At 38.8% G+C, this 120,277-nt stretch overlaps 2 protein-coding genes across 5 annotated transcripts; both read right to left on the bottom strand.

The window, feature by feature from the left end:
• Positions 1 to 25,056: 25,056 nt before the first annotated feature.
• Positions 25,057 to 25,872, bottom strand: LOC134217192 (uncharacterized). Its single transcript, XM_062695978.1, has 3 exons — positions 25,734 to 25,872; positions 25,345 to 25,659; positions 25,057 to 25,284 (listed from the first exon to the last, which is right to left on the bottom strand). The coding sequence occupies exons 1-3, from the start codon at positions 25,780 to 25,782 to the stop codon at positions 25,094 to 25,096; spliced, it is 555 nt and encodes a 184-aa protein (XP_062551962.1). The 5' UTR covers positions 25,783 to 25,872; the 3' UTR covers positions 25,057 to 25,093.
• A 24,062-nt stretch (positions 25,873 to 49,934) lies between these two features.
• On the bottom strand, positions 49,935 to 119,469 carry LOC134217191 (uncharacterized). 4 transcript variants are annotated; one of them, XM_062695974.1, is made up of 5 exons: positions 119,188 to 119,469; positions 117,152 to 117,265; positions 79,310 to 79,395; positions 60,954 to 61,080; positions 49,935 to 51,631 (listed from the first exon to the last, which is right to left on the bottom strand). In XM_062695974.1, the coding sequence occupies exons 2-5, from the start codon at positions 117,210 to 117,212 to the stop codon at positions 51,390 to 51,392; spliced, it is 516 nt and encodes a 171-aa protein (XP_062551958.1). In that variant the 5' UTR covers positions 117,213 to 117,265; positions 119,188 to 119,469; the 3' UTR covers positions 49,935 to 51,389. The 4 variants fall into 4 exon arrangements, with proteins under 4 accessions (XP_062551958.1, XP_062551961.1, XP_062551960.1 ...); XM_062695977.1 differs by lacking the exon at positions 119,188 to 119,469 and adding an exon at positions 119,130 to 119,156; XM_062695976.1 differs by lacking the exon at positions 119,188 to 119,469 and adding an exon at positions 118,807 to 119,116.
• Between the last annotated feature and the right edge of the window lie 808 nt (positions 119,470 to 120,277).

Raw genomic sequence — 120,277 nt, 5'->3', positions numbered from 1 at the left:
TTTGTTTTTGGCGCCATCCCACTATGGGGGTTTAGGCGGACATTGATCGGAAAATCGACTTTCACCAATCATTTTTTCACTATTGTTTTCGAAAGCAGATACCCCAAAATTTCAGGTCCCTACGAGTTATAGTTTTCGAGATATTACTTATCAAAGTTGAGAAAAGGTAAAAACCGCGGTTTTTATCTTCAAAATCTTGCCATACTTCATACCAGTTTTTTTTCTGATACGATACCAAGGATTATATATAGCATTGTAAAGATAATTAAAAGAACTTTAATATCGTAGTAAGTTAGATAGTACTACTGACTGAAATCGTGATATCATGAAGGAAAAATATTTAAAAATCAAAATACGAAGAAAACACTGAAAAATAAAGGTATTTCCAATTTTAAAAGTAAATCCCTTTTTTCCCCGCGGAGATATTTAATTTGGGATCATATATGGGATATGTACTTTCAAATTCCAACGGAAAATCTTGCGCAAACTTGTACCATTTTGTGTAAACGCGGTAAGAAAAAAAGGGCGGATGTCCCAAAACTTGTCTTTTTTTCCCTAGTGTGCATCATAGCAACACAAATTTCAATATTCTGCTATAATAAACATTCTTCCCTATTTGTTCTTTATACCTATTTGGGAATGAAAATTCAATGTCGTTTGGAAATCTATATATTTTTTGTTTCAAGAGGCAAAATATTATGCCATTTTATAATTTTATTAAAAAGGTAGAAAATATTTTTGTCCGCCTGTTTGTATAGGGAGGCCCCATAGCGCATCCCCTGCTTTTGTTTTTGGTGCTTTTAAAAGAAAAAAAAGGAATAATCCACCTAGCGTTGGTGGTGCCTTTCTAGCGCATTATAAAAATGTAATAAAAAACACATAAGAGAGGTCAAAATTGCACTTTAGGGGGATAGATTTTACTATTTCTGTCAATTCATATATACTTGCGGTCACTTAAACGCATTGCAAAACATTCTAAAAAAAAGTCGATTTTGTTTTTTTTTTCCAGGAAGGACCAACAATGTTTTTCATTAAACTATGGAACACAATGGCCGACCGAGCCAATTTTCAATAGAAAACAACTAGACCACATTACATATACACAAGGGCAGGGCTGGCATACTCCTCAGAGTAGTCGAAATGTGCGTGTGTTTTGAACTCCTCAGAAAGACCGGAGAGAGTGTGTTTCGATTATCGCACATTTTTTCTCTTCCTCGACGCAGTGAGGCCTCTTTGTGTTTTTACTCTGCAACGAATGCATTTGTCAGACACGAAGAGTAAATAAATACAATAAATACAATTCATGTGATATACAAAATGCAGCTTTTCAAAAAAAATCATAAGATAAATAGTTTATATATTTGCACTTACCGAAAAATTAATGTTGTTACATAGTGAATAAATAAATAAAAACGGCAGAACTGAATACAACAGGTCTCTAATAAACTTAACTTTATTTTAACAACTAAAATCTCTTGAATAATACGATACTTATGGAACTAATAATAAAATAAACTATAACTAAAATTTGTAACTTAGTTCAAACTTTTATATTGGCATTGGGTTAGAAAAACACAAATCTGTTTGCATTTATTAAGTATGGCAAGAATATTCTTTAGCCGAGATTTGTAACAGAGATTCAAACTTTCAAATAAAAATAAATTAAATTAGTTTCAATAAATATGGTACGAAAGCAACAGGAACGGGTTATAATGAGTCAACAACATAATTAAGAATAAACTGACAAACGAAACAGGGAAACTAGGGGTCATGCATCGCACGCCAAAAGGCACTCCAGTAGGAGGTTCCACTGCTGTTATTGTTGGTGTTATTGTTATGATTATTGCTGGTGTGGTAATGATGCTGCGGTTGGTAATATTGGGTAGAGTTGGAATCAGCCGAGTGATACGAGCTGGTCAGATCGCCTCCTCCTAGCAAGGAAGAGAAACTCACAGAAGAGCTGCCGTTCCGTTTCGTTTCCTCCAGCGCCGTACGCAGATTAGAGATGGATATCAGTTGATTTTTACACTGCCGCGAAAGCAAGGGAAAAGGAAAACATGATTTATTGAGCACTAATTATCCAACTAATTTTTTGCAAGACACATTCATTGAGCTGAGTCGATTGGTATATTACTAGAGTTCTCCGGGCCGATAGCCTATTCAGATTACGAGTTTATTGACATGATAGAGAAAAACTTGATGTCAGAATTCACTCATCTTATTTTCATTTCATTTCTTATGGCCAATTAATATTTATCATCTCAAATACTTCGTAAATGGTCGTAATCTGAATAGGCTATTCGTGTACGAGAGAGGCAAAATTGACGTAGCAGTTTTTATGAAGATTAAATCCATCACGCCTAAAGACGAGGTTGAATCTACCACATTGTATTAATTCTAGTAACTATGATACTATCAATGATGGTTAAAAGCTATAATAAGCTTTTTTATGAGCCATCTATTCCTTTTCAATCAATCTTAAGGTAGTTTCAAAGCTGACAGCATCTATCCCCAATCCCATAGTACTCTTCAATTAAGAATAACTAAATTTGATACATTCTACTGTAAAACGCAACTAATCTGAGCGGTGCGTGAGGATGAAATTCAGAATTCGGATCTCTGAATAAAAACGAATTCAAGCAAAAAATCAGAAGGGTTATGTACAAGACACAACCGCCCAACGTAAACTACGTAAGGCAGTTTTGTTCATTGAGGATTGTAGTGCCATCATGCATGAATATTTTTAGAAAATTCATTTGATTACTTATGTCACTGGTTTCGAACAAAACTAGCGTATCTTAAGATATGAAAATTGTTGGATACGACAATTGTTTAAAAAATTTACTAAGAAAACCCAAATTTAGTCCTCAGTGGTAATGATGCCTTTCTTGGATCCGAATTGCCTACATTTGGGTTTTGAAGCATTTGATGAAATAATTCAATAGAAGAAGCCCTAGGGAAGCATTCTCTTTTCCGTTTGCAACATTTATTATTCAGAAACATTCCAATCATAGGCATATCTTGTTTTTCGTGCATCACTAGAAATCATAAAATGTCAACCATGTACCAAAACCCAATTAATGTGGTTATGATGCGCGCGAGTAGTAAACGTTGCGGACGGGAAAAGAGGGTGTGTGTTATTAGAATCTAACTCCCACTGTCTGGCAGTGTCACCAGTGTTGGTAAAATCTCAAAATCTCAAATCTCATCGGCGATTCAAACCATGCGTGAGTCAAATCCCATCAGAATTATGGCCGAGAGATTTGCTCATGATTTGAATCGCAATTTGCACCATTGCATGATATTTACGTGTTATTTCTTGAATGAATTGAATGCATTGAATTATCTATTTTTCGTCTAAAACAATGGCTAATAATTATATATAAACAAAACATACGTCGGTGAGTGAGCGAAGCGATGCGATTCTGGCCGAGAAACTCAAGTGCGATGCTTCTCCTACAGAATCGCAGGCGAGTTAGCTCGTGCATGAAACCTCGATGATTCAGATTTGAGTATGATTCTACCAACATTGAGTGTCATTATGGATAAAATATTCATGCAAACATTTTATTAATATCATTGCAAGACTTTTGAATTAGGGAGCAAGAAGGTGATAGCTCTATTGTATCTCATATAGCCCGTTGCAAGAACGTATGCGTTCCGAAGCTTTTGTCGTGTACAATAAGTACCGCATTATTACACCCACGTATTATAAAAATATCTTAAGTGCATTCACACTTCCTGAATCAAAGTTAAATCCTTCTGATTCAGGCGCGCATTTAATTGGACAAAATATTATTAAGCCGATATAAATATTTTTTTTAATATGTCCCCCCCCCTTCGAATTGTTTTGCTCAAAATTAACAACTTGAGGGGCAACAAAAAAAATTTCCGGTAAATTTTGAGAACTTTCAAAACATTCTTTAACAAATCCGAGGAGCTTTTTTTCCATTTTAATATTTATTTTTTACTAGCAGACCCGTCGAACTTTGCTTCGCCTAAAATTGATTTATTCTCTGATTAATTCTCGAGTTATGCAGAAATTTTTGGTTCATTTGTATGGGAGCCCACCTTTCCAGAAGGGGGAGGCGTTGCAAACCACCATAGAAACATATCTTCTCTTCCAAAACCTCCACACGCCAGATTTGTTTCCATTTGCTTGATCTCGAGTTATGATGAAATTGGTGTTTCATTTGTATAGGAGCCAGGTTTCAAAGAGGAGAGGGGTCTCTAACCATCTTAAGAACCTTCACCGGCCCCAAAAACCTCTGCATTCAAATTTTCATGCCGCTCGATTCAGTAGAAGAAGAAGAAGATTACCTCCTCCCCCTTGACTTTGCGGAGACCATAATTTTTAATAAATATGTGTAACGGCCTTATTAGTTTTCAATTTGCAAAAAAAATGCATTTTCCAAAGTCGTTTTTTATTTAATATAAATTGATTGCATTACTAGCAAGGGCATTGGCATTGATAACAATTGATCGTCTCATGCCTGCACAAACATGCCCCTTTCTGGATCACTTTTTATACACCATGCACTAGGGTAAGACGGTATAATATGCCCCCCCTAAGGCAACTCCTTGATAACTTTTTATTTTTCAACGCAATTTATGTAAACTTTGTGTTATTTGGTAGTCCAGGAAGTCGCAAATGCATTGCCCGTGAGTAGTCATATAAAAATATTACAGAGAATACGTAATATAGCTTTTTTAAAAGCCGTGAAAAATGAATTTTAAAAAGTGCCTGGGCAATACGCCCACCTCAACCAAAGACGTTTCATAGCCCTTCATTAGTATTTTATCAATCCCATAATAAAAGGCTACAAATCCTTATGCGCTTGACATTAAAAACCAACATAAGTCCATTCAAGCAGGTGTGAATTACATTTCAATATTTTCCATACAATTTGGAAGCAACTGGTGCAGGCTCGCTGCGCTTGTGTCCAGTTAGTAAGGGCATATCGTCCTGCCTACACTGGGGCGTTTTTGGCCAGTGAAACATGTTTTCGAAAATCGTTTCATTTTGAAGATGGAAGCAATTTTATATCTTATTAACCACTGAGAAAAGTTATTTTGATGCCCAACTGAGTGTTCCAATGCAAGTTTTGCGGACAGTATGCCAGAGTCGCTCCATAATGTTGAGTAAACAAACATAAAAAGTTACATCAAAACTGCAACTTTTTGTATTTTGCTATTATTTTCATTGTGTAATACAAAAATACTTCCACATTCACATAGTATGGTGGGTTTACAAATACTTATAGGTACCAACTGATTTGGACCCTTAATTAGTTATAGTTTTCTAGAAATCAAAGGGGGGCGTTTTGGCCAGGTGGGGCGCATTATACCGTCTTACCCTACATTACGCATTTTTGTTACATTTGTTTCGACCGCGGTCACTGGTCCGGCTCCATTGTTCTACTTTTTGTGCAAAACACCGCACAAAAAGGAGAGTCCAAAGACCAAAAGCCAACCGCACTGAACGGCGACGGTCGAAACGAGACTCTTGCGGACAAGAAAAGAGGGTGCTGCCAAAATGATCCGATACCCTATTTTAACATTCATAACCCAAAGTTTCAATATAATTGACAAATTGGTAGAGAATTTCCGAATCGATTGATATATAAATCCCAAAAATCCATCGGAAGATAAAGGCGCTATTAGAGTTCAAAATCTTACATGATTTCGTGACGGTCTCGAATTTGGCAAAACATACTTTTGCATATAAACAATAAAGACGGATCCTTAAAAAAACGAAAATTTATCCATAAATAACTTCTGAATGTTCCATAAAACGCTACCATAAATCCATAAAATAGTTCAGGAGATCCCATATAGAATATTTTTTCGATCCATAACTAAACTAAAATTTAGCAATTAATGGGGAAATATGTTCCATTAACATAGTCAAGAAAAACAATACAATTCCTGCTATTTTACCATGAACGTATGACAAATGATCCATAAATTTTTGGAAAATGATCAATAAAAAACTATATTTTGATCCATAAAACTTCAAATTTGCGCATTTTTGTATCGTAATGATGATCCATAATTTCAGTATTATGATCCATAATTTTAGTCATATGATCCATAACTCTGGCCATTTGATCCATAGCTTTGTTCAAATGATCCATAGTTTTGGTGATATGATCCATAAATTTTGGCAAATGATCCATAGATTTTATAAAATGTGTGGATCAATTAATATAGTTTCATTGGCCTTCTTTCCAAGCATTATGGATCATATAAACAAAATTATGGATCATATGACCAAAATTATGGATCATATTACTGAAATTATGGATCATCATCAGGATAAAAATAGCGCAAATTTGAAATTTTATGGATCAAAATATAGTTTTTATGGATCATTTTTCAAATATTTATGGATCATAAAATTATTTTTTATGGAATCTCCTGAACTATTTTATGGATTTATGGTATCGTTTTATGGAACATTCAGATGTTAGTTACGGATCGTTTTTCATTCTTTTATGGATCGTTTTTGCACATTGAACGGTGCAAAGTAAGGGCTGCCCTCGAATTTGGAAATTTTCATTTGTCACCCTGTATCCGAGTCTTCCCCTTAGACGTAGTTTACGTCAAAATTGGAACATATCTCACCTTACTCTTGAAGATGTCGCAACTGAATAAGGAGCGCGCTTATTTTTTAAAGACACTACTCGTGTTCTTAAAGATTCCAGTGTGCATTTCGTTTTCTGAAGGAAGTACCACACTCGACAACGGACCAGCAGCATGCACCATTGCATTGGCACTGCCGAACACTTTTTCTAATGAAGTGTTTTGCCAAATGTGATTGAATGCTTTTCTACACTAACCACACGGTCACGCACAAATGCCTCATGAATTGATGTCTAGTTCCTGGGAAAAGTTTTGGTGAAAATATACAACCAGTACTGCAAAAGGTCGTGATCGTCGTAAGACAGAGAGCAAAGCGATTTTTTCTATCTCAGGCCACCAAATGAAAGTATCGTAGGTTATTTGATCAATTTCGCATAAAAAGTAGTTATGAAAGGATTTTGTGCTTTGTTTTAAAATTAAAATTTGTTCCATTGTAAAAGTAATCGAATATCAGTCCCATCGTGATAATAATTAGAAAAAAGCAAGTTAAGCATGCACGTGTACGTATTCTTAGCAAAGGTGGTTTCAATAATTTAGTCAGAGTTTGAGTCATTGACTTATCCCCGAAGCTGATCTTCGAAATGTGCTATATGGTAAAAAAAAGTCCACCAAAAAGTAAACGCATAATGATTCCTACAATTGTTCGTAGTCTAATGTATACATAGCTTGAGATCGCTTAATTGTTCAAAATTAATATCTTCTTCTTCTATGGCTCTACATTCCAACTGGAACTTGGTCTGCTTTTCAACTTTGTATTCTATTAGCATTTTCTCAGTTTCCTCAGAAAGCTTTCTATGCCCCCCTATGAATACACTATGCCCAGGGAGTCGAGAAAGTTTCCCACATCCTATACAGGACCGAGAATCGAGCTCGCCATCTCTGTCTTGGCGATCCTACCCTTTTGCTCGCAAGGCTAACTGGATACCAAAATAAAATAAAAAATAAAAATAGAATTGATAGTACCGGCCCTTAGTCTTGCGGTAAGACGCGCGGCTACAAAGCAAGACCATGCTAAGGGTGGCTGGATTCGATTCCCGGTTCCGGAGGATAAATGATGAAATAAACACACCGTGTTCCTCAATGAGTTTTGATTTAACGGTGAATCGAACAGAATGAAAGTAAACATTGCAAGCTGTCAATACTTTTCATGCGTAATAAGATGTTTTTGCTTTTGCTTGCTTTTGGGATGTCTGTGGGCAAAACTATTCAGAAGCCTTTGTATTGACATCATTTTTACGCCACTTTCCGTCGCATTAAAATGTATTACTGACAATTTCTAAATACAATTTCCGTCAGGTAATCTCAGGTAATGATATCGAAACAAAAACAGAAAACATGGAACTTACATAAAGTCCCATTAATTCATTTCAGTGCTATATTTTTTCTTGATGCATTATGCCTAAAATACTCCTGCTCTGATAACGGGTTTTTGTGTGTTTGCCGTCGAAATATTGATTCACCCTTATTATTTGAACGTCACCTTAGGTGAACGACCCCTAAACGCTTTCATTTAAATTGCTTCTACAATTATTGAGAAGCGCTTTCAAAGTTTCACCGTTTGCTTTCCCGTGCCATTCCTTTCGAATATCATATTTTGGCTTCTTCTTTGTGCAACCCTTATTCGCCAATGTTATACTCTTTAGCATGGAGCGCCAAACTTCATTGCAACCCCGCCGAAATATGTTTGTGTTCCAAAGTATTTCTGCGAGCGTATTTCAAAGTATTTCAACAGCGTCTGTTCTCCATGTTAGGGGCGGCTGATCATCGTCCGAGTGCCAGCGAGGGACTCTAAGTGAAACTGTGCACCATGGTCCACCGGAAATAAGGAGGAATGGTCCTCCGGAAATTTAGGGGGTTTGGTGTCAGGCCCTGCAAGCCAGCCTTTAAAAAATCATAAGCAACGAACAATCAACAAGAGAGAAATGCCAAGGTTATGAAGTGAAATTTGGAATAAATTTCAATCATAAACATATGTATAGCCAAAAAATTATTAATCATTATTTTTAACCCTAACCTTAATGAGTATAAGAATTAAATTCATATCAAATGCATCTAGTGGCAGTGGCGTAGCCAAAAAATTGGTCTGGGGGGAATTTTCTGAACATTTTTTATCTCAAAAAAAAAAATTTCATCTAAAAATTTTGTGTTGGGGGGGGGTCATGTCCAAAACCACCCCCGTGGCTACGCCACTGTCTAGTAATGTTAATTATAAATCGACGAACAATGCATTTTGATTCAAAGTTCGCATAAACAATCCTATCCGCAGCTGCACACGAGAAGCCAACTGCAAAACGCTCACTAAACCCGTAGTCCTCCACGTAAACGATTTCAGGATGATTCTCGTGAAGGACCAACCAAACTGTGCCGGACTTAGTTTTAAAAAATGGAATGAAATGATCGTAACACGTAAAAATGAACATTGGAATCCACCCTCTACAAGTAAGGCAACTTATTGAGTCATGACTTTCCATATTTGCAATAAAAGAAACTATTTCCATTTTCACTTGTCATAAGACGAGTTTTTACTATTCCATTAAATTCCACTACTTTATCGTACCTTTGACAGATACGTATTTCGACCTCAACAGTAAGACCGTTTTCAGTGTCTCGTACTTGACTCGACATCAGTTGAGGTCGAAATACGTATCTGTCAAAGGTACAATAAAGTAGTGGAATTTAATGGAATTGTACAAACTCGTTTTATAACAAGTGATTACATTTCACTAAAAGCTTGAAATAAATTTCGTATCAAAATACTTCCATTTTGATTGAAAGCAGTCAAAGGAAACATAGAGTCTTTCATGTTAAATAATTGGACAATTTTTAAAACATCCTGAGCAATTTTAATCAGTTATTAAATGGACAAATTTGTCACATTCTGTGAGTCAAGCATATGGCTATTATTACTCGCAATCACTATCGATAAGGAATTGATAAGTTGTTTCTTTCAATTTTCCTAAGAAGCATCAATCTAATATAATGAGGCATAAATTAGGACAGGTGTACTTCTTCGCTCTTCATTACTAGAATCGAAAGCACAGTCCTAGTCCTAGAAATTTGCTTATTCGTCAATCACTTCCATAATTATTGTTTGCGGGTTTCTAGACCAAGCTACCAATCATGTGCTAAATACGATACACTCTGTATGCCGGAAATTCAAAATTTCTACTCATAAATCACTTAGCTGGAATCGAAAATCGAACCCAGCTACTTTTAGATCGGCTTTTGTTCTTTTTGTACCGCGTGCTTCGTCGCTTGATGAAGGAAGACCCCCGATGTGCAGTTGTAACGAGTAAAGCCTGTTTTGATTACTTTCCCTCCAGACATGGAAGCAGGTCGACAATAGTACTTTGATTAGATAGATTGTGAAAAACCCAAGTAATTCCACCCTTGCATATTTTGCTAATTGAATTTTCAGCGTGTTGAAAACTTTGTGGTTTAATGAATACTACCTCTGCTAGATAATCTGGAGGTCGTGGGTTCAATCCTGACTGATTTTTGTTTTCAGTTTTATATCTCACATTCCAACGAATATTGCCTACTGCTCATACTAATAATTCTCTTAACGTTTTCCAAAAATTTCCACAAACATTATCAGCACATTAGCACCACGCAACTGGGGCATAACGACATACTTCAAAATGAGCGAAATGACTTTACGCAACGGCACGATCTAAGATGAACGTCTGTTCTCCGTGCTACTACTACGTCTACTTATCAATTTTACTCGCCCTTGTAATACAAATCCGAAAATAGGACAGCCATAAATTAACTCGAAAATTTATGAATTATTGGCCAACTAGATACAATGAATCAAATCCAGTGAAAAACCATAAATAACGAAGCTTGGATTTAGAGGCGTTTGACATGAGAAAACCGATAAGCATTATCGGACAGCCCATCCAATGCGTGTCCACTAGTCAGTACTGCAGTGATTCACGATGCAAGTTCTACCCTGTTTTAGATATAGATGTCGCTTTCCAGCCTGAATCCATTCGACAGCAACAGCAACAGGCGAAAGCACACAATCAGATCAGAAAATCAACTGTGGCTCGGACGGAGAGCTTTTGCGTAAAAGCATGCACTAGGATGTGAAAGTTCGTTTCGTGATGGCTACGAGCTGGCACTTACACCACACGGCACAACTTGGACCTTCTTACTTGGTAAGAAAAACGTCTTCCCTTGCACGTAAAGTTTCTACGCAAGATAGATAGGGTAAATGATTCGATAGTTGTGGGTGTATTTTTAGTTGCAGTTGGGTCTTTCATGAAGAATATACGAATAAAACGCAGTCACTCACATTATGGACACAAATCAATAAAAAATCAGCTTTGAAAATATTCAAAACTAGTTTTTGATATTTATTACACATTAGAGTTTCATTACCAGCGAAGAAAGATTAGAGTCATTCTAATTGGAAGCTTGGCTAAAGTGATCATATACACACTTAACCAGCATTTCAATGTTCGGTATTTTGTTTGCCGACATTCAACTGTAAAATTTCTTTTTACTGAAATTCAATTTTTTAGTAGACCAACGACGTTTGTCAGTAATAAATTCCCGAGTCTCTTTCAAAAATTATGTTGATTATTTTGACGTTCACTTATGTTTACTAAACAAATCATTAAATCCGTCTAAGACGAGCTAAGTAACTCCATTTAATTCCACCAATTATTTCGATATCTTTACAGATACGTATTTCTCGATATAAGTCGAGTCAAGTACGAGGCATTGAAGACGACCACACAGTTGTGGTCGAAATATAGATAGACCATGTTCTGGTGGATGGGCGCCATTTCTCGGATGTTATCGATGTGCGGACATTCAGAGGTCCACATTGACTCTGACCACTACCTCGTTGTCAGTAAAATTCGATCACGGTTGTCAACTGTATCGAACGAAAGATCACAGCGAACGATGCGTTACAATATCCAGCGATTGTCGGCGGAAGGAGTATGGGCTGAGTACCACCAGAAGCTCGACGAACGGATAAGTGCATTCAACGTTAGCAACAACATCAACGATCTATGGGAGTCGATCCATGGAGCGGTGAGCACAACAGCACGAGAAGTGGTAGGCACTGCACAGAGGCGACCCAGGACGACCACATCCAACCGATGTGGAGTGTCAAAGAGTGACAGACGAGAAGAACGTTGCCAGAAGCCGGATGTTGGTGTCGGGTACCCGATCGAATAGAGATCGGTACAAGGAAGCAAGAGCAGCCGAAAAACGAACCCACCGCAGGAAGAAGAAAGAATATGAAGAACAAGTGATTAGCCAGGCGCAGGAAAAAATAGAGCAGAACGATATGAGGAGGTTCTGTGAGTCTGTCAATGGCGTGCGGAGAAAGACAGCGCCGCCATCTCCCGTCATGTGCAACGGCCAACAAGGGAATTTGCTGACAGATAAAACCGAAGTGGCTGCCAGGTGGCAGCAACACTTCCAGACTTTGTTGAATAGTGGAAGTGACGGTGCATCGGTGAGCAGAATAAATATTAGCGACGATGTGCAAGCTATGGAGTCACCTACACTAGATGAGGTTAGAAAAGCTGTTAAAGAGCTGAAAAACAATAAGGCAGCGGGGAAGAACCAGCTCCCGGCTGAACTTCTCAAACATGGCAGTGAGCAGCTTTATGAAGTTCTGCACCATGTTATGTCGAAAATATGGGAGGACGAGGGAATGCCTGCTAGCTGGTTGGACGGTCTCATTTGCCCTCTATTTAGGAAAGGGCACAGACTGGAGTGTGCCAATTACCGAGGAATAACCCTCCTTTATTCGGCGTACAAAATTATGTCCCTTATTCTGTTCAACAGATTGAGACCGCTTGAAGAGTCCTTCGTCCGCGAATACCAAGCAGGTTTTCGTGAGAGCCGATCAATGACGGATCAAATGTTTACCCTGAGACAAATCCTTGATAAATTCTGGCAGTACAACTTGCAGACACATCATCTGTTTATTGATTTCAAGGCGGCGTACGTTTCAGTGAAACGGAATGAATTATGGTAAATTATGCTTGAACATGGTTTTCCGGCGAAACTGATACGGCTGATTCGTATAACGTTGGATGGATCGAAATCAAGTGTAAGAGTTGCGGATGAAATATCGACGTCATTTGTTACCTTAGATGGATTAAAGCAGGGTGATCAGGGTTCGGATTTCTCACTCACTCACGCGACAACTGATCACTCCACCATACATTTTATCCGGATAAATTACAGTGCGATAAACTCCGGCACATGCGATGGTGCGAAAAATTGTTATCCCTCTTCCCATGTTTCGTGAAAATCAAATGCTGCTTACTTTGCTTCTCCAAACTGATTGCATACGACGATGCGCCACCATAAGAAGTAGGTTTAATACAGCAGTTTTTCTATTTGCTTTCAATCGGTTCGTGTGGTGGTGTGGTTATAGTGGGCGCTCTACACATTTTGAAATTGTTTTGGGTTCGAATCCCGTCTCGGACTTACATTTTTGTGAGTATGCTTTTAAAACTTATCTGGAGAAGTGGCTAGGTGGAGAATTTGAATGCCAAAAAGTAAATTATCCGGCAAGCCAGCGCTCGCGAGTTTATCGCCCGTCTTTCTATCCGGATAAAATACTGTGTGAGAACACTTGCTCAAAGGAGAATATGGAAAAATTGCACTCCGCTGTTTGGATCAATCCTCGGCTTTTATTCATATGAGTGAGAATTCCGAAGCCTGAGGGTGATGCACTCTCGAATCTACTGTTCAATATAGCGCTCGAGGGAACGATTAGGAGAGCTGGTGTGCAAAGAAGCGGTACCATTATCACAAGATCGCATATGCTCCTGGGATTTGCGGACGATATCGATATTATCGGGATTGATCGCCGTGCCGTGGAAGAGGGTTTTGTGCCTTTTAAGAGGGAGACAACGAGGATTGGACTCACGATCAATTCCAGCAAAACGAAGTATCTGGTCGCTGGCAATCAACGTGAGTTCATTAGTGGTAGTGGTAGCGAAATGGTGCTTGATGGTAAAAAGTTTGAAGTGGTGGAAGAATTTGTTTGTCTTGGAACATTAGTGACGTGCGATAATGATTTTACCCGCGAGGTGAAAAGGCGTATTGCAGTTGCAAATAAGGCTTATTACGGACTTCGTAACCAGCTTAAGTCCCGTAGTCTGCAAACGAAAACAAAACTCGCGGTGTATACTACTCTGATTTTTCCGGTGGCCATGAGACATGGACGTTAAAGGAGGCTGATCGGAGCGCTTTCGGAGTGTTTGAGCGTAAGGTGCTGCGGATAATACTCAGCGGTAAACAGGAGAACGGTATCTGGTGGCGCCGCATGAATCACGAATTGTACCAGGGGTATAAAGGGCTGGATATTATTAAGCTTATTCAACACGGCAGACTACGGTGGGCTGGTCACGTTGTTCGTATGCCGGAAGAACGTCAAGCGAAGATAATATTTAGTAGAGAACCTGGAAGAGGCCGCAGGCTTCGTGGAAGGCCGCGTACACGATGGCTTTTTGCAGTTGAAGAGGACCTGAGGGCGCTCAATGTTCAGGGTGACTGGAAGCGATAGGCCCAGGATCGAGTACAGTGAAGAAGGATACTCCATTCGGCGAAGGTTCATCGAAGAGCTGTAGCCCATCAAGTATCAAGTAAGTACTTAACTCGTCTTAGACGGTTGAAAACATTCCACTAAAAATTGCTTAAAATATTTTTTCTTTAAATCCGTAAATCCGGACAGCACAAAAAGTCGGTGAAATTTATACAGCGTGGCCGGCGAAAAATGAATATCTACCGACTAGCTTTTAAAAAACACTAGACGCGGTTGTAGAGCTTCTCGCTATGGTTTTGTTGTTTATTTTTTACCTGTTGAGCTAAAACCATTTTGTAAATTATTTCCGTTGTGCGTCGACGCATGTCCAACCAATGTTTCCAAAAGTGAACTTTCTTTTTTCGTTTTACAAAGCTCAGCCATAGATCGCACAGCTATGTAAAACAAGTTGAAATGCATCATGAGAACCGGTGCCCGGTGACATTACGTCAAAAATATTACGCCAATTGTGATACGATTACTGACCTTCCACTCAAATTATTTTATTTGTTTACGAATTTGTTTGTGTTTACGAAGTGGCCTGTGCAGTACATAAAAGTCGTCTCAATCCAGCTCGGACTATGACTGCACGTCGTTGCCAACCACGCAGTCTATGGAGGGTCCATAAATCGTCTTTCACCTGAGCAAGGTGGATCTTGCTCGCTGTACACAACGCAGTCTTGTGATTCATTAGGTCAATGTCCAAAATTCTGGCTACGTGTCCAGCCCACCGCAGTCGTCTGATTTTCGCGGTGTGAACGATGGACGGTTCGCCCAACAGAAAATGCAACTCGTGATTCATTCGCCTCCTACACGAACCGACCGAGGTACCAGTATTTGGAATAAAATAAAAATATGGAGAAATATTTAAAAGTGACGAAATATTTCTAGAAAATCATGATTTTGAATTATGTTCTCACTTTGCGTATACAAAAAACCGCAAAAAAAACGTAATTCAATGGGAAATTGAGCAGTTGTATTTTAATTTTCCCAAATAGGATTGCAATCCAACTTTTTGCTATAAATACCAAGTAACAATTTTCATGTCTGTTAGAATTATTTAATTCTTTTAGCGGATTTATGAAAGCAATCACCTTGGCTTGCTGCTCAGATTTATTGACGATCTTATTGCTATCAATAAACCTCTAATAAATCTGTTCGAAAAGCTTCAAACGTCAAATGCCGACTGGTCTTGTTAGTAGCTCTACGGTTGTAACGAAGAGCATAATAAGTCCAATTTTCAAAGCTTGATCAAAGCCATAATTTTGGGTCGTAATGTGGTCAAATGAATAACCCCAATAAGAATATTTACATTGCAAAGGGTTTATAACGGTGTTTAATAAAATCAACATTTTTCTGATCGAAATCTATGATGGCCATATTGGAAATGGAGAGCCATCTTCAAGTCAGTGAAATTTATCACTGGAATTTATGATTAGACGGCATTTTCGCCGCGAAATACACGTTTTTGGTGAAGGATATAAAAAACAAACATATTTGGGTGTAATATTAAATAATTTAGTGAAGATTTACGTTATTGATGTTATAATAATTTTAAATTCATTGCCCAAAACTAAATTATTTTGCGGGCGCGTAGTGCTTAATCTCATTTTTGCACTAGCTTTCACCATGAAATCGAGCGCGCATCTCATTTCCATGAAAGTACATTGGAAAAAAACTTGAAAAAAGTATTATTTTTGAGTCATCCTAATCATGATTTTCATCAACACTTTAATTTGTTATTATTTGTTTGCAAGATTTTGTTCTCTTTTTCAAAGCAAATTTTGACAGCTACCGCAGCCAAATTCCCTTTTTTGCGGGCGGCTTGAAACAGATTTTTATATACTCTTATAAAGAGCTTTATACTGGTAATCTAGGAGAGGGCCATTTGGACATATCTTACTCTTATAGTGATCATCAGAAGGTAATCATGCAGTAATGGGTTTTATTGTCAGTTCTTGTAATTCGATCTTGAAAACGATTTCTAGAGCAGAATAAAACTTGAAATGCCTTACTTGGGTACAGTGGCGCTGCAGCAGTTGACCCAGAATAAAGTTTTAGATGATATACGTTTACGGGATTTGATTGACAGACGTTTCTCGTAGAGGACCAAAAGCAAGCCCTGTTAGTTTTTTACTTATTCATATTTTTTGGGCCTTGGTATTTGTTGTGCTTTTGTCAGTAAAGTTTTAGAATGTCTCGAAGTATTTTTCTGGCCAAAAATGTCACATAAGGTACCCCGGGGCAAGTGGGACCTAAAAAAACGCTAGTTCAGCAAAATTGTTAACGCATACTTAGAAAACAGGGTATTTCAGGACATTAACCACGGATACATCATTATATGCTTCCGTTGTTGAAGTGTAGACGTGTTGTAAGCCATTTATTCAGTTACAAAAAATATTGGTAGTGATATAAATAAATTTACCTGTGGGACCCACTTACCCCTTCAAACGGGGCAAGTGGGACCTATTCTGCTTTAAACTGTCGAACGAAACTAATTTGAAGAATGTAGATATAATGTTCATGTAATTTCTGAATCGTAGTATTTCAGATCAATAAACCTCCATTATTGCTTGTCAGACTTTTGTTTTTGCAAAAAGAAAGGGATTTCAAGGTTAGCAGATATAAAAACAAGACAACATCCGGTTTACTGTTTAATTGGTTGTTGTCTGGCTTTCCATTCGCTTACTTTCTTACCAAATGTGTTTGATAGAAAGGATAAGCAAATCTTTGTTCACTTTTCGAATGAATGTTTCTCTGTTTAGAACACAAATTATTACATAAATTAGAACTTTAAAGGGAACGTTTTTATTCAGGCTATGCGCAGTGTTGCAAAGATCGAAATGGCCAATTTATGTCTTAAGAACTTTATTTATCTGAAAATCTGTCAATCTGATGCAAAGTTTAAAAATAACAAAACACAAGACAAAACCTGTTAATCTATTGTTAAATGAATATATTGTTTGCACTGTAAACGGAAAATTTCGCATAGTTATAACCATTGCTCTTTTCCATGGGGGAGATAATTTTCAGAAAGTAAATTACACATTTGGTAAATCAACTGTATACTACTTCTAAACAACGAAACCAACGATATCAACTGCATTTGATTCAGATCCATATAATATATGAGTGTCGAAGTTATTTTTCACTAGTCAACAATCTAAAAACAGGTAAACTGGCTCTATCGAAAATGTTGTTCAAATATGTCCCACTTGCCCCATGTATGTTAAAACTCAAGGGCAAGTGAAAATTGCAGATTTTGGTGTTAATCAAAACTTTTAAATCGTTTTCGGTGTCACACAATTATTTCATTGCTCAAAGTATTCGCTTTCCACATCAATGATCAATTTGAAAACGACTATTTAGTTGGGAATCCATTGAATGAAAATATAAGTAATAGCTTTTGCCGGTAGTTTAAAGTCATGATTAAACAATACCATTAGTATGGTGCCGCAAATGGTTTTGATTCCAAATATTTTTGTGTCAGGCGAATTCGTTGATAGTTCTGCTTCATCTTTCTAGAACATTGTTACCATTAAAAACGTTCACCGATTAATCGGCAGCCATAGTACCCACTTACCCCGTATTTTCACTTGCCCCGGGGTACCTTATGCGGTTTCTCAAACAAACGACCTTTTGCAATTGATTTTCAAAGTTAAGCTTCTTACTATAAAATAATACATCCCTTCAAAATGCAGATGTGAGCATGAGCATTATGACCGCACAATTCGTAGTTGCTACTCCGTGATTGACTGAACTAGCGAAATTGTACAGAGAACACAATGAATGGGGCTTGGGATTAGCTACTAGAGACCGAGTATACCTCTGCATCTCCACGATTGTCTTGGGATAGGATATCGTTTTAGTAACAAAGGAGAATTTATCTGGATTCACTTTGGTAAGCGATGCGATCTATGGGATGGGAAATAACACTAATACGAGTCAACATGTTAAAACATGCACGCCCGGTGGCATATGAAAACTGAGGAGATTCGCGTTTTGGACGACCGCACGGAAGCGCAGCACTCTGTACTCACTTGCTCGATGGCAAACTATTGAAGAACGCCCTTTTTTCGACCGCGCACGAAATGCGCATGAGCCACCGAACACAAGATTGATAATTTATTTCTTTCCCAACGACTAAAACACGCACTGCACTTACTTGTTCGATGGCTGCTCTTATTACCGGCCGCGCAATGCAGAGCACAATATTTCGGTAGATCGCGCGATCCTTCCGATGTCCGAAACAAGCGAAAACACGCACCGAAGTCTACATCCCTTCAAAATGCAGATGTGTGAAATATAATGTTGAAAAATTCTGAAAATTTCCGATTTAATTTTCCGCGAACTTCCAATATCCATAAAAGTACTCAAGTACCAATATATTCCCAGTACTACCGGTACCGACTTTTTCAGTACCGTAGTACCGATACTATAAAAAAGGGTCGGTACTAGGAACCTCAATCGCAGCGTTAGTACGTGAGATTTCTTGTCACGGTGCGTTTCCGAATTTATCAGCTGGTTTCTTTTTTATCGTGCAGCCCAAGTACACAAATTCGTCAGCCACCTCGATTTCGTCACCACCGATACAAACTCACTATTTTTTTAAAATTGCGTTTATTTGAAGGCTCAAGCGCCAGTAGGCATAACGGAGCCGCTTTTCTTTTGAAATATTTTAACAATTTCATAAACTGCATTTTAATTTTGTTGCATTGCAACTGCATTTTAATTTTGTTTTTGTTGGGGAGCCGAAAAACTCGCGGCTTGGTCGAGGTTAAGGAGTACACGATAGAAAAAAAATAGGAAAACAAACTCACTATGGGTGGCTAACGTTCTTTCACTTAAAGCTATGCTTAAATCTTCAATGCAAACGTCACAGTGCGTCTATGGGGAAATATTATTTTTCAAAAATCAGTATCTCTGAAACACCCACCACGTGAAAGTATATGCTCTCCTCTTTCATATAGTGAGTAAACCAAAATTTTCTATAGGGGGATCTAGAACAATTTTTATTTTTTTTGCTATTTTTGGGGCAAACTCCATAGAAATCTTAAATGATAGCCGATTTAACCCCCAAAAAATGTATGACAAAATGACCCCCGATAGAACATTTTAAAAATGCACCTACGTGAAAGAGGACCAACGCGCACTGGAAGTTTTTGAAAGGAAAGTGTTGCGTACCATCCATCCCGGATAAAAATTAACAGTAGTTTGTATCACATAACCCATTGAAATACAATAGATTATGTGGTAAACAATACAAACTATTGTACGCTTATTGTGAAATATTCACGGTTGTTAAAGATCTTTATTGTACTTACATTAGAAGTACAATATATTCAAATGTTACCGATACATTCTATTATATTTTTATTGTTTGCTTATGTTTAGTATTGCTTATCCAAAAACTAAACAAATTATAAAAGTATTCTACCTGGATGAACAGGAAACCCGTCTTAAAGAAAAAAATAATAATTTTGGAATATTTCATGGATTTATTATATTGATGAAATAACAATTGAAAACAATAAAATAACAATAGCTTTGCTTTAAAATGAAAAAAAATATATATATACCGATTCTCAAGTATATATTTCATATTGAAGGTCTAGAAATATTATGTAATAAAAATTTAAATTAAAAAAATGAAAGGGAACAAAAACTTTTGCTATCATTTCACTCGGAGAATGGATGGATTAATTTGAGCGTGTACAGTTTTGTTTATAATTAGTAGAAAGACGAAAATATGAAACTGTATAGAGCAGGAAGTGTCTTTTTAATTACTGTTAGTGGTGCTGGGCAAACGGTGATCGCTTCTGAATCGAGGTAAATATCTGAAGTGTTATACTACAAACGTTCAATGTACAGTCGTGTTTTGCTGCTTGGGTCACAACCTCGACCCAACTAACTAACCAGCGGAGGCCCAACTAAAAAATGACCCATGTATTAAAATTCCAACCAGCGAATCACGCCTGTAATGGACGCAGTGGTTAAGTGTTATCATCATAATACCTGCGATGATATTGATGCGGGAGAATCTTTAAAGTCCTTAAATCTCAATTGTCGAAGCAATTCGGAACATTTTTGGTAACATGTATACTTGTTCCTTTTTAGAAATGAAGCTTGATGAAATACTGCTGCTCGCTGCCTTCACTGATTCAAGATCGTTCAGCGGCTATCATTGGCCAATCTTACCAACGGGATGTAATAAGAATTGATGCAGAATTGATGCAGTAATTGATGCATTTTATTGTAATATTGGAGTATAATGTTTTCTAAAACCTATTGTTTTTCTATTGTAAAACAATAGAAAAAGTAATTGAAAACCTTTAAAACACAATGTTTTCTATTGTTTTGACCCTCGAAATCATCCCATTGAAGAACCGTAAAATCAATTGTTTTGCTCCGAATTTTGTATGGAAAATTTTCGATTTTTTCATTGTAAAGATACATAACAACCCCCCTTTTTTATTGTAATAGTCCCATTTACCATTCAATTTATCGTGGAAAACCATTATTTCCCATGTGATTTTATTGTCAAAATTCCATTATATTTATTGGTAAAAAGTATGTTTTACATGGTGCTGGAACAATAAAAATTATGATATTTTAATGATATTTTTTATCCGGGATGGTGGGGTGCAGATGGCGGACGGTACTTGGAGGAGGCGAATGAACCACGAGTTGCATCAGCTGTTGGGAGAACCATCCATCGTTCACACCACGAAAATCGGAAGACTGCGGTGGGCCGGGCACGTAGCCAGAATGTCGGACAGTAATCCGGTGAAAATGGTTCTCGACAACGACCCGACGGGAACAAGAAGGCAAGGTGCACAGCGGGCAAGGTGGATCGATCAGGTGGAGGACGATTTGCGGACCCTCCGCAGACTACGTGGTTGGCGAAGTGCAGCCATGGACCGAGCTGAATGGAGAAGACTTTTATGTGCAGCACAGGCCACTCCGGCCTTAGTCTGATAATAATAATAATAACCTACGTGAAAGAGGAAAACCTATACTTTCGTGCACGCAAAAAAAACGCGTTCATGAATTCGTAAACTAACGAGTTCACGGTGTATTTTTTCGTGAACAACAGTCACGGATTCGGGAAAACAGTCACGATTTCTGGAACGTTCTGGAAAACGTGACTAGTGTTCCCGAATTCATGAATTAAATCACGGTGTATTTTTGCTGGTTCACGAATTCGGGAACGCATTTTTTTGCGTGTGTAGTAAGTGTTTTAGAGATACTGATTTTTTGAAAATAAGCCACTTCGGACAAACACACCGTGACGTATTTACCCGTACAGTACTGTGAGCAATGCTAGTTGTCTGCAAATCTTCCTATCAAGCAACTTATATTATGGTGTTGATAAGTAAAACTCATCGAAAGCTGGAACAAAAAATGAAATACTTAATGTTATTGGGAGAACACCTTCAATTGCCAGATTACGGCCAAGAGGACGCACGTAGGTAATTATCTGGAATTGTCGAGTCACCATGAGAAAAACTCAAACGCTTATCTGAGAACAAATTGTACCAACATTTGTTGAAAATGGGTCAAAGTCAACATGCGTGGAGTTCGTCGGACTAATCATCAGTGCAAACTGAATTTTTTTTTTTTTTTTTTTTTTGTCTTTATTAAGGAGACTTTCAGCCCTAGGCTGGCTCGTCTCCGACAAACTGAATCTAAAGGATCCTTGATGTTTAAAATCACGGATCCCATCTGTTTTTCTTAGCCAAAGTGAGCTAAACCCTTGACTTAAGCAAGATAACCACTCGTTTCCTTGCCTTTGCAAAAGTCTAATTGCATGTCTAACCACAAACAATTCGATTCAACCCATTTGTTAAGCCGGAAGAAAAATACCTTTATCAGTAGCTTCCAATGACAAGACAACATCTCGATAAAACGAAAAGAATTACAGTTCGAAGCGAATCTGGACAAACTTTCTTTGCAAAATCGAGTATCGACCATAGATTACCAGGCCCAGGCTTGTAAAATGTCATCTGCATGTCATTTGACTAATTTGTTCATAACTTTCTTCGGAAGCCAAATTTACTTCAAAATTTTAGATGCACGCATGACGCTTGAGTAGTGCTATATTTTTGTCCAAAGGTACATTGCTCTAAATATAACACCTGAGGCTAGAGAGTGAAATCTCTCCAAAATGTCACGTGTCATTTGACATAATGTCATTTGAATGACATTTTGCCTCCCACGCCCCAGATTACATATTTACAGCAATTTCTTGTTAGACAAAGTTGTAGCCACACTTAAGCGCTATAAGTTTGCCATACTTGATAGTTGATAGCTAACTACTGAAAAAAGTTCTGGGAAAATTATGAAAAAGGATGCAAATGACATTTTACAACACTGACAGGCCTGCCCAACCTTTTCACGCCACGGGCCAATTTTTAGAATTCACACTTGCTGGCGGGCCAGAAAATATTCGGTACATAATTTTTTTTAAATTTTCAAAATTATCAGTGTTTTTTTTTTCATTATCTAAAAAAACTAAATTCGATCGTTGCATGAGGAATCCATTTGAAACACTTCAGGTAAATTATTCAAATCGGTAAACTGTGTTGATAAAATGGGAAATTCGTTACTTTACCAGCATATTTGCATGAACTGTTTTCAACGGGATGAGAGAAATGTACCAGATTTCAGCAACCCACTGTGCCAAAGTGCTTCATGTTCAAGTCATTGAGATGTTTGGCGATATCTGCTTGAAAAGCCAAGCCAAGGATCATTCAGCTCGAGAAGTGGTTTTCCTTCAGCTTGTAAAAATAGTTCCATTTTCTTTTCGAAAAAAAATCTTTCAAGCATAGTACCAAGGCGTAGTTAATGAACTTCGCAATAATACAGGAAGTCTTCGTATTCGTCATTTCCGTCAACATCATTTATAATTGGTGGTGGTTGAGATCCCTAACGTTGATAAAGTTGATTGTCTTCATAAAAAACGTCATTACTTGAGGAGTATTGATCGTTTTCGCATATCGATTCTATTGGTGAATATGCTGTATGGCAGGGAATATCGCCATATCTTTGTGATTGCTTTTCCATGCTTAGAATTGTCACAACGTCATTGTTATTTTCTGTCATTGATTTCTGGTGCTGCATCAATCGTAAGGTCACTTAAGTTTTCCAAGGAGAAAAATATTTCCTTCGCACAGGTCTTATCAGCCCTCAGGGTTTCCCGCTAGTTGATCCCTACAACTCCCTGAGAACTTTTACTCTTCACCGTGTTCCACGCAAACTAATGCTTCTGAAGGAGGCTAATTCCCTGAGACTTACGGTGGTCTGAACCAGAACCGAAATGCTTTCCTTAACAAACAAAATCCTACTAACAGCAAAGTTGGACCGTACTGCATTTTCTGACTTCGTATTTTCTTGAGTGAAAAGAATTGTTGTTTCTTTAATCCATTGTACCAATAATTTAAATCAATGAATGTAAATTTAAACTGATTGAGCGCCCTACCTTTGAAGTTCTACTAATTTTTGTTTCGTACCTGAGCCTTCAAATTTGAGAGTTTCAAATATCATATTTCATAGAATGCTTGGATTCAGATTTTATTCTTTCAATATAGCCAAACTTTCTGAACGAATTGAGCAAACCAGTCTTCCTTTTTTCAACGTGAACGTAAACTACTCATGCCAATCTTTATTGGAAACGTTTCAAGATTTGATTTAAAACTTACGTATTAAATAATGTATAATAAAAAAGAGCTTCCCGAGCCAGCTAGAAAAACTGGCGGGCCGAATCTGAGTTTATTTTTCTTACCCGCCGCGGGCCACAAAAAATGGAGCCGAGGGCCGCATCCGGCCCGCGGGTCGTACGTTGGGCAGCCCTGGATTACGCATTCTTCTTCCGAAGCTCCAGAAAATTGGTATCGAAGTCTCGTTCAACAAATCTTTAATGAAAATGCGCCAATGGCCGCGTTTTTTTTTTCAAAAACCGCAGGAGAAAATTAACCTCATTTTGCTATTGATGCCAGCACTGTCATGAACTTGGTGTGCATAAAACATAAAATATCAAAAATAATACCAAAAATAAATATGCAAAATACTTCAGGCATAACAAACTCTGTTATTACAATACGTAACAAATTATTATTCGTTTGATAATAAACTACCTGTGTATGTTATACCTAAAGTATTTTTTATATGAAACTTTGGTATTATATTCTGGTATTTTACCTCTAATACACCGCACCCGTTTATACCAACTTTTGTTATCGAGGTCATTGATCCTGCTCGGGATTTCGCGCAAAAGATTTCCTTTCAATTCTACGTTTTTGCTCCAATGTTTATAAACAAATGGGTTGAAAAATGTTTAGGGCGGTGAGTAATTAAACCGTTTGGGAAAAACGTGATCGAAAAACCTTCGCTTCCTGTCTAAATTCATCAAAAATCTAGCGTACCGCGGTAGGCACACATAACAATAAAATCAAAGCGAAACACACCCCATGAAAGAACATTGATTCGCCATGTTATCGCAAATGTCATAAATGATCGCTATCGCACCTGGCCTTATCCCTGCCGACGAAGTCAGGCTTATCAATTTTTTTCACAGGGTAGTGATTGACAGTTCCTAAATCGACCCAACCTTATCGATCAACATTATAGATAAATAATGGGTGCCCACGGCTGATGAATAGATTATAATTTCAATAATTTATTGGCGGTGCGATTCATTAAACTAACTTATAGTTACATTATAGTATACCCAAGTCGGATTCCACTTGTCTTCGACTGCTTCATGCTACCGTACTGAGCGACAAGCATTACTGTCTGAACATTTGAGTAAACGGATTTCGACGCCTATAATAACATTCATACGCTTCGAGAGAGATTGGAGTATAATTTCGATTAGACTATTTAGAAGAATTTCAGAACAACAAGAAGTGTGGCCATCAATGTCATAATAGAAACGGTCAACCCGCTTGCGCTGTTGCACTCAGAATAGTCACAAAGTCGGCAATCATTGGGCTGTTGGCCAGCGTTGATGGTACGGCAAGTCTCGGCAAAATCGTTACCGTGTGGGGTACATCCACGCTGGGTGACTCCGTCTGTGAATAAGATGATTAAATTAATTACATTGAATCACGTGAGATGTATGTTTGACTCACTGTTAACCATGATGTAGCACCGGTAGGATTCAGTTTGTCTTTTCCGGCGGCCGATCGGTGGTGGAGTTAGTTCAGGTCCTACAGTGACAGTGGTTGTATCTGGAGCAACTGTAGTAGTTGGAGCTGTAGGCTCCGAAGTGGTGAGTTCTGGAATTTCAGGGCTAGGGGGTATTGGTGGCTCAACCGTGGTGGTTCCTGTGTCCGGAGGTGTTACTGTTGTAGGTGCCAACCCTGGACAGCTTTGGGCAGTGTGTGCGTTGCGATCGAATGGATCGCCACAATTATTGCATTCGAAACATGTTAACTGTGCACGACCTTCGCAGGTCAAAAAAACGGAAAATTATATTAGACATTTTTTTTTGATTAATTCAACTTTCAAGAGCACGCACTTTCTATGGAAAATCCAACCAGCAGCAGTCCAATCAGTAATTTCATCATGTTGCACTATTAATACCGTCTAACCAATATCTACTTAACTGTATGACCCAAGTTTACACTGTCCCGGAGACCAACTAAACTCGAATGAATTGAAACTTTACTGAAATCCAGTTTTATATCAGCCATTATAATCTATGGATCGATCTCCAGATAAGACATTGAATCACAGCTACGCAGCGCACATATACAAATACATTTTCAAAAAAAGCCAAAATAACGATAAATCAGTTCCAGTATCAATTTGCCACTGTTTCATTGTGCAAGGCCCCGCATTACTCATAATTATGTCGACTGTACCTGCATTAGCATAACAGTGGTTTCCAGTTTATTATACCTAGCTGACTTTATCGGACATTGATATTGAGAACTTTGAATAGACGTTAATTGTTCAAATTTTGATGGCAATCATTTAATTAGATATTGACTTTTTTAATAATAACTACTTAGGAGCAAAAATTTTGATTGTGTGGATGTTTTGCCTTTTTTTTGAGTTATTGTTTAACAATAACTTTTTAAAGCAAATCTTTTGGTTGTGCAGCAATGTAGTTTTCTTGCCACTTTGTTAAACATTTCGGTGTTTGAATTCCTTTAGCTACAAGCCCGTAACACTGAGTTTAACTTACCCCATTATCTAACTCAGTGAAAATTATGAGGGTGTCGCAGAAGAGGGGGCCTTTCGGTAAGGTCAAGCCTCTGGGAATCGAAATCTACTCGCGTTTTCCGAGAGGCTTATCCTTACGCAAATACTACAACTTCCTTAATTTCTTTGCTGAGGCTTTGTTGCCACGAGATCCTGGGTCTGCCTCTGCTGGTATATCCTACCAGATTCCAGTCCCGGTTGGTCAACCCACCTCTATTTACGCTTTAGAATTTCTGATGGGGATTCTCATCGATTTGTTTTCGGCGAAAAATGACAAAACAAAACTTTGCCAGACTGTCGGACGTTTCCGTCGATTTACTGGTTTTCGACCATCTTCTGCGTACACTCAAAATCACATATATTATTGAAAAACACGTAGAATTTTACAAAATAATAACATACAATCTTCCAGTCATTTATTTTCTAACAGACAGCCATCCCAAGTAACAATTTCCATGCTTCTTGGATTTATCTAATTCTAATTTATCTAATTTTAATGAAATTTTCACCGCTTATCAAACTTTTTCCCATAAATAATTTTATTAATTGATAGTTTGGGCAAAAATACTAATCGATTTAGTGGACATCCGAGATGTTGTGGTAATCAATATTTTCGAGTTATTTCCATTTCCAAAAAAAAGAAAAAAAGGCGCGTGGTTTTCTACCTTATTTTTTTCATAACATTTGACCATAAAATCGGAAGCGCACTTCTTTTCAATGGTACTGAATCGAAAAAACAACCTGAAATAAAATATTATTTTTTTGTCATCATCATAATTTTCATCAACAATCCATTTTGTTATTATTTTTCTGCAAAGATTTGTTTCCCTTTTTTAATGCAACATTTTGACAGCTGCCGCAGCCAAATTCCCTTTTTTGCGGGTGGTTTAAAAAGGGTTTCTAAATGCTCTTATAATAGGTTTATAGTGGTTATCTGTAGAGGGCCACTTGGCTATAATTTATAATTTATTTATAATTTATTTATTTACACCGTCTTCGATAAAACTAGTAAGCTAGTAAGGAAGAATGCCTTAGTATTCGAGGGGGAATATACAGCGGAGTTTGTTCAAGTAGTGTAGGGCAGTCAATATTTCCTTGTATTATATCATACACAAATAATCGCTGCATTTTCACACGTCTGGCAGATAAGGACTCCAAATTTATGAGTTGACATCGTTCAGAGTATGGAGGAAGGTTGTCTGGGTCATTCCAAGGCAGGATCCTTAACGCAAAGCGGACAAACTTCTTCTGTACTCGCTCTATGGTTATCATGTGACCAAACCGGTGCAGCATACTCTAAGATGCTTCGCACCAACGAACAATACAACGTCTTCAGGGCATAAATATCGGTGAATTCGAAAGCGTGCCGTCGAATAAATCCCAGCACAGAGAATGCTTTGGAAGCCGTGATCGCCACATGCTCGGTAAACCGTAGTTTTGCATCAATGGTCACTCCAAGATCACTTATTGATGCTACACGTTCAAGTGGTTCGGTTTCAACGTAATACTGGTGAATAATCTGACTGTTAGAGCGAGAGAAAGATATAACCTTGCATTTCTTGCTATTGATGCGCATACCGTTATCGCTGCACCAAATTAACATGGAGTTGACGTCATTTTGCATGATCGCACAATCAGCCGGAGAGCGTACGATGCGATAAAATTTGAGGTCATCGGCGAATGATAATTTTGACGAAGAAAGAAGCATACAGAGATCATTCACATAGATGTTGAAGATCAGTGGTCCAAGAACACTCCCTTGAGGTACCCCAGACGTAATGTCGAAGAATCGAGATCGTGTTGAGTTAACCACAACGTATGCACTACGACTAGATAAATATGAAGCTATCCACTCCGTTATCCATCTCGGGAAGCCAATATGCTCCAATTTCTCGATGACAAGATTGTGCGGTACGGTATCAAAAGCTTTAGCGAAATCCACATATATCGCATCGATTTGCCTTCCCTTCTCCATCTCACGTGACAATGCCGAAACGTAACACATCAGGTTCGTCGTTGTTGATCGATTCTTCATGAACCCATGTTGAGAATCAGATATAATAGGCGATGCAACAGTGTATAGCACATTATGTATCAGCTTCTCAAACACTTTGCTTAGGCAGCACAGGATGGAAACACCACGATAGTTAGACACTTGGTTTGAATTACCGGATTTGTGAATTGGAACAACGGAAGCTGTTTTCCATGCCAGCGGAAAGGTTTTTTTCACGTAACGACCTATTGAACAACATAGCAATGGGCTTTGCTAGTTCCATGGAGCAGTTTTTGAGGAATGATGGTGGTATATTGTCCGTCCCAGGTCCCTTAGTGGTGTCAAGCTCATCGATGGCTCTCAGTACCTCATCGGAAGAAAACTGAATAATAGGCAAGTCAATGCTGTGCGCGCAGATATGACTGAAGCAATTGTAACGAGGTGTGGGTGACACCTTGCTAAACACACTCTCGAAGAACGTAGCGAAAAGATTAGCAGCTTCTTCGTTGGAACTAGCTCGAGTTCCGTTGTAGCTTACGTTGTACGGGAGACGACCAGATGATTTCCGCTTTTTCACGAAATCCCAAAATCTTGAAGGATTTTCCTTCACATTAGCTTGGATACTAGATAGGTAATCCTCATACGTTGATAGAAGAGTTGCTTTGTACGTTGATTCCATATCACGGAGAATATTACTGTCTCTTTCGGATTTCGAGAGGAAGAATCGGCACCGAGCCTTCCTAAGCCTGTTGCGAAGACATCGTAACTCAGAGGTCCACCATGGTTGGTTGTATGTCGAATTAGTTTTTCGTCTCTTACGTGGTAAGAGGTCGTTGTAAGGAAATTGTCGTTTTACAGCAACTAACACGCCTCCTCCCCGAGAAAGCTGGCTACTTTTTGGGTTACGGTCGCAGCGGAAAAAGGCATACTTATCGGATATTTCGTCACTTTTAATATCTTCACGGAGCCAAGTTTCCGTAAAGACGAGCACATCGTAATCACTACTAGTTAGAAGCAAGCGAAGATTAGCAATTTTCGTACGCAAGCCTCTCACGTTTTGGTAGTAAATCAACAGATTGCGATGATCGTCAATTCCTTCATGACCCACTTTGGTGGACATACGAGCAGGTTTTCTTGATCTGGGCGCAGTAGCGATGGCGCAGCGTGATGAAGAACAGGAATCGAGTGAAGTTTGCCTGTTGGAATCAGTGGATTTTAACGGAAGGGGTCTGGTCATTGGGCATGAATACTTGCCTGCTAGGGAGGGTTGGAAGCCCCCTTCACCGAACTCACACACAGGACCAGTATGACTGCAGGACGCTGGCGGGAGTGGCTCGACTGTGACGAGAGGTTTGGGGGCTTCCATAGGGCATGCAGGCGTGCATCCTGGTGGCGTGTAACAACTTGAAGGCTTCCATGATGATGATTGAAACAATTTGACCCCGGGAGAAGTTGCTCGGTCCCAGAAGGGAACCCGCCTAAGCCCCAAGCAGCTGGTCTTGAGCCAACGGCCGCTTCCGGGGTGGGCACCAAAGACCTTCTTTTTTCTCCCGGGTCCCAGGGCGGTATAAGTAGGGGAGAGTTTCGGATGTGGGGTCCTAACACAAATAATATTGAATTTTCACTTACTGTTTTATTTATCGATTTTCGGGTGGCAGGGGGTAGGATGGGTCCCTGGACGGATCGTCACTGGATTTGAGCCGTGGCGAGGTTGCGGAAAAAACGCTGGATGGATTCCTTGTGGGCGACCGCCGACAGTACTGGCCGAAAGTCGTTGAGCCGGCGGGGCGACCACGAATGGGATTCTGGTGGCCCGGAAACTCCGGACGTGATGATATTGGGTGGTATTCACCGCGACGTCGATGCTTTTTCTTTAGACGGCCCCACCGACAGGGTGGGCAACCAAGGATGGTGATAATTTCCGATGATTCGGCGAATTTGCCGACGTGGACAGCCCGGAACGGGCTTCTGGCGTCACGGACGAAAAGATGGTGGTTTACGACGATACTGGTCGGTCCTCTTAAAGCGGCACCACTGACGAGGTGACCCGCAAGGTGGGCTTAACGCCACGGTTGAAAGGGTGGCGGTATTGGTGGAGGATTTGACAATTTTACCGTCGAAGGCGGCCTGGAACGGGTTTTTGGTGGCGTGGTCACCCCGGACAAGATGGCGGTTCCACACGATGACAGCAATTCGGGAAGGTCGTTTTACTGGCCGAATGGGCTACTCACTGAGGGCTTTAGCCGGAAATATGGCGATAGTCGCCACAATATCGATGGGTTTACTGGCGAAGGCGGCACAGAGACGTTTTCCGGCGGCACGGATACCCGGACGGAAAGATGGCGGTTTTATCTAACAAAACTTTACAAAACTTGCGCCACGCACATCTTGTTCACTCAAGCGTCCAACTTCTTATCCCCTCTTCCCAAGCTCCAAGCTCTTTTTTCCATTCCGCTTTACTCATCCTCGGCGCGTTATCTGGTCAGGTGTATTTACACCGGCCCCAACGCTGTTAAATGCGTTTGATGCGTTAGCCCCCCCATCCGCCCTCAGTTTTCAAATTGATCGTTAACTATCTATTACAATATAATTCACCCTACCGTTCCACATCGAAATAGTAAGCAATGTTACCGTACGGTAACATGATGTTGATGATTTTATGTCGTTCGATACACTAAGTAAATGGTGTGCGCTCGAACAGGCATTCACATGTGATGGGTTGCTGTAATCGATGAATTTTATCGAAGGGAATTTGTTCCTATTGCGTTCATACTTGCCTGTTACAGAGTGTTGGAAGCCCTCCTCTCCGTTCTCAAACACAGGGCCAGGATGACTGCAGAACGGTGACAGGAAGGGCTCGACCGTGTTGAGAGGATTGAGAGCTTCCATGGAACTTTCAGGCATGCATCCTGGTTGCGGGAGTGTCTCTAACGATGATTTGTTGGTTGACGATGATTGATTGAAAGTGTGTACTGCGTGCATAGTGCCTTCCTGAGAGCTTGAGGCGAGAATATTTGGCACCTGATAACTGGAACCAACAGATGTTAATGGAAGTAGGTCGTTCTTGTGGTACGAATACTTGCCTGAGACGGCGGTTTGGAAGCCCCATTCTCCACAACCAACTACAGGACCAGGACGACTGATGAGCGCTGGCAGGAAATGCGGGACTGTGATGGAGGGATAAGGGGCTTCCTGAAGGCTTATTTCGATGCGTCCTGGGTGGAAACAATTCAATTTAAGTCCATTACAGGAGTGACGGGAGACGCTGTGGTTTCGGGGCGCAGCAACGGTGTCGTTGCCCTGTTGGATTTCAGCAGTGGCCGAAATTTTGATGTTCCATAGTTTTCAAACTCGCGGAACAACACACCTTCGGGCCATGTTCCCGGATCAAGCGCTTGCTGCTTGAGTGAAGGGTCTAGTCCAATTTTGAATGATACGAAGGAAAGTGTTTCGATGTCTCTCCCTTTCGGAACAAGTTTAAGTACTGCTGGATCGTTTTCCATTTTCAAGTTTGCTTTTGCCATTGCACGCACGGTTTCAACAGTTACGTCAGGTCGAATTTTTGAAAGATACAACCAGAATCGTCGATCTTCTTCGTTCTTACATATCGGAACAGACGCATCATTTTCCTGAGGTTTTTTGCTACCTACGCAGCAGGTTTCAGTAGCACGCACATTCGATTCTATCACACGACGTTTGATACCTCTTCGCTGATCAATAACAGGCCAATGTGTGTTAGTTGTTGGTGATGAATGAATGATCGGTTTCGAATTTAACTGCTTGATTTCCGTACGGAGCTCAGTTATAGCAGAAGCAAGCGCATTGAGAGGTGATTTCTCATCCGCTTGGGACGATAAAGAGCGGAACAGTGAGTTTTCAAACAGCTCGGCACAATTATCGCACATCCAGAAAAGGTTTTTCTTGTTCGATGTGAAATACGATGTCAACGCTCTCGTTACTGCTGTGCATGCATTCATGTGGAAAGAGCCTCCACAATAACCTCGACAAACGACGACGTCGATTCCTGTTATCGGCTCGGAGCATTTACCGCAGAGCTTTGCCATTGCGATGCGCCTACGAGTACTCCACCAGTTCAACAATTCGAGCAGAAAAAGTACACAATGTTCGTGTGCTTATACAAGAGAGTTTTTAATTTTTGTCAGCAGATGTCGCTTAAGTTGAAGTATATGGTGTGTAGCTTTTGTGTAATAGACAGTTAATCACAAATAGCCACTTGCTTAAACCATTAAATCACAGCACAATAGTTCGTATCACAAACACTAAACGCACTAAATGCTTCACGTCACAAAAACGGTGTATAATTAAACAAAACGATAAATTTAAACATCGGATACAACGATAAAACAGTTAAAATAGTACGACCAAAATAACTCGCATACATCAATTGAGCAGTGATGCCAGAAGTTTTTTTGCTATATCTTACTCTTATATTGGTCATCAGAAGGTTGCCGTGCATTACTCGGTTTTATTGTTAGATCTTATAAATTGATCTTGAAAACCATTTTTAGAGCGGAATAAAACTTAAAATGTTACTTGGGATTACTGCTAACTATTGACACACACAAACATAGTACAATTTTTACATTCTAACTGCTATTGGTATTAGTCCTAAGTTTGCTAATAATAGAGTTGTACGCATTTTTTAAATTTGCTGAGTCGTTTTGCTTATTTACTATATTTTCGTCTCCTTTAATATTAATGTAAAATGTTTCTGCAGTCAGTCTTGTGTTGTTTTTGTTTATGCCACCATGCTGAGGGTGGCTGGGTTCGATTCCCGGTGCCGGGAAAAATTTTCAGATTGGAAATTGTCTCGACTTCCCTGGGAAGAAAAGTATCATCGTGCTAGCCTCATGATGTACGAATGCAAAAATGGTAACCTGGCTTAGAAACCTCGCAGGTAATAACTGTGGAAGTGCTTAATGAACACTAAGCTGCGAGGCGGCTCTGTCACAGTGTGGGTATGTAATGCCAATAAGAATAAGAAGAAGACGTTTCGCATACTCGCAAAACAGCTCGTTTAGATATTCAATGAATTCCTCTTGTTGACGTTGACGATTAGGCCCGACGTAAAGGAGCGTTCGGCCAGATCGTTTAGCTTATTATTCATATCAGAGCGTCATTGCGCTAATAGGTCAACATCAGCCAATTCGAAGTCGTTCAGGAATTTCATAGTAATCGGCACTCAGAGCAGCCCACGGTTTGGTATACGGTCAATCGCACCCACCATGATCCCGTCGATTAAAGCGGAGTAGATGCCTCATGCTATACGGGAAAGGGTTGTTCAGCCGAAGCTTATTTGGCCAAAAGCCATTTAACCAATGTCAAAAAATTCCGTTTGGCCGAAATGGTCGTTTGCCAAAAAGTGTGAATTGGCCAAAAATGTCATTAAGCCGAATGAATCAAAGGGCAGACAATGTTGTTTGGCAGAACAGGTTATGTGGACAAAATAAAATATAAGAAATTTTCAATAAAAATAAGCAAATAGTCAATGAAGAAAACAAGGTAAAAGCAAATATAAAAATATCCACAAATAATGCAAAATTTCCATAAACAATTAAGAATTTCCACAAAGCAAAATTAGCAATTATAAAAGAAGAATTTTGCCATAAAAAATCAAAATTTTCCACTGGATTTTTTTCTAAATCCAAAAATAAATCAATATAAGCCATAAACAATTACAAAAAAATTCAACAAAATTAACATTTTTTCTAAAAAAAAGATCAGTAGAGAGCAATAAAACAATATGAAAATTTCCATAAGGAAAAAAAAAGGAAAAAAGAGCACTTGTTCCACAGATATCCACTTCTTTAAAATCGTTTATTGTTCATGGAACATTCAATCAAAAAGGCCATTTTGGCCAACGAATCATTTGGCCGAAAATGTCCTTACAAGTGCACGGATCGAAAAGGCATAAGCGAGTTTAATAAACATTTGGAAAAACAGAGGAAGGATCATTTTGCCGAAAGTCATTCGACCGAAAGCTATTTAGCCGAAAGTTGTTGGGCAAACACAACATTTGGTAGAAACAAACCATCTGGCCTAACGGGGCCAACGGCCGAAATGTCATTGGCCAAAATGGTCGTTTGGCAGAAAGGGCAATTTGGCTGAAAATTATACTTGACCGAACGGGTCATATGGGCGAAAATGTCATTTGGCCTAGAAGTCGATCGGCCGAAAAATTCGTTTGGCCGAGAACGTCATCTGGTCAAAATGCCGTTTAGACCATTTAGCGGCAAATGACGGTTTGACCAAAATAATAATATGGCCAAAAATCCTTTTTTGGATCATACGACCGTAAACGTCAATAGTGAAGTAACAAGGGAGCATTCATGTATAACGTCTGCTTTATTCGGTGTCTTAGAGTGTTCTGTGTTACAATAATTAAGTGTTGGTTCTCACTATCTGACATCTCAATATTTGCCTACTATGATTCTGCCACTACAATAGTGAACTGGGCGAACAGATCATACGACCGTAAACAATAGTGAATGGGTGAATGTGAAATGTGTAAAGTGATTGATGATAATTGAGAAGTGGTTACCAAGATATCAGAAGTACGGAGTAAGAAATGAGGAGTTAGAATTAAGTCGTCTCACTTCTCGCTCCTCATTTCTCACAAAACGTGAGAAGTGTGGAGTAAGACGTTAGAAATGGGAAGTGAGTTGATTCATTCATGATTCATCATTTCTCATTATTCACTTAGCCCTTCTAATATTGCGCAGTGCGAAGTAAGAAATGACGATCAAGAAGTAGGAAGTGAGACGTATTCCTACTCACTTGGCACTTATTATTTATTGCATCTCACTTCTCAATTATTATTAATCACTTCACACTTTTCACATTCACTACTGTTCGGTCATATGACCTGTTCGGTCATATGTCATTTTACGGAAAAATTACCCTTTTTGCCAAACGACTTTATCGGCAGAATGACATATTGGTCCAAATTACATTTTGAGATAAATGACAAACAGCATTTTCGGAAAAAGATCGCAGCATGCGCGTGGATGGTTGCTTTTGAATTTTCTGTCACCTTTTTTTCGTTCCCGCAAGAATTAGATTCGCCTGATGTCTATATTTTTGCATATGTACTAGAAGAAAAATTTTAAGTGTGAAGTATGAAATATACGTATTTGGTGACTTTTAATAAAGTGTATTCCTAATTGAGTGCGCGAAATCATTTGTGTAGTTTGTATACGAGGATGTATTTGGTGAAATATGTGTGACTGTGCGATAATATCAGAAATACATGGATAAATAACGAATTGCTCAGAATAGCTCTGGAAGAGTGAAGTGAATTGTTCGTGGACACTAGAAGTGATCATCGCTTCCTCAGTTCATTTATCTGGAATTGGATCAATTTGGTGAGATTGTTTCAATATGTTTTCTTACAATTCCAAAACTAAATGCGCGCTGTATTTAAAATCCGGAAGTTCGTTTATGGATTCATTATCCAATTGATAATGGTAGCATAAACAGGCATGGCTTATTTGGCGGGAACTGCAGTAGAGCTAACACCTTCGTGCTAAAGCTAACTTTATTACAGGCAGCTTTCTTCCATAATACCACTGCCGGACAGTGGTGGTTAGAAAATACACACATACACAATGACAAACAGCATTTTCGGCCGTATAAACCGTTTGACAAAATGACGTTTTCGGCCGTATGATCGGTTCGCTAAGATGGGTTTCGGGCTAAACTAAATGTTATATTTATCCAAAGCAGCCCACGGTTTGGTGGGCAGTCACTTATTGTTGCATAGCACAATCGCTATACAATAGACTGTTCTTCTCCTAAGACTTAATCAAGTGGAAAACATTTCAGTATTTCGGATCAATGCCAAACATCTCGAAATTCCTCACGACTTACCTTATTCAATCAATGTTTGCAGAAATCGCTCTCAATAGATAACGAATAAAGTTGAAAGAGAAGCAAAGATCTCTTTGAATCATTACCATGAAAACAAGTTTATCAAACTTGTATAGGAATACTCCGTTCTTGCTTATTTTATGTAGCGCATGATTTTTTTTCGCACAGCTGTGTAAAACAAGTTGACACGCATCATCAGAACCAGCGACCCCCAATTTGAGCTTTTTCCAACGTTTTTCCTGTGCTCTGGGGTCAATATGACTCCAGGCCACTTTGAAAGGCTGCCATTTTTTTAGATTTCAACCAATTCTTCTATTTTTTGGTAGGTAGTTTGGTAAAACCTGCCGATATCTATCGCCTATGTGCAAAAAGCGCTTTAAAATATTGAAAACTTGTCGACCCGGCAGACGTTGTCCTGCGTAGTAGGCGAAAATGCGCGTTCATGCGAAATTTCCATACGAATCTTTATTTTAGTTTTTACGATTTACTGAACCTTACTCGTGATTTTTTGCATGAGGAAATATCATATAAACCCGTCGGAAACTATAACGAACATGTTCGCTGAAGGAATGAAGAAAATCCATCCAGCCGTTTTCAAGTTATGCGGATACGAACACAGACCATTTCATTTTTATTATATAGAAGAAGAGAAGATAAGCGCTACAGTGTATTTAAATAACAAAAAACTTACGTTGTCTGTGCTCTGAGGTCATATTTACCCCAAATTGAATTCCTTTCGCTCAAATTTTAAATTTGAAAAATTTATGTCTTCAGCATGGTTCATCTGGTGGAAATGGACTGTCTTGTAAAGAAAAGAAAAAATAGAAATTTTATAATTAGGCGGCACTAGTGTGCAACATTTTTACATGTGTGAAATATACGCCTCCCTGCATAACCTTTTTAAAAAGATGCAGTTCAAACTAGGTAGGATTTTCAGATAAAAGTTAAGCATAAATAATCACTATTTTTGCTCCATTTTTCACAAAAAAATCTTCACCGCGAGGTACCCGCCCACCTATGATCAATGTCAGGTATAACATCCTAAAAGATGATTAAATTTTCTCTCGAAACTACCCAAAAAATCCAAAATTGCCCAAACAATAAAAAATTTATAGCAATTCCATTTTGGGGTCAATATGACCCCACAGCCCTCCTTAGCCGTGCGGTAAGACGCGTGGCTACAAAGCAAGACCATGCTGAGGGTGGCTGGGTACGATTCCCGCTGCCGGTCTAGGCAATTTTCGGATTGGAAATTGTCTCGACTTCCCTGGGCATAAAAGTATCACTGTGTTAGCCTCATGATATACGAATGCAAAAATGGTAACCTGGCTTAGAAACCTCGCAGTTAATAACTGTGGAAGTGCTTATGAACACTAAGCTGCGAGGCGGCTCTGTCCCAGTGTGGGGATGTAATGCCAATAAGAAGAAGAAGATGACCCCACAGCACAGACAACGTGAGATTTTTTGAGCACAGACAGAAGGTTAAAGGAATTGATCATGGGATATAGGCTCCCGAATCAGTTCATTATCATGACAGTTTGCGAAAAACGTCTTTCACGGTATGCTACATATCGTGACTGTATACACAGGGGCCTTCCTTAGCCGTGCGGTAAGACGCGCGGCTACAAAGCAAGACCATGCTGAGGGTGGCTGGGTTCGATTCCCGTTGCCGGTCTAGGCAATTTTCGGATTGAAAATTGTCTCGACTTCCCTGGGCATAAAAGTATCATCGCGTTAGCCTCATGATATACGAATGCAAAAATGGTAACTTGGCTTAGAAACCTCGCAGTTAATAACTGTGGAAGTGCTTAATGAACACTAAGCTGCGAGGCGGCTCTGTCCCAGTGTGGGGATGTAATGCCAATATGAAGATGAAGATACAGAGACGATAAGTGGGAGATTTTTTTTCATTTTTCATGTATACAAATGAAGAGGGTGCTCCAATGAGTGAAGTAAAGAGCAATTCCTCGGTCAGCAGTAAGTCATTTAAAGGAGTTGGCAATTCCATTCTTATTAATGCTTAATCATGTATCACCCAGGGCACCCAGAATAGTTCCTTTGAGTAAGAAAATTAATCTCTAAAAACTTCAGCTCAATCGCTTGTTGCATAAGCTGGCGCCAAAATTCATAGCATCGCGAACCTCCGTCTCTCTTATGTTCTGGAAATTGGTTCCGAAAGCCCGATTGAGTTCAAAGTTGCAAATAAGGCAAGAACAATTCCGCAGAACAATGTACGATGATTAAACGAATCTTTATTTGGTTGTCGGCCAATTTATTAGGAATTGAATTGTGTACTTTATAATTGGTCACGAGATTATCAAAACAAACATTCAAAATAACCATTTACCGAACATTCTCCAATATGCGTTTCGATAATGTTCAAGTTTGAGATATTTGAAAATAACAAACTATACCCGGAGAGCAGGACATGTAATCCTTGGAACGCGGATTGAGAACCACTGCCACAACGAACTCAAACATGTATCCCAAAACTATGGTTAGAATTGACAAAAAACACACTGAAACACATCGATCTAGCTGAACGGAAAACTGCTATCGCTCGAATCCACTATCTTATCGAAAGGGGATGGCGATTAGGAGAGTGAGTGACTCATGGCGATCAGAATAACGTACGGATTTAGGGATTTTGGACAAATTGCTCAAGTGCATAATATTTTTTGAACTTGCCTTAGCCTGTTATAGATTCGGACGGCCACTGATTAGGACTGAATGAAGAATGAAGGTCCATAGATTAAACAAACAATCAAGTCGCACCGCAGGTTTTCAATTCGGAATGTGTGTGATTCAGTATTTCTTTATCATCCATCCTTTGGGACCGCACAGGCGTCACATTATGTTACTTATGTAAAACATCGATTCATGGCTGCTACGGGGGGCAGAAAAATGATCACGATTTTGATATATAAATTATTCAAAACAACGCTGAAAACAGAGTGACCGCATGACGTTTTACAAATCCAATACCGTTTTCGATCTGACTCCTAGCGAGCTACACTCTAGTTCAAAATTTGAAAATCCGTGTAAAAAACGTTTTATGATTTCTCGACGAATCATGCAAAGTGGAGGAACTTTGCAAAAATTTAGCATGGTTTTTTTTTACACGGCCGTGTAAAAAAAATCCGTGTAAAAACAGAATTGGGTGTATTCCAATAATACTAACTGGAATTTAGAGTAATATAAGAAGAAAAAACATCTGTTAATCCGAATATAGTAAGTTTGATAAAGGGAATAATTGCTTTCGCCATTAAATCCTGACGGATACGGCCTCACGAGATTTCTTCAAATTGGGGTAAGTCAAAGGCAAACAATTTAGAAGAGTATTTTGCGGTTGTCGATCAGCAGTGTGATTCGTAGCTGTAACAATCATACTACCGCCTTTTTATGGATTCGGGGCAAACTTTCGATAGAAACTTCTTTTCTCGAATCATGGCATTTACGTGCTTTGGCAACGATGCTAACAATCCGCTGACGAAAATTTCGAAAAGCATCCAAACTGCCAAAGCAACCATTGTGGAAATTTCTCGCCGATTATTATCAAGGGCTAATTTCACTGTGCACCAGCTGTGAGGACAAATGGATTTCCAGAAATGCTTGAAAATTTGAAAATGGATGGCTAAGGTGAACCAGGTCATCGAAACGCTTACTCATACAATAGAAACAATCGAGCTTGCGGATTTCTTTAAGGACAATCCTTACAGAATCCAAATTTAAAAATAATCGCGTTTTGGGCACACCACTCAATACGGAAGCATTATTTCAGCTTTGCTGCGTGCGTGGAATAATAAAAATGACAGTTGTGTGTTGCCTGCGTATTGAGTGGAGTGCCCTTTAAAATGCTAGTACTTTTAAATTTGGATTCTGTGAGGATTGTCCTTAAGGAAAACTAATTTAACTTGGCGTTTATCACTGTAAACTTTCGGACTTCCGCATCGTGAAACTCGAATGGCTGACCAGGGGATAAAGTTTGCCCATCACACTTCGAAGACACATCAACTGTCTCTCGCTGTCAAGTCTCCAGCTGATAATCATCGAAGCCATCGATATGAAAATCAGCGCTTTTGTCGGTGCCATTAGTCTTATCAGAGTCTTACCGTTAAAGGTTCTTCAGCTAGTTCTTCTACTACCTAAATACCACACATCTATCCTGGGTGACACATTGAAGCAACGACATGGGGAAAAGCCACAACATGACCCCGAATTCTTTCACTCGGCTGAGGCATTCTGATCCAAGACTGTGCCAAGCACCTCTGGAGAATGATCAGAATCTTAAAACCCAAGCCTCGGCCTATTTCACTTTTGTTATACTGGATACCTTTGGCTCTATTAATTACTTGATAACATATGCAGGAACGACTGCCGCAATTTCATCAAATCGATAACGAGCATGCGAACAACATCTATTTGATTCCCAACGGCTTCCCGGAAAAGTTGGAGATCTCAGCTGAGACTCATATCAAATCATAAAAATAGCTTAATTGCTTGTTGTATTAGCTCATAAGAAATGATTGAAATGTATCATCATCAAATATATTGAATGGTGCTAATTAAAATATCGATCTGACTCTGTGAACATTAAGTTACATTTAGACTTGGATAAGCATGTTAATAAACGGAGCTGTGTACAAAACATTACGCTAAAAGTCTACCATACAACACATTTTAAAAATCATCTTCTGAAATAAATAATTGACGAATGAGTCAAATTCCAATTGAACAATTGAAACCATCCCTGTCCGTACTGAGCAACATGAACAATTGCAACTCATAAATGCTACCAGTTACGCAAATAGATTGATGGCATATTCAATCGTCGTTGGGTGTGTCTTTGTGTTTCTAAAAATTACAAATATTTGTTATACCTAGAAAAACAAGCGTTTTTTCGTGACGAAAATGTCTGATGATTCACTATTCTTTATTACTGGTGTTGCCTATCCTTGTAATGGGAACAGTGACAAATACCTTCAAGTGTCGGCGCTCCTTGGCGTCACTGACATCATAATTGAACATATGGGCAACACAACATTATTGGGCTGATCCTCTTGATGGATTAATTATCGTTGAGAATTTGGTATTTTTGTTTTTTCGACTTGACAAAGAAATAATTGAACCGTTTGTTTGAGAAACTGCATATGTAACATTTTTGGCCAAAATGAGATTTTTATATATTCTGAATCCTCGTCCAAAAATACATATTCTGGCAAAAAAAAGAAAAAAAAATTTGTTCAGGAATGTATGAAAAAAATTCGTTTGTTTGAGAAACTACATATGTCCACGTACTTTGAAGAGCAATTGTGGAGAACTGCTTACATTTTTTGCACTGAAAGTGCCCCAGGGTATTGAGTTTTGCCAAAACTATTGATCTGTATCGAAGAAATCGAAAGATTCGGTGCAAATTTGTTAAAAAAACAGTTTTTTGTTGTTTTCTCGAAATAGTGTAAAATGGACTTATGCAGCTTCTCAAACAAATGATTCAATTGCGTTACAATACGCCATTGTACTCATCACATAAAATTAGCTTCTATTCAGGATTTACTTACTTACTTAAGGATCATGTACACCTCCGGTGGTGCAAAGGGCCGTCTTGAAAGATCTCCATCCTGAGCGTTGCCCGGCTATCGCTGTAACCTGTTGCCAGGTTAGATTTCGGTCGACTTCTTTTATTTCTTTATTGAGGCTTCGCCGCCATGAGCCTCTGGGTCTGCCTCTGCTGCGATGTCCCGCTGGGTTCCAGTCTAATGCTTGTTTACAGATTTCGTTTCCGCCCCTACGTAGAGTGTGGCCAACACAGCCCCACTTCCGATCCCGAATTTCTGTTGCTATCGGCCTCTGGTGACAACGACGATGGAGCTCGTTGTTTGAGATCCAGTTGTGAGGCCACCAGGGCCGAATTATATACCGCAGGCATCTGTTGATGAACACCTGCAGCCGTTGAGTGTTCTCCACTGATACACACCATGTTTCGCTAGCGTATAACAGCACAGATTTCACGTAAGAGTTGAAAATTTGTATTTTGCGTTCACTTATCTGCCTGTTTTTCCAGATATTTCTTAAACTCGCAAAGGCAGCCCTTGCTTTCTTGATCCGTGCGCCTATGTCGATCTTGGTACCGCCGTCTGACGCCATTTGGCTACCAAGATATTGGAAGCTTTCAACATTCTCCACTGGTTGCCCGGCTACTGTGAAACTGGAAGGAGTCACCGTGTTTACATCCAACGATTTGGTTTTGTTGACGTTGATGACTAAACCTGCCGAGGAGGAGCGCTCGGCAAGGTCGTTGAGCTTACTCTGCATATCAGAGCGCCGTTGCGCGAGGAGTGCAACGTCATCAGTCAATTCGAAGTCGTTTAGGTGCTCCATGGTTATAGGCTGTCATAACAGCCCGCGGTTTGCTTCACGGTCAATCGCATCTACCAGAATCTCATCGATTACGATGAGGAACAGTAACGGTGATAGAATACATCCTTGCCTCACACCAGCTACGACCCGGATAGGGTCGGACAGGACCCCATTGTGCAGCACTCTACACGAAAAGGCCTCGTACTGTGCTTCGATGAGGCCGATGATTTTCTCAGAAACTCCCTCGCGTCTCAGGGCGCTCCACATATTCTCGTGATTGAGACGGTCGAAAGCTTTTTCGTAATCAATGAATACCAAGTAAAGGGACTCTTGGAATTCGTTGACCTGCTCCAGAATAATGCGGAGCGTGACAATATGGTCCACACAGGATCTTCCGGCACGGAATCCGACTTGCTGCCGCCAGAGAGTCGCATCGATCTTCTCCTGAATCCGGGTTAGGATAATTTTGCACAGAACTTTGAGAACGGTACACAGCAACATAATGCCTCGCCAGTTATCGCATACAGTCAGGTCACCCTTTTTGGGCACCTTCACTAAGATACCTTATATCCAGTCGACAGGGAAAGTTGCGGTGTCCCAGATATTACGAAATAAACGATGCAGTAGTTGAGCGGATGTCATGGGGTCAGCTTTGAGCATATCGACTGATATGCGGTCGACCCCTGGGGCTTTATTCGATTTCATGCTTTGGATGGTTGCTTGAATCTCTAGCAGTGATGGAGCTTCGGTATTGACGCGTGTTATACGTCGGATCTTAGGCAGGTCATGCCGAGGTGGTGATGGCCTGGCTGGCACTTGAAAAAGTTGTTCGAAGTGCTCGAACCAGCGTTTCAGCTGGTCAGTTGGGTCGGTCATTAACTGATCATTCGCGTCTTTCACAGGCATCGTTGCATTCATCTTCGCACCGCTTGAGCGACGTGAGATATTGTAGAGAAGGCGAATGTCTCCGGTTGTGGCGGCTCTCTCTCCTTCGTCGGCCAGAGAGTCTGCCCACACTCGCTTGTCCCGTCGACATGAGCGTTTTACTTCCTTCTCAAGAGCCGCGTATCGTTGACGGGCTAAGCCTTTGGCTCCTCTGGTTTTCGATCGCTCTATAGCTGCTTTGGCTTATCTTCGCTCCTCTATCTTCCTCCAGGTCTCATCGGTGATCCATTCTTTTCTCTGGGTACGTAGTTCACCCAGATTGTTCTCGCTGGTGGCGATGAAGGCATTCTTGATGGCGGTCCATTGGTCTTCCACGCTGCCACCTTCCGGAATATTTGCAGCACGCGTCTCCAGTTCTTCAAACGAAGGACCGTTTCACCGTGGCATCTTCCAGTCGGCGTGTGTTGAACCGTCGTCCACCTCTTTCCTCCTGCCGACGAATCCGCGCAATGCACAGGCGTATTTCACTGATGAGGAGGTGATGATCAGACGTGATATCGGCACTACGTTTATTCCGTACATCAAGAAGGCTCCGTTTCCATTTTCGGCTGATGCAGATGTAGTCGATTTGATTTTCTGTAAAGCCGTCACGGGAGACCCACGTGACCTTGTGAACCGGTCAATGAGGGAAGATCAATCACCAATCACCATGTCGTTATTACCACAAAATTCTGCGAACAGCTCTCCGTTTTCGCTCATTTCTCCGAGACCATGGCGTCCCATAATGCTCTCATGGTTCAAGTTGTCGGATCCGATCTTCGCATTGAAGTCGTTCAAACAGATCTTGATATCACCCTTCGGAATTCTATCTACGACGGCATTGAGTTGGCTGTAGTAGTTCTCTTTGTCTTGCAGATCGGCAGCATCGGTTGGCGCATAACATTGGATTATAGTAAGGTTTCGGACCCGTGTTCTAAATCTGGCAACAATTATCCTTTCACTTATAGGTTCCCACTTCATAAGCGCAGAGTGTGCCTGAGCGCTTAGTAGGAAGCCAACTCCGCGATGCCGGGAAGCGTGTTCACCTCGTAAACCAGAGTATAGCAGAACTTGTCCCGACGGCGTTCTGTGTTCTCCAAAGTTTGGCCAACGGACTTCACTCAGTTCCAGGATCTCAAGCTTCATGCGACGTGCCTCATTGGCAAGTTGTGCCAATTTACCCTGCTGGGTTAGGGTTAAAACGTTCCATGTTCCTATTCGTGTCCGTTGATTCGCGCTAAGAGTCGTCGCGGTAAAATCAGTCCGTATTCTTTCATTATCGGATTCTCGAACAAATTGATGTTTCGGGAACAGTAGGTTGTTGGCCCAAGGTTCCCTATCCACCGGGATGGGGCTGCAATCTTAGGTATAGCTTCCGGGGTATAGCATTTCATACTCAGCTGCTGGATGCCAGAACAGACGCTGTTTGAGCCGCATCTTCTTGGTGTACAGACGCTCGATTAGTCGGGTCAAATTTGTTCCACCCAAGTTCCACCCAACATCAGGACTAGGCTAGTGCGCTTTGAGCGGCACACGGTCGCTTTGATAGGGCCTGCTAGGGAACACATGCAGCTTTTTATAGAAGTTCAACAGAGCCCACTGTCGAACCCCACCACATCCTAGGCAGACCCCACAGGACGCACCCTCTCACTCTAGCTGATGTCAGAAGGACCACAGTGCCCAGACTGCACTACCAGCTAAGTACGCAACCCTTGACTGGCGGTCAATTGTCATCGGAGGTCCCGTGGAAGCGTGAGTATTGGAACTTGTGAGGACCAGAGCTATGTAAGGCGCCCCTTCCCGGATGGCAATTCACCATTTCGCAGCCCAGCTGTTCAGGATGAAACAAATTAACATCAGGGGCTGTCCACATACCACGTGGACAGCTTAGGAAGAGGGGGGAGTATGGTAGAAGTCCACGGTCCATACAAATTTAAAAAAAAAATATATGTCCAATTGTCCACGCTGGGGGAGGAGGGTATCGAAAACTGAGCAAAACCTGTCCACGTGGTATATGGACAGTCCCTTATGTGTTGTTTCACTGCAATAATTCTATATATAGATATAATTAGAAAGACAAGCTGAGGCTAATGAAAACTAAGCTGGAATAATTTGATCATGTCCTCGCTCTTCTATTAAATCTGCAGTACAAATAAGTGTTATAGTCTTATGAAGACATTCTACTAAATAGGCCACATAATATCTTTATAATTACAATAAATGATATAAAACGTTCAAAGGTTCTTGCGGTATTGGTGGGTACAAAAGTGCCACCATTTCATAATAAGCTAATACCAAGACACCTTGAGTGCAATTAATCTGGGTAACCTATCATTCCGATTAATTCATCTATTACTAATGGTGGCTCGGGCATTGATAATACTCTTAGCAATAATTGCGCCGTTTAATATTATAAAATTCATATTAAAATTGAGCGGTTCCACGCCAAAGTAGTAAATGACAAAATATTTCACGCACAAATGTAGCAAACCCGAAAAAAATAAAGGGAAACCATTAAATTACTATTTTGCAAGAAAAAGACGAAATGCACAATAAAGTATCAAAACATCTTTGAAGGTAAGAATTCCACTCGAAATTACTTCAATGAATAAATAAAACTAATCTAGATAAGTTTAACCTTCTCTGGATACAATGGATAGTCGTCAAAATTAAGGACAAGCATTCCGGAATCCAGAACAAATTTCACTCGCGTTTTCAAGTGCACCCCACACAAAACGGGAGCAACGCACAACTATCTTTTTTATTATTTAAGCATGCTGTGATGCAGCAAAGCTGGAATAGTGAAAATGACAGGTGTTGCTTGCATATTGATTGGAATGCCCATGAAAACGCGAGTGAAATTTCTTTGTGATTCCAGGAGGCTTGTCCTTAAGTCTAGTCTTACCCGCGAAAGTTTGCTGATGACACCGAATCTCTAGAACGTATATCCATGGCACTAGAGGTATTGTGCTACGAAAAAAGTTATCTGCCCCAGTGTGTATCGTTTGTGTTCATTCAAATCGGAATGAATGTAGATTTGAAACTGAAGGCGCTTGCTACGTCTACGTGGCCTAGAAGATTAGATTGCACAGTGGCTAAAATCATGTTTTAGCGAGTTTATTTCATAGTACCTTTATTATGTGTGCGTCTTTGAGACATTTTATCAGTAAGTCGATGCGTTTTTTGGATGTTTTCAGGCTTATGATCAATCCCCCTAAAAGTAAGATGAAAAATTTATTATTTTCCACCCTACAACATGCTAGGTATATGTATTCGCGAGAGTTGTAGCAAAAGTTCTCCTGAAAAATTTTGTCGAAGACACCAAGTTCGTAATTAAATTACTTTTGGAGATTTTATTGCTTTTTATGCCAACAATTTTTGAACATGATCGACATGATCGTTGGGCGTAGGCTCGATTTCCAAATACTTCCCCTCCCTCAGCATTCGCAAGGACGTGGCCAGGACAGATCTCGACCACTGGAGAGTGCGTTGCTTTCATCTAATATATAGTGATTACATAGTCCCAACTCTATATATGTGGTAACAAATGAGTTAATGCTAATGATAATAACCCAAAATTCTAGAAAATAGTTTGGAGGTTTTGACAGAGCGACTTTTTGAAAAAAGCTGTTTTATGCACTTGTTTTGTCATAAATTGACTATAAGATAGTGGAGACAATACGCACGTACCATCACTGTTTTATCGCTTACATCTAATCGATACTGAATTTCACTTACCTTGGGTGTACAGTCGACTCTCTACAACTCGATGTTCTATATCTCGATATCTCTCCCTATGTCGATGGTTTCCTCGGTCCCTTCAATCAACATACCTTTGGGCATTCTACATCTCGATAATCTCCCTATCTCGATATCCCTCTATCTCGATGTGTTCTGATCATATTTTGCTCTGGATTCACTCTCCTTATGTTGATATGTTCAAATTTTTAGGCTACTAGACCATCTTTGGACAATAACCAACAGATCAACAACAAGAAATGACATTTGTTTTATTGTCGTTTTTCATAGCAACGAGCTTTTTTGAATCTAGTACCCATCCAATTTTCCTCCCATTCCTCGATCTCTCCCTATCTCGATGGTCCCTTGAATATCGAGATGTGGAGAGGCGACTGTATTAAAAAGCTCGTCAACATTATTTTAGGGGAAAAGGACCTGTAGATCCATTTAAATATTATGAAAAAACTTTTTTTCTATATTTTTTTTTTTGCACAAATCGTAAAATTGTATCCGTAATATTTTTTTAAGCATTGTCAATTTTTCATTGTCATTATTCAGTTTTTGTGATAGCAAATTGAAAAAAATATTAGTTTTTATACATCTTAAAAACCACGAGCTATTGCAAATCTATCGAAATTCAACGATATGTTGGTGGTTAGCTCAACAATTACGTTTTGAATTAAATCAAAGGGATGTTAGTTCAATTTCACACTGGGGTCACTTTTTACGCGGTTACATTTTATCACTATCTCAACATCCCCAATTTTTTTAAATAACTCCTTATTTTTCCATGTGGATTTTTCGTGGGGTCAACTCAATGTTTTGAAAAATCCAACGGCCTGGCGACCCCAGTGTAATGTCGTTAAAAGAACAATTGGTTTATTTTTTTAATTATTTTCCGTTTACTTGTACACCCATTCGCCATTTGGCGTTACGAATACTTTTGTTTTCTGCTGTACAATTCATTTTACATTTTTTGTGATTTTCCAAAACAACTACCCGAGCAGATGAAAATAACTCAATAATATCACAAATTAACAAATTGATATAGAATTTGCGAAAAAGAATCTACGTTTATTGGAGGAACTCGAACCCTCAACCTCTTACTCTCTAGGGAAGATCCATGAAGTACGTCACGCAAAAATGAAGATTTTTAACCCCCTCCCCCCCTTTGTAATACTTTATGTATTAAACCTCTGATTTTTTGTATGAATCCTCACGCTACAAGCGAGACGTATTTTATGGATGGTCTCCTAGATAGGCGTGATAACCTCTACACAACAAGACCACTTAAGGACACTCCTCACCGAATTCAAATTTCACTCGAGTTTTCAAGGGCACATCACTTGATATGGAACTAACGCACAATTGTCAATTTTATAATTTCACGCATACTATGACGCAGCAAAGCTGTAATATTAAAAATGACAGTTGTGCGCTGCTTCCGTATCAAGTGATGTGCCATTGAAAACGCGAGTACTTAGGAATTTGGATTCCGTAAGGAGTGTCCTTGAAGGTCACGTTTGTGGAAAAGCCAATCATAATCCGAGTACCAACCTCCACCGCGGTTAGCTCTCTTTTTTGCAAAGTGAATATCTTTTGGATGCTTGATTTGTCTAATCTCCACATGTTCCATGGGCCAGTCTAATGCAGAAGTAATACATTAATCTCATTAATTAATGATCTTTCAAATAAACATATATAAAACTAGTCGACCCGGCAGACGTTGTCCTGCATAGTAGGCGAAAATGTTGTGCGTTGTTAACTGCCCATGCAAAATTCCCATACGAATCTTTATTTTAGTTTTTCACGATTTACTCAACTTTACTAATGATTTTCGACTAAGGAAATATCATATAAACCCGTCGGAACCTATTACGAATGTAACTGCTGAAGGAATGAAGAAAATCCATCCAGCCGTTTTCGAGTTATGCGGATACGAACACAGTCCATTTCATTTTTATCATGTAGAAGAAGATTAAGAATCGCTGTACGCAGTGAAAATTAAAAATAAATTGTTTTATGATTCACCCATGCAAAAATAAATAAACCGTGTCTTCATATTTTCCATGGAAGTAGCACTCTTCATCTTGCGTTTTGTGATAAAAATTAGGAAAATGTCGATTTTCCTGACCACATGGTTTGATCACCTGAATGGCGAAATAAAATAAGAAATAAACAACTCTTTTAGTTGTCTTAACCGAAGATGTCATACATTGGTTTTACATAGAATTGCTGTATTGACTATGAGGTCCGAGCTTATGTGAAGAGTCTCATATGAAAATGTTATTATTTTCATCTTTTCCAATTACAGAGTTCGAACGCAAAACACCCGCGATTGCACACATCCCAATTCGTCAAGGTATGCTCAAATGCTACGCATGTCACAAGATGCGGCGTCCATTCTATCGAAACCCTACTTCAGGTGAACATCTAGCCTTTCGGTGCGTTCGCACAACAAAGGCTAATCTATCAAATCAGATCGATCTGGAATCAGCAACGACGCACGGTCACAGGGTACCCACGGCGCAATCCATCGCGATAAACGGTAGGGTGTCCGCACCGGACGAGCTAGTGATAAGGCTGGAATTTATCAAAACACTGTTGTGATTTGGTGTGCTTTTTTCCTGTTTTTATTGTTGTTATAGCAGTGGTCTTACACTTTGGTAAACGTGCAGTGAGTACACTTCTGGGTATCATTCTCACTACAACTGACTTTGGTTGTAGGTGTCGTGTTACGTTGCCTGGCTTTCTTTATCGGATTGGTAAGAAGGGAAATTGGTTCGTTTTATTTTTTCTCGACTGTGATGTTGTTTTGGGATTGTTACAGCTTTGATTTTTTCTATTTATGGAAATAAATTCATTACGATAATTCACTTGTGACGCATGCTATGCCTGCTACTTTTGTTAGTCCTACGTCAAGATTTGCTTACTCCTCCACTTTACTTAATTTGCCTACTTTTGCTTCGTTCTATGTTCACTAACCATTATTCCATTATTTGTCGAATGTTGCTATTCTTTCATATTGCATATTTTCAATATAGTTTTATAAAGTAGTGCTGTTTGCTGCTCGTTTAGAAATTTCGATGAAAAAGTAGAACTTTAAAATAATTCCTTATCGTCTATTGTAGTTGATTGAGTCTAGAATTCCGTTTTAGTGCAATTATGTTTGAAAATTCAATGAGAAACTGGTTTTGATTAGAGGTTAACAATAGATTTTTTATTCTGGCTTTGATTTCAATGCTTAATTCAATAGCAGAACAGAGTTTTATGCAAGTGCAAAGATGAAATTAATGGATTTGTAAACTGTATTGTTGAGATGTATTTTGATTTAAGATGTATTTTAAAAGTTTGACATTGACTCTGATCGTAAGATATGGGTCTGCGTTTATTATTTTCAGTTTTAAATTTTTCGAGCACTTTAGATTATTTGTAAGTCTTATAATATTTAGTACAGTTAAGTTCATTTATTGGTTATGCGTATGATACAAACAGTATTCTTTCTAACGAGAAATGATTTCATGTATTTAGTTGTAGCGTTTTCAAATCACCATTTTAGCATTTGCATGTGTTTTCAGTTTACACCATGTACCGAACGAGTTGTCTTAACGAAAAACAAAATGTACAATTCCCATTATGGGTTTACAATGAAGGCATATGCGTGAATATATTTATCGGATTATCATCTATATTAAAGTATAAACGTGACGTGTTTACGATGTGACTTCGTTAATCACAATAATATCATGAATATTCGTTTAACCCTAATTAGGCTTGTTTATCGTTTACTTCACCAGTGATGCTTTTTTGTTTACTTATAAATAGTATTGAAGTTCTAAAGACATTCATGAACGCTGCAATAACCGTATCGGCTAGAATATTAATATCAAGCAAATCTACACTCTAATAGTTAGTTATTTACACAGTAAGTTTTGTCTAGCGTTACGCATTGTTATAATTTATTTGCTAAACGTTAATATCATTGTATGTTATAAAAAAACGATCTATTCTCTAAAGTTATTGGAACATATAACGATCGTCTACCACAAGCATGGTGATACAACCTTATAACAGTATTCTATTGGTAAAAACAATAACCAGCAAGCTGGTTGCCGTGGCAAGGGCAAGTGTTGTGCGGCTTCCCAGGACCGGGCTGAAGGCACCGTTGCATTCATCGTCCTTACAGATCGAACAGTGCTCGATACTGACTCCTGGCTGAAGCTTTGCCTTGCCAAACGCAATCTGACAGGGATCTGTTTTGCCTCCGTCCAACTGACAGCCACGATAGGTCATTGAGTCACCATTCTCTGGAAAGTGAATTAAAAAAAGTAAAATTTATATATTTTAATGAAACACCGGGTGTAAAGAAGGTTTTTTTACACGATTTGGTTTTAGTCGCTTAAGACCTTCAGCGTCAATAAAACACTGAATTTACCCCACGAAAAAAATCACGAAAAATCAAAGAAAATTCGGGTGGTATTTAAAAAGCTGTATAAGTGGGTTAACCGAGAAATTAATGAATTCCAACCACGTAAAAAAAACTGGGTGTATGTAGCTTCAAATCCGCGCCGACTAAATTAAATACTCGCTATTTCCATGTGACCTAGGATCCAACGGCAGCCCTTACTTTGCACCGTTCAATGTGCAAAAACGATCCATAAAAGAATGAAAAACGATCCGTAACTAACATCTGAATGTTCCATAAAACGATACCATAAATCCATAAAATAGTTCGGGAGATTCCATAAAAAATAATTTTATGATCCATGAATTTTTTAAAAATGATCCATAAAAACTATATTTTGATCCATAAAATTTCAAATTTGCGCAATTTTTATCCTGATGATGATCCATAATTTCAGTAATATGATCCATAATTTTGTTTATATGATCCATAATGCTTGGAAAGAAGGCCAATGAAACTATATTAATTGATCCACACATTTTATAAAATCTATGGATCATTTGCCAAAATTTATGGATCATATCACCAAAACTATGGATCATTTGAACAAAGCTATGGATCAAATGGCCAGAGTTATGGATCATATGACTAAAATTATGGATCATATTACTGAAATTATGGATCATCATTACGATAAAAAAATGCGCAAATTTGAAGTTTTATGGATCATTTTTCAAAGATTTAAGGATCATTTGTCATACGTTCATGGTGTAGTAAAATAGCAGGAATTGTATTGTTTTTCTTGACTATGTTAATGGAACATATTTTCCCATTAATAGCTAAATTTTAGTTTAGTTATGGATCGAAAAAATATTCTTTATGGGATCTCCTAAACTATTTTATGGATTTATGGTAGCGTTTTATGGAACATTCAGAAGGTATTTATGGATCGATTTTCGTTTTTTAATGGATCCGTCTTTATTGTTTATATGCAAAATTATGTTTTGCCGGAGCCAACCCAAGTGAGAAATTTTAGAATATGTTCACTACATGTGCTGAACAAGAAAAAATGCCTAACACAGACTTATACTGTTAAATTTCCATTGGATGACCACGGGTAATTCCTTTGATTTTTCACAAGAAATTTCCTCGAGTCCTACGGGAAATTCCGTCAAAATTTCTATCAAATTTCTAACAAAAAATCATGAAGGAACTGTCACCTTTTCTACCAATTCGGATTACGGTCTTAATCACTTGGTATAGAAAGGTGATAAACTTATAAATAATAAAAATTAAATTATAAACTATCACATATATAAAGGGAAAACAAACCTATCATGATATGGAACTAATGAAAATTAGATGTACAAGCTTTGACATAAAGATACTCTTCATCAACCGATAAAGCTCACTGTCCGAACAGCTATTAGGAAACAATGGACCATACGTCAGCTATTCTAATTTTGACATCGATTCGACTGCGCTCATGATAAGTTCAAACGGATGTGTTTTGTCGTTTCATCGATCAATATTTTTGATTATCCCTCGATTTAGTAATCTCAAAACTGATTCGGGCGTAATAATCACAAGACGCTAGGGACAATTGACCTAAACTGGACGTTAGTTATCTGTACGACCAAAAACCACTGAAACGAAAATCACCGGCATTATGCATCGGTCAGCTGGGAATGAATTGACCGAAAAAGCATACCGGATGTAGACCTAAACGCCACTGATTTTCTCATGCCTCCGCCGCCGTCAAAAAGGAATTGCGCCGCCATATAAAAATTGGCCACGCCGATGGCTATGAAAGGACTATTAAGGCAGTAGGTTAATACGTTCGTAAAATTTCATATTTTTATCCAAGTTCATGTGACAATAAATTAGAATTTCGTCCGGAAGCTTCTTCAGGATTTCGTCCGGAAGTTCTTTCAGGATTTTGCCCAGAAGATTCTCCAGGATTTCGATCGGAAGTTCCTCCAGGATCTTGTCCGGAAGTTTCTCCAGGATTTCGTCCGAAAGATCCAACAGTAATTCCTCCGCAAGTTCTTTCAGGATTTCGCCCGGAAGTTCCTCCAGGATTTCGTGTGGAAGTTTTTCCAGGATTTCGTCCAGAAGCTCCTCCAGGATTTCGTCTGGCAATTCCTTCAGGATTTCGCCCGGAAGTTCCTCCAGGATTTCGTCCGGGGGTTTCTCCAGAGTTTCGTCCCGAAGCTCCTTCAGGATTTCGTCCGGAAGTTCCTTCAGGATTTTGCCCTGAAGATCCTCCAGGATTTCGATCGGAAGTTTCTCCAGGATTTCGTCTGAAAGATCCAACAGTAATTCCTCCGGAAGTTTTTTCAGGATTTCGCCCGGAGGTTCTTCCAGAATTTCATCCGGTAGGATGTCGTCTATAATTTCCTGCAGAATTTCGTCCGAAAGTTCCTCCATAAAATTCCTCCAGGATTTCGTTCAGAAGTTCCTCTAGAATTTCTTCTGGAAGCTCCTACAGGATTTCGTCAAGAAGTTCCTCAAGGATTGCGTCCGGAAGTTCCTTCAGGATTTCTTCCGGAAGCTCTTACAGGATTTCGTCAAGAAGTTCCTCCAGGATTTCGTCCGGAAGTTCCTTCAGGATTTCTCCCGGAAGTTCCTTCAGGATTTTTCCCAGAAGTTCCTTCAGGATTTTTCCCAGAAGTTCCTCCAGGATCTTGTCCGGAAGTTCCTCCAGGATTTTGTCCGAAAGTTCCAACTGTAATTTCTCCGATAGTTCAAGATTTCACCCGGAGGTTCCTCCAGAATTTCGTCCGAAAGATCCAAAAGTAATTCCTCCGGAAGTCGTCAGGATGTCGTCTACAATTTCCTTCAGTATTTCGTCCGAAAGTTCCTCTATGAATTGCTCCGGAAGTTCCTCCAGAATTTCGTCCAAAAGCTCCTCCAGGATTTCGAACGGAAGCTTCTCCAAGATTTCGTCCGGAAGTTCCTTCAGGATTTCACCCGGAAGTTCTTCCATAATTTCAGCCGGAAGTTCCTCGAGGGTTTCGTCCGAAAGTTTCGGCAGGATCTTGTCCGGGAATTCCTCCAGGATTTCGTCCGAAAGTTCCTTCATGAATTCCTCCGGAAGTTCCTCCAGGATTTCGCCCGGAAGTTCTTCCATAATTTCGGCCGGAAGTTCCTCGAGGATTTCGTCCGAAAGTTCCTGCAGGATCTTGTCCGGGCATTCCTCCAGGATTTCGTCCGAAAGTTCCTCCAGGATTTCGTCCGGAAGCTCCTCCAGGATTTCGTCCGGAAGTTCCTTCAGAATTTCGCCCGGAAGTTCCTCCAGGATTTCGTCCAGATATTCCTCCAGGATTTCGTCTGGAAATTCCTCCAGGGTTTCATCCGAAAGTTCCTCCACGATTTCGTCTAGAATTTCCTCCAGGATTTCGTCCGAAAGTTCCTTCATGGATTCCTCCGGAAGTTCCTCCAGGATTTCGTCCGGAAGTTCTTCCATAGTTTTGTCCGAAAGTTCCTCTATGAATTCATCCGGAAGTTCCTCCAGGATTTCTTTCAGAAGTTCCACTAAGATTTCGTCTGGAAGATCCTCTAGGATTTCGTCCGGAAGGATTTTTAGGATTTCTAGGATACGATTTCTTTTTTGGAGAAATCGTGGAATTTCTTTGGAATTTCTTTTGGAAGCTTTTTGGGGTTAGTCGGTAAATTTATCCAGGATGATGTCCGAAAGCTCCTTCAATTCTTCCAGAAGTTCCTCAAGGAACTCCTACGGAAGGTGCCCAAGGAAATCTTCCAGAAATTTCTCCGCAAGTTCTTCCAGGAATTTCTCCTGTAGTTTCTCCAGGAAATTGTCCGGAAATTCCTGCGGAAGCTCCTCTAAATATTCTTCCCGGGATTCTACAAAATTTCCATTAAAGAGAGCTTCTTTAAGAAGTTTTTTTTTTCCGGGAGTATCTTCTGGAATTCTTTCATAAGTTCTTCAGGGAGTTCGTTTGGAAGCCCCTCAGATAATTCCTCTGTAGATTCCTAAAGGAATTCTTTCAGAAGTTGCTGAAGTTATTCAAGCTTTCAATTAATAACTGAGGAAATGCTAATGGAATACTAAGTTGAAAAGCAGTCCAAGTTCCAGTTGGAATGTAAAGCTACTCGAGAAGAAGAAGATAGGGGCTATTGCGAAATTTACACGTGCATTTCTCCAGAAATTTAGATTTTCTACGGATATTCCTCTAAAGAATGTCCATCAGTTTTTCCTGCAGAAACTCCTCCAAGAATTTTTCCTAAATTATTTCGAGAGCTCTCCAGAAATCCTAAACTTCTTTCGAATCTCACATAAAACTTCTAACGCTACTCTCACCCAACCCGGAAGTTTTTCTAGGTATACTTATGGAAATTCAATAGCAAAAAGCCCCATAAGAATCGTTTTGGAATTCTTCAGTAATTTCTTCAGAAAATCCTCTAGAAATTATGGACATTCTCCCGGCAATCCCCACAGAAATATTAACAGAAATTCCTTCCGAAAGACATAAATTTTTTTTTTCGGGTCCTTTCGCCCAAATTTCGCTCCTGAAAATTCTTTCAAAAATCCTCCTGCCTTCTCTTTCTCGAGTTTCTCCAGGAGTTTCCGCGGATTTTATTTCAAGAATACTCTGGTATTGGATGAATGAAGCAATTAATATGAGAACTCATGCTTCAGCACCAGATATGTTCCCGAGGAAGATAGCTTCAAGAGCGAATAGTTTCATGGTGGATTTTCAATGGACTTCCAGAAGTTATACTCGAAAAAAAAATCTGTAAGTGTTGTTGAAGAAAATCCAGGAGAAATTTAAAAAGGCAATCCTAATTGAATCACTGTGCAATTTTCTGGATGAATCCTTGAAATAATTTCGTGTGGTTTTCTCGCTGGGCTTCCAGAAGACATTCTCGAAGCAATTGCTCAAATAATTTCTGTAGAAATTCAGAAAGAAATTTCTCCAGAAGTTGAAGTATTTTCAAAGATAAGTTATAAGAAACTAGTTTACGCAGCGGACTTACACACTCAGTTTTATTTCTGCAGCTCGGCTAAAACTGCACAGCTATGTGTCCAGCAAGATATAAAACGGATAACCCGTCAACAATTAGGTTTGTTAGCTAGGTTTCAGCATTTAGTGTTTTTTGCTTTTAGTATTTGGAAGTGCGCATTATACAAAATAAATCATTTTTTCAGGACCTTAATTTTGCACAAGAGAGGTTGAGTCCTTAAAAAGCAAAACGCAATCGCTTGGTGACGGCAGAAAGTTGTCGGTAGCAGAATCATAAGTACGCGCCGGAGGCAGACGCGACAAATCATCGAGTGGCCGAATTTGGCATCAGCAGCAATCGAGTGAAATATTCTCGCAAGAGTCTGATTTTGGTTTTGTTGCTGTTTGTGATTGGGACGCGCTTCATTGAAAATAAGTCGGTTCTTGTCAAGACCAACATTTTATACAAAAGATATCTGAACCGAGGAACTTCAAAGTACAAAACACGCAACGTCCAACGTCTACCTTGCGATTGTGTCTTGTGTGTCTTCATTTCATTTTTAGGATTTCCACTCGGTGTTATTCCGGATTTTAAATGAGTGTCAAGATTTTACCATTTTCTAGAATGCTACTAAGGAAATGATTATTTCGTATATTTTGAATGCATACGACGCATAAATTAAATTAATTAGGAATTTGATAGACCCTAAATATTGCCTGTATTCCGGACGTTCCGTCGGAACTAGTTTCAGGGTATTCTTATTCTTCCTTTTGGCATTGCATCCCCCACTGGGACATTGCCGTCTCGCTGCTTAGTGTTCATTCAGCACTTCCACAGTTATTAACTGCGAGGTTTCTAAGCCACGTTACCATTCCTGCATTCGTATATCATGAGGCTAACACGATGATACTTTTATGCCCAGGGAAGTCGAGACAATTTCCAAACTGAAAATTGCCTAAACCGGCACCGGGAGTTGAACCCAGCCACCCTCAGCATGGTCTTGCTTTATAGCCGCGCAGCTTACCGCTAGGCTAAGGAGAGCCCCAGTTTCAGGATCACTTTACGGAAATAGGCGAATACAACCACATCTAGCTCCATGATGAAATCCAGGAGCAGTTCGCCTACCCCAAAATAATTCTGAAAAAAAAACTGATTTTCCTAGAATTTTGATTAATCCTTGAAAAATTTCCGAAGGAATTCATGAAGTTATTTTAAAAAGAATCTTTGGAGAAATCGAGGAATTTCCTTGGAATTTCTTTTGGAAGCTGCTTCGGAAATTCTTTCAGCTTTCCCTTCAGATTTTTTTGGAAAATATTTTCGATAATCTTTCTTTCGGAAATTTTTTCGACAACTTATTCTGAACTGAAATAGTTTCCACTTCAGGAATTCCCTTCAGGAATAATTTGGAATATTACTTTTTGACATACTTCCAGGGATTCCTCTTAAAAGGCCTTTGTAAATTCATCCGGAAAATCCTTCAGAGCTTCTTTTTGTTTTAGTAAAACCATATAAAATATTTTTCAAATTACTGCAATTTCGTTGGAAGATTTATCCGGAAACATATTAAAGGAAATCCTACTGGTACTTTCCAAAGGAATTCCTAAAAAAAAATTCCGAAGGATTTCTCCTCAAGGAATCTCCAGAGGTATTCCTACAACATTTTCCGTAGCTTTCCTGAAGGATTTCCCATTGGGATTACCGTAGAAAACCACATGTTTCAAAAAAGGTTATAATCTACAAAAAAATCAAAAATTCAGTCGGAAATTCTTTTACGAATTCGCTTAGTTCTTCATAAATTCGTTTGAAAAATCCTTCTGATCACCTTCGGAAATTCCTGTTTCTATGCTTCGGAAACTCTAGGAAGAAATTTTTAGAATAACTTCGGAATTTCCCCAAAGAATTTCTTCAGAACTTTCTTCAGGAATTCTTAGGAAAATTCTTTCAGGAATTCCTTCGGCACTTTATCTGGATATTTTTTTATATCTTTTAAAAAAATCCTTTGGACCTTCGCAGAATCCTTTTGAAATTCCTTCGGAATTTCCTTTGAGCATTCTTTCGGGAATCTCTTCAGAAAATCGTTTAGAAATTCTTTTAGGAATCCTTCGAAAATTTCATTAAAATTCCTTTAGAAATTCCCTTCGAAGTTCCTTCAGAAGAAGACTCCTTTTGGATTTCCTATTTCATTCTTCAATAACTTTCCCGGAAAATTTTTTAATAAAATTTTCTGGAATAATTCCTGCAGGAATTTTAAAAAGAATTTTAAATTGTGATATTATAGGATTTTTTGAGAAAAATTTACAAAAGCCTTTCGTGAGGTTTCTAGAAATATTTCATGAATTAATCAAAAAGTTCGTTCGGTAAATCCTCCACACATTTTATCGTAAGTAATATCCCCAAGAATTAATTCGGTTAGTCATCCAAAAATTCTTTCATTCTGTCATACTTTTAATAATTCCTCCAGAAATTCCATTGTAAAATTCTTTAAGTTTTCCTTAGGAAAGTTGATTCATTATACGAATCCTCAAGGAATTTCTTCAAAATCATCCGCAAATGAATCTGGCAATACCTTCAGAAACTCCTTAAGGAATTCATTCGAAAATTCCTTCAAAAAAATGTTTTGTATGAATTCTTTCAGAAACTTCCCGGAATTTCCTTCAGGAACTCCTCCGGCAGTACTTTCAGAAATTCCTACAGCAATACTTTTGGAAATTCCTCCAGGTATTCCATCGGAAATTCAATTCCCTCGGCTCCCTTAATTCCTCCGGAATTTGCTTCGGGAATTTCCGAACGAATTCCTAAGAACCGAAACACTCTAGAATAAATATAATAAAAATAACAACAATAAGTCTTAAAGGAATTTCCGTAGGATTTGGAATTTGGTTGGAAAATTCTTCGGAAGTACCTTGAGAAATTGTTTCAGGAAAACCTCCCGGAAATTATTTAGGTGAATTCCTTCAGAAATTTCTTCATGGTTTCATTTGGAAATTGATTCAGGACTTCCTTCGGAAATAAGTTTATGTAAAAGGTGAACAAACCCAGGAATGCAAGTCTCTCTAATAAAAACAAAAGAAAATTAGTTTTAAAATCCCTGCAAGAACTTTTTTAAATATTGTCCCAGAAATTTCTCAAAGTAATTTTTCCAGTGATTCCTGATGTCAGAAAATCTGGTATCCTGAGAAGTTGCACTGAGAACTCACATAATGAAAGTTTGGAACTTTGCAACTTCATGGCGGAATATTTTGAAGAATAGTAGGGAAATGTTGTATTCATACATTTGCTTTCTTACAAAAGCGTTCCCTGCCCTCCTTAAATATACGAAGCGAATGAATTATATTGTGAACGTTTTCACGATACTTAATTACTAAATTATTTCAGAAAAAATACCTTGGAGAAATTTCGATATGGAGGAAATAAGCATCCATAGGAATTCCTGGGATAATATCCGAGATAATGGAAGAAAACTGGAAGGGAAGAATTGTGAATTTAGAAAGTAATTCAAAGGGAATTAGTAAAGATTTATTCTAGAACGGCGAGAATTTCTGCAGGAATTCATGTGGACTTATTGGTGGAATTTCTGGAGTTTCTGGGAGAGTAACTTCTAGTGGAATTTCAATTTCGAACAGCACACAGGTCTAATTGAATAAACTTCAATAGATCTATAGTCGTTGTCGTTGATTATTGAAATAGAAGTTAACATTAGCAATCGTCTTTTGGTTGCTTTGTATAAAAAGTTAAAACAAATAGCATTTAGCTGAAATTAGATATTCAGGCTCAGAGCTCTCCGTAGCCGTGCGGTAAGACGCGGGTGGCTGGGTTCGATTCCCGGTGCCGGTTTAGACAATTTTCGGATTGAAAATTGTCTCGACTTCCCTGGGTATAAAAGTATCATCGTGTTAGCCTCATGATATACGAATACAAAAATGGTAACCTGGCTTAGAAACCTCGCAGTTAACAACTGTGGAAGTGCTTAATGAACACTAAGCTGCGAGGCGGCTCTGTCCCAGTGTGGGGATGTAATGCCAATAAGAAGAAGAAGAAGAAGATATTCAGGCTTTATCATGTGGCGGGCTTTCTGAGCTATTCAGTGGGTATGAATCATCGCGGAATTTTTTTTAAGGAAACTTCTAAAATAAACTTCGAAAATACATGTTCCGCTTTCAACCAGTGAGAAAGAAGTTTCCACCTTAAAATTATATCAAAGACCGTAAGCACAGCTAAGAAATCATTTACCCATACTGAACGCACGGAGCACTTACCATTAGTAGCTACAATCTTCTGACAAACCATCGGTACGGTAATCTCCGCTCCACCAAAGTACTCAATCCGGGTCAAATCCGCCAGCCAATTGCCTGTTGTCGACGCCATCAGGCTTGGAGTGCACGTCTGCAACAGAAGGAAAAACAGGAATATAACTGCAATTCAGTACGTTGTTGATAGCTTTGCAATATTTTATCAGATCGATTCACAATGAACCGGGAAAGAAACCGAAAAGAAAAAGACCTACTGGCGCGGCGGCGTTCAGGTGACGTGTGCAGTGCACCCACCCACATACTTCATGCTGCGTGATTTGATATCCATAGACCGTACTGCTGACTCGAACTCGAGTGAATTTGATAGAAACAGGTGTTCAATCATCGGCTCTTGACACGCAACCTGAAAGGTGATTCCATCATACGTCAATTATTCAACCGAAGAGCTGCACGGCATGCGAGTTTTCAGCGCGCATCAACTCCACACAGCAGCTGTTCTCAATCGGCTTTCTGCTTTCACGGAAAATGATGATAGTTATCTTTCACAATTGTTTAAGTGTAGTATTTTTCTTAATACAAGAACAAGAAGTTAGTTAAAGAATAAAAATATCCATTTTGGGAAGATAATGCAATGAAAAACATTACATAAACTATGGTCTGTCTGTGATCGGAACAATTATTTTTTTTTTAAATCCAAACATTCCTATACAATTATAAGACAAAACTTGCCAAAGCTGTCACTTACCCTATTCTATTTAATTTCACCACTTGATTGTAACTTGACGTACTTCACTCGACAAGCCACTGAAGACGACCTAACTTTGAGGTTACAATCGAGTGGAATCTAATGGAATAGTACTAACTCGCCTCATTCAAAGCACCAGTACTCACTAAAGGCTGCCCCAGCGATGATGTTTGAGAGTCAGCTCTCTAGCTGAAAGTTGTGCAAAAGACAGAAAAGGTTCGTACTTCCAAACCATCGAATTCATCAAACCGAAATGCGTAGGAACCACGGGTGCTTTCATACGCAATAGCGTTCAGCGTAGAATAGAATAACTTTGCCGTGCATTCATCCAGACAACTTTTCCACCCGTAGCCAGTAGCTGATTGGCTACAGAGTCAAATTTGGTTGCTTACGTTATTTTTGTCCTCGTATGCAAAAAGGGGTGCGTTGAAAGTCGCAATGCCGCGGTTTATATGTTATCAGTGCATTGGTTCTTGGTAGCATTGCAACCATCGCGTGAAAAGGCCGACAGTAATAGATTACTTATGATTTTTTATCATCTATATATATAAAACTCAATATGTGTATGTTTGTATGTATGTTGCAGCACTTTCTTCTGAACTCATTGACCGATTTCAACAAAATTTGGAACTCTCGTTCTTTATCTTAAAGAGAGGGGAAAAGGAGGAGGGTGTGGGGTCGCGTATTCTTTAGAAAACGATCAATTTCAGAAAAGTGTCCCCTACTACCATGTTTATATATGACTAAGTTCTTGTTACATGAGTAAAGACATCATTTAGAGTAGTAATATGGTTCATTTGCTCTAAGTTGTAAATATTAAAATGTGTCAGCTTATTTGACGTTTAATTTCTGTGGCTTTCTGATACCTTTGCAAGAAGAAAAAATTTATTTGATGTAAGTTTATCAAAACAGTTGTAAAGAATGGCTTTTTGATGAAAAATGAAAAATCTCGCTGTCAGGACTCGGGGAAAAGCTACCGGATACAGAAATTGATTTTTCACCACAGTTACATTACATATCTAACAAATCATGATGGTTATTTAAAATATGGCTAATGGTGATGGTCAATTCTTCATATAATCATAATACTGATTTTAATATTGTTGATTCAAACCTTCTAAAGTAATGCGAAACATGAAAATTTTTGGCATTTTTGTTCAATTTCAAATTTTGTACAAAGTTTACGACATGAGGATCTGATATTCCATGCAAGTTAAGGACTTTTCAATAGCACTCTTTTGTACTACATAAGATGGTGGGGCCCTCCTTAGCCGTGCGGTAAGATGCACGGCTACAAAGCAAGACCATGCTGAGGGTGGCTGGGTTCGATTCCCGGTGCCGGTCTAGGCAATTTTCGGATTGGAAATTGTCTCGATTTCCCTGGGCATAAATGTATCATCGTGTTAGCCTCATGATATACGAATGCAGGAATGGTAACTTGACTTAGAAACCTCGCAGTTAATAACTGTGGAAGTGCTTTATGAACACTAAGCTGCGAGGCAGCAATGTCCCAGTGGGGGATGTAATGCCAATGAAGAAGAAGATGGTGGAAGGACCTCTGCAAGTGTCGTTCGAGGAGTGTCCGGTATCGAAAGATGTCTGGCCCTGGGAGATATCCTCCTATATTCAGTTTGAATCAACTTTCGAATCTCAACTCAAATTAACGGTCGAATACACGCTTGCCATTCGTGCTCGATTAAACCTCTATCCAAAATTGAATTAATTATCCAAGTCCGAAAGTACTTGTCCGCAACTTTGACGGTAAAGCAAATCCTGCGAGAAAGGTGTTGGGAAAGACTTTTAGTGGAACCAATTAGCGCTGAACTTGTGTTATATCGAAAGAACGTGGAAAGAAAAGCCGTTTTATTACGGTGAAGGAAAACCTTTGGGTAACAGCCAACTGGCTAGAACAATAAGTGGGACAAAAAAATTGTGAAATGAAAATAGAATTTTATCCACAGAGACCACGATTCTTATTTATCTTTCACTCATTGTAGAGAGAAGAATGGCTGTGTAAAATTAATTCCATCATCAAAATTTATGGATAAAGATCCCCTTTCTGCCAGAAAACTACTTTTTTTGTCTTTATTTGCGAGGCTTTCAGCCCTAGGCTGGCTCGTCTCGTAAAAAACTACTTGATTTCGTCTCATCCAAACTTTAAGGTGGAACCCGGTTACTCAAACACAAGTTGGCAATAAGCAAATCTGCCAATACAACGGTTGAATTGCTTGAATTGAATGAAGTATACATAATTTCGCATAGGATTCTAAAATAGACAGTCTATCGCGGATAATAGAAAAAGACAAGTGAACTCAAATTATGCCTCATATAGTAGAAGATTCATTCAGATAAAAGTTTATCGCTGAATCATATTTCATTGTCTATGGTCCGGAATCTAAATGACATCATTAATTGATTACTTCAGAGATATAAGAAGAACAGGGCGCAAATTTATTTGATCCAGTCATATTTCAACTCACACAGAGCACATAAATAACCACACTTCATTCCTAACCATCCACCTTACTCCTATCTAGTCAGCTCCTGAGCATCAAGGGCTGATGTTATACGTACATATGTGTTGCAGGAGTTGCTACACCCGTCGCAGAGCCTAACCAACAACCGTCACGTCACTGCTTAAAGCTCAGAAGACGGTTATCGTGAATAACGCGATAGCTGCTAGTCGTAGGAAAAACGGTGGATGGATGGTGGGAGCTATTCGTTTGTACCATTAAAACCGTAGGAATTTATTTGAAAAACTGATTTTATTGTGCACTATATGAAACAATCAGATTCTTCATGATAGGTATGTTAATGAGAAGTCATATACTGCAAAATCGAACTGGATCCATAATTAAAATACTGGAGCGAGGATTCAATTAAAATTTCTTGACTCTACCTTAAACAGAACCTGGACCAATATGACCACAGATAGCTTTATTTTTTAAATCGTCAAACTAAACTAAACTGATAAATCATCCTAAGCAGCGTTTTGTATTATGACTAAGGATATGTGCTTCGAAATTAATGAACTTTTACACGCACATGATTTGCGACAGACAGACTCAATTCGTCAAGTTGAGCCGATTTCCGATTCTATGTGTGGCGTTTTATGTCACCGGTTCTCCTATCAAAAGTTTTTGCGATCTTTATCGTCTACGTACAGTTAGAGGACGAAAAAGACAAAAATAAATTAATATTAAATTGATAAATAAATAAATGATAACGGCTAATTGTTTTTGAAATTTCCCATGTGAAAATGTATTTCGCCTTTGCTGATTTGACACAGTGGAACGCACATTTTCCATTACGGCAAACCTCTTTTCAACTGTCACCGCACCGTGTGCCAAGTTAATGAATAAATAGAAGGTTGGGTTAGCCAGACTGGGTGGGAGAGAAAAGGTGTGTCAAGCCCATAAAAAAACGGCGGCTTTAGTAAGTCGAGAGGTGAAACATACCTTTCTAAGTGTTGAATAGCCTTAATTTGATGTATGTAGTTTGGCTCACGACGTTATTGCAAATTGCTCAGTTTTGTGATGATCTAATAATCTTTATGTACACAAAGTGCAAATGAACAACGAAAAGATTGAAGAAAGAAGTATTTTTTCACACGCCTCTTTATCTTGACCATTGATCACTTTGGTTGCCGATAAAATTTTCAATATTCCTTACGTACCACTATCTATAGAATCATATTTCATATATTAAAAATGCATTTTCATCTTATCTATTGATATACTATGTTGCTTAAAAAGGGCAGAAATCGGATAATTGAGGCTATTAATAAAATTTTATCTGATAAAGTGATAACTTATCATTTATAATAATCGTTATAGCAGGTTCTCCGTAGCTACGCTGTAAATCGCAGCACCACAAAGAAGGCCATACAGAAAGGAAATGGGTCAAAGTTCCAATCAGGCTTGGAAAATTTTCTCGATTCAATACTTACTTGATGGGCTACAGCTCTTCGATGAACCTACGCCGAATGGAGTATCCTTCTCCACTGGACTCGATCCTGGGCCAATCGCTTCCAGTCGCCCTGAACATTGAGCGCCCTCAGGTCCTCTTCAACTGCAAAAAGCCATCGTGTACGCGGCCTTCCACGGAGCCTGCGGCTACTTCCGGGTTCTCTACTAAATATTATCTTCGCTTGGCGTTCTTCCGGCATACGAATAACGTGTCCAGCCTACAGTAGTCTGCCGTGTTGTATAAGCTTAACAATATCCAGCCCTTTATACAACTGGTACAATTCGTGATTCATGCGACGCCGCCAGATACCGTTCTCCTGTTTACCGCCGAGTATTGTCCGCAGCACCTTACGCTCAAACACTCCGAGAGCTCTCCGATCAGCCTCCTTTAACGTCCATGTCTCATGGCCGTATAAAGCCACCGGGAGAATCAGAGTAGTATACAGCGCGAGTTTTGTTTTCGTTTGCAGACTACGGGACTTAAGCTGGTTACGAAGTCCGTAATAAGCCCTATTTGCAGCTGCAATACGCCTTTTCACCTCGCGGGTAACATCATTACCGCACGTCACTAATGTTCCAAGATACACAAATTCTTCTACCACTTCAAATTTTTCACCATCCAGCACTATTTCGCTACCACCACCACTAATGAACCCACGTTGATTGCCAGCGACCATGTACTTCGTTTTGCTGGTATTGATCGTGAGTCCAATCCTCGCTGTCTCCCTCTTAAAATGCGCAAAAGCCTCTTCCACGGCACGGCGATCAATTCCGATAATATCGATATCGTCCGCAAATCCCAGGAGCATATGCGATTTTGTGATAATGGTACCGCTTCTTTGCACACCAGCTCTCCTAATCGCTCCCTCGAGCGCTATATTGAACAGTAGGTTCGAGAGTGCATCACCCTGCTTTAATCCATCTAAGGTAACAAATGACGTCGATATTTCATCCGCAACCCTTACACTTGATTTCGATCCGTCCAACGTTATACGAATCAGCCGTATCAGTTTCGCCGGAGAACCATGTTCAAGCATAATTTGCCATAATTCATTCCGTTTCACTGAATCGTACGCCGCCTTGAAATCAATAAACAGATGATGTGTCTGCAAGTTGTACTCCCGGAATTTATCAAGGATTTGTCACAGGGTAAACATTTGATCCGTCGTTGATCGACCATCACGAAAACCTGCTTGGTATTCGACATAATATAGAATACGGGACATAATTTTGTACGCCGAGTTAAGGAGGGTTATTCCTCGGTAATTGGCGCACTCCAGTCCGTGCCCTTTGTTATAGAGAGGGCAAATGAGGCCATCCAACCAGCTAGCAGGCATTTCCACGTCTTCCCATATTTTGGACATAACATGGTGCAGAACTTCATAAAGCTTCTCACTGCCATGTTTGAGAAGTTCAGCCGGGAGCTGGTCCTTCCCAGCAGCCTTATTGTTTTTCAGCTCTTTGACAGCTTTTTTGACCTCATCTAGTGTAGGTGACTCCACAGCTTGTCCATCGTCGCTAATATTTATTCTGTTCACCGATGCACCGTCACTTCCTCCATTCAACAAAGTCTCGAAGTGTTGCTTCCACCTGGCAGCCACTTCTTTTTTTTCTTTTAAAAAAAAGACAGGAACACCGTCTTCGACCAGAGGTCGTACAGACTGAATACTTAACACCTAGACAACGGACAGGACACATAACACCCAGTGGACCGGTGGAGGATTTTTCGATCACGAAAAGTTTCCTTCTTACCGGAGCGGGAATCGAACCCTCGCCCCATAGCCCATGCGTCTAGGCGATTGACGTCGCTAACCGCACGGCCACGAAGCCCACAAAACTTTAGTTTTATCTGTCAGCAAATTCCCTTGTTGGTCGTTCCACATGACGGGAGAAGGCGCTGTCTTTCTCCGCACGCCATTGACAGACTCACAAAACCTCCGCGTATCGTTCTGCTCCATTTTTTTTTTCCTGCGCCTCACTAATAACTTGTTCTTCGTACTCTTTTTTCTTCCTGCGGTGGGTTCGTTTTTCGGCTGCTCTTGCTTCCTTGTACCGATCTCTATTCGATCGGGTACCCGACACCAACATCCGGCTTCTGGCAACGTTCTTCTCGTCTGTAACTCTCTGACACTCCACATCGAACCAACCCGTCCTGGGTCGCCTCTGTGCAGTGCCTACCACTTCTCGTGCTGTTGTGCTCACCGCTCCATGGATCGACTCCCATAGATCGTTGATGTTGTCGCTAACGTTGATTGCACTTATCCGTTCGTCGAGCTTCTGGCGGTACTCAGCCGATACTCCTTCCGCCGACAATCGCTGGATATTGTAACGCATCGTTCTCTGTGATCTTTCGTTCGATACAGTTGACAACCGTGATCGAATTTTACTGACAACGAGGTAGTGATCAGAGTCAATGTTCGGACCTCTGAATGTCCGCACATCGATAACATCCACCAGAAACTGGTTGCAAGTTTCACCATTTGGGTGTCTCCAGGTGTGCTTTCGGATGTTCTTTCGTGCAAAGTAGGTGCTACTGATGGCCATCCCTCTGGCAGCAGCAAAATTTACTAGCCGTAGGCCGTTGTCATTGGTAGCGGAGTGAAGGCTCTCCCTACCGATTATGGGACGGAAAAAGTCCTCTCTACCGACCTGGGCGTTAGCGTCTCCAATAACAATTTTCACGTCATGCTTTGGGCACTCTCCATAGGCTTTATCAAGATATTCAAAAAACGTGTCCTTCACGTCGTCGGATTTATCGTTTGTCGGTGCGTAAACGTTGATTAGGCTGTAATTGAAGAATTTGTCTCGTATCCTCAACACACAGATTCGTTCGCTAATGGGTTTCCACCGCATCACTCGCTTCATCTGCTTGCCCATCACTACGAAACCAACTCCATGCTCTGCTTTTTCACCGCCGCTGTGATGGATGTTATACTTGAATGCAGTATTGGTCGTGGGGTCCACGGCTCGGAATTCACGTACTCCGAATCTAGGCCATCGGACTTCTTAAATAGCAGCCAAGTTCACTCCAACTTTCTGCAATTCACGAGCCAGAAGGCTCACTTCTCCAGGTTCATTTAGGGTCCTGACATTCCAGGTACCGAGTTTCCAATCATAGTCCTTATTTCGTTGCCGGGTCGGTTGCCAAAAATAACGTTCTTTTTTCTTCTATCTCCATTTTTCGTGGTATTTGAGAGGCTTCAGTAAGCTACCTTACCGGGGTCGCGTTACCTACATCGCGATGATGGGGCTGCCACCTTAGGTATAGCTGACGCGATACAGCATTTCGTTAATCAGCCGCTGGGTACCAGGCAGACGCTGTTTGAGCCGCACCTCCTGGTGAACAGATGCTCGAGGCGTACCTTCTCACTCTAGCTGATGTCAGAAGGACAACAGTGCCCAGGCTGCACTACCAGCTAAGTACACAACCCTTAGCTGGCGGTCTTTTGTCATCGGACGACCCGTGGAAGCGTGAGATAGGGACTTGTGGGGACCAGAGCTCTTTTGGGCACTCCTTCCTTGATGTCAACCCACCATTTTGCAGCCCTGCAGTAATTCGGCCAAAAAGATAAAAAAAAGGGGTCGAAAAAAACAAAAAGTTGAAAGGTTCTAGACAGTTCTAGATTTATTTAATACAATAACTTGAATACGGCTCCATTATGCTTAAAACTTTTGAGCTCTTCAAATAAAATACTGCTGTAGATGTACTTTTCATTTAAAAAAAAATATTTCGCGTAAAATAGTGTATGAGATCAAGAAACTGACGTCGTAGTATCATATTACCCATGAAAATTAAGTTCGTAGATCAGATGGGCCTTAAAAATAATAATTTGGTAAATCGTACATAGCTCTTGATAGAAAAAAAAAACCTTCACTTGAGATTTTTGAACACAAAGCACAATATAGGTTAAGCTTTCTATCGATAAATCAATATTTAAAATCGGTGGTTGGGAACCTAGCGAAAAAATAGTTTTCAAAAATAAATCCAAGATGGCGATAGACCTGTGCGCCGGTCATATAATCGGCGGCGGAGGCGTCACGGCGGCGCGCCGTTGGCTTTAATCGGCGGAGGCGTCACGGTGGCGCGCCGTTGGCTTTAATCGGCGGCGGCGTGAACCGGCGTGTATGAAAAAATCAATGGCTAAAAAATCAATTTTAACGCGGATTTTTTAATTCACGCGTTTTTGATTCACACGGTACGAATCGCTCGTATAAAAATCGACTTCAGTGGATTAAAATTGTAATATTCGATCGAATATCAAACAGCATATTCCATAGTAAATTACCAGCGACACTAATAAGTACCTCATTTTTTTTTTAATCTTTCGTTTATTTGGTAGGCTCATTTGCCATGAAGAACCTCAAAATGTTATTTAAATTAAAACTATTTTATTATTCTTTGATTTTGATGAATCAAAACTTAACAACGAATTCTGCTTCACTTTTCGTAACCCTTGAACAATATTGAGAATTAGACTTCGGTGTCATAGGACTAATTTGTTAATATTTTTTTCCAAAAGCTTTCCTAATTCAGGATTTTGATAAAGCCCAGTCGATTTACTTCTCAATATATCTAAATTTCAGAAAAATTTCAACTACTATTCTTTGAGTTACATATACAATAGGGCAATGTTTGAGCGGCTGCATATCTAGTATATTTAGAGAATTTGCAGTTCGTACACCTGCTGTGACCCTTGGATCCTGGAAGGACATTCACGATGGAATCCACTAATGACAACCACAATGGACAGTTGACACCCTACTTCGCGTTCTTGTATGTACAAATCTCAATAGATGATCAACATAACTAAAATGAGCCTTGGCTGAGTAGGGCTGGGGCACGATGACCTACCAAATTGAATATTTTCCTCAAAAGTTGGTTTAATATGACAAAAAAAAGTTCTTGGTGGAGCTCCAACTACGATTTTTTTGACGTTTCATTAGAAATTTCTTAGTAATACCCTATAAGAAAATCTGCGGAAACTCATATAGGCATTTTTTCAAAAACCATTAAGGCTCTCGTTGAGCAATTCCTTTAGTAAAACCACAGGTAAAACCATAGAATATTCTATCAGGATTTCATTTGGAAATCTATTAAGGAATGAAATAGATTACGAAAAAAAATCCTAAAACAATTTCCGAAGAAATTGCTGAAAAAATCTTCGAAGGGGTTCAGAAAGGGCTCTCCGAGGGAATAGCGAAAAGAGTTTATAAAGACATTTCTGGCAAAAATTTTGAAGGAATTTTCAAAATACTTCGTCCGAACTTGGCAACTTCACTATTGATCCCACGATAGACTTCCCACATATCACACCAAGGAAATACAAAACCGAACTAGCTTGTTTCCTTGCTAAAAGTAGACTCCTTTATTCGTCGTAAGGAACAAAGGTTTGGGTACGCAGGCCTTGCTTATTATATGTATAGGTATTTTATAATTTTGCCCGGAAGCACCGACTTCAAAAATAGTTTACATTAGGGAACGGAAGGAATTCCCGCAGAAAAATAAGAAATAATCTTTTCAGTATATTTCGAAAAAATGTTCTAGGGAATTCCTAGAAAAATTTCCGAATGGTTCTCAAAAGCAATTTCCGAAGAAATTTTCTTTGAATGAATTTCTGAAGAGATTCCCGAAAAAATCAAAAGAAATGGAGAATGTTCCCAAGTAACATTTTAGGTTTTATCACGCTCTTGAAGACCATAATTTACTCTTCAAGAGTGTTATAAAACCTGCATAAAAACAAAATGTTACTAGGTTTGTGACAGAATTACTGAGGGAAATGATCAAGAACTTCTTCCTAAAGTTACCAAAGAATTTTCAAAGGATTACCCGTAGACATTCCCAAGGAATTACTTAAGGTAGTTCTGAAAGAATTCCTATGGAAATTTCAGGAAAAGATGCCAAAGAACTTGCTAAGGAACCCATAGAGGAATTTCTTAAAAATTTCCAACGTTTTTTTTTCTACTAAAAATCAGGAGGTATTCCTAAAATAATCCTCCATATTAATTTCCGAAGAAATTTCAAAGGATTCCCCGTAGAAATTCCCAAGCAAACTTTCAAAGACTAAACATTTTTCCGAAGGAATCTGTAAATGAATTTCTGATGGAATTTTTAGAGAAATTCTAAAATATTTTCCATCGATATTTCAAAAGCAATTTGCGAATGATTTTCGGATGGTATATCCGAAAGAATTTCTAAGGGAATAACAAAAGAATTCCTGAAGGATTTTATGAAGAAATTCCTAAAGCAATTTCCTACGACATTTTCAAAGGAATTTCCAAAAGAACGAACCTTAACAAATTTCCTATGGTTTTCTTAAACAAAGAACACGTGTAGGAAATTCTGACGCAATTCCGGAGGTAAATTTTAAGGAATATCCAAAAGAATTTCCGAAGATCTTTCTGGAATTCGCTTCCGGAGGAGTTTTTGTAAAACTTTTGAGGCCATTTCCTATGGAATTCCTGTACGAATCTTCAAAGGAATCTCTGGAGGAAATTGCAAATAAATTACTGGGAAAAATTCCAAAGGAATTCTCGAAGAAATCTAGGAATTATATCAGAAATACCAGTAGGCATTTTCTCTGAAATTCTATTGGGAATTTCTTCATAATTTCTTTTAAGAATTCCTTCGGGAATTCCATCATAAAATCCTTCAAAAATACCTTTATGGATTTATCTGGAAATTCCTTTTGGAATTCTTTAGGGAAGTATTTTACCTTCAAAAACTCTTTTTCAGTTCCTTTAGAATTTATTTTCGAAAATCTATTTAGTTTCTCTTTTGGGATTGCCTTTAACAATTTATTTGGAAATTCCTGCACTAAACGCAACACAAATTTCTTCAAAAACGTCTCCAAAAACTTATTTGGGAACTCCTCTTTTATTTCTTAAATAATCAAAAAAATACCGCCCAGAATTTTATCGGATATTCCTCCAGGGACTTCTTTAAAAGATTATTCGAGAAACCTCCGAAATTTCCTTCGGAGATTTCTCCAGGTTTATTTTCGGTAGATCACCCAGGAAAACCTTTGAAATTTATTGAAAATGAAGTTGTTTGCGATGTTACTTATTGAATTTTCGAAAAAAAATCCAAAAATAAACAACAAACACTAAAAGGCTTTCGGACAGATGAAGGCATTTTCGAATAAATTTTAAGGTTTTTCTGAAGAAATCCGTAATGAAAATTCTTAAGGCATTTTCGGAGAAATTTTGTAAGGAATCTCCAAAGGAATACCCAAATTCCTAATTTCTAAATAATTTTATGAGGTTTTTTAAGTTATCAACAGACTTATTGAACTGATTCAAGTTAGAAAATTCTATAGAAGCGGTAAACTGATTGGGAGGAAATAACAGAATTGGAACCAATGACACATAATCACGAGTTTCAGCCTTACAAATAAACGGATATCGATAAGCAAGTGCTAATCGGTTGAATGGTGCGGTTTTTATTATCGCCATTGGTTCTGAGAAAAGATTATAAATAACATGGACATACTATGTTCCTTACTTATGCTTAAGCCCTCCCTAGGTAACTTTTACAGTTATCGAAATTGTATTTGACTTTTTAGCTGCCACACCCGGCTCACGTTAAACACCGTTGGTTGGGGTTCTGCAAAATAGCACCAAGCGACTTTTTCACTGCTCTATGATATTTTGTTCGAAAAAAGAAAACGGAATTTTTTTCATATCATTCATTTATTTAGCTTACATCTGAACAGATAACATCGAATCAACAATTCGACGCCACAATTGTACACCGTTCAGGGCCACATCTCTCCATCTTCGGTTTGCACCCCACGCTCGTCAAGCCGTTCTGCAGCTGGTCAGCTTGTGCCTGCCAAGTCGGAAGCAAAAACCATCTTTGCAGCGCTGCTGTCTGGAATTCTTGCAACATGCCCTGTCCATCGTATCCTTCCTGCTTTAGCTACCTTCTGAATACTGGATTCGTCATAGAATTGGGCGAGTTCATGGTTTATCCTTCGCCGCCACACACCGCGAAAGATGGTCCTAAGCACGCGTCTCTCGAATACCTCGAGTGCTTGCAAGTCCTCCTCGAGCATGATTCAAGTTAAACATTTTTTGTAGGATACCCCCAGGCATGGAGTTGAGGGGTATCTGATAAAATTTCTGGTCAACTGAATCTGCTGAACAAAATTTTGGGCAGTAGAATGTTTTTTTTTATTGACGCTTGGTACAATTTGATAGAAGTAACGGCATCATTCGAACGAACTATTCGAACTGTTTGCACAAAATCTTCACACAGTTTTGCCCACCGTCCATCGTTGTTTATCAGTCTTGTAAGTTTCCCGGGAAATCTTATCTTTTCCATAACTTTCCATAGCTAAACTCCGTCTATAAACTCGCATGCCGCCTTGCAATCGATAAGCAGATTGTGCGTTGGAACCTGATATTCGCGGCAGTTTTGCTAGATTTGCCATATACAGTTAAGTTTTGGTCCGTTTATAACTTTCCACAAAATGTTTCACAAAGGGAAACAGACAATTAAAAATCATATGGGATTTGCGGATTTTTCAATGGTGATCCTCTTGAAGCTATTACATACCATGTCACACACATGTCTTCTCGTTACGCTGGGATATCAATACTCTGGAGCAGTGCGTAACAGTGTAAATCCGGTAATAGCGTCGAGCTCGTTCTGGAAGGAAGTTGACAATGTGACGTCGCTAATCCCGAATCACAAGGCGTCAAGCGACACGTTCCGAAAGGATGCATGGCCTGGGGAGTGAAACACATCATTCGCCATTACGTTAACGGAGCTTGTTAAGGTTCCACGGATGAAGGCTGTTTCGGCGGCAGGGTGGCAGCTGGTTCAAGTGAAAGGGAGTAGGGGAGTCAGCAGTATATTATAGTAGGGAGCCATGAATATATAAGGCGCAATAGTCATCTACCGATGTATTGCTTAATTGCGGGCCTGACTGGAGAAAAATATGTTGAAATAGAAGGTCGGGAGTGGTAATCCCAATCCGTATGTCTGGTTGCAGATTCCCTTGCCTTCTTCAAAAAACATGTAGAGGAGGAACCATTTCTATCACACCTCCGGTAGCTGTTCTGTTTCCCAGATTCTGGCTATTAGTATGTTCCCACAAGCGGAAAGGTTTTACTTTTCATTTTTGATGAAATCAGCATTATGACTATCCTAATCATATATTTTATTGTTCAGACCAAGAACATTGGATGGCATCCTCAACTTCCTTCAAAGTTGGGCAGTTGGGTTGACTTTTGCTTTGAGTTCCACGCTGACACTCGGACGATAACCCGCCACTATTGTGAATTCGGTAGTCTGCATCTTTTAACGTCCATTTTTAATGGCCGTACAGAGCGACTGGACGAATTAACGATGTGTACAAGCTATATTTTTTTAGAGCTTTTGATGGCTATGCAGGTCTTAGAAAGCCCCACTTGCAGCCGCAACTCGTCTTTTCACCTCGCAAATAACGTTATTCTCACATGTAACGAGTGTTCCAAGATATATGAATAAGTCGAAAACCTCGGAACACATCTCTTCTTTTGCCACCTCGGGACCAACACCATTAAGGCTGCCACGTTCTCTGCCAGCCTCCAGGTATTTAGTTTTGAGAGCCTCTTCCACTGCTTTGCGATCTACACCAATGATGTCGAAGTCATTCGCAAAACCAAGGATCATGTAAGATGATGTTGTTGATGGTTCCGTTTCTTTGCACACCAGATCTTCGAATTGCACCTTCCAGAGCCATGTTGAATGAGCGCATCGCCATGCTTCAATCCATGTAACGTCACGTAAGAATCGGATGGTTCACCAGATATTTTGACGCTTGATTTGGATCCATCCAGCGTCGCACGCATCAGCCTAAGTTCTAGCATTATATGCCACAGTTCGTTACGTTTCACTGAGTCGTACGATGTCTTAAAATCTACAAACAGTTAACAAGTTGTATTCCCGGAATATATCAAGGATTTGTCGCAGAGTAATATCTAGTCCGTTGTTGATCGTCAAAAGGTCTCTACAAACATGCGTAGTCTGCTAAAAAGAATTCAGGAGGTTACCTTGTAGGTGGTATTGAGGAGTGTTGTACCTCGATAATTAGCACAATCGAGTATGTGTCCTTTCTCGTATATATGACATATGAGACCATCAAATTTGACTGTTTTTTAATTTGAACGCTCACCAATTAGCAAATCCCTAGCAAAACTGTACATGTGTTGGAAGTTGACATAAGATCAGAATGGCTGCATGGCTTCAAGGATTCCTCCGGAAGTTCCTCCAGGAATTCCTCCGGAAGTTCCTTCAGGAATTCCTCCGCAAGTTCCTCCAGGAATTCCTCCGGAAGTTCCTTCAAAAATCCCTCCGGAAGTTCCCCAGGAAAAGTTCCTCCAGGAATTCCTCCGGAAGTTCCTCCGGTAGTTTCTCCACAAATTCCTCCGGAAGTTCCTCCATAAATTCGTCCGGAAATTTCTCCATCACTTCCTTTAGAAGGTGCTCCAGAAATTTTTCCGAAGTTTTTACCAGAAATTAGTTGGAATATTTCTCCAGGAATTCTTCGGAAATACCCTTGAAGCATTCTTTCCAGAATTCCTTAAAAAGTTCCATCAAATTTCTTCTAGAAATTCCATAGGAAGATTCTTCGATAATTCTTTTGGAAGTTTCTTCAGAAATTCCTTTCAAAGCTCTACAAGCAATGCGTCTGAACTGCGTCAGATAATTCTTCCGAAGGTTCTTGCAGGAATTCTTTCAGAAGCTTTTTAAACATTTCCCCTGAATTCCCTTTGAAAATTTCTCAATGGTCTAGAAACTCTATAGGAGCTATTACGAAATTTCCCCGTGAATGCCTGTAGAAACCTACCTGTATTATTTAGATTTTTATAAATGTTCCCCTCGAATGTCCACTAGTTTTTTCTCAAAAAAATCTCCTGAAACTCTTTCTGAAGTTTCTCCGGGAATTCCTCCAAGAACTCTTTATAAATCACTTCAAGAGCTCTTTAGAAATTTCCACTGAACTCCTTTCGAATCTCACATAAAATTTCTAAACTATCTCAACCCTCCTGGTATCATCCTGGTATCTCCCAAGACATTCCTCGAAGAAGCCCCCTGGAAAATCTTTTTTAAATTTTTCAGTAGTTCCTTCAGAAATTTTCCTGGACATTCATAACAAATTCTTGTCGAATGCACACGTAAATCTTCCTAAGAATTATATATTTCAAATTCTCTCGGCAATTCCCACAGAAACTTTTACAGAAACTTCTTCCAAAAGTCCCTCAATTTTTATTCCCGGTACTGCCACCCAAAGTACGACCCTCGAAATTCATTCACAAATCCTCCTGCCGCCTCTCGAGTTCCTCCAGAAGTTTCCACGAAAATCACTTCAAGAATACTTTTACAAATCTCTCTATAGATTCCGCAAAACATTCTCGACTGGCTTCCAGAAGACATTCTCGAAGGAATTACTAAAATAATGTCTGAAGAAAACCAAAGAGAAATTCATGAAGTTGAAGTATTTTCAAAGAGGGTTGATAGGAAAATTTAAAAAATCTTTAATTTTCAAATGAAATTCTGAAATAATTTCAGATCAAATTTCAAAATAAACTTTAATAGGAGCTTCTTTTTAAAAATAATCTAGGAGAAATTCCCCGAATTCCTGAGAACAATGGATTTCTTGGGCTGCGTCTCATTTCCTGAATTAAAACCATATTAAAATTGAAAGTGATAGTAATTTTGTTATGTGTGCAGCGTTATTGGGGAACTGCTCAAATGTTACTTTTAAATTTGATTTGAGTTGAACTCGGAAAATGAGATGCAGTCTTAGCATTTTCGATGTTTGTTTTCGATTTTAAAAATCGCCAGAGGCTTGAAAAAATGTGGGTTCTTTGGGAAAGTTGACCTTGAATAATCCAAAGAATCGACTGAGACAATAAAACGAGATACATGTTTTGACGGGAAAGGTCAATTGGTTCTGTAGTTAAATATACACCTGTGTTCAGAATAATAGCAGCGGAGACCGTTTTTCATACAAAATATCCTACTTTGACAAGCTGTATACGGACAGATATATAAACTCAAAATTTACGTAAAAAGTACTTAAAGATGAGTATATCGCATAAACTTTTACCCAAATTAGGGTAGTGTTTTTTTTTTTCATTCCATGATTGTTGTCAAAGATAAAGCGAAATGCATCAAACCACCCTACTCGCGTTTTCAATGGCACACCACTTAATCAATATGGAAGCAACGCACAGCTGTCATTTTTTTAAATTTCTGAAATAATATGAAATGTAGAATATGACATTTGAATTGGCTAGTACCGATACCAATACCCCCCATAATTTGAACGGTAATTCATTCAACCGGGTTCATTTTTAATTTGAACTTCAATTATTATTGTGAACATTTGAAAGATTTTAGTTATATAGTAATAAAATCGGATTTGAATTTGGTTTATCGACGGGTGTGATGAAAATACGGAATTTTATAATATGGGAGCATTTACCCTATGAAGTAAAAGAAATATAAACAGATTTATTTGGTTGATGAGGTGAGCTAACTTTTCCAAATGGATTGTCAACAATCAACATCAACAGTAGTGTAGGAGTCTCCTATTAGGAGAAGAACGGTTATATAAATAGGAACGGCCCACTTCACAGGATTGACGGTTGCATGTCCGCCGGACACCTGCCGTGTTAAAATGTAAACGCTGCACGCTGGAACACATTGTATTTTCGCGAAGGGTGCCCATAATCCACTGTAATTTCATGTTCCTAATGGATGATTAATGGCCTGTGCACGAAATGTCAAAGACATAAAACTGGAGCATTGTCGGTTGGGAGGAATGTGGCAACAAAGTGGCAACAAGATTGATTATCAGGTGTAAGCTGCAGTTGGGCTATTATAGAAAGTTTTATTATAGGGGCCGATTCCATAAAATTCTTCCGTTCCTTTTAGCTTGACGTACATACTAAAACTCGGTACGTCAAACAACTTTTGGGCTTGCAACCTACCGCACAATTTTGGTTGCTGTATTTTATCCCATTACGACTGTTAAGTGAACATGTACAATGTATATATAATGTTACTTTGTTCGGTAACACTGGAACAAAAATATATTATTTTACCATTCCCATAGCCTATTCAAATGACAAGCTTTATTTCGTGTTAAAGTGGAGAATGAAAATTGGAGCATTGGTATCAAGTTACTCTTTATCGCATAATAAGGCTGTTTCAAATATTTAATCGACTTTTTGTCCTACTGGATTCCGAAAGGTCAAGGGGGGGGGGGGGATAATAAAAAATAAATATTAAAATTAAAAAAATCAAAAAACTCCTCGGATTTGTTAAAGAATGTGTTGAAAATCCTCAAAATTTTACAAATTTTATTTTGTTGCCCCCTCAAAATATTATTTTTTGTCGGAAAAAATCCGAGGGGAGGGAGACAAAATAGATTTTAAATATTTGTATCGGCCTAAATGGCGTAATCTGAAAAGGCTTTTAGGTCGTTTTAAATAAATATGATTTCGAATGGTCAGTGGTAGTATTTAAAAGTAGTAAAATATGGTAATATTGTAATGAATTTCAAATATTTTATATGTGGACTTTGTACAGGAAATGGATTTATAAATCTCTCAGATGCATATCTCTTATATACCACTTGACCAAAATCACTTACCTCCGCCACGATTCCGGTGTTTTTCCTTATTTCCGTGCAGTCCTCCTTGCTGGTCGAATCGCAGTTGTAGCACCTTATACCATGACCTGTTTCCAGAGGTGAGGTGGTAGGCCATCAGAGGTCCCCGCAAAAGGTTCAAAGCCGTAGGCGCAATTTCCGAGCAAAGGCAATGCCCGAAATAGAAAGGATAAAGAAGAAAGAAATTAATTTTCTACGGATTCAGATTTACTATCTGCCCGGTGCCGTCTCCCTTTGGGCTTGGCTTCGGAGCAAAGGCGCAACATGCTGGGGATCGTGGATTTGTGTGTTGGGGGTACTGTTTGTGTTGGGATTCCAAACCTCTAGACCACTTTCGCCGTACGTCGCAATCATTCCACCCGGGCAATAAGATTCGGTTGCAGGGAAATGAAGTGGATTCTCTTGCGACCCAAATGTTGGTTTATATCCATAGGATTTTATATCATTTCTTTATTGCTCCATTTTCGCATTGTAAAGTGGTTATTATTGTTGTTTAATATGGGAAGGATTACTCCCAAAACGACTTTTATGCCAATTTAATAATGTGGATGTTAACGAATATTTATTTTCAAAAATATGATGTTGCATTTCTGGCGTAAGAATAGTTCAGCTCCTAAAACGTTCCTCTTCGACATAACCTTGATATTTATTGGATATTGGAGGAAGTAGACCAATTTACCGTAGACCAATTTTGTATACTCGAATCCGCAGCCACAACCAAGAGCAACCAACATTTATGGTTGGGAGCGCATTTTTCTTTATGTACCGAAACTTATACTATGAATAACGATGCAAATGTAAAAGTTGAATACTTAATCCCAGCCCCTCCACTGAAAAATATACCGGAAATGAATATTTCCTCTTGTCCTATATAATGGGCAGCGCTGCAAAGTGGAAAGAAATATCTCAGTCCTTTTTTTAGTGTTCGTGATTCTTATCTAATCGTTGAAAGCATTATGAACAGCATAGGAGTAGAAGTAATAGAAATACCATCATATAAAGCCAAGGTTGCACAAGCACTAAAACTGACGCCTCGCAATTTCAACAGCACATCCCGTACGATGAGTTTAGAGTTGCAAACTGAGAATAACTATCGATGCTTTCTTACTCTTTTTATGATTTACAGCCCTGTTTGGTGTATCCGCATAGTAAACTTTGAAAAACACGATAATTCACATAGTGGGGTTAAGGGGTTTCTCTTTCAGAAGAAAATATAGACAGAATACAAAACAAATTCACCTATATCAATATTATAATATGTAGGGTTACAGGGGGAGGCCCATTATAATTATGCATGGGCTGAAAAGGCATCGATAACTAGGGTTAAGATTAGAAAAATTTGCCGAACTTAAAGTCAATTCCTCTCCCGAGTTTTGATTGCTTGAATAAGTGATTATGTACAATTATTTTTGTTTTAATTATTTGGAGTAATAACCAAAAGTAAGAAAGCCGTCTCTGGTAGCATAATTTTGCTAAGAGCTTCAATATATGAAGATTTACAACGATAAATGTGCTCAACTACAAGGTTTGAGCCATATATACCCTAGGTATTAACATTTATTTATATTCAAAGAATTCATCTTTATTTCTTAGAATTATTTCCACAATGAAAAAATCTGTTTTTTGACCGTTATCTGCACCTCCGCTTAGGAGGTATAAGCTTATGGGTGAGTTCACGTCTATTAATTTTATCTCCAACAGTTGTAAACCAGTTGACGTGCCCTTCTCCAAACAAACCATCCCGTGGAAAGCTTGACAAGTATTGCAAATATTATTATTATATTTGTTGGATCATTCTGCTGGAAGGAGATTCTCATTTTCTCGTGGGTTTCGTGTAAGTGTCTCTGCTCACAGGTCCACTACCCCCATTTGGCCCTTCGTACAGCAATATGTTGAATTCAAAATAATATTAAAATTTGACCCAACTGTTAAGTGGAACAGCATGCAGAGCAAGACTCCAGCCAGGATGATGGCTAACTACATACATACATATATACAAGAGCTTACTATGCTTGTTATTTTATGAATTTGTCTGGAAAACCAAAAGAAGATCCAATGAAAAATGAATATTCGTGATTTAATACCAAATGATTTTTTACCACTAAAAGTTGGTATGCTGAAGACAGATGAGACCCATTGAAAATTTTAAATTGGAAAAAAAAACTTAGTTTCATTCCTACATTGAGAAAAGTGCTACAACCATGTGCAGATAAGGAAGCATTTCTCTAACGTACCTACTATTAGTGTTCCCTCAGGCTCACAAAAAATGAATCGCTTCTAGGACCTGGCGGTTATGTGCGCTGAGTCTGCGGCATTCAATTCATTACGGCTGCTCCTTCGGTTCTGCTAGGTATTTAATATGCAAATAATGTAAATCACGCGCAAAAATACCGGCAATGTTGCCGGGAGAATAATATTGTTTATGGGGGCAACCAACGTCGGTGGAATGGAAACAAATATAGGATGTAGGTTACCCCCGAAGCGAGCCAGAATCTAACACACCTGGGTGCCACCCAGGTTGGTGGTACACACGACACGTTGCACTTGAAATAGCCGGTGCTTTATATTTATGTAAATCGTAAAATTGACGAATCCGAAGTGGCCAAGCAAGGAGCAAACAAAAAAATGAATGAGCCTTTAATTTACGTAACGTGTGGGCGAACCAACGCGCGTAGGTATCGGTCGTAAAAGAAAAGTTCTCTGCATGATTATATACGACGCGACGATGGTATAACCTCGATAGGTCTCAAAGGTTTAACATTGTCGTTACAGAAGAATGTTTACGGCACACATTAAAGGAGTTCATGAATTGTATGGAATTCGCGTGAAAAGCTATGAGTTGTAGGCATGCCACTAAAAATTTCTCGTACAGCAAAGCATATTGAAAGGTAATTCCGAAAACATAATTTTAATAGAAATGTCTATATATCAAACGATCATTTAGACGAAATTAAACATATATAAATGTGTCAACTACGGTGGCAGTTTTAAATCTATTTTCAGAGAATGCCCTTCGCTCAAAAAAAAGTATTTTTTTTTTTTCATAAAATTATTTAGTGCTAAAAATGTTCTACAAAGGTAATTGCTTCCATTGTTCAATAATATCTGTATAAGCAGATATACACAGTTTGAGCTTATGAAAACCTCACAGAATTGTTTTCCATCTGAACCATGATTTTTTTTGTATGCAACATGGTTTTCCACGCGGATTTCACCAACTTCAGAGTCAGAGAAATTATTTAAGTTTTTTTAGTAGAATGTCTTCAACTGTCTAAGACGAGTTTGGTTCGTTGGAAAGTACTAAACTCGTCTTAAGGCCGGAGCACAATGGATACGTTGCGATTGCGTTTGAGTTTGCGTTTTGTAATCCGTACTTTGTTTGTAATAAATACAAAACGTACGCAAAACGGATAAGCAACCCACAATGCATACGGTTTTTGACAGCTGAGCAGTTAACATTTTCTTGTCGCTGTTGGGTTCCAAATAAGTTATTACGGAATGGACATATGTATCTCTGGCGCTCGAGATTTTGAGCTTATATTTATTTAGACAAGTTATTAAAGTATTCAGAAAATTTGAAGGATAATAAAAACTGAATTTTTGGACATTGGTAGATGGAGGATAATTAAAAATTGTGATTGATTCAGGTGTTTCCTAGGCAAGATTCCCCACAAGTCATTCCAGGAATTTCTTGAGAAATTCCTCCGCAAGCTCCTCCAGGAATTCCTTCATAAAATCCTCCTAGACTTCCTCCGAAAGTTCCTCAAGATATTCTTCTGAAGCTTTCTCCAGAAAATTCCTTCGGCAGTTTCTCCACAAAATCCTCCAGAAAATCCTCCGAGAGTTTATCCAGAAGTTTTTCCGTAAATTCTTCTAGAATCTCCTCTAAGAATTACTCCTGAAGTGCCTCTAGGAATGCCTTTAGAAATGCCTACAAAATTTCCTCCGGAAGTTTCTACAGGATATCCTTCAGAAATTTCCACATGAATTATAAATAGTTCAATCAAAGTTAATTGCCTATTTCCGGGGATTAAACCACCCGACTTGGACGTTAATTTACAATGTTATGAAAACTCATATGTGAATGAATATGTACGTTATGTGGAAGATATTGATTTGGAAAATGTATTGAAGGTAACCCCTTTTCCTTCGATGGGACTCGACACTCGAACCTATGACCCTACAGTACGCTAGACTGGTGCTTTAACCAACTAAGCTACGAAGGACCTCCGACGGCCTTCGCAACCTAGCGGCTACTGAACGAGCTCGAGATTCCCAAATTGGACGCATAGTCAAATCACTCGCAATGCATATTGGCTTGAGAAATGCATTGCGAGTGATTTGACAATGCGTCCAATTTGGGAATCTCGAGCTCGTTCAGTAGCCGCTAGGTTGCGAAGGCCGTCGGAGGTCCTTCGTAGCTTAGTTGGTTAAAGCACCAGTCTAGCGTACTGTAGGGTCATGGGTTCCAGTCCCATCGAAGGGAAAGTGGTTACCTCCAATACATTTTCCAAATCAATATCTTCCACATAACGTACATATTCACATATGATTTTTCATAAAATTATAAATAGTTTATTTAAAAATTTCTTCGGAAATTCCTTCAAGAATACCTCGGGAAGTTTCTCTAAGAGTTCCTCTGGAAGTTCCTTCATGAATTTTTCCAAAAATTACTTAAAAATGTTCTAGAAATTTCTACAGGAATTCCTTCGGAAGTTATTACAAAAAATCATTCGGAAAATCCTCCGAAAAATCCACTAGGAATTCCTCAAGAAATTCTTCCAGAAATTCCAGAATGCTCCGAAAGATCCTCCAAGAATTGCTCTGAAAGTTCATCCAGGAATTGCTCCGGAAGTTCCTCTAGGAATTGCTTCGGAAGCTCCTCCAGGAATTCTTCTGGAAGTTCCTCCACAATTTCCTCCGGAAGTTCCTATAGGAATTCCTCCCGAAGCTCCCCCAGGCAGTTCCCCTGGAAGTTTCTCCAGCAGTTCCCCCCGAAGTTTCTTCAGTAATTCCCCTGCAAGTACCTCCAGGAATTCCCCCATATATTCCTCAAACATTAACTTCGGAAGTTTTGATAAAGAATCCTTCAGAAATTTTCGGAAGTTCCTCCGGATATTCCTCCAGAAATTTATCCGGAAGTTCTTCCAGGAATTCCTCCAGAAATTCATGGAAAAATACAAAAAATCATTCGGAAAAACCTCCGAAAATTCCTCTAAAAATCCTCCGGGAGACCCTCCAGAAATTGCCTCCAAGAATTCTATTAGAAATTCTTCAAACATTTCAAACATTTTCTCCAGCAGTCACATGGAAAATTCCTTCAGGAATTTCTCCGGAAATTCCTTCAGGATTTCCTCCGGAAGTTCCTCCAGCAAATCCTCCGGAAGTTCCTCCAGGAATTCCTCCGGAAGTTCCTCCAGGAATTCCTCCGGAAGTTCCTCCAGGAATTCCTCCGGAAGTTCCTCCAGGAATTCCTCCGGAAATTCCTCCAGGAATTCCTCCGGAAGTTCCTCCAGGAATTCCTCCGGAAGTTCATCCAAGAATTGCTCCGGGAGCTCTTCCAGGAATTCCACCTGGAGTTACTTCAGGAATTCGTCCAGAAGCTCCTTCAGGAATTCCTCCGGAAGTTCCTTCAGGAATTCCTCCGCAAGTTCCTCCAGGAATTCTTCCGGAAGTTCCTCCAGGAATTCCTCCGAAAGTTCCTCCAGGAATTCCTCCGGAAGTTCCTCCAGGAATTCCTCCGGAAGTTCCTCCAGGAATTCCTCCAGAAGTTCCTCCAGGAATTCCTCCAGAAGTTCCTCCAGGAATTCCTCCGGAAGTTCCCCCAGGAATTCCTCCAGAATTTCCTCCAGGAATTCCTCCAGGAATTCCTCCGGAATTCCCTCCAGGAATTCCTCCGGAATTTCCTCCAGGAATTCCTCCGGAAGTTCCTCCAGGAATTCCTCCGGAAGTTCCTCCAGGAATTCCTCCGGAAGTTCCTCCAGGAATTCCTCCAGAAGTTCCTCCAGGAATTCCTCCGAAAGTTCCTCCAGGAATTCCTCCGGAAGTTCCCCCAGGAATTCCTCCAGGATTTCCTCCAGGAATTCCTCCGGAAGTTCCTCCAGGAATTCTTCCGGAAGTTTCTCCAGGAATTCCTCCGGAAGTTCCTCCAGGAATTCCTCCGGAAGTTCCTCCTGGAAGTCTTCCGGAAGTTCCTCCAGGAATTAATTATTCCGAATTAATTCCTAAACATATTTCTGGAGGATTCCCTGTAGAAACTTCCGAATGACATTTTTTAGGTATTTTCGGAGGAACTTCCGGGGGAATCCCTGGAGGAATATCTGGTGAAATTCCTGGAGGAACTTCCTGGGAATTTCCTGGATGATCTTCGGGCGGAACTCCTGGAGGAACTTCGGGAGGAATTCTTGGAGGAATTTCCAGAATAATTCTTGGAGGAACTTCTGGAAGAATTTTCGGAGGAACTTCCGGAGAAATTCTTGGAAACACTTCCGGAGGAATTCCTGGAGGCACTTCAAATTCCTTACGATTCACCTTTTAAATGTCTTGCTATTTCCAATGGAAATTTAGAAAAATGTCTTTTGAAAACTTCCTTGGAATTTCCGTTGAAATATCTTTCAATTTTCAATGGACATTCGTTAAAATTTCCAATTGAAATTTCTTACAATTTCTTATGGAAATTCCTCACGGTTTCTCATGCAAACCCATTACAGTTTTCCATGAGAAACGCTAACAGTTTCTCATAGTAATTCCTTGCAATTCCTTTTGGAAATTTGTTACAATTTCTCATTGATGTTCTTAACAATTTTCCATGAAATTTTCTAACAATTTATTGAATTTTCGTTCACAATTTGCCATGGAAATTTCTTCGAATTACCCTATGAAACTTTTAGCAATTTACTGACAGTTCCCGACAGTTTTTCATGGATATTCCAAACAAATTATCATCAAAATTCTATAGAATTCCCCATTGAAATTCGTCACAAATTCACTAGCAGTTTGCCAATTGAAATCCCTCAAATGTTCTTATAGAAATTCCTCTAGAAATTTCAATGGAAGTTCCTCTCTGTTCATTGTTTTCCATGGACATTCCTCAAATTTTTCCATGAAAAATCCCATAACAGTTTCTCATGGAAATTCCTAACAATTTCCCATAAAAATCCCATATAATTTTCTTTAAAAATTTCTTTCTATTTTCAATAGAGATCCCTTGTGATTTGCCATTGGTAGTATTTAAATAATTTCTATGGAAATTTTATACAATTTCCTATGGAAATTCTTAATAATTTTCGATGGAAATCCCTATCAGATGCTAATGAAAATTTCTCACAAATTCCCGAAAAAATTTCTTCCATTTCCCGTTTAAATTCCTCGCAATTTCGTATGGAAGTTCCTTACAATTTCCCCTGAAAAAATCTTACGATATTTTCCACGAACATTTCTTACAATTTCTCAGGAACTTTCCTTACAGTTTTCCGAGGATATTCTTTTGAATTACCCGTTGCAACTCTTTATAATTTCGTTAGAAACATACTTACCTTTTCCCATAGAAATTCAACATATTTATTTAAGTTTTATCTCTTTGAAATTTTCAATGGAAATTCTTTGCAATTTCCAGTAGAAGTAAAAATGAATCATCATTTTCTCGTGATTTGTTTATTTTTTGACGCAAACCTGTCCGCAAAGATTGAGATTGTTCAAATGGTGCGGACAGGTTTGCGGTTTTCTTTGCGTTTAGTACAATCCGCAAACTCATTCCGGATGCATTGTGCGTTGCTACGTTTGACTGCATGTATCCAAACTAGCTGTCAAATTTCCGGATTGCCTTCCCGATCCATTGTGCGCCGGCTTTTAGGCAGTTGAAATTCAGTGTATTTAGTATTTAGTATTTGAAAAAAAAGAGACATGATGATGGGAATCCCTGATATCAGTTTTCGATCCCTGGCATTTTGGCAATCGTGCTCCGTTAGAGCAAATCGCTTCCCAAACGAACATTTAATATGTTTCCCTTTTACTTTCATTAATCATGTAGATTTTTACATACATTGCCGCTGGTACATTGTTTTACTGTTTCCCTTTTTCCGAAACATTGCTCCTGATACAGAAAGTTCATAATGTGTACTTTGCAGTCATAACTAAAATATATTTATGCAATTAAAAGGTAATTTAAAAAAGTGCTTATTATGTGACCCCAAATGGCCGGAGCAAAATGCGACAGGAGTTCTTCGTGGGTACTTGTGCACAGCACGGAGATCTGACAAGAAGAGGCCGTTTCATGGCTTGCAAACCCCACATGTCCCTTCTTTTCTAAAAAAAAAAAAAAGAAGCGAAAATCAACCTCTAGCATACGATGCAGTTATTTGTGCCAGACGAAGATGAACAGATGTTTCATTTCAGAAAATGAACTTGTCCTTATATCGTGGTTTTTAACCGCATAACAACGATATGGAAATCAATTAATTGTATTGTTTAAATGTTAAACTATATTGGTACCCAGTGTTAGGATATTTATCTTTTAAGAAACATTATAGATCGCAGCAATAAGAATAATATAGTTCAACATCGACATGTTGAAGCCTGACCTTTAACATGTCGATTTTGAACTTCCGAACAACCTCCTAAAAATGGTATTTCTCTAAAATTTTACAGCGATATCTTACTTGATTGAGGTTTCATACTTAAATTTCAGATTTATGTAAACAAGTACTACTAGCCAATAACTCCAAATCAATAGCTTTGTGGAAGCTGGCAACGTTTTTCAACTTCGTGAATATGGGATATCTAATCCAACGGGTGATTCCGCTATGACTACTAAGTCAGTGAATTCCAAAATTAACATCAAGCGATAGTTCTCCATATCTCTCAGATTGCGTTGAAATTAGTTTAACTGGTAGTCTCATCTACACTAAAGCTGCCAAGTGTGAAAATTTTAAACTAAATTTATTTTAACCAAAATCAATGCTTTCAGGACTCACCATGGGATTTTATAGATTGTCAACTCTTTTCTCGGCAGTCACTCAGACGCGCTTTGTGACAATACAAACGACCTTACCTTGTAATTTTAGTAAACCATCAAATATTTTATTCTTAGCATATTAACCACATTAACCATTTTGAAATCAGCATCAGAATCCAAAAAATCACCTGGCTGCCAAAATGTGTGACCTCAAGTGGCCGGAGCGCAATGTGATGATAGCAGCTGACAAGAACCAGAGAACCAGAGTCATGGCTTGCTGCACACCGAATGATACGATGAGGTTACTTTAAGGTCACTCCTGACGGAATTAAAGTTTAAATGTCCTCGCGTTTTCGGAGGCACACCACTCGATTCAGAAGCAGCGCACAACTGTCATTTTTGTTGATTTAGCTTTGCTGCGTCGCAGCATGCGTGAAATAATAAAAATGACAGTTGTGTGTTGCTTCCGTATCGAGTGGTGTGCCCCCGAAAACGCGAGCACTTTTAAACTTGGATTCCGTCAGGAGTGACCTTAAGGTCACTCCTGACGGAATCCAATTTTCAATTTTCAGCGACGCAGCAAAGCTGAAAAAATAAAAATGACAGTTGTGCGTTGCTTCCGTATCGAATGGTGTGCCCTTGAAAACGCGAGTACTTTGAAAATTGGATTCCGTCAGGAGTGACCTTAAGTGACCTTAATAGGGGAGGAGAAAACCGCCAGCTGTCATCGAGAAAAAAAGTAGAATCATTGAAATTTTACACGTTGTGGTATAGGAAATGAAGTGTATTTTAGTTATAAAACAAAAATTTAAGATGTTTTTCAAAAAAATCTTGGTTTAACCGATTCAATACGGATTTGTTTTTCGTCGTATTTCAACATAAATTTTGGACATTCTGCTTCAAAAACGTATGCAAACCATGAAAAAGTAGAAGTATGGGGTATATTTTTTTTTATATTTCTTCCAGGGCTTCCAAACCTTCCTTGAGCTCAGATCTTGATGATCTACATAAACAACAAAGCGTTTTACGGGGCCTCAATCCTAATTTGAAGTTGGCATTGCTACTTGAGACATAATTAAACTATTTTTTATCAAATCGCAGTGTTACCAAAACATAAACGGTACACCAAACTATTCTTGAGTTCAGCTATTGGAGATCTACAAGATCAACTGTGGTGCACTGCTGCAAACATGCAGCACACTAGGAGTAAACTTTTTGAAAGCAGTGTACCAAAAGGAATCAATAGTCAAGTTTCTCAATAATAATCTTCTTCATCGAAAAAATATTTAGTAGACTAACAGGTAACAGGTCATTGTTTTTTTTTATCGAGAAATGCTCTCATTATTGATGAAATTTGTGTAAGGTGGTTATTCACAAAGTGCGTCACATCCTTATTGTGATGGGGGGTATGGGCAGCGTGACGAATAATAAAAAAAAACTAGAGGTTCATTACAAGAGGTGGCGAAGTGGCGAAGGGGAGAGGGGTGTTGAAAATGGTAATTGTTCCGTATGACGTACTATATCGATCTTCCCTAGATGTCCTTCACCATACAATTTTTTGGCGGTAAATTCATGCAATTCATGCACATCGTACATTTTCTTGTTGATCGATTTGAATATAAAGAAATGAACTCATGGACAATTTGTATTGTCGTACATGTTCAACGAATTCTATAATGTGTCTATAATGGTGTAACGAACTCCCGTGGAGCTATTTCAACTCATAAAAATTGATGGGATAACGTAGATCTGTACTCATGGACAGTTTGGAGTGTCGTAGGTGTTCAACGAGTTCTGTAATGTGTCTGCAATGGTGTATCGAAGTCCCGTGGAGCTATTTCCACTCATAGAAATAGTGGAGCCCTCAAAGATCTTCGTGTTAATCGATTTGAATATTGGGATCTGAGCTCAAAGACAGCTTGGAGTGTCGTTGATGTCCAGCGAATTCTGTGGCGTGTCTATGATAGTGTAACCAAATCCCGTGGAGTTATTACAACTCATAAAAATAGTTGAGACATCGAAGATCTCTATGTTGATCGTTTTGAATATTCTGATCTGTACTCATGGATAGTTTGGAGTATAATAGATGTTCAACGAATTCTGTTATGTATTTATAATGGTGTAATGAAGTCTCATGGAGCTATTCCAACTCATAAAAATAGTGGGAACATCAAAGATCTTCTAGTTGATCGATTTGAAAATAGGGATCTGAGCTTGTTTGGAGTTTGGAGTGTCGTACATGTTCAACGAATTTTGTGGTGTGTGTAGAGAAACGGGATCAGGAATAGGCCAAGCCAGGATATTCTTTACACAAACACAGAAATAACCGGATTTACAATTTAACGTTTTATTCCACCAGACTGCATTACATGCGTCCTACTAGTTTTGCTCTTCCTCACTAACTGACTCTTGTTCTAGTTACCGCCTACTATTCTCTTCCCCTACAATCCTCCCTTACTTTAATTGAATTAATATTGAATATAGTCCTTATATTTCTTAGGTTCAGATCTCACTCTTTTTGTAGGTCTTTGTTCTTCCAGTTGTTCGAAATCACTTCGTTTGTCACTTAGTTCCGTATACTGTTCATTACTATCAACTTCTTCAGCGCATTCTTCTGCTTGCTTGTTTCTTGTTCCAAGTTTCTCTTCCACTGAACAACGGTTCTTCAATCCTCTGGTATTAAAATCTGCAGCTGCAGATGATTCGGGTTCACAATTATGATCATTTGATTTTGTGGCTCTTCGCTCTTCATATTCTTCTATTGTTGTCACATTTGGTAATTGAATCTTCTTCAAATGTGCTACATTTCTCCTGTATTCTTTTCCTGTATCGTATGACCGTACTGTAGTATCCCCTCCAGTTTTACGAATGACTTCAAATTCTTCCGGTGAATAATCAGACTGCAACTTATGGATTTTCTTCATTCTTTTCACCACCACACGATCTCCAACATAAATGCCACTCTCCTTGGCAGATCTTTTCTTGTCAGCATACAAATTCCTCTTTTCCTTTTGTAATTTATCGCGATCACGAATTTCTTCGTCCATTAATTCTATGAGTGCTACGCTAGGTAGTTTGTTACGTATTTTCCTTCCCAACATGAGTTCCTGTAACACTATGATTCGTTGAATGGTATGTTAGCAAATATTGTCGTAGTTCTAATCTCCAATCCTTTCCTACATCTTGTGCAATTCTTAGCCTTTTAGTATAGATCTGTTTTGTCGTTCGACCTCACCATTCATTGCCGGCCAATACGGAATCGTATTTATGATCTTGATGGCATTGCTTTCACAAAAATCATTAAATTCAACACATTTTGCATTGAACTGTGGTCCGTTATCCGCGCGTAGTGTATCTGGCAGCCCATAACGACTGAACACAGTAGCCAATTCCTTGATGGTATCTGCAGCTGTTATCTCTTTCATTTCACAAACTTCCATGTATCGACTGTAATAATCAATAATTACTAACAAGTATTGACCTTCCGGTAATGGCCCTAGGAAATCTACAGCTATGTCTAACCATGGCTGGTCTGGGAGTTCGCGCCGCGTTATTGGTTCTGGAGGATTTGGAGCTGACACCAATGTACATCCTTTGCAAAGCTTAACAAATGTCTCCACGTCATGATCCAATTTAGGCCACCAAACATTGGTCCTCAAATGGCTTTTCATCATATTCATCCCTGGGTGTCCTTCATGTGCAATCTGTAGTACTTTTTCTCGAAGGGTTCTGGGAATGACAATTCGATCAACCCTCAGCAATACAGTATCAATGCAGCACAGTTCATTTGCTATGACTCGGTATGCTAATGGCAAATCTTGCTGATTTCCAGTTTCAAGAAGTAGAACGACCTGGGCGATTTCGGAATCCTTTCCACTTTCCTCTTTTATCTCGTTCCACTTCAGAGCATATGTTGTTCCGGCTTGAGCTGCTATTTCGTGGATGACAATTTCTTCTTCTGGATCAAATGCAGCAGATGATACAGTTCCTAATCGAGAAAGACAATCAGCAATATTCTGATTTCCAGGAATATGTACGACATGATAATCGAATGCTTGCAGTCGCAATATCCACCGTTCGATCCTAGCACACGGCTTCGAACGAGGAGTGAATAAGAACTCTAACGCTTTACAATCGGTCATAAGAGTGAACTGCTTTCCATACAAATACATTTTGAATCGTTCGACGCTCCACACTAATGCCAATGCTTCTTTTTCGGTTTGGCAGTACCGACGCTCCGTGTCGGTCAATGATTTCGATGCGAAAGAAATAACTCTGCGATCACCTTCTGAGTTTTCTTGCAACAACACAGCTCCCAACCCAGAGGGACTAGCATCAGCTACCACTATCGTTTTGTCTTCTGGATGATAAAATCCTAATGTTTTTGCTGAAACGAGCTGCCTTTTGATGGTTTTGAACGCCGATTCATGAACGTTTGTCCAAATGAATCTATTCTCCTTTTTTGTGAGATCCCGAAGAGGTTCAGCGATCGTTGCAAGGTCCGGGATGAACTTATTCAAATAGTTCGCAAGGCCCAAAAAACTTCGTACTTCCGATTCGTTAACAGGCGAACGAAATGAAGAAACAGCATTCACTTTTATATGCGATGGGCTTATACCAGATTCAGAGATGCGATGTCCTAAGAACTCAAGTTTACAAACCCCAAAAGCACATTTTTCCCAGTTTAACTCAACACCTCTTTCTTTCAGCCTATCAAGCACCTAAGAAAAAATGAACAATCCAATGTGTTTATTTTAACAATTTCAAAGTTTTATAAAGCTAAAGCACTACCTTTTTAAGATTTATGTCATGGATTTCTTTAGTTTCTCCTTCAATGATGAAATCATCGAGATACCAGAATGTTCCTTCGCATCCCGTTAGCATCTCCTCCATGATCCGCTGGAAAATCTCAGGTGCTGTCACCAGGCCAAACGGTAATCGCTTGAACCGAAACAGTCCTCGGTTAGTGATAAACGTTGTAGCATCTCTTGATTCTTCGCTTAACTCGACTTGATGGAATGCTTCGCGTATGTCCAATTTACTCCAGATCTTTCCTTTTCCCAGCCGCGCAAGGTATTCATCGACAACAGGCATCGGAAAGTGTTCCCGAACGACTGCTTGATTCACTCGCCGTAAATCCAAACAAATTCTTGGTTCTCCTGAAGCTTTTCCGACAACTACTAGTGGTGACACCCAGGAAGCTGGTCCTTTCTTGACTTCTATAATATCACGAACCAGCAACTGCTCAAGCTTGCTATTTACTGCTGCTTCTATCGGAATCGGTACTCGGCGTAATGGTTGAAACACAGGCCTGATATTCGGATCCATTTCTATTGTCGCTTCCACACCTCTGATCTTAGAAAATGGCTTGAGCTCTACGTTGACGTTATTCACTCCTACGCCTACCTTTAGCACGCCCAATTTTTTAGCTGTTGAATCTCCGAGAATGTCTTTCTGGCCACCATTGACAACGAAAAATTCTGCAACCGTCGATCTGCATCCGATAGTAACTTCTGCTTCAAAAGTTCCAGCAACGTCAAGAGGTTTATTGCTGCCGTATCCTTTCAGAATACGAGACGATCCTTTAGCTGACTTCACAATCTTAATCTTTTTCTCTTTCAATTCCTTCCATGTTTCAAACCGCATCAAGTTTGCATCTGCACCTGAATCAATTAACACTTTCACCAAAATTCCTCCTATTGTGGCATCCAGAACGTTGCTTTCATTTCCGCCATAAAACGCATAATACACTTTCTCTTCGGTTGAAATATTTTCCTCATCATCCAGTTGGTCGGTATGTCCAGGTAGTTTATCTATTTTATACACTTTCTTTGGATTTCCTTTCTTCGTGATGTTCGCGTTACGTTTTCTGCACACAATTTCAAAATGTCCCAACTGCTGACAACGACGACAAGTACGACCACGAGCTGGACATTCCGGCGAAGTTGAGAAATGTCCCAGCTGTCCACATGAAAAACATTTAGCTATTTTGCTGCTTCTTGCCAGTTGCTGTTGATTGTATCGACGTCCTACTGCACTAAATGGTTGGCTTTTCCGTTCATCAGGTTTTGCAACCGCTGCAGTGGTCTTCTCACTTCTTCTGATTTCGCAAACGGATGCTTCGCGTATTGCATTGTTGTTCTCCTTTAGTTCTCTCATTTGTTGGTCGGTGTCTTCGATTGCCGCCGCAATTTCTTCAATTTCCTTAAGTGTGCGGTCCCGTTTCAAAATAGCCTTACGTAATTCATCTGATCGACAATTTTCAACGATAACATCAATGAGATAGATTTCCTTGAGTATTTCATTCACTTTGCCTGGATACTTCTCGAAACCGCAGTTCATACATTGTTGGCGAAGCCGAATAAGAAAATGAGAAAATTTTTCGTTTAGCTCTTGTTTCAGCTTACGGAGCTTTCTGCGTTCTATAACATCTTGCCTGCCTGCTTGAAAATATGAATCAAGCAACTCGATAGCCAAGTCATAGACTTTCGGATCAGTCGTAACCAGAGGTATTTTATCATGATCCGGTAAACTACGAAAAATTCGTTGGAGCTCAACTCCACCAAGATGCAGCAGCTTCGCACGCTTCATCTTCTGTTCTGTTATATTGAACGCTTCGAAGTAGCATTCGAGAGACCATTTCCAGGTTTCCCATTCTCTGGAAATTTTTCCCTTTTCAATGACATCACACCGAAACGGTGGAATTTGACGAGTTTCTTCCATCTGTAACATTTATTTATTTATTTATTTTTAATATAATAATATATAACTATTGTTTCCGTTCAATACACACCGGATGATGGCTGTTGACACACTTTTAAAAATAGTGCAATTCATTAGAACTAGAACTTCGACCACATATTTTGAATTGGGTTGAAGTAAACAGTAAAACTGAAAGTTTATACTACTTATATTGCTTATATTTCTCATCCAAAATAAAACGTTTTATTATAATTGGTTTATATTGCAAAGAAGATGTTTCAATATAATGCTGAGTTTTGATAGTGAGCCGATAAAAAAAACATTCATTAAAATTCATTTATTGTGTTTCATTTTCAAATCAATGCTGTATTTCTTTCGAATTCATATTTCAATTTCAACCAAACTCACCTAGAGAATAAATATCAAGAGCAGAAAGCTTATGGCTTTACTTGAAATATTTCAAATGCACCTTGGTTAAGACCACACCACTTTGAACGCTCCTGATTCACGTATTTCACTAGAACGCTGCTGGTTCATTTCGAACATCCTTTGAACGCTCCTGGTTCTTTTCAACAACCTCCACAGAACGCTCCTGGTTCTTTGCAACTTCCTCCACGGAACGCTCCTGGTTCTTTTCAACATCCTTAGCTGAACGCTTCTGGTTCTAGCTCGCAGTACTCTGTACACTCCTTGTCAAGAAACATTCCACTTTGAACGCTCCTGGTTCCTGAAACATGTCGCTCGAACGCTCCTGGTTCGTTTCCACCATGATTTGAACTTTTCTGGTTCAATTACATACGACATACAAAACAATTTCAAAGTATCCTGAACGCTTCTGGTTCAAGTTATTTTCTTTTTCTCCTAACCCACGGCTTTCCACTCTGAAGCGAACGCCTCTAGTTCAAATATGTTTAAGCAATTACCCAACTTTGTATTATCAAATCTCAGTCTCCAATTAAATGGACTTGCATAAATTAAATTGCAAAATGCAATACTAACATTTTCATAACATCTATGTCCTACAGATAATTCTTCTGATTCACAATTAGCATAATAGTAATTATAACAGTTAATACATTTACGATTTTTTCTCATTCACATTTTCCATTTTTTTTATTTGTTTGCATACAGTAACGTACGGTCCACTATCACCATTCATTACTCATGAATGATGGCTGCAACAGAGCATACATACCTGCTGTTTGACTGTGTCGTAAGCCAATATTTAGTTTTTATAATTTTCTTAGAGGTAGTCCGACACTTTAACACTATTCAGAGTTCCATAGTTTACGGCAAGTAGGTACCAGAAAGCGTGTTAAAAATTGTTTAAATGGTCACAAACAGATATTATTTTTTTTAGGGAACTATAAATAACAATCACAGAAGAAAATAACAAATTCAGAAACTTCTACCTCGCCTGTGTGCAGTGAGGTTGCTACAGAAACAGTTAATCACCTGTTGCCTCCCTCAGGTGGCCTGCCACAAAGTGATCAACAAGTATAGCATTTTTCATTAGAGTATCGGTTTCTATTCAGTGTTGCTGTTTGTAACTATGGATACCAGAAGTTTTTTTTTTTTTTCATAAAACGAAAATTAGTAATTCTTTCCAGAAAATTCCCAAATTTTCGGGATTTTCATGAGTTTTACATAAATTAAGCTAATTGAAGGACCTAATTCTTTCTTTTTTTTTTTTACAATCAATTAAACGACATTTCATTGTTACGAGGAAATAATTCGTTCAATTAAAATTATCAGCACATCATCCGGCGGCTCATTAGCTTTGAAATTATTGAGTCTTGATGCCATACAAAGCTAATAAAACAACTCCTACCTGTTAATCCTCGTCGCCAGTTGTAGAGAAACGGGATCAGGAATAGGCCAAGCCAGGATATTCTTTACACAAACACAGAAATAACCGGATTTACAATTTAACGTTTTATTCCACCAGACTGCATTACATGCGTCCTACTAGTTTTGCTCTTCCTCACTGACTAACTCTTGTTCTAGTTACCGCCTACTATTCTCTTCCCCTACAGTGTGTCTATAATGGTGTTACGAAATCCCGTGGAGCTATTCCAACTCATAAAACTAGTGGGGACATCGAAGATCTTCATGTTGATCGATTTGAATATTAAGACCTGTACTCAAGGATAGTTTGGAGTGCCGTAGATGTCGAACGAATTCTGTGATGTGTCTGTAATGGTATAATGAAGAATCGTGGAGCTGTTCCAACTCATAAAAATAGTGGGGACATCGTAGATCTTTTTGTTGACCAATTTTAATATTAAGATCTGAGTTCAAGAACTGGTTGGAGTATCGTAGGTATTGGAAAAGATATGTTATAACGCTGGACAGGCGCGGGATATTATCATAAAGCATTTTAATTTCAATTATTTAATCAGAATGTGGTAAAAATTGGTGTTGTTTCCTTAGAACATCAAAATTAGAACTCAAGGATAGTTTGGATGCTCTAGATCATCCTAGTGACCATAACCTGACCTGGGCAATATTTTTCCTGGATGGAACAGTTAATTTGAACATTTTTGCTGAAGAAAGCAAGGCTCTATCTCTTAAAACTGATTTTTGACAGCTGATTTTCGTCTTGGGTCATATATGACCCATCCGTATTGAATCGGTTGAGGGGTTAGAATTTTAAAAACACACAAAATAGACATGATATTTCGATATTTTTTTCGAATAAGCAGTCAATGCATAAGATTGTTAAATGTTCTAGATGTTCTAGCTTAACATAGCTTAGCTTTGACTGACTTAACATATCTATGGTTGCTATTCCGTGATTGACCAGAATCAGTGAAATTGCACAAAGAATCAACTGAATGATTGACTGCGATTGTACAAGTTTCAGTGACTCAAGTACTCAAATTACCAATAACGGCGCCGGTCACGTCCTTGTAGTCAGCTAGGAAGAGGGAAGGAATATTAGTAGGTGGTTTTTGCTATTTGAAGACCGTGTTTACATCTGCGTCTCCACAACAACCACAGGAAGGATTAAGTTAGTTGGTAGGCATCGTTGGATCTGGATTCACTCTGAATCGCTTCGACCGTGCCATTCTTTAGACACAATGATTTTAACTAATCATGATTCAGCCGCACAAAGCTGAAGAAACTAACTACCTGCACACCAGGACGGAACACGATCTAACGCATATCAATTGATTTACTTCTCGACCGCACAAAGTACAACGATACCAGATCGTTCGACGTGTCCATGAACCGAGCATGGACAATAGTCACCATGCATACCCGATGGCAAATGCAAACTGTGGAAGATCGCGTGTGGGACGACCGAACCGACGTGCAGTATTGTATACTTACTTGCTTTACTTGACCGACGCAAAACTCAATACAAGCGCATGATCAACCGAATATCAAATAGATATTTTTCTTCCGCCCGCGACGAATAACACATGCACTCTACTTACTTTCCCGATGGCTCAAATAAATATTTTTTCTTCCTCCCGGGACGAATAACACACGCACTATACTTACTTTCCCGATGGCTACTCGCATAAGATTGTTGAATTTCTAACCCCACAAACTGAAAATTGTTTGACTTAATTTTTTTTGTAACGTTCTAGAGGCATTTTAATCCCCATTTTCTATATCATGCCATGTCAAATTTCCATGATTCTACTTTTTCACGAAACTTTTCCAGGTGACAGCATTGATGAAGGAACCGCCCCTATTTATAATCACGCTATTTGTAACTCACTCAAACCCCACAACAGTGATGAAAAATATTTAAAGAATTTCGTTTTAATAGACGAACACTGACTTTGCGCTTCTTCTTCTTTTTCTTCTTATTGCCACTACATCCCCACACACGATAATACTTTTATGCCCAGAGAAGTCGAGACAATTTCCAATTCAAAAATTGCCTACACTGGCACCGGGAATCGAACCCAGCCACCCTCAGCATGGTCACATTCATAGCTAAATACAGTTCTGTTAACAAGGGAATCTCGTAAGAAAGCATACATTTAATCAAATTATTAATCTAACCGCCACTTCCAACTGTGCTGCACATATAATCTAAATAAGTTTAATGTATCCTTTTTTATTCGTGTTTATTTTCTGTCTATTTCCGGACGAGTGGCAACCACCGACTTAAGAAAGATGACTTCGTTCTAGGACAATACATATCGTACCCATTAATGTGTGGCCCCAAACAGCCGGAGCAAAAAAAGGGTGGCAGCAGCTTACCACAGACCCGTGTGCACGCCACGGCGATTTGGCTAGAAGAGGGCGAGTCATGGCTTACTGCTCATCAATTGACACGCTAAGGGGTCGATCTATAAACACTCGTTGAAGGATCCTAGGTTGATGGTAGGTAATTTACTCAAACCCCACAATCAACACATGGACCGGAACGTAAGGCTTTTCTTTTTGTCCGAGGGAATGCTTGACCTGACCAAACATTTTTGTTTTAGCAATGAAATCGAATACTCAAAGCTCACTGGAATGGACGACAGAGACACATACCACTGAACCACTGGCGCTCGGCAAGCCTCGTTTAATAAACATAAAACTCGTGCTGAAAAATCATCTTTTTGCAACTAGTTGCAAAAACTACTACACTATCTGGTAGCAGCCTCGATATATTATTGCGTGTAGAGTTTCGTAATCCAATATTGTGCGGGTGGATCGATAATGTCCAAGTCATCGGCGTACATCAGGTTAAATCGATAACTTTCTTGTGGTACAAGTGCAAAACGATTTGATTCGACTCTTCCCACTTTCATATACGGAAATACTCCTCACATTAACCAACGGGTAAGCCATTCAGAGAATTTTTACCAATCAAGTTATCTCATTATCAATTCATAAAACAAATTTTATTAAATTCGAATTAAGTATTGTTAGATGTACATTGTACATACATAACTATTGAAATATAATGAAGCATAATGCGATATTAAAAAAAGCTTGCCAAAGTTGTGCCAAATTTAAAAACAAAAAAGGCCAACTGAAGCATTAAACTATTGCCCAATTATTTTGAAAACACATCGACATCGTAGCAGAGGCAGTTTCGGCGTAATCTTCCCAAATACGTAAAACAGAGCCAACCGAAATTTTACCTGATAAATTACGTGTAAGAACTTACCTGTGAAAGATGGAAATTCTTGCCAAAATCTTATAAAACTCTTATAGTATACGGATGTGCATGATATTCGAAGCCTTCTTACTGAACATATTGTCTCATTGAATGATATAGTAAAGTAAAATAGTTAGAACTTTTGTTGAATCAATAATTAACATACAAAAATCACGTAAGGGTACTTAAGCCTGAATGTGTAAGGCATCTACTATAAATACGCAGATAAATATGTAGTTTAGTGCCGAGTAAACCATGAACACCATGAACATGCCATAAACCATTACAGATGTCGACCAAACACAACCATGCATCTGAGCAGTTTCTTATTTGAATAATCCTTATAATCATTGACTGTGCGGTTGCCAACAGGCATCAATTTCCCATCAGCACGTTTCGCAGCTGTTTTCCATCTCCAGTTTTTTTTCGCACGCTATCTGTAAGTGCATCTGGCAAGGATCACACAAGTTTCCATTAAGGGGGGTTTTCCCATCGGTTGGATGGGTTGAAACAGATTAATATCCTGCACACAGAGGTTGTTGACTGCAACATAAACCGAAGACCAAACTCACAGCGCTGCACCGGAAATCTTATATAGGTCCCATGTATAGAAACATTGTGCATATGCTGAAAGTAGGGTTCGCGATGTTTTATGAATATTACACGACGTGATCTCGACTTGATTACATTTGAGATGAACTGAGTATATACACGGGAATTGAGTTGGGAGCTTGATGTACTTAACGTGTTGTTCTGGATGAAAATTATTTTTATCTTAACATTGAGGTCGTCATCAGTGTCTTGGACTCTAGAAGTTTGACTAGTTGCCAAAAGAAAAGATATTAATTCCTTAATTATTATCCGACTCATTCAGAGAGAAAAGGCACTATCTGTATATAAATGGCCCAGAGAATTCACTGACAACAGATTAGAAGGAACTTGTTGGTGCCCAACACTCGCTGGAGTGATCGTCCAGAATGGAAGTTTTGACAGAAGAAGCTACGCTGATGGAGTAAATTGTCTTCATCAACACCGCAGCTATAACCCGAAACGCATACTTGTAACATGTCTTGAAGAAGTCCCTATCTCGCAAGTAAATGTTCTATTTTTCCGAGTACTTCGTCTCTTCATCTATTCGTTGTTTTCAGATTTTCCTCTTGTATGATCTCCGTACACCGGGACGCACTTTTGTCAGCTGTACTAAGGAAGCCCTAATACACCTGTAGCAGTCGAGCCTATCCAGCCAACGATTACCAGCCATCCCGGTACTGCATATCAGTCAGCAGATAGGAGCTTCCGAGCTTATTGTCGCAATCAATTATTTGACCTAATTTGGTCAACTTTCCCAAAGAACCCATATTTTTTGACGCCTCTAACTATTACAAATATCAAAAACAAAAATCAAAAGAGTGCTGCAGTGTGAACCGGCTTAAGCAATGAGATTGATACTCTCCTAAAATTTGTCGAATATCAGACCAAAATTATTTTTTAGCACTTTTTTGATTTTTTATTTTGGTTTTTTACTATAGAAGCGGTGAAATAGATGGGGTTTTCGAAAAGCTAGTTTGAAATTAGTCAAAGGATTGAAAATGTTGGCGTTATTATTATTAGCCATTGAAAATGTTACCGTTCGAGACACATACAGCATTTTATGTTCCATAATGCAAAATTATAGATGCCTTCAAAGCTTTTATTTTTATTCTAACCTTGTATATTTGAATCGGCCGCAACTTCAGTAATTTTGGGGCCATTGGCACAAATTTGGATTTCTAGCATCTTTTCTTAAGGTCACTCCTGACGGAATCCAAGTTTCAAAGTGCTCGCGTTTTCGGGGGCACACCACTCGATACGGAAGCAACGCACAACTATCATTTTTGATGATTTAGTTTTGCTGGGTCGCAGCATGCATAAAAAAAATAAAAATGACATTCAAATATACAAGCTTTGAGGCATCTATAATTTTGCATTACCCTGCACCCCTAGGATTTCCCAAGTAACATTTTAAGTTTTATAACGCTCTTGCAGAGCATAATTTACACTACAAGAGTAACATAAAACTAAGCATATGCGGTATTTCGAAAAATTTCGTTTCAGGTGGTTCGAAACGAAATTCCGCGGAATTTCGCGGAATTTAAGCATGGCAAAATTTGTTTTCTCGATTTCGTTTCGTTTCGTAAAATTACAAAAATTTCGCTAGAAAAAACTAGCTTCTAACGAAATTTAACGGAATTCCGCGGAATTTCGAAACAAATTTAAACTACTCCATACTTTACATTATTAAAATTTTTGGCTGCGCCGCTGAACAAAACCATTAAGTTGTAATCAAAATTGAGGTCATACAATTTTTTCTATTAACGCTTACTACATAACCCCATTCTTAGTCGACAGATACGTAAGTAGTTTTCTTCTATAAAACGTCATCAGTGTTTCCATGATTTGAATTTTGTGATATTTTTTTACTATTTGCACAATATGAATGCGGAATCGATCGTGTTGCTGCTGGTCATAGGACGGCAGCTAGTCCGGGAGAAAGCGAAGTAAAAAAAATCTACCTCGCGTAGCAGAAAATTGTTTAACCAGTGTGCAATCGATCGTGTTGATGCTGATCACGCCAGGGAGAACGCGTGGGAGAGAATGTGGGAGAACGCGAAGTTATAAAACTAATGTTTGCATCGAAGAGCACAAAATTATTTAGTGCGAAATCGATCGTGTTGTAGCAGATTATTAAACGAAGCACATTGATCTTGCGTTGGATTGATTTGAAACACAGTTTTCACCTTCTTGCTTCTTTTCAAATAACTTCACCCGACAAACGAGAAGCACCGCCCAAACTTTGACCGATTTGACTGAAATTTTGTCCAGAGCATCAGGACATCAAATAGAACCGAATAAGAGGGCGGCCCATCGAAAAATTGAAAAAGTTTTTCCATACTAATTTGAGCCACGCTACTATGCATTTTAGAAAGTTGCACAGGATTCTTCTAGTGAGCAAATGTATGCTATATATGTAGACGAAGAATAAGAAGGAATAAATTTTGGCAGCATAATTACATAATTCTTAGGTGAACTAAGGTTTTAAACGAGATTTGAATCCGTATATGAAAAATCCCACAATTTCTTTATTTTTATATAGGTACTTACTGATATAAAATTGATCAGATTCGGGAGCACACGCTCCACGATGAATTCCTTTGAAAGCGGCACATATGCTGGGGTATTGCCTTATTACCAATGGTATATGCGGCGAGAATGTGACGATTTATCATAGATTGCCTCTTCAGTTATTATAACTCTTCTGGTCCCAAAACAGTTATTCGACTTCGAAAAAGTGGAATCAGAATTACGTACATAATGTAAAACCAATTCAATAAAAATTCCGCGGAAAAAAAATCAAAATTTCGTTTCGTTTCGAAAAATTTCGAATTAAATGAACCTTGATTTCGTATCGTTTCGAAGTCTCAAAAGAAATATATATTTCGTTTCGTTTCGATCCGAATCAACATAGACATTTTAAATTTCGTTTCGTTTCGTTTCGTTGGGAAAAAGTGTGTTATCGCATACCCTTACATAAAACCAGTATAAAACCAAAATGTTACTAGGGTTGAAAAGTTAGTTGGCAGTGATATCATTTTTCAACATATAGCATAATAAATGATTGAAAAAGTTTGAGAACAAAGAAGCTATCTCCCATATTCACCATATGGTAATGAAATGAATGGAAGACAAATGAGCTTTTTTATCATTTCTGAGAAAGATTCCTGTGGGGTATTGAAATTATACTTGAAATTATACTTGATTTATACAATTTTGGAAAGGCAATGGCCAGGGGAACTGTTCCGTTTTCCATCTCACTGAACATATATTCGACTCATCGCAAAACAAAGAAATACAGCACCAATCTCGTCGCTTCTTTTTGCTAACACGCGTGCTCACTGGTGAAAAAATAACAAAAAAAAAAAGAAACAAACCAAATTCCTTTTCATTGCTTTGTTTTTGATGGGATGGAAATAGGAACCATGGGATGAAGTGCCGAACTGTTCCTCTAATTGATTTGAAAGCATCAAAGGGCTAAGGCTAAGACTTTGGCTCCTGTGGTTTTCGATCGCTCTATCGCGGCTTTGGCTTCTCTTCGCTCCTCCATCTTCCTCCAGGTCTCATCAGTGATCCATTGTTTTCTCTGGGTGCGTAGTTCGCCCAGATTGTTCTCGCTGGTGTTGATGAAGGCATTCTTGATGGCGGTCCATTGGTCTCCCACGCTGCCACCTTCCGGAATATCTGCAGCACGCGTCTCCAGTTCTTCAACGAAGGACCGTTTCACCGTGGCATTTTCCAGTCGGCGTGTGTTGAATCGTCGTCCAACTCTTTCCTCCTGCCGACGAATCCGCGCAATGCGCAGGCTTATTTCGCCGATAAGGAGGTGATGATCAGACGCGATATCGGCACTACGTTTATACATCAAGAAGGCTCCATTTCTATTTTCACCTGATGCAGATGTGGTCGATTTGATTTTCTGTAAAGCCGTCATGGGATACCCACGTGACATTGTGAACCGGTGGATGAGGGAAGAGCGATCCCCCGATCACGATGTCGTTATTAAATTAAAATTCTACGCACAGCTCTCCGTTTTCGCTCATTTCTCCGAGGCCATGGCGTCCCATAATGCGCTCATGGTTCGAGTTTTCGGATCCGATCTTCGCATTGAAGTCGCCCAAACAGATCTTGATATCACCCTTCGGAATTCTATCTACGACGGCATTGAGTAGAAGTAGAAGTTCTCTTTGTCTTCCAGATCGGCAGCATCGGTTGGCGCATAACATTGGATTATAGTAAGGTTTCGGACCCGTGTTCTAAATCTGGCAACGATTATCCTTTCACTTATAGGTTCCCACTTCATAAGCGCAGAGTGTGCCTGAGCGCTTAGTAGTTTCGGAGACAGTAGGTTGTGGGCCCAAGGTTCCCTATCCACCGGGATGGGGCTGCCATCTTAGGTAAAGCTTCCGGGGAATAGCATTTCATACTCAGCCGCTGGATGCCAGAACAGACGCTGTTGGAGCAGCACCTCCTTGGTAGACAGACGCTCGATCAGTTGGGTCAAATTTGTTTAAAGTCCCACCCAACACCAGGACTTTACTGCGCTAAACAAATTGCTGGTACATATAAATAACTTTTTAGAATAATGTAAATTTAAGTGAAGATAAATATTTACATAAGCTAGTAAATGTATAACTAACATTCGTATTCTTTATATATGTTTTTCGTAAACCATTAGAAAAAAAACTCAATAAAAGATATGGAGTGATGGTTTTGTATATATACAATTTTATTTTACAATTGTTTATGAGTGACCCCTAAACATAGATTTCCAGCATTAGAACATTGCCTACAGCGACCCAACGATAGAATCGTGGCGACAAGTTGTCGCCGTCGCGGCGATGGAATCGCTTAGGCCTGGAGCCTTATAGGGGAACTGTTCCGATCTCAATCTCACTGTACATATATCCATCTCATCGCTAAACAAAGAAATACGGCACCAAATTCGTCGCTTCTTTTTGTCAACATGCGTGCTCACTGCTGAAAAAAATCACAAAAATAATAAACAAACCAAATTCCTTTCCATTTCTTTGTTTTTGATAGGATGGAAATAGGAGCTATGAGATGAAGTGGCGAACCGTTCCCCTATATCTAAATGATTATCATTAAACATTTCCAATTATGTTGTTACATCATTTGACATTATTTTGATAAATAATCTTTTCTTTTTGTGGAATGTATTCAACTGTCTAAGGCGAGTTTGGTACTTTCCATTTAATTCAACCACGTTTTGTTATCTTTGCAGACACCTATTTCGACCTCAACTGTGAGGCCGTCTTCAGTGTCTCGTACTTGACCCGACTATCGTATCTGCAAAGATAGCAAAACGTGATGGAATTAAATGGATAGTACTAAATTTGTCTTAGACAGTTGATCATTTTTAAGTTCGATTCCATCCCGACTTCATCAGAAATCAAATTTTGTCAAGAAATAATGTCGTGAGACATCATGAACTGTTGCTTATAGGGCCAAAGAACGCTGTATGGAATTTCTAGTCCGAGAAATCACTTCATAAATTGGGAATCTGAAAAATAGCTAGAAATGTCGGATTTACCAATTTTCCTCCTAAATGATATTATGCATCGATAAACACCAAGAAATTACGTTAAAAGAGTTGTAGTCCTATCCACATAAACATGTTTACAATACGATTAGAATCATTGAAAAAATGTTTGGTTCGATTATCCGGAAGATTTTGATTTTTCAATTTCCGGATAATCGAGTCCGACCTGTATTTTGTTTTGTAGCGAGATATTCATCATTGCTTCTTCAAAAAGTGAATAAAGCATATTTCAATTACATCACGCTAGATTCATGCACTTCTTTTTCACTTCACTTCTTCAACTGATAAACGCAATAAACTAGCGGAAAAAAACACTTAGCACTATTTTAGCATTCATATTGAACCCAAATTTTCATAACTATAGCGAGACGATTGCCTAAAACTTTTTGGGACGATGGTCGAAGCACTCGTTGCCAAAATACAGCTTACGATTTTACATTCAAGCAGCACATTATAATCACCTACTTTACGGCTTTTACAAGCGATTTATAGTAAATAATGCATAAGGATGACACTGAACACCTAGTCTAAGATATGAATACATGTATTAGATAATGAGCAAATAAAATAAGTATATAATGCACCAGCCTTTCATCGGCTGAAAAAACATCCACCAACAGTGCTAAGATTAGGAAAATTGCCGAACATAAAGTCCATTTTGCTCGAAACTTTTGATAGCTTAAAAAAGAGCTTGGGATAATTTTGGTTAGAGCTTCGATATATAAAGATTTACAACTATAAATGTGCTGTATACACTTAATTTTTTTTACCGGGATCTCAGCAAAATGGTCAAATTTTACTGAGATTCGCACAGCCCTGCCCCAGCAAACATGTTTTTTTCCGAGATTTCTGTCATAATTGCTGGAAATCAGCAAATAATTTGCCGAAAATCAGCTAACAAACATATTTTTTACCGGAGTATCAGTTTTTTAAATTTTCTGGCGCACGGCTGTTTAAGCCACCCTACGACTTATTGCGTAAAAAAGATCAAAGCATGCATACAGTTGCCCGGAAAACTTGATGAGAATATATTTTCTTCCAATCATTTGACATGATGCGTATTGAAGAACGAATCCTTTCGGAGTAATGATTATTCCGAACGACATTATGCTAAACGACTCTATAATCGTATATTCTGGCGTTTAATCCTTTCGTGCGGTCTATTCGAGCAAATGTAATTCGGGCGAATTCGATGGGTATCTCCTCGATTCGCTGAGCAACAACAAAGAGATAAAACCCCTATTTTTCATCGGAAAAGTATGAATTTTTCATGCATAATTCAAAAAGCCACAAGAGCAAAAAAGTAATAAAATAAAACAACGAATCGACACAACATTTCGAACTGGTGAACCCAGGCATAATGTGACGCATTTTCTCATCTGCGTAGTAGCTCTACAGTCAGTCCACAAAACAAAATCATAAAACAACATTGGTGATGAAACGGGATGCAACGACGTCAAACGACCCCACAAGAGCTTTGTTATTGAACAGCCGAAGCACAAACAAGTGGAAAAATGTATGTGGGTATGTACTTTATTGAAGCGCGCGCCCGCCAGAATTAGAATATATAGGTGACAGATGTGTCTTTTTATTTTTGGGTGATGCTTGAAAAAAGAAGAACAAACTGAACGCGGGATTTGACATTGCTGATTCTTTTATATTTTGATGAACACAGATGTATTAAAATTGGAATTGAAAAATGGGTACCTTTTCTATTTAAGTTCACTACTTTATAATTCTTTTTATTCAACAGCACCAAACTTTATTTGGTTCTCAAAAGCTTCTCAATGTTCGCTAAAAAATTCGCGCTATTGTTCCGAAAAAATGATTTTACAGTTGAAACGCAGAAAAACATCCTATTGAAACTACAAACATTTTTCCACTGAAATTTCGAAGCATTTCTGGGCGAAATTCAGAAGAATTTCACGAGGAAGTCCCTGGTTCCCCTAAAATTCCAAAGAATTACATACATAACATTTTTGTATTTAATCAAATACGAGGAACCAGAGACAGCCTTACTGTCATGTAGTAGAATTAAATGAGACAGTACTAAGTTTTCTTTGTGTGTTGATATTTCTGTCATCTTATAAGGTTTTGTTTTCCCAATTCCTATCATTATATGTACAGTACACCTACTTAGACTGGAACCCAGCTGGACATCGCAGCAGAGACATACCTAGATGCTCATGAGTCATGGCTGCGTAGCGTCCATAAAGAACGGAATAATGAAATGTCTTTGGGCTGAACACCTTCTCTGCGTAAAATGGTCAACATTCAAATGAGTTATGCGAGTTGACGCAAGTCCTCTACAATGGCTGGAATCATCAAGCTGTTAATTGCATTTTACATACTGAAAAGCAAATGCTGTAAAATCCATCATTGCCAATCGATTTGAAAGATCTTTCAATTATAGTAGAAATTGGAGCAATCATTTGTCACATTCTATCGTGAGTGCGTGTGAGCAATTGTATGCAATCGGGTGCCAATTTTGACTGTGTACTTCATGTGCGGATAGTAAATGAGGGGAAAAGCATACACTTTCTTCTCTAGGACATACCATTAGGTAGCCATTAGTGATGAATAATGATGAACTTGCTGATGCATTAATCTTGACAATATCGAATGAATAATTGACGAGAGGATATGTCATGCTAATCAGTTGACGATTTAAACTGCAACTCATTCAGCGGATGTTATAAATGTTGAAATGGACAGCTTTATACGTATCAATCATAGAAAGGATTAACGAACAAACAAGTGATTAGTGATGCTTATCAAGGACTTGGTGTGGAAAGCACAAATAGCTTGCGACCCTACAGAATAAAACGAGGCACAATTTACATACTACAAACTACATGCTAGGGATGCTTAAAATCTGGCTTAACCTTATAAAATAAACGGAAATGGATTTTAAAAACCACACAACAACTTTATAAAAATGCTTCGAACTCGTCATCTCCGGATTGACAATCCTACGCATTTGCTCTCAAAGCTAACTGGAGATCATAAAAAAATGCTAAGTTTCTTAAATTCAACTCACCTCCAGAAAGACATTCATAAGGAGCATCAAACCAGCATACAACTTCAATGTTATTGAGGTAACTTTATAAATCTGGCGTTGTGTTGTGCTGACAAAAACCATCAAGTTCAAAATCTTAAGGTTGGAAAAGAACACCGTTCAGTCTGCTAAACATTCGATCAACGTGATCGACGGGGCAGGCGTACGTGAGGTTTTCCACAGTGAAGAGGACAAGACTGCCATGGACTGAATCAACACTTCACATGACATTTCCGACAAGTGCAGCTTTGCAGTTTCTGCTATTGGTAGTTTGAAATATTTGATGAAATAATTAAATTATTTTATTGCTATAATCATTCTTTAGTCCAACATTTCGGTTCATATTTATAGCGTATCACCCTCTCTACATTTTCTGCAATTACACTCCTCAAGCTACCGTGATATAGCTATTGACATTTTAAAGAGTTATGAACAGTCAAATGACCAACCTACAGAAGCTATGCACAAAATTAGCAGAGTATAAAATTCACTTCAAATCAAATGTTCACCTTATTAATAAATCAAAACATAATTATCAACCAAATTTCCATTTGAATAAATGTTCTTCGACAAAACTTCATTTGTCTAAACATCTTTTAACCAAATGGTATAGATTTTCAGCATATTCCGTTTTACTGACATTACTACCAGATAGGTCAGAATCTATTCTGTACGTTGGGCCCATTAGTTGACCAAAATAGATTTGCACTTTGAAGAAAATTTGGCTCTACTCAACCTTCTCTTCTATAAAATTGTGACTGAATAGGCTCTCGACTGTTTTAATCTCACAAATAAATTTTCGGCTTTCAATCTTTACATGCCATCGTATTCATTGCCAGTAAAGACTGGAAGCAGAAAATTTATTTATTTATAAAATTGTGGTTCTAAAAAGAACAGATTTATTTTCTACACTGCACCTTTCCAATCACTATCAGCAACAAAACCCAAAATCAGAAATCTTGAATGAAAATGTAACTACGCTGCAACGGACACTATGGACGCTTTTTTTGGAAATGAAATATGCTCTTAGTGATCATTTGAACCAAATTGGATTTGAATTGAATGCATGTTCTAATCGAAGCCATCCAAGAATTCCAAGAATTGGAGTACAGGCCTCAAAATCAACACACGTAACGAAAAACCTATAAACTACATTTAGATATATCGCATGTTCTTAGTAATCATTTGAACCAAATTCTAAATTCTTAACTCCTTTCCAGGCCACCCAAGATTTTTTACAATTGGAGTACCTAAGGAGGTCCTAAGGTCAATATGCATAACGCTCCTTTCAGATAAGAACATGTAATAAGTGATCTTATAGGCATTACTTTCCTCACTGATACATTACCGCCTCGCTTCTTAATGAACATTAGGCACTTTCACAGTTGTTAATTGGGAGGCTTCTAAGTTAAGTTACCATTTTGCAATCGTATATCACGAGGCTAACACGATGACAGTTTTTTCCACCCCGAAAATTTCCTAGAGCAGTCCGGAAATGGATGCCAGCCATCTTCAGCATAGCCTTGCTTTGTAGCCACGTATCTTACCGTAGGCTAAGAAAGACCCCACTGTTTTTGATCATTTGAATCAAAGAGTATTTAACTTCTTGTTTAAGGCTTATCCAATTTCGTTATATGGATCACATAGAGCATGAACCATTTTTGGAAAAATCTAGCAGCCAATAGAGCGTATCCTGGGCGAAGTCCTGGAATAAAATTATTTTTGTGGACATATCCATTTTGGTTCTATAGATTACAACACGCATTATCCATTTCGAAAAAGAAATAACAATCGTTTAGAAACGCGTGCCGACCTTTTAAAAGGCATAAACGGATTTTTGGATGAACTGGAATGGAAAAATAGTTGAACGCTCATCAAATTCAATTATGGACCACAATCAGCATACACGTTTCCTGTGGGGAGCACCGCGTGTACTTTTGGGAAAATGCGCTAATATTTTCTTTTTAAAACAATCTGATTTTATTACTGATGACAGACATTTTGCAATGTGCAATCAGAGGGTGCGATACGGTTATCAGCATATCATATCAGGTAATGGCAAAACCACCATTTAACTATTTCACACAAAAGAGCAAAAAAATTACGAATTCCTGTTTACATAACTGGTACCAAACCAGGATATCCTTTAACTGTCTAAGACAGTGCGGCCCTCTAAGCCTTTTCCTGCGGCCCGCGAAGGATTTCTGCGGACACTACATGTGGCTCATTAATAAGCATTATATGACAGAAAAAGCTTTTTATCATTTCCAACATACCGGTGTACTCGGGAGCCTTCCAAGGTGTTCCAAGTTCACATTATTATTATGTTTAAACACGATTTATATATCGTAAATAGTTTTATCATTATGATTCATGAGATTCATCACTTCATAGGTACTTAGATATTTTGTTGGCGGACAATAAATGTACTTCGATGTTATCAAAATATATTATGAAGAGTGGCAAATTTGGAATGAATTATACAAATAATGAAGAAAACTTAAAGGAACTGAAGGATGAACCATAGGTGAAAATAATTTTGTCGTACACTGCTACGGAGCTACATGATACACTGCTACACTGCTACAGAATAAGAACGCTTTTATTCTTCAAAATGGGCTAGGCTTTAGTGAAATTTAACTGAAGTTTTGCTGGATTATTACCTTGCTTGAAGATTCTGTTTATAATTTGAATTATTTAAGGATCACAAACAGAAGAAACGGAGCAGAATCCTTTTAAAGTTTGTTTCAAATTTTGAAAATGTCCATTTACGATTCTGTTTGAAAGTTCTGAACAGAATCGTAAATGGGCATATTCAAAATTTGAAACAAACTTTAAAAGGATTCTGCTCCGAATCAAGACCGGAATTCTGTCCAGAAACTTGAACGGATTCTCTTTCAAATCCCAAAGTGATTCTGTTCAAAATTCCAAACGGATTCTGTTCAGAATCCCTAAAGGATTCTGTTTAGATTCCCAAACAGGTTCTGTTCAGAATTCCATACGGATTCTGTTTGTAACGTTCGAGTTTTGATCACCATCCCAATAAGGGGTTTCTCAGAACCTCATTGTATTTTTGCTACGGCAAGTTTTAGTAAACATTAAACCTCGAGCATAAAATCGGCATATGATCATCTGGAAAAACAGCTTAGAATGTTTTCTGTCAACGGAAATATAGTGAAAAATCAATTTCTAGTGTGCTTACACAGATAGAAAGTTGTTGAAATTTACACGAAAGTAATGCACATAAAGGGAATGCCAAAAAGAGCGCAAATTTAATCGATATTATCACCTGAATTTATGCAATTTGTATTGCATTATTTCACTTTTTATACGAATAAGTATCATAATGCTATGTGAATTGCATACATTTAGGACAAACTTGTTGGAAAAAATCCATGAACGCCCAGAATAGTGTAATTTTCCACGCCTTTATTATTTACGCGCTGATTACTTTTCATTATTTTTTTGTGCGTCAGTACTTACAAGCTGAGACTTACAAGTAAATATTTTATTTTATTATTAAAAAGACACACAGGAATGCAATATTTTGTCTTAATATACAATATTCTGTAGTATGCAATATGAACTGAAAAACAAATGTTGCAAATATACTGCGGCTCGCTTGAACAGCTCAAAATTTCTGTGCAGCCTCGACTTGTCGACCTGTGAAGATATTTTGGAGAAATTCTTCATGAATTCTGGGAACTCGTTATTCAAGGATTGTGGTATATACCTTTGGAGAATTTATCCTTCAGAAACTCTGGAAAAATTCCTCCTGCAAGCATCCTTTTTACAGAAATCCGGAATCGGAATACTCATTCAGAAATTTTGGGAATTGGACCTCCAAAAGATTAGGGCAATTCCTCTCGCACGAATTTTGGGACAAACAGTGCCCCACAAATTAAGAGAAATTCCTTCTTCAGGAAACAGTTATAACTGCGAGGTCTCTATGTAGATACACCATTTTTGTATTCCAGTGTCATAAAACTAGCACGGTTATGCTCTTAGGCATAGGGAAGTAGAAAAAATCAATGCCGTACCATGAATTGAATTCAGTCACCAGGTTAAGGAAGGCATCATTCAGGGTTTCTGTTACTATTCTCACTAGGAATTACACACCCTCCTGGACGAACTATTGAAGAAATTCATGAAGAAAAATCACTGAAGGAGATCGTAAAGATATTCCTGGAGAATTTTTTGAAGAACGAAAGGCTGGGGTAGATTGGCCGAGTTTGTTATAATAAGTGGAACACATCAAATGAATCAGTTGGAAATTTTTAGAAGCTTAAAAAAGTAGTGTTTTTAATTTCGTAATACCTATTTAAACACGTTCAAAAAATCTCAACTCAAAGAGTCTTTCCAACATTTTTAGTGAACTTTTTGCAACTTTCGCTACTTCCTATTCCACTGCCAGTGTATACTTACGTTTGTATTGAGGAATCTGTCAAAGTTTGGGTCGATTGATATTTTCTAAATTTTCAACTCTGCCAAACAGTCCAGACAAAATTCAGGGAAGTGGGTTGGAAATCGTCAATTTTTGCGTTACGTACTTAATGAATCTTCCCAACAGCGTATTGCAATATAAATTAAGCTGATTGCTATTAGGACACGACATATGCAAATATTTATTGTCCGTCACCCACCGACGAAATGTTTTAAGGATAATATTAAACCGCGCAGATCCAAGCCGCCGACGTCGCGGAGTGCAATTGCGGCGTGCCACCCTGCTAAGCCACCGCCGCCTTTAGGAAATAGCATTCACGTCGCCGTTGGCTCAAAGTTCAAAATCTTACATGATTTCGTGACGGTCTTGAAATTGAGATTTTGATTTGACACCCAGTACCTTCGGGTAAAACGTTGGCCAACGTCAAAACTTTGAGTGAACTGAAGATCGAGTAGTTGTAGTCAGCGGTTATTATGGTGGTAGGTTTGCACCGTGGTAGACAAAAACACGCCTCCTCGATGCAGAAGATCACTGATTTCATTGCAGACTTTTTCGCAGAATCACTTCAAAAAAAGCTAGTAGGGGGAGACCCCGAATAAAAAATATTATAGAAAAACTATACATTTTATTGTAACACTACTTCTTCTTCTTATTGGCATTACATCCCCACACTGGGACAGAGCTGCCTCGCAGCTTAGTGTTCATTAAGCACTTCCACAGTTATTAACTGCGAGGTTTCTAAGCCACGTTGCCATTTTTGCATTTGTATATCATGAGGCTAGCAAACACGATGATACTTTTAAGCCAAGGGAAGTCGAGACAATTTCCAACCCGAAAATTGCCTAGACCGGCACCGGGAAACCCAGCCATCCTCAGCATGGTCTTGCTTTATAGCCGCGCGTCTTACCGCACGACTAAGGAGGGCCCTGTAACACTACTATGAATTCGCAGTAGAATATATTGTAGATGCAATCATAAAAATACATTAGAATGTATTGTTATGAACTATTTACTGAAATTTTCGCAATAGAATATACGGGTTGTTAAGAATCGTAATAAAACAAAATTTGGAATTTCTCATAAACCTTTTTTTCGTCGAACAATACATCATATGGTAAATATATTGTAGACATAACCGAGCAAAATGTTGAAAGTAAAATAGTTGGAATTTTATTTTTATTGTAAAACAGTACGATATTTAATTTTTAAATTAGGATCGCTTTAACATTAAACAACAAAATTTAAGGGAGAAAATAATGCATATTGCAGACACTGGCGCTAGGAGTAAAATATGTTTATTTTTGCTTTGCAATTTTAGGATTTTTTTTTCCAAAAAACGATTTAAACGATTTAAAAAACAATTGCAAGTATTGTCACATTAGAGAAATATGTTGACTTATTGTGCCACCAGTATGGATACAATGTGTGCAACCATAAAAAAAACAATATATTCTATTGTAAACTTTATATTGTATGGTGAAATTGTTTATACATACTATTGAACCAATGGTACATTTTTATCCCTTTATCCCTTTTAGTCCCCCAGTGCCGGACACATAAGCCAATTAACGAAATACTCTCTAATTATCCGGATTATGTTTACTTGCATTCCATATACACAAAATATGATCATTGAGGATTAATACAAAGTATATTTGATCGTAGTATTTTCATGATGAATTTTAGTGAAAAATGTCACTACCCAAGCTTCAAAAATGGTTGGCTATTCAACCGGCCGAGATTTCGTTCCATTAGCTACGACTTCAGCCAATAAATGTAATCTATTGAAATACCACGCAGTATATACATTCTATTCTAACAGTCACTGGATTATGTCTGTTACAAGGCACCCATATATCAGTTCGGATGGTATCATTGATTTTCCAAAACAGCACAATTACCGAAGAGCACGTTAAGTTCCTCTGGGCTCCTTCTAAGTGTGATTGCATCGTTCCAAACCTTGGCTAGGTCAATTAATAAGACGAAAAGCACATAAATCCCTGATGAGCTACGCTAATGGGATACAGCGCGCATTTCGAAACGGAGAACCCAACGCAATCTATCAAACATAACTGCGATATCTTGGTCGTTCCTTGGTTATTTGATAGACGTGCTGCAGATGTTCTAACGTTGATCCAAAACTCTAAACAATGAATATGTTTAAGCAAAGCTTCCAATATATAAACCAAGTGATATTTCCAACAGCTGATTTTTTTGCAAATATGAAGAGTGGAGACACAAAATTGATGTGAATTTCAAAATTTTAACAGAAACCCTAAGATTAAATGTGATTTTAATTTCTGAAATTCAAAAAAAAACTAATTTTAGTATAAATATTCATTTTACTTACCTCAGCATATCTTCGAAAATTAACCTATTACAAATTCTACTATGGAACGACTTACGACATGTACGTACGCTATTATCGAATGGCTTGGATTCAGAACAGCAGCGTCGCCCAATATCCAAGCCAAATACGATTTATATCTTTCGTTGTCGTCGCTGGTTGTAAACTTTACATCCGCACATCGCGTTTACGTAACAAGAAATCGAATTTCACCCACTCTGCACCATGTATGTAGTTCTTTCTTCACTTTTTGCTTGCACCTTGAGCAGCGCTTGTCAGCTCGTTTTTGTGCAGTCTTACGAATTTCTTTGAGCTTTCCTTCTTCTGACTCCGTCAACGCATCTGACGGCGAACGGACGACGACGACGGTGGCATAACCAACAACGCTATGAGAACTTCTTGGATAATTGTAGTCGAAGGTTGAGGGAAAGCACGCCAAAATCGGCAGAACTTTCGGAATGATTGCGACGACGGTGGTGGTGTTGAGGTTTTTCGATATGTGATGAGAGCATGTATTGTTATAGAGTTAGACCGGTGAACATCAAATAGCAATTAGTTACATATCCTTACGATTCGAGTTCTTAGAATGATTCGGAAAATATACTTCATTTATACAAATCAAGTTGAAGTTATATTACAATTAAATTTATATTTATTGTGAATCTACATTGTCCAATTGTTTTTAGACAAGAATAGATTTATTAGGTAGGAAACGGCTAACCTGATATTTCGTACAATAGTACACATAACCAGCAACTGTTAGATTTTCTAACAATTCTGTAAAAGAACTTACCAAAACCTGTATACAAACTGGGCATATGCGAAATTGTTAGATTCTTATACAAAAAATGCAAGCTCACAAACAAATATCGTAAGAAAAGCTTGCAAAATTGTAAGATCTCATTAAATATTTGTATAAAAATCTAACATTTTCGCATATGCCCAGTTCTTATACAGGTTTTGGCTTTCTGCAATTGCTAAATAGCCTACACCAGTCTAACTTTGACAGTTTGTGTGATTGGGAGTTATAAAAGTTGAAAATGTACAAACCCGGCTCAACTGTGAGGGCGATCAGAATGATTAGCATAAAAATCGCATAAAATTTATTCATTTTATCCGATTTTTTTTGTCACTCGTTCACCACTGGAAATCCATTAATAGAAACTGCAAAAAAAAATATGGGAAGGAAATAGAGAATAAGAACGGCTGAAAGCTGGAAATAGGAATCACATATATAATGACACGAGATGTATGTGCGCTGTGTAATCCATACGAGCGGAAGTGGAACGTGCTGAAGTCAGAAAAATGGAGCCTCGTTCGTACATATCCGGTTTATAGCACAGCTGTTTTTCGGTAAAAGAAATGTTCTTTCTTGAACAGAAGAACCCACTACAGCTGACCTTCAACATTGAGTTCGTTGGTGGGTAGATGTAAGTATGAATCAAGAAGTGATGTAATTGTAATAAATAAAAGGAATCATGACCCTGATCAAAAGTAACGAATTAGATGCTACATTTATTATTTTTTGTGAAGTTTTAGTGCGGCCCTCGTTCAAATAATTACCGACTTACTGTTTTTAAACATGACTAATATGGAAACCTTTTTTTAAGTCTTTATTACACAGACTTTCAGCCCAGGGTGGGCTTGTCTTTAGAAATATGAAAAAAGATTTCATCAATATTATTACAATTAATTAATAAATATCTTTACAAAACCGCCTTATCTTTCATTCAAAACTTGACTATACTGGAAATTAGACAATTAGGGTCTGCACACTAAATACGCAAAGACTTATGGTACGAAAAGGGTCTGTTAATTTCTAACGCTCTTTATAAATAAAAAAATGGGGGTGGTTTGTATGACTAAAAAAATAGGGGCACGAGATGAACCAGCTAATAAAAAGAGGTGAAGAGGGTTGAAAAACACCCTTCTACGTAAACAGTGTTGGACATCTTAGGCATTATAAGGTCCTTCCAAATTCTGCGTGTTATTTCATTTCAATTCTGCGTGTTAATTCATTTATGAAATCCGAATTTACAAGTTTCTATGATTTTTTTCTATCTAAGTGAATATCCTTATGTAAATACTGTAGAAAAAGTAGAATCACAAAAAATAATAACAAGATAAGGTAAAGAAAACCAAATTCAAATAACAACAACAAAAGCTTATATTAGCTTGATGAAAAAAAATCATCTTAGGCGTTTAAATTTTGAAAATGTAATAAGGCAGTTTCAAATATTTAATTAACATTCTGTCCTACTGGTTTCCGAAAGGTCATTGGAGGGGGTTGATAATAAAAAATAAATATTAAAATGAAAAAAACCAAAAATCTCCTCGGATTTGTTAGAGAATGTTTTGAAAATCCTCAAAATTATTTTTTAGCAAAAAAATTTGAGGGGGCAAAATTTTTCTTAAATATTTGTGTCGGCCTAAATAAACAAATTATAACGATCTCAAATTTTTAAAGTTTTAACACAATTTTGGATTAAAAGTTAATATTTTAGAGACTTTATTTATTTCCTAAGAGTTGGCATGTTTCTAAATGCCTTACTTGACAACACCAACGAAGGAAAAAATTCTTTTGTTTAGTGTCAAGTTAAATCTAATTCCACTGAACCAATGACATGCACTATATCTGAAACTATTTCAATTTATATGAATTGGCAAGCCTATTCCAAGTACAAACATCTGCTAACCCTGCTCACCTTTTACCTTATACAAACAGTATCTAAAATACAAATAATTATTTATTTTCACATGGTTGGATCTCACCACCGTTACTTTTATTATGCTCTTGTATTTCTTGTGGGCGACTCACACAAAATTAAGACCGAAGCAAGAAATAAAATCGTCGTATTGCTACACTGCCCACACCACGAAACCATCGGAAATAGGTCTGCAGCAGTTAGTCCTCAATTAAGATATTTTCGCACACTGTTCCACAGCAAATCCAAATAAAGCGAGGAAATTAAGTCCAACTTCATGGCACTCAGAGACACCACAGACATCTTCAGCTCCTTTTTAAAACCTTATCGAAAATGTTTGTTCTCAGCAGCTTATCCAAAAACCGCACAGAAGACACGCACCGTAATCTGGAAACGGAATTAACACCGGAACGGGCTGCGAAACCGCGGCTTCCGTCAGAACCGATCGACCGACGCACACGCGTTCTCCTGTTCGTCCCGGAAATTGCGACAGGTCAAACAGGAAGTTGTCTTCTTCGCTAAGGTCCCCCACTAACAGAACCGAACTAAGTTCCCCCACTAGCGCTCGAACTGGCCTCCCGGCGAGCTAGCATGGACTGCACTCCGCAACGTTCTAAGCTAAACTAACCGACATCCACAACCGACCCAAGGGGGCTCACAACACAACTAATGAGTCTGTTCCACCCGACACAACGCAACGCACCGTCAGCAGCTACCCCACAACGACGGACAGGAAGGTGGAAATACATCAAAAAGTTTTCCCATTCCGGGCGAATCTTTCGGAAAGGGTACACAGAGGGAGCCGACACAGTCCAGCGCACAGCTTCGTGACGGTGGGTTTTTCTCACGGCTCCGCTCTCCCGATGACGATTCCAATGAAAATGGTTTCTCATCTTTTTGCTCTCGCCGCTGCTGTGCTGGCTGGCTGGTCCTCGTCCCAGCAGCTGATTGTTGTTCTGAGAGATAGTTAGCTGGGACGATACGCAGCAACAGAGTGGAGCCGATCCGAACTGCTGGTGCGGTTCCCAGTCATGAAGCTGAATCCTGTGTTGTTGGAGGATTCGAGTCTGAGGGGAAGCTGTGTTATCAGTCAATAACTTTAGGGTTGGTGGTTGAAAGTGAACACAAGCTCATGAGATATGTGGTGCCTCTAAAGGATATGCATGATATGAATTCCTTACAGAGGCTTTCTATTTCTGACGTAGATGAAGAAAACAATGACAAAAGGGTTTTATTCATGACTGTAAGACGAGTTAGTACTAGTTCAGTTAATTCCACCACTATTCAAGTTTATTTGGTAACAGTTAAGCTATGTACAGCATCGACTGGATAAAATTTCAAAATAATTTCTTTACACACTACTTCATTAAATCATGTATTTACCTTGTTTAGAAACTTTTCCTTCATTCTTTAGAATATTTTCGTAAAATTATGCATTTTATACCATAAAGAGCTTATGAAATAAATGCTA

Source organism: Armigeres subalbatus, chromosome 2, assembly GCF_024139115.2.
Source record: "Armigeres subalbatus isolate Guangzhou_Male chromosome 2, GZ_Asu_2, whole genome shotgun sequence".
Lineage (NCBI taxonomy): Eukaryota > Metazoa > Arthropoda > Insecta > Diptera > Culicidae > Armigeres > Armigeres subalbatus.
This window is presented reverse-complemented; position numbering and strand designations above follow the sequence as displayed.

What these genes read in the sequence shown, in the direction of transcription:
- LOC134217192 (XM_062695978.1), bottom strand. Translation starts at nt 25,782, where the DNA reads ATGATGAAATTACTGATTGGACTGCTGCTGGTTGGATTTTCCATAGAA. An exon ending in GGTTGGATTTTCCATAGAAA is followed by an intron (nt 25,660 to 25,733) that starts GTGCGTGCTCTT and finishes TGACCTGCGAAG; the next exon opens with GTCGTGCACAGTTAACATGT. An exon ending in GTGCTACATCATGGTTAACA is followed by an intron (nt 25,285 to 25,344) that starts GTGAGTCAAACA and finishes TCTTATTCACAG; the next exon opens with ACGGAGTCACCCAGCGTGGA.
- LOC134217191 (XM_062695974.1), bottom strand. Translation starts at nt 117,212, where the DNA reads ATGAATAAATTTTATGCGATTTTTATGCTAATCATTCTGATCGCCCTC. An exon ending in CGCCCTCACAGTTGAGCCGG is followed by an intron (nt 79,396 to 117,151) that starts GTTTGTACATTT and finishes CTCTGGAAACAG; the next exon opens with GTCATGGTATAAGGTGCTAC. An exon ending in GAAGATTGTAGCTACTAATG is followed by an intron (nt 51,632 to 60,953) that starts GTAAGTGCTCCG and finishes TTCACTTTCCAG; the next exon opens with AGAATGGTGACTCAATGACC.